The following is a 144,179-nucleotide window of genomic DNA, read 5'->3' as shown; positions in this document are numbered from 1 at the left end:
AACATTTCAACCCAAAGCTGCAGCATATACATTCTTCTCAAGTGCACATTGGACATTCTCAAAGATAGGCCACATGTTAGGACACAAAGCAAGTGTCTACAAATTCAAAAAATATATAATTATATCAAGCATCCTCTCAGATCACAGTGGCATGAAACTAAAACTCAATTACAATAAAAAACATTCAAACACTTGGAGGCTAAATAGCATGTTATTAAACAACAAATGGGTTACTAATGCGGTCAAGGAAAAAATTAAAAACTTCCTTCAAACCAATGAAAATGAACACACAATAACACGAAATCTATGAGATGCAGCAAAAGCAGTCCTGAGAGGAAAGTTCATAGCACTACAGGCCCACCTCAAGAAACAAGAAAAATTTCTAATTGACTTTATAACCCTACAACTTAAAGAACTAGAAAGTAAAGAAAAAAGAAATACCCCGGACTAGTAGGAGAAAGGAAATAGTAAAGGTAAGAGCAAAAATAAACAACATAGAGACCAAAAAACAATCCAAAAGATCAATGAAACAAAAAGCTATTTGTTTGGAAAGATAAACAAGATTGATGGATTGTTACCCAGACTCAACAAGAAACAAAAAGAGAGAAACCAAATAAACAAAATCAGGAAACAAAATAGGAGAAGTAACAACTGACACCACAGAAATACAAAGGATCATCAAAACATACTCTGAATAATTAGACGCCAACAAATTGGACAATCTAGGAGAAATGGACACATTTCTAGAAACACACAGCCTCCCAAAACTGGACCAAGAAGAGATAGAAAACTTAAACAGACTAATAACAACAACAAAGGAAATTGAAGATGTTAAGTAAGATACTCCCAGTAAACAAAATCCCAGGCCCTGATGTCTTCACAGGAGAGTTTTACTGAACATTCAGAGAAGGTCTAATACCTATTCTCCTCAAACTATTCCAAAAAAAATCCAAGAAGATGGAACATGTCCAAACTCATTTTATGAGGCCAGCATAATCCTCATTCCAAAACCAGATAAAGACACTTCAAAGAAAGAAAATGACAGGCCAATATCCCTGATGAACACAGATGCCAAAATCCTGAACAAAATATTAGCAAATCGGATCCGGCAATACATCAAAGAGATTATTCATTATGACCAAGTGGGATTTATCCCAGGGATGCAAGGATGGCACAATATTCTCAAATCAATAAATGTGATACACACATAAACAAAATGAAAGATAAAAATCATATGATCATATCAATAGATGCTAAAAAGCATTTGACAAAATCTAGCACCCATTTCTGATAAAAAATGCTCAGCAATGTGGGAATAGAGGGATCATATCTCAACATAATAAAAGTCATATATGAAAAACCTACAGCCAACATCATACTCAATGGGCAAAAACTAAAAGCATTCCCCTTAAGAATGGGAACAAGACAGGGATAGCCACTTTTGCCACTCTTATTCAACATAGTACTAGAAGTCTTCGCTACAGCAATTAGACATGAAGAAAAAATAAAAGGGATCCTAATTGGAAAGGAGGAAGTGAAACTGTCATTATTTGCAGATGACATGATATTGTACATAGAAAACCCTGAAGACTCCATCAAAAATCTACTGGACTTAATAAATGAATTTGCCAAAGTAGCAGGATATAAAATTAATATCAAGAAATCAACAGCATTCTCATACACCAATGATGAACTCACAGAAAGAGAAACTAAAAATAAAAAATAAAAATAAAAATCCCACTTACCATCGCAGCAAAAAATTAAGATACCTAGGAATAAATTTAACCAAAGAAGTAAAGGACCTCTTCACAGAAAACTAAAGGACATTGAAAAAAGAAATAGAGGAAGATATTAAAAAGTGGAAGCACATATCTTGTTCATGATTGGAAGAATTAACATCATTAAAATATCCATATTACCCAAAGCAATCTACAGATTCAATGCAATCCCCATCAAAATATCAATGACATATTTCACAGAACTAGAACAAACACTCCAAAAGTTTGTATGGAACCGAAAAAGACCCCAAATAGCTGTAGCAATCTTGAAAAAAAAAAAAAAAAGAACAAAGTAGGAAGGATCACATTACCACATATCAGGTTATATTACAAAGCCACTGTAATCAAAACAGCCTGGTACTGGCACAAGAACAGGCAGATAGATCAATGGAACAGAACAGAGAACTCAGAAATTGATCCAAGACAATAGGCTCAATTAATATTTGACAAAGGTGGCAACTGCACATAATGAAATCAATACAGTCTCTTCAATAAATGGTCTTGAGACATGGGTTTCACAGGGCTAAAAGTAATGTTGCAGCATGGATGCATTTCTTTCTAGAAGCTCAAAGGAAGACTGTTTTCTTGCTTTTTCCAGCTTCAGAGCCACCTGCATTCCTTGACTGTGGCCCCTTCCTCCATCTTCAAAGCACATCATTCCAACTTCTGCTTCTGTTCTCACATCTCCTTCTCTGACTCTGACCCTTCTGCCTCCTTCTTTCACTTATGAGGACCCTTGTGATTACTTTGGGCACCACCAGGACAATATCCTCATCCCAAAACCCTTAACTCAGCCACTTCTGCATCCTCCCTTTTGTTGTGTAAGATAACACATTCACAGGTACTGGAAATTAAGACCTGACATTTTGGGGTATGGGCATTGTTCTGCCTATCACAGCAATGATATAGAGTATGTATTCTTTTGTTTATTGAAATTTGTAGTTCTTTCATAAGTTATTGGTTTTTGTCCTTTGTTCATTTTGCTATTAGGATATTAATATTTTTCTAACTAATTTGTAAAAAATAATTATATTTTGGAATTAGTGATGTTGAGCATTTCTTCATATGTCTCTTGGCCATTTGTATGTCCTTTTTGGAGAGATGTCTATTTAGGTCCTCTTCTTACACCATACACAAGAATAAACTCAAAATGGAAAACAGACTTAAATGTAACTTTTGAATCCATAAAAATTCTAGAAGAAAATGTAAGCAACAAAATTTTAGACATCATACACAGCAGAATTTTCACTGATACAACACCTAAGACAAGAGAAACAAAGGAAAAAAATGAACACATAGGACTACATCAAACTAAAAACCTTCTGCACAGCAAAAGACACAATCATCAAAATGGAATGGGAACCCACTATATGGGAGAGCATAATTGCCAATGATTCACCAGATAAGGGGTTAATTTCCAAAATATATAGAGTGCTCATACAGCTCAACAAAAGGAAGACAAAGAACCCAATTAAAAAATGGGCAGAGGACCTAAATAGACACCTCTCAAAAAAGGACATACAAATGGCCAAGAGACATATAAAGAAATGCTCAACATCACTAACCATCAGAGAGATGCAAATTAAAACAACAATGAAGTATCACCTCACACCTGTCAGAATGGCCACCATCAACAAATCATCAAACAACAAGTGTTGGCGAAGGTGTGGAGAAAAGGGGACTCTAGTACCCTTTTGCTGGTGGGAATGCATTATGGAAAACACTATGGTGTTTCCTCAAAATGTTAAAAATTGAACTGCCATTTGACCCATTGATCCCACTCCTAGGAATATACCCTAAGAAGCCTAAAACATCAATCAGAAAGAATATATATATCCCTATAGTCATAGTAGCACTATTTATAATAGCTAAGATCTGGAAACAGCCCAAGTGTCCATCAGATGTGTAGATAAAAAAGCTGTGGTACTTGTGCACAATGGAATACTATGCAGCTGTAAGAAAGAAAGATCTCTTATCCTTTGAGATGACATGGAGGGACCTGGAGAGTATTATGCTAAGCGAAACAAACCAAGCAGTGAAAGACAAATATCACATGATCTCACTTATTTGTGGAATATATGAACTAAACAAACTGATGAACAAAACTGACTCAGAGACATAGAGGTAGGGTACAGACTGAAAAATCTCAGAAGAGGGTGTTGGGGGGAAAAGAAAAACCACAGAACTTATATGCATGTACACATAACCAACGGACATAAACAAAAAGCTGGGGATGGGGTGGGTGGGGGGGATGGGAAGGAGGGTGTCAATGGGGGAAAAAGGGAAAATATCTGTAACAAAAACAAAATTAATAAAAATAGTTTTAAAAAAAGAATTATGGCAAGAGATCTAGCTATTGAAGGTTTAGAATGTATCATGTGGTGGGAAGAATCATGACCTCCCAAGGAAGTCCACATGCTAATCCCCAGAATCTGTGAATATATGTTGAGAACCTTTCCTGAATGTGGTCAGAGAGAGAAATAACAGAAGAATAATCAAAGGGATGCAACTTTGGTTGTTTTTTTTTATCCTCACCCGAGGACATTTTTCCATTTTTTGTTCAGATAAAGTGGGAGGGAGAGAGAGAGAGAAACATTGATGTAAAGGGACACATCGAGTGGCTGCCATCCGCACAACCCAACCAGGGCCTGGGACAAACTGAAACTGAGGTACATGTCCTTAGCGGGAACCGAACTCAGGTCTCTCTGGATCGCAGGCCAACGCTCCAACCGCTGAGCCAAACCAGCCAGGGCAGGGATGCAACTTTGTATAGATCTAGGAGACTTGACCAACATAATGTTTTGATCCCCAATTATTACTGATTACTATCAAATTATTACTCAGTAAAATAAATTAAGCCAATAATAATTCCCATCCCTTATACCTCCTACTTAGTTGAAGAGGAAATAAGCCAGTTGAACTAAAATTGGGTGTGGGGAGCAATTTTTAAAAAATGTTGCCATGACATTAATCTCCTTAAGGAACTGGGGAGCTCAGAACAGTCAAGACATAGACCAGAAGGAGCCAGCCACACCCTCCCTGAGGTGAAAAATGCTCAGATTATGACAGTGTTGGGCTTTGGGACTAGGGGAGGGAGAACAGGGCTAGAAGGGGGCAGGGAAGAACGGGATGGTCATTGAATCTGTGTCAATTTTCTGTTCTCAGTTCCCAAAAAATTGGTCTCTTTCCTTTCATAAGGACTTGGTGCCAAGCCTGATACATTTGATACATGTAGCCAAATTGGGGAAAATTAAAGTAGACTATGTATAATTCTGGCTAATTTGATAGTTGTTCTGCAGTAAAAAATGTATTATTTTAGTAGTTGGAAATACCAATAGACATTCCAAATAAAAAACAGAGTAAATGGGGTTGAAGAAATAGAAAAGATAGATATCAACGAAAAGATTTATTATCCCCAGTTAGGATTTAAGAAATGTGAGCATGTTTATTTAAGAGGAGCCACTGAAAAGAGATTGTCCCTGGCTGGTTTGGCTCAGCGGTTAGAGCATCGGCCCATGGACTGAAGGGTTTCAGGTTTGAGTCCTGGTCAAGGGCACATACCTGGGTTGCAGGTTCAATCCCCAGCCCTAGTTGGGGTCCTGTGGGAGGCAACCAATCGATGTGTCTCTCACATCTCTCTCTCTCTCCCTCTTTCTCTTTCCCTTCCACTCTATCTAAAAAATTAATGGAAGAGTATCCTCAGGTGAGGATTAACCAAAAAGAAAGAAAGAGATCGAAGGTGTAGGAAAAAAAGAAGATATATTTTAAAAGCCGCGTATCTAAGGAGAGAGGGAATTGGAGCACAAGCACATGAGGTGGGATTAACCCTAGGTGGAGGAGGACCACCTCTTCTTTTATGGAGAGCAGGAGCAAAGAAGGTATGTGTGTGTGCAGATACAAAACATTCTGTAGTTCAGGGGTAGAGAACTAGTATTCATGCTTGAAAGACTCCATTTTATCTGTGAATGGAACATTCTACCTGAAAAGGCAGATGGCAAGAGTGGTAAGCAACTTGTAGAAAGTCCTGACAGTAGAGGTGGAAAGAGCTAAGTAAAAGCAGGAAGTAGGATTGCTGAGTTAGGCTCAGTATTCAAATGACATGGGACTGGAAACCATAGCTTTGAGATGTGTATACGAAATTGAGCTCATACATTATACTTCTGAGTGAAAACTGGGACACACAGGGCACCCTGACAAGTCCACTGAACCCCTCCACGTGGGCTTTTCAGCTCTCTGAAGATTTTGTGTCTAACTTGCGACCAGGACTTGGCCTGGACAGCCTTTGGTACTGCCTGCTATGATGTAATCTACAGCCATGGATCTCTTAAAGTTGGCTGCCTGTCTGACCTGCTGTCAGGAATTGAGGTCCAGATGCCCTCTGCTCTGGGATGCAGTCCCAATGCTCTCATTTCATCAGCCTGGAAAATATCAAAATTTCTTTCTCTCTTCAAGTCTCTAGCCATATGATCTGTCCATGATCTCCAAAATACAAAACCAGAAGGAAAGGCATTTGGGTAAGTTAGTTTTCTAGGCCTGGAATTTTCTTTGTGGAAAGTTTTTTAGTCATGCATTCAATTTCTTAATAGACATAGAGGGCTATTCAGGTTATCTATTTCCTGTTGAATAAGCTTTAGTAATTTGTGTCTTTCAAGGAAGCTATTTATTTTATTTAAGTTGTCACATTTATTGGCAAAAATTTGTTTATCTCTACCTTACTATTCTTGTAATTCTGTAAAATCTCCTTGAAAGAGGAGACAAAAAATTACTACTATCAAGAATGAAAGTTCTTGATAGTAGTAATTTTTTGTCTTCTCTTTCTTACATGATCATTCTGCCTAGATGTTTATCAACTTTATTGATTGTACAAAGTCAGCTTTTTATTATTTTTTCCATTCTCTTTCAATTTTATGTGTACGGATTTTAACTGTTATCTTTATTATTTCATTATTTTTGCTTACTTTGGGTTTAGTTTGCTCTAGTTTTTCATTTCTTATTGTGGGAGCTAAGATTACTGATTTTAGATCTTTCTTCTTTTCCAATATAAGCATTTAATGGTTTAAAGTTCCCCATAAGTACAACTTTATCCATATACCATTAATTTTGTTATGTTGTATTTTTATTTTAACTTAGTGCAATATATTTCTGATATCAGTTATAACTTTTTTATTTCATTCATAGGTTATTTAGAAGTTTATTGTTTAATTCCCAAATATTTGAGAGATTTCCAGATATCTTTATTGTTAATTTCTGATATAATTTCACTGTGATCAGAAAACATGCCTTTCTTTCTTTCTTTCTTTCTTTCTTTCTTTCTTTCTTTCTTTCTTTCTTTCTTTCTTTCTTCCAAATTTATTTAAACTTATAGTATGTCCCAGAGTATAGTCTTGATGTAGTTTAATGTGCACTTGAATATGTATTCTGCTGTTTTGTGGTGGAGCGCTAGGTAAATATTAGTTAGGGCATGGTGGTTAACATTATTGTTCAAGTCTTCAATATCCTTATTAATTTTTTATTTGTTTGTTTACAATTTCATAAAGAGAAATATTAAAACTCTAACAATTAAGAATAATTTGCCCATTCTTTAGTTCAATCAGTTTTTGCTTCATGTATTTTTAAACTATATTATTAGGTGTCTACAATTTAAGACTGTTGTGTTTTATTGATGAATTATGCTTTTTATCATTATGAAATGTGCCACTTTATTTATGGTAACAGTCCTTGTTCTCTCTTCTATGTTGTATGATATTAATGTAGCCACTCCAGCCTTTTTCCTATTGGTTTTTGCTTGATATATCTTTATCTGTCCTTTTATATTTAATTATCTGTGCCTTTATATTTAACATCAGTTTTTTATGGACACAATATTGTTGGGTCTTGGTTTTATTTTAATCCAATGTGATAATCTCTGCCTTTGTAACAAGCTCTAGGGTCCATCATAGGCACACCTGGGGGGTGAAGGGCCATTCAGTGGGCAGCATAGAGGAAGGACTAGAGATGCTGAACATACTTTAGAAAGAGAATGATAAAATTCTCCCTTTGTGATTCTGCCAGGGTCAGTCCTGGGTTGAGGGCATGTAATGGGGCCTTGGAATCAAATATTGACATGTGCTCATGGATGAAGAATATAAGGGACATGTGGCAGTTTCTCAAAAGATTAAACATAGAATTATCATTAAACACAGAATTACCAACATTTCTGCTTCTGGATATATAGATAAAAGAACTGAAAGTAGGACTCAAACAGATACCTGTACACCAGTGTTCACAGCAGCATTATTTGCAATAGCCAAAAGGTGAAAAAAAACTAATGTCCATCAATGGATGAATAAATAAGCAAAATGTGGTATATTCATACAACGGAATGTTATTCTGGCTTAAAAAGGAATAAATTCTGTGATATTGTGTAATATCACACAAACCGTGTGGTCAGTGATTAAGCATCAACCCATGCACCAAGAGGTAGCCGGTTTGATTCCCCATCAGGGCACTTACCCAGGTTGTGGGCCTGATCCCCAATGGGAAGCATGCAGGAGACAGCTAACTGATGTTCTCTCTCATTGATGTTTCTCTCTCTCTCTCTCTCTCCCTCTCCCTTCCCCTTTCTCTCTCCCTCTAAAATCAATAAAGAAAAAAATTTTTTTTAAAAAGGAATAAAATTCTGGTATAGAAAGTAACAGGAATGAACCTTGAGGACACATTATACTAAGCGAAATAAGCCAGATGCTAAAGAATAAATATAGGATTCCTCTTATATGATGTTGTGGACTGAATTGTGTCTTCCCCAAATTTATGTTTTGAAGCCCCAACCTGAAATGTGACTATATTTGGAGCTAGGACCTTTGTGAAGGTAATTAAGGTTAAATGAGGTCATAATAGTGAGGCTCTGATCAAATAGGTTTAGTGTCCTCATAAGAAGAACACCAGAGAGTGCTTTCTCCCCACTCCCTCCCTCCTCCCCTCTCCCCTTTCTCTCTCTTTGCCCTCCTGCCACGTGGAGACAAGGTAGCCATTTGCAAGCCAGGAAGACAGGAAGAGAGCTCTCATCAGAACCACGCTGGCACCCTGATCTCAGACTTTCAGCCTCAAGAACTGTGAGAAAGTCAATGTCTGTTGTGTAAGCCATCCAGCCTGTGTTATTTTGCAATGGCAACCTGAGATGACTAAGACATGTGAGGTACCGGCTAGACAAGGATCCCTTGGTTCTTGTCTTCTTGAGGGAAAGATTTCAATCAGGAGACAAAGTGTAGAAAAGCAAGCAAGAATTTATTGACTGCAGTAAAAATATACTTAGGACAGTGAAACAAGGAAGAGCATAGAAGCAGCAACAGGAAAGCCTAGGCAGGGCTGCTTTGGTTCACCAGGAAGCCAGAGAAAGGGGGCCTTGGAAACAGGTTCAGGGGATTGGCCTGGAATGAGCTGCTGCTCCTCTAGTTGCAAGTCTCACGGAGTCCCTTGGAGTTTAGAAGATGCATGTCTGTGGGGGGAGGGAAGAGGAGTGGAGGCACAGTTGTGCTCTCAGGAAGGAGAGCAAGCACTGGGACCTTCGTTTCCAGGGGTTTTTAAGGCTGGGTGTTTAGGGGAGGTCTTAGGAGCGGATCAATAGAATATTCATTAGCTTTATGCTGATGTACCAAAATGAGATTTATTCTCTTAATTTGTCTGTCCTTGGGTGTGGTTGGCAAATGGCACTAATTGGATTTCTGTTACCGGTCTCCTTGAGTAGTGTGATTAAGCTATTTATTCTCTGGTTAAGTAGAAGTGCAAACCATTTACTCTTAAGTGTCCTTGGTTTAGGGAAGATGGAATTTACTAGGTAGCTGAAAATTGCTGTTTAACTATCTTAGTTTCCCTATTCCACTTGTCCTGGAATATAACACCTAGTGTAGTCAAATTCAGGAGATAAAAAATAAAACTGGTTACCAGAGGCTGAGGAGAAGGGGGATGAAGAGTTGTTGTTTGATGTGTGCAGTGAGTCAGTTTAGGATGATGAAAAAGTTCTAGAGCTGGATAGTAGTGATGGTTGTACAACAAGCTGAATGTACTTAATGCTACTATACTATGCACTTAAAAATGGGTAAAATGGTAAATTTTATGTTTTATTTACCACAATTTAAAAAATGAAATGTTTTACCCTTGCTAGTGTGGTTCAGTTGGTTGGAGCATTGTCCCATGCATGAAAAGGTGGCGGATTCAACTAACAGTCAGGGCACATACCTGGGTTTTAGGTTTAATCCCTGGTTGGGTGTGTGCGGGAGGCAACTAATGAATGTTTCTCTCTCAAATGAATGTTTCTCTCTCAAATTGATTTCTCTTTCTCTCTCTCTCTTCCTCTCTAAAATCAATTTAAAAATAAAATATTTTTTAAAAAGGAGGAAAAACTCCAACAACAACAAAAATCTAAGGGACATCTTATGGCCTTTCTGAAATCCTGATTCTGCATGATCATCCTTGGCCAAATGGCCACTCCTCCCATCTAGGCACGCTGATGATGTCCTTCTACCAGAGCCTTTGGGGTACACTCAATTCAACAGATAACAAACTGGAGAACATTTTGAGTTCCCTCTGAATGAGTTCTGGAGCTCTCTGTCACTAAATTTAAGTCTTTTCCCCAGGAGAGAAAGAAAATTTGAGAATAAAAAAGTGTTTGCAGCTGGAGCCTGAATGAGCAGTTTTGTCTCTAAAGACCGGAAAACACCTGGCCCCAGCAGACTTCCTATTGCATTTTATATGGCTCTCAAAACTAGACTAATTCTTAGCTGACTGGCAAGATGTAGTTATGTTTGCTTGTGTAACACAATTTTATCTAAGCTCAAGCAGTCACAATATTTTATTTATTTCTTAGCAGAGAGAAGAATATATAAAATTACCGTCATATGTTTCCTAGACTGAGTTGTAGTTTTGATAACTCAGGAAGCTTAAAACAGAGCAAAGCACATATCATTAGATAATGCCAGAATCAGGGTGTACTAGAAAAAGACTACATGATAGAGGCCTGCTGCTCTGAGCTGGTTCTGTGATTATCAGCATTAGTATAGTCTTAGAGCTTGTTAGAAATGTGGGATATTCAACCCCCATGCCAAACCCACTGAGTCAGAACCTGCCTTTTAACAAAATCCCTAGGAATGCTAATAAAAGTTTGAGAAGCACTGCTATAGGGTCTGTTTTTCAGAAGGTGGTCTTTAGACCTCCCTCAACCAAATTGCCTGAGAATACTTATTACAAATGTATATTCCTGGATCTTTCCCAAGACCTATCAAAGTCACCCCATATGACTTTTAGGCAAAATAGCTTTGAAAAGTATTGCTCCAAAAATGTACATAGTTTAAAAATCAGCATTGATGATTCGGACACTCTCCCCCACCCTCAACAAGCCTCTTCTTTGGGTAACATTGTTCTAAGAATGTGAGATTTCCCAATAACCACGCAATGGGGGAGAAAGAAAGAAGTGAAACTTTGTGCTAGTGAGATTTGAGGTGGCTTTGACTATTTACACCTGGTTGGAATGGATTTTTTTAAATCCTTACCTGAGGATATTTTGTTCCATTGATTTTTAGAGAGAGTGGAATGGAAAGAAGGAGGGGGAGAGAGAGAAACATTTATGTCAGAGAGACACATTGGTTTTCTCCTGCACATGTACCCATCGAGGCGGGGATTGAATCTGCAACTCAGGTACAGGCTCTTGACCTGGAATCAAACCCTTTGCACTTCCACGCATGGACTGATGCTCCAACCACTGAGTCACACTGGCCAGGACTGGAATGAATTTTTTTGTTGTTGCAGTTTTATAACTTTACTCAACAATCAACGGTTAATTCTCATCCACGTTAATTGTTTGTAGATTTTTGAAAGTGGTAACAGATACATAGGTGACCAACATATAGAGCTTGTTTAATGAATCTTCATCCTCATTATGCTTTCTGGACAACTGCACCTGGATGCATTGTGGGACATTCCTTATTCCTTTGGCCCAGACAGCTTTGTTCAGCCTTGTGTTAATGCATACATCTGGAGTTCCCATCTCCTTCAGAGCAAATTTCCAGATCTCCTAGAGTGCCCAAGGGGCACACTTCTTGAAACCCACTCCATGGATGCCCTTATGAATGTTACTGGTGTATTCTCTGGTCACTACCTTGTCGATGGCAGAACAGCCCTTCTTCTTCTTGCTACCCTTCTTTGCAGGAGTCATTATGCCAGGAACAAGTAGGAAAGCAGGCCAGAATGGATTTTCAAGGATGATTCTGTCTTTCTCATTTTATTCTCTCAAATTAATTAATTTATCTCTCTGTCTCTCTCTCTGTCTCTGTCTCTCTCTCTCTCTCTCTCTCTCACACACACACACACACACACACACACACACACACACACACACGGGTTGAAACAATAAAGGGAGTCCAAGGAAGACAGCATTTGCTCATGAATCTTCTGAGTGATCAACTAAAATTGAAACTGGACAACAAATGGGTCTGGGCTTCCTGTCACTACTTGAGCCATTTAATCAGAGAAAAAGTTGAATTGCATATAATCATTTATTCCAATATTGCTGGCAGTATGGGAGAGTAGTGGGTCATCCTGCAAAAATCTGCTATGTCTCCACTCACTGGCTGGCCACTTTTTTTTTTTTTTTAAATAAGTGAAAGAATTTATTTTATGGATTGAAATATCAATATTGTTAAAATAGTTATTGTTTCCAAATTTATATACAATTTCAAAGTATTTTTTATTATTATTATTAATTTATTTTTGTTACAGATGTTTCTCCTTTTTTCCCCATTGACACCCTCCTCCCCATCCCCCCACCTCGTACCCAGCTTTGTTCTCCATGTCCATTGGTTAGGCGTACATGCACATAAGTTGTGTGGTTTATCTTTTCCTCCCCCCCTCTTCTGAAGTTTGTCAGTCTGTGCCCTACTTCCATGTCTCTGGGTCTACCCTGTTCCTCAGACTGTTATGTGTATTATATTCCACAAATAAATGAGATCATGTAATATTTGTCTTTCTCTGTTTGGCTGCTTTGCTTAGGATAATACTCTCCAGGTCCCTCTGTGTCATCTCAAAAGATAAGAGATCTTTCTTTCTTACAGCTGCATAGTAATCCATTGTGTATATGTACCACAGCTTTTTTATCCATTCGTCTACTGATGGACACTTGGGCTGTATCCAGATCTTAGCTATTGTAAATAGTGCTGCTATGAACATAGGGGTACATATATTCTTTCTGATTGGTGTTTCAGGCTTCTTAGGGTATATTCCTAGAAGTGGGATCACTGAGTCAAATGGCTGTTCAATTTTTACTTTTTCGAGGTAACACCATAGTGTTTTCCATAGTGGCTGCACCAATCTGCATTCCCACCAACAGTGTACTAGAGTCCCCTTTTCTCCACACCCTCGCCAACACTTGTTTGATGATTTGTTGATGGCGGCCATTCAGACAGGTGTGAGGTGACCTCATTGTTGTTTTAATTTGCATCTCTCTGATGATTAATGATGTTGAGCATTTCTTCATATGTCACGTAACCATTTATATGTCCTGTTTGGAGATGTGTCTCTTTAGGTCCTCTGCCCATTCTTTAATTGGGATCTTTGTCTTCCTTTTGTTAAGTTGTATTTTGGAAATTAACCCCTTATCTGATGTATCATTGGCAATTATGGTCTCCCATACGGTGGGTTCCCTTTCCATTTTGATGGGTTTTTTTTTTTTTTGGTTTTTTTTTTTGCTGTGCAGAAGCTTTGTGGTTTTATGTAGTCCCATGTGTTTATTTTCTCCTTTGTTTCTGTTTCCTTAGGTGATGTATCAGAGACAATTCTGCTGCACATGATGTCCAAAATCTTGTTGCCTACATTTTCTTCTAGAATTTTTATGGATTCATGAGTCACACTTAAGTCTTTTATCCATTTTGAGTTTATTCTTGTGTATGGTGTAAGTTGATGATCTAGTTTCATTTTTTTTTGCATGTAGTCGTCCAATTTTCCCAACACCATTTATGAAAGAGGCTGTCTTTCCTCCATTGTATGCTCTTGCCACCTTTGTTAAATATTAATTGAGAATAATGTCTTGGGTCCATTTCTGAGTTCTCTGTTCTGTTCCACTGGTCTATATGCCTGTTCTTGTGCCAGTACCAGGCTGTTTTGATTACAGTAGCTTTGTAGTAGAATCTGATATCCATTATTGTTATCTCACCTACTTTGCCTTCTTTTTCAAGACTGCAGTGGCTATTTTGGGTCTTTTTGGTTCCATATAAACTTTTGAAGTATTTGTTCTAATTCTGTGAAATATGTCATTGGTATTTTGATGGGGATTGCACTTAATCTATAGATTGCTTTGGGTAATATGGGCTTTTTAATGATATTAATTCTTCCAATCCATGAACAAGGTATGTGCTTATACTTTTTTATATCTTCCTCTATTTCTTTTTTCAATGTTCTCTAGTTTTCTGCAAATAGGCTCTTTACTTCTTTGGTTAAGTTTATTCCTAGGCATCTTAATTTTTTTTTGCCACGATGGTAAATGGAATTGTTTTTTTGATTTCTCTTTCTGTGAGTTCATCATTGGTGTACAGAAATGCCATCAATTTCTTGACATTAATTTTGTATCCTGCTACTTTGCCAAATTTATTTATTAAGTCTAGTACATTGTTGATGGAGTGTTTAGGGTTTTCTATGTACAATATTATGTAATTTGTAAATAATGACAGTTTTACTTTCTCCTTTCCAATTTCAATTCCTTTTATTTTTCTTCATGTCTAATTGCTATGGCTAAGACTTCCAGTACTATGTTAAGTAAGAGTGGTGAAAGTGGACATCCCTATCTTGTTTCTTTTCTTAAGTGAAGTGCTTTTAGTTTTTGCCCATTGAACATGATGTTGCTGTAGGTCTTTCATCTGTGGCCTCTATTATGTCACGATATGATTCCTCTCTTTCCACATTGCTGAGCATTTTAATCTGAAATGGGTGCTGGATTTTGTTAAATGCTATTTCAGTGTCTATTGATATGATCATGTGGTTTTCATCTTTTATTTTTTAGGTGGTTTATTACGTTTATTGATTTGCAGATATTATATCAGCCTTGCATCACTCAGATAAATTTCACTTGATCATGGTGAATAATTTTTTTGATGTATTGCTGGATCTGATTTGCTAGTATTTTGTTAAGAATTTGGTATCTAACAAGAACAGGCAGATAGATCAATGGAAAAGAATAGATAACCCAGAAATTGACCAAAGACAGTATGGTAAATTAATATTTGACAAAGGTGGCAAGAGCATACAGTGGAGTCAGGACAGTCTCTTCAATAAATGGTGTGGGGAAAATTGGACAGCTACTTGCAAAATAATGAAGTTAGAACACCAACTTACACCATACATGAGAATAAACTCAAAATGGATAAAAGACTTAAATGTAACTTGTGAATCCATAAAAATTCTAGAAGAAAATGTAGGCAACAAAATCTCAAACATTATATGCAGCAGAATTTTCACTGATACAACATCTAAGGCAAGAGAAACAAAGGAGAAAATAAACACATGGGACTACATCAAACCAAAAAGCTTCTGCACAGCAAGAGAAACAACCATCAAAATGGAAAGGGATCCCAATATATACGAGACCATAATCGCCAATGATGTATCAGATAAGCAATTAATTTCCCAAATATATAGAGTGCTCATACAACTCAACAAAAGAAAGGCGAAGAAACCAATTAAAAAATGGGCAGAGGACCTAAAGAGACACCTCTCCAAACAGGACATACAAATGGCCAAGAGACATATGAAGAAATGCTCAACATCACTAATCATCAGAGAGATGCAAATTAAAACAAATATGAGGTATCGTCTCAGAATGACCGCCATCAACAAATCATCAAACAACAAGTGTTGGGAAGGGTGAGCAGACAAGGGGACTCTAGTATACTGCTAATGGAAATGCAGACTGGTGCAGCCATTATGGAAAACACTATGGTGTTACCTCAAAAAGTTAAAAATTGAACTGCCATTTGACTCAGTGATCTCACTTCTAGGGATATACCCTAAGAAGCCTGAAACACCAATCAGAAAGAATATATGTACCCCTATGTTCATAGCAGCACTATTTACAATAGCCAAGATCTGGAAGAAACCCAAGTGTCCATCAATGGATGAGTGGATTAAAAAGCCGTGGTGCATGTACACAATGGAATACTATGCAGCTGTAAGAAAGAAAGATATCTTATCCTTTGAGATGGCATGGGAGGACCTGGAGAATATTATGCTAAGTGAAACAAGCTAAGCAGAGAAAGACAAATATCACATGATCTCACTTATTTGTAGAATATAATGAACTAAACAAACTGCTGGACAAAATTAACCCAGAGACATAGAGGTTGGGTACAGACTAACAAGCCTCAGAGGAGGGAGGTTAGGGGAAGAAGAGATAAACCACAGAACTTCCATGCATGTAAACATGACCAATAACATAGACAACAAAGCTAGGGATGGGGCAAGGGTGGGGAAGGGGAGGAGGGTGTCAATGGGGAAAAAATAAAAAACATCTGTAACAAAAACAAATTAATAAATAAAATAAAAATAAAGAATTTGGCATCTATGTTCATCAGGGATATTGGCCTGTAGTTTTTTTTTTTTTTTTCTTTTTCTTTGTAATGTCTTTTTCTGGTTTTGGAATTAGAATTATGCTGGCCTCATAAAATGAGTTTGGAAGTCTTTCTTCTTTTTGAATTTTTTGAAATAGTTTGAGGAGAATGGGTGGGTGTTAGTTCTTCTTTGAATATTAGATAAAACTCCCTTGTGAAGCCATCGGGGCCTTGGCTTTTGTTTGCTGGTAGAGTTTTGATTATCTCTTCAATTTCCTTAGTTGTTATTGGTCTGTTCAAATTTTCTGTCTTTTCTCAGTCCAGTTTTGGGAGACTACGTGTTTCTAGAAATTTTTCCATTTCGCATAGATTGTCGAATTTGTTGCCATATAATTGTTCATAGTATTTGTTAACAATCCTTTGTATTTCTGTGGTGTCAGTTGTTACTTCTCTTTCATTTCTGATTTTGTGTATTTGGGTTTTCTGTCTTTGTTTCTTGGTGAGTCTAGCTAAGGGTCCATCAATCTTGTTTATCTTTTTGAAAAACCAACTCTTTGTTTCATTGATTCTTTGAATGTTTTTTTGGTCTCTGTGTCATTTATTTCTGCCCTGATCTTTATTATTTCCTTCCTTCTACTTGCTCTGGGGTTTTCTTTTTGTTTCCTTTCTAGTTGTTTAAGTTGTGAGGTTAGATAGTCTATTAGAAATGTTTCTTTTTCTTGAGATAGGCCTGTAGTGCTATGAACTTCCCTCTCAGAACTGCTTTCTCTGCATTCCATAGATTTTGTTGTTGTGTGTTCATTTTCATTGGTTTCCAGGAAGTTTTTAATCTCTTTCTTGATCTCCTCGGTAAACCATTCATTGTTTAATAACATACTATTTAGCCTCCATGTGTTCAAATGTCTGCATATTCTTGGTGCAATAGATTCCTAGCTTCATGCCATTGTGATCTGAGAAGATGCTTGATATGATTTCAATTTTCTTGAACTTGTTGAGACTTAGTTTGTGTCCTATCATGTGGTCTATCTTTGATAATGTCCCATGTGCACTTGAGAAGAACATAAATTCTGTAGTTTTGGGTGTAATTCTCTATAGATATCTATTAAATACATTTGGTCTAGTGCTTCATTTAGAGTCTTTGTTTTCTTGTTAGTTTTTTATCTAGAGGATCTATCCAGTGATGTCAGCGGGGTGTTGAAGTTCTCTGCTATGATTGTGTTGCTGTCGATTTCTCCTTTGATGTCCTCCAGAAGATTTTTAATATATTTTGGTGCTGCTATATTGGGTGCATATATGTTTACCAAGGTAATTTCTTCCTGTTGGATAGATCCTTTCAATATTATGTAGTGACCTTCTTTGTCTCTAGTTATGGCGATCATTTTTTAATTTATTTTATCAGATAGGAGTATTGCTGCCCCGGCTTTTTTCTCCTTTCTATTTGCTTGGAAGATTTTTTACATCCCTTCACTTTCAACCTATGTGAGACTTTTGTTATGAGGTGGGTTTCTTGTAAACAACCTATGTGTGAGTCATGCTTTCTTATCCAGTCAGCTACTCTGTGTCTTTTTATCAGAGCTTCAATCCATTTACATTTAAGGTGATTATTGATATGTACTTATTTATTGCCATTTTTGTTTAGTGTGGTTATATGTTTCTTCTTATTTCTTCAACTAATTACAGCAGTCCTTTTAACTTTTCTTGCAGTGCTGGTTTGGTGCTAATGTATTTCGTTAGCCTTTTTTTTTTTTTTTTTTTTTTTTATGGGAAGGTCTTTATCTGACCTTCTATTTTGAATAATAGCCTTGCTGGATAAAATAATTTTGGATTCAGATCCTTGTTTTTCATGACCTTGATTACTTCATGCCATTTCCTTCTGGCTGTAGGTTTTCTGTTGAGAAGTCAGCTGAGAGCCTTATTGGGGTTCCTTTGTAGGTAACTTGTTGCTTTCTCTTGCTGCCCTTAGTATTCTCTCTTTGTCTTTAATTTCTGGCATTTTAATTACTACATGTCTTGGTGTGGGCCTGTTTGGGTTCTTCTTACTTTGGGCTTTCTGTGCTTCTTGAACTTGAATGCCTTCTTCCTTCACCAAATTAGGGAAATTATCTGTCACTATTTCTTTAAATATGTTCTCTAACCCTTGCTCATTTTCTTCTTCTTCAGGGACTCCTATGATGCAAATATCTTTATGTTTCCAGTTGTCCCACAGTTCTCTTAAGCTGTCTTCCTGTTTTTTAATTGTTTTTTCTTTTTGGTTTTGTTATTGGTTAATTTTTTCTACTCTGTCTTCTAATTCACTGATCCAGTACTCAGCTTCCTCCAGTCTGCTGTTTAGTCCTTCCAGTGTGTTTTTATTTCTGCTATGTCATTCTTCATTTCTTCTTGGTAGTTTTTCATTTCCAGTTGGTTGATTTTCAATGTTTCTATGTCTTTACTCATGGTGTTTACGTCCTTAATCGTTGCTCTGATTTCTACCTCTGGTAACTCGTTTAACTGCATTTCATTTTCCTCATCTTCAGTAGATGTCTCTTGTTCTTTCATTTGGGATTTGTTTCTTTGTTTCACCATTTTGGCTCTCAGTGCATTTTGGAGCCTGTCAAATTTTTTCTGTGGATGTTGGTGTTCTGCTGTTTGTGACTCCCTCTGTTGGGTTTGGGTGAGTGTGGGAGAACCCACGTTAAACACCACTTTCAAGTCTTACTTTCCTGGGTAAATTTTCAAACCCAACAACAGTTCAGTTATTCTCTAATTTTTTGCCTGGAGGCTATTAGTTGGGTTACTTGAAGAGCCTTGGATACCTAGTTGAATGAAAAACTTCCTCAGGTGTTCTGCATAAGGGGATTTCCCTATGGTGGGACAGATTCTGGTTGTTAATGAACCTCAATTTGCATTTCAATGGTCCACCTGGATGGGGTTGAATCTCTGAGGGAGGGTCCACCACCTCTCCCCAGAGCCCTGGGAAGGAGTAATACGGCCACTGCCCTGCATGGCAGCAACTCAGCAAAAGTTCTGAGCGCCCTCCAAATCCCGAGTTTCCCAACACAGTTCTAGTCCTGTCTGCCCTCCCTCTGCCAGAGCCCAAGGTGAGTGGCTGTGGCTATTTTAGCATCTGTCCCAGCTCTGTGCTGTGGAGTGGGCTTGGGAGTTTAACCCCAAGGATGCTGCTCACAGCTAAGACTGCTGCTCTCTGTGGGCTCTCAGCACCCCCTCGCACCTCTGCAATCCTACCAGCATTGATTCAGTGTTCCTGGTTATATGGTTCTCGCAAGCTGCTTTTCTGTTGCTTTTTGCCAACAATTTGTCTTTATTTTAGTTGTAATTCCAGTTTGGTTCTGGGAGATGGTCTGTGTAGCTTCCATTCACTCCACCGTCATTTTGGAATTTTGGCCAGCCACTTTTAAAGGGTAGAAGAAGAAAGACAAAGTGAGAAAAGGCAGTTAGACAAAAAGAAAAAGCACGGGTAAATTGATTACAGGCAATTACAATCATGGGTAAGGAATGCACTGGGGGATTCCAGTGCTGGAGGATTTCAAAAGGTAGTAGCCAGTGTGTGCCTCTGGGGTTTCAATGTTCTGATAACCAGGTTGTTAATTTTTCCACGATGTTAAGCATTTCCCCCCTTGTTCTTAGATCTGGAGAATAGACAGTATTACTGAGGTAAACTCCCAGGACATACAGCTCCCAGCCAGGTCAGAATAGGCTTTTTAAAATCAGAACAAAGCAATCACAATTAACAGAGCAAGATTATTAACATTTCTTATAACTATGGCTAGTGCCCCACTATGATTAGTTCTCTATATTCCCTCCTGCCCCTTTCAAGATCACAGGAGACTCAGACCTTCCACATGCTTATTTCTGAGTAGCTGCTACAGTGTCATCAGGATTAGGTGTGGCTGTAACAGTTCTCCTCCTGCTTTATGCAACAGTATAAATGAGCTGGCAGCTTCCTCCTCAAAAGGATTGGCTTTTAGTAAAGGGACATGTATGTGATGAGACCTAATGGCCTGGGAAGTTCCTCTGACCAGCTCGCAGTCCTTCCTGTCCATCACCATTTGAGTGCCCCTCCACACTGTATACATGAAGTCATTCTGGCAGCACCACTTGACAAGCTGTTTCAGCCAACACTGCTGAACAAAGTGGATTTGTTTATTCAGGTTTTTCTGAGCCAGGCACCCAGCTGAGATATAATTGTATTGGCTCGAGATAAAGACCAGGAACCTGGGAAGGGAGAAGTGTGCAGTATTCAGATATGTGGAGAGCCTACTGATAAGAGGACAAGGACACCCATGAGAGACATCACTTATCTCATGGGTTCTGAAGACCAGCCTGGTGGGCTTAGATGAAAACACATAGTGGAGGCCTACTTCTCATCCCAGCACACCAATAAGCTGTGGGGCCTGTATAAAGGTGACCAGAAGTTAACTGAACTGGATGCGGGAGCCAGAAGAGCCAGGTGTCTGTCCTGCCCATTCATTTGTTGACATAAGAAACATCTAAACCTGTAGAGAAATTTTATAAGTTTATTTGAGCCAAAATGATGACATATGCTGGGGAGCAAGATCTGAATTGCTCTGGAGAATAATAGTTTGCAGTTTCTTTTTTGCATTTGAAATTGAAGAGGGGATTATATGAAGGTGGAAGAAAGCAAGGCAGTGCCCAGATTACAGGATAGCTAAGATTATGTGCTCTTTTGCATGCTTTAGAGAGGGTCAGAATGGGTGGTATTGAAAGTAGGAGTTAGAAAGGGGGCATTTCAAAGCTGTGTTAAGCTAGATGCACAGAAACAATGGACAGGGCTTGCTTAAAGCAAGCATGAACCTTTTAGTGAAGAAGTTATATGCCTGGGGCATGCCTACCCACCATGACCTACCTGGTTAGGAATTTATAATCGAATAACTCTGTGAGGTTACTTTTCATAGAACTCCTTTTTTTTTTTTTTTTTTCATCCACACACTCTACAAATGAGGATCCTGTCTCCCCAAGATGCCCAGGCAACCTTAGAGTGCTGTGGGGCTGTGGGAGTGAGTTGTAGGTCACTGAGAAAATGTAATGGCCAATTGACATGTGAACTAGATCCAGGCAACCAGAGGCTCCTTACCCACTTCCTGTCCTTGGAATGTATATTCTGTCTACTTTCCCCTTACTAGCAGCCATTTCAAGGACACAGCCTTGAGAGAGTAAGAAGTTGTTGAGACCATCTGGATGGTATACATGACTGATTCTGGTTAAGGACTCTATATACACTTTAAGATTCTGGCAGGTGGATGTGGAGATCTACTTAATCTTGAGCTTGCCCTAACAAGCCTTGTATGTAAGTTCGCTTGCTTATTAAACCTGCCATCAGCCTGGCCGGTGTGTCTCAGTCGTTGAATGTTAACCCATGCACTAAGAGGTTGCTGGTTCAATTCCTGGTCAGGGCACATGCCCAGGTTGTGGGCACAAGCAGGAGGCGGCCAATTGGTATTCTCTCTCATCGATGTTTCCGTCTCTCTCTCTTTCTCCCTTCCTCTCTCTCTAAAATCAATAAAGAAAAAAAAAAAAAAAAAACCTGCCACCTACCCATCTGGGGTGGTCTACCTCTATCTTCGGTCTCTCCTTGCCCTCCCTGTACAAAGAGCTGGTTTCAAATTTCATCCAGGGAACTCCCAAGGTTGGGAACCAACAAAGTGGCAAGGTGTGACTATCACTGTGACTCTGGACTCACATTGGAGTGCGTGCTCAAGTGCATCTTTTTACATTTATGCTAGAAGCCAGAAAATACGATCTATAAGAGCTGAGTCTTAGTCTTGTATATAATTGTCAATTTTATATCTGCAACCAGATGGCAGGCAGCACTTTAATTAGTAGAATGGGTTTTAACATCAGATAGACATGAGTTCAAAGCTGGCCTTTCTACCTATTTACTCATGCATAGGCAAGGGACAATTCCATGAGTTTTAGTCCATACATCAGTAAAATGGGGATAATGTTCTCTGGATTGTAGTGTTGTTGGAAGATTTAATGAGGCAAGATGAGTAAAGTTTGCTGTTTCTCAGATTTGAATGGCATATTAATTACCTGGAATCTTGTTAAACTACAGATTCTGCTCAGTGTTTCTCAGGAGTTGCTGGGCTCTTCATTTCTAACAAGTTCCCAGGTGCAGCTGATGGAGCTAGTCCATGGACCGCACTTCAAGAGCAAGGATGTAAAAAATTTTCCAAGGGAGAGACTAAATTAAAAAAAAAATAATAATAGTAACTTAAAAATTTGAAATAATTTTGTACTTGCAAAAAGTTGCAACGACAACAACAAAAATAGTATAAAGAATTCCTAACCCTGGTTGAATAGCTCAGTTGTTTAGAGTGTCCTATCAATATGCCAAGATTTCAGGTTCAATCCCCGGTCAGGGCACATACAAGAAGCAACCAATGAATGCATAAATAAGTGAAACAACAAATTGATCTCTCTCTCCAATCAATCAATAAAAAAAATTTTAACAACAACAAAATTAATAATTCCCAGAGATTTTCCTTCCAGCTTCCACAAATGTTAACACCTTATCATCATAGTACAATGATCAAAAAGGGAAATTGACATGGAAACAGAACTACTAACTAATGTTCAGACATTTTTCAAATTTCATTAATTGCTTCACCGGTGTCCTTTTTCTGGAGCAGGATACATCCGAGATCACATACCATATTTAATCGTCAGTCTCCTTTGAGCTGGGAGAGCTACAGGAAAGACTTTCAGTGAGAGACAGCTATAACATCAGTGATAACCCACTTGAATTTCTTACTCGTCTTTGAATTCAAGTGATTCTCATAAGAACACCCAAGAAACCTGTTTTACACATTCACACTCAGAGAAATAAAATTTGTAGGATGTGGGTGATGTCTGGGAATGTACATTTCTATCAGCATGTCAAGTGTGTCTGATGCAGGTGGGGGGAGGACCAGATTTTGAGAAAAAATGCCCAAGAATGGCTGGCACAGCTTCAGTAAGCACTTGATGTGAGATCTCTCCTTGTATAAGGACAAGCTTAAAAACATATTTTAAACATTACTTTGACAACCGTGTATAGTTTGGCTCAGTTGGTTAAGTGTCATCCCATGCACTGAGAGGTCACTGTTCGATTCCTTGTCAGGGCACATACCCAGGTTGCGGGTTTAATTTCCCGTTGGGGTGCACATAAGAGGCAGCCAATCAATGTTTCTTTCTCTCTCTGCACCCTTCTCCCTTCCTCTAAAATCAGCAAAAACATATGTAAAGCATCATATTGACATAGTAGCATTACTAGAGATAGTGTAGACCTGCTTCCCCATTTCTACCCCCTTTCATAATACAGGTTGAAGCACCAGTTTGCCTTGTCACCTAACATGCCTTTTTTTTTTTCATCCCGAGAACATTTTTCCATTTTTTTGTTCAGATAGTGTGGGAGGGAGAGGGAGGAAGAGAGAGAGAGAGAAACATCAACGTGAAAGGGACACATCGAGCGGCTGCCACCCACATGACCCAACCAGGGCCAGGGACAAACTGCAACCCAGGTACAAGCCCTTAGCGGGAACTGAACCCAGGTCTCTCAGGACCGCAGGCCTAACATGCCTTTTATTTTCCATGTTTTCTGGGAAGTTCTGGGTTCTCACCTCCTCAAAATTTGCCACAAGGGGGCACCAGTGATTCCCTCCTAGTACTCATAGTGTTGTAAATTGTCAAGTTGCCAAATTAGAAAGCAATTAGCAAGTGTTTGAAAAGTCAAAGAACTTTTTATCAGCCAGACTTTACCACCTTTGACCTCAAAGATCTGGATCTTTTTGCCTCTGATTACATCATGATACATTCCAGAATTGTTGACCTGGGGCCATTGATAATAATCAGAGATTTATTTGCATAGAGATGTTGGGTGTGCTGGCGTGGGCTGGACCTGGAGACTTTGCCTGAGGAGTTTGGTCTGGGCTTTCCTGGGCAGAAAGGACAGCTGTGAATAATGCAGCAGGTTTGTAGAAGCTCAAACACAGAACTGCATTCTTGACATCCTTTCCCATTGGGTCCTGGTTTTCACATCCCTTTTCCCTAAAGCCAATGAAGAGAAATAACACTCTTCATGTGATCTCAACATCCACCTTCATTGTCCCCTAGCACTGTCAAAGGGGCTTAGAAAAGAAAGGCTGCCCTGTGCTGATGAATGGTTTACTGCTCGGGGGAAGAGAAGGCCCAAATCCACATCTATGGTATACCTAGAAGGGTGCTGGTATAATTTAACAACCAGCACTCCAAACAAACAAACAACTATTGCGGTTTACTCCCATCATGGCTGATTTCAAGCTATTAATGTGGGAAGAGATGTGTAGAAGCTCACCTGTCTGTCATATAAATACAATGATGTAATCTTAAAAGCATAGATTAGAGTGAATATAGTTATAACTATAAAGTCATGAGGTTTGAGTGTTTATTATCTTTGTTTAAAATTTTAAAAAAATTGTGGTAACACATATATGACATAAAACTTACCATCATAACCATTTTTAAGTGTATAGTCCAGTAATATTAGGTATTCACATTGCTGTGCAACGAGTCTCCATCCAGAACTGTACTCATCTTGTAAAATTCAATCTCTATACCTATTAACAACTTTCCATTTCTCTCTCCCCCAACCCCTGACAACCACCATTCTACTTTGTTTCTATGAATTTGATACTTTAGATACCTTATATAAGTGGAATCATATAGTATTTGTCTTTTTGTGACTGGTTTATTTCAGTCAGCATAATATATCAAGAGTTATCCATGTTGTAGCATGTGACAGAATTCCCTTCTTTTTCTCTTCCCCCTCCTTCTTCCTTCCTTCCTTCCTTCCTTCCTTCCTTCCTTCCTTCCTTCCTTCCTTCCTTCCTTCCTTCCTTCCTTCCTTCCTTCCTTCTCCCTCCCTTCCTTCCTTCCTCCCTTCTTTTTTGTTAATCCTTACACGAGGACATTTTTCCATTGATGTTTTTAGATAGAATGGAAGGGAGGGAGGGAGGGAAAGAGGAAGAGAGAGAGAGAGAGAGAGAGAGAGAATCATCCATGTGAGAGAGACATACCAATTGGCCACCTCCTGCACAACCCAGGTATGTGTCCCTGACTGGGAATCAAACCTGCAACTCCTTGGTCTGAGGGCTGATACTCCAACCACTGAGCCAAACTGGCCCAGGTAGGATTCCCTTCTTTATTAAGGCTGAATAATATTCCAATGTCCATATATAACAAACACACTTTTCTTCATCTAGTCATCTGTGGATGAACACTGAGGTTGCTTCTGCCTCTTGGCTAATATGAATGTTGCTGCTATGAACATGGGTGTAACAAATATCACTTCCAGATCCTACAAAAGTGGAATTGCTAGATCATATGGTAATTCTATTTTTAATTTTTTTGAGGAATCTCCATACCATATTCTATAGCACCTGCACCATTTTACATTTCACCAACAGTACACAAGGATTTTAATTTCTCAACATTCTCACCAACACTTGCTATTTTCTGTTTTTTTTTGTTTGTTTGTTTGTTTTGTTTTTTATATATAATCACTATCCTAATGGGTATGAGGTGATATCTCATTGTGGCTTTGATTTGCATTTCACTAATGATTAGTGATGTTGACCATCTTTTCATATGCTGTGTCTATTTGTGTGTCTTCTTTGGGGAAAATGTCTATTCAAGTCATTTGCCCAGTTTGTTTGTTTTTTTATCCTCACCCAAAGACATTTTTGCATTTATCGTCGATAGCGTGAGAGGGAGAGAGAGAGGGAGAGAGGGAGAGAAACGTCAATGTGAGAGGGACATATCGAGTGGTCACCACTCACACAACCCCAACCGGGACCAAGGACAAACTGCAACTGAGGTCCGTGCCCTTAGTGGTAACTGAACCTGGGACTCTCTGGACCGCGGGCTGATCATTGCCCAGTTTTGATTGGATTTTTTATTTTTTGTTGTTGCTGAGTCATAGTTCTTTATATGTTCTTAATATGTATCCCTTTTTAGATACATTATTTGCAATGTTTCCCCACCATTCTATAGGTTACCTTTCAGTCTGTTGTTTGTGTCTTTTGATGCATAGAAGTTTTTAGTGTTGATGTAATTCAATATATCTATTTTTTACTTTTGTTGCCTGCACTTTTGGTGTCATATCTAAGAAATGATTGCTAAATCCAATATCATGAAGCTTTTCTTTTATGTTTTCTTCTAAGAGTTTTAGGTCTTAGACTTAGGTCTTTGATCTATTTTGAGTTAGTTTTTATATAAGGTATAAGCTCCCAACAGAAGTTGTTGAAGAGATTTATTATTTCTCTCTCAAATCGTCTTAGCAATCTTGCCAAAGATCATTGGGCCTTATGAACAAGTGTTTATTTTTGGGCACTCTATTCTATTTCATTAGTCTTTCTGTCTGTTTTTATGTTGGTATCATACTTTTGATTACTATAGCTTTGTAGTAAGTTTTGAAATCAAGAAGTGTGTTTTCTTGTTTCATATTTTTATTAAAATGAAGTTAATATATAATATTACATTAGTTTCAGGTATACAACAGTTATTTAACATTGATATACCTAATGAAATGATCACCATGTTAAGTCTAGTAACCATCTGTCATTGTACAGGTTATTATCATATTGAGTATATTCCTTATGCTATACATGGGTGTCTTTATTTTCTTTCAGACATGTTTTCAATGTATAAGTCTTTCACCTTCTTAGTTAAGTTTATTCCTAGTATTTTATTATTTTTCAAGCTATTATAAATTGAATTATTTTTAAAATTTCCCTTTCAGATTGTTTATTGTTGAAACACAACTTAGAGAAACACTACTTATTTTCATGTGTTGATTTTGAATCCTGCAACTTTGCTAAATATATTAGTTCTAAGAGTTCTTTTGGAGAATCTTTAGGTTTTCTATATATAAAGTCATGTCATCTATAAACAGATAAATTTACTATTTCTTTTCCAATTTCATTTATTTATTTTCTTGCTGAATTGCTCTGATTATGACTTTCAATAGTAAATTGAATAGAATTGGTGAAAGTGGGCATCCTTATTTTGTTTCTGATCTTAGAGCAAAAGCTTTCAGTCTTCCACTATTGAATATGATGTCAGTTGTGAGGTTGTCATACAGGCCTTTGCTATATTGACATAATTTCCTTCTATTTCTAGTTTGTTGAGTGTCCTATTTAAATCATGAAAAAGTGTTACATTTTGTCAAATGCTCTTTATACATCAATTGAGATGAATGTATTTTTCCCCATCATTTTATTAATGTGGCATATTATATTGATTTTTTGTGTGTTGAACCATCGCTGCATTCTAGAAATAAATCCCATTTTTCATAGTGTATAATTCTTTTTCCTTTTAAGTTTGAAATGTCATATTATTTTATTATTTTTTTAAATTAATTAATTTTTTTTACAGATGTTTCTCCTTTTTCCCCCACTGATTCTCCCCTCCCCCCCAACCCTGTCCCCAGCTTTGTTGTCCATGTCCATTGTTCATGCATACATGCATATAAGTTCTGTGGTTTATCTTCCCCCTCCACCCCCTCTTCAGGGGATTGTCAGTTTGTACCTCACTTCCACGTCCACGTCTCTGGGACTACCCCGTTCCTCAGACTGTTAGGTTCATTATATTCCACAAATAAGGGAGATCATATGATACTTGTCTTCTTCTTGTTTCACTTAGGATAATAGTTTCCAGGTCCCTCCATGTCGCCTCAAAGGATAAAAGATCTTTCTTTCTTACAGCTGCATAGTACTCCATTGTGTATATGTACCACTGCTTTTTTATCCATTCGTCTACTGATGGACATTTGGGCTGTTTCCAAATCTTAACTATTCGTCTACTGATGGACATTTGGGCTGTTTCCAAATCTTAACTATTGTAAATAGTGCTGCTACAAACATGGGGGTACATATATTCTTTCTGATTGATGTTTCAGGCTTCATAGGGTATATTCCTAGAAGTGGGATCACTGGGTCAAATGGAAGTTCAATTTTTAATTTTTTGAGGTAACACCATATTGTTTTCCATAGTGGCTGCACCAGTCTGCATTCCCACCAGCAGTGTACTAGAGTCCCCTTTTCTCCACACCCTCACCAACACTTGTTGTTTGATGATTTGTTGATGGCCGCCATTCTGACAGGTGTGAGGTGATACCTCGGTGTATAATTCTTTTAATATGCTGTTGAACTGTTTGCTAGCATCTTGTTGAAGATTTGCATTAATATTCATCAGTGATATTGTTTCATAGTTTTCTTTTCTACATTATCTTTTTGTTATGTAATTTATTTACTTGTATGTTTATGTAATTTACTTTCTTTTTTCTATCCTCCCCGAGGACATTTTTTCCATTTTTTTGTTCAGGTAGAGTGGGAGGGAGAGAGAGAGAGAGAGAGAAACATCGATGTGAAAGGAACACATCTAGTGGCTGCCACCCACACGACCAACCAGGGCCGGGGACAAATTGCAACTGAGGTACGTGCCCTTAGCGGGAACCAAACCCGGGTCTCTGGGGACCGCAGGCTGATGCTCTAACCGCTGAGCCAAACCGGCCAGGGCTGTAATTTACTTCTTAATAGTGGCTGCTTAACAATCAGTTTATACAATTCCTGAAAATTTAACAATTGATTCTCATGACTCAATATGAGCTGGCTCCAGCATATTACTGGCTAGATTTTTCATATTCTTTTCCTTTTGCAATTTGGACCACAGTGAATTGATTTGCTTAATTTCTCATAATAATAGGAAAAGCAAGAAATGAACATGTCAACTTATTTGGCAAACAAACAAACAAAACAAACAGAAGAAGTGTTAAGCTGTGAATTATTTTCTTGGTCTCCACCTGATTACATTATCATCTTTAACAGTATGAAATTTAGTCCTTTTTCAGGAAGGCACTATAGTCTTTCCTTTTAAATTACTTTTTAACATTGGCCTGAGTGAATAATGTACTTGCATGATCTCATTTAACTCTCCCAAGTAGATACTATTATTTTCCTCATTTTAGAGACAAAGACACTGAAGTTTAGAGAGGTGAAGTAACTCATACAGTCACACAGCTAATTAGTGGTATAGCTAGAATTTGAACCAGAGCTTCTGGGGCTTCAGTTGTCATCTAATCACACATTGACACATGCTAAAATATACAATGCCCCAGCTGATCCTTGGTGTTGATACGTAACTGTTCCTCATCTAATGCAGTCCCTACAGCTCTGACTCAATCTGAGCTCTGTTCACATCCTCTTAGAAGCATGGGGCAAATTTCAGCTGCTGGACAATGTCACTCTTGGACTACACGATATCATGTAAATATCTCAGGGATTAGGTAGATATGCCACATGGTTATTTTGGGGGTGATTCATACTTGGTCATATGTAAGACTCTTTGTATATTTAGTTGCAATGGACTTGCTAACATTTTTTAAAGTTTTTTTTTTGTATTGATGTTCATTGATGACGCACATTAATCTGTAGTCTTTTGTTGTAATTAAAAAACTTTTTTTTAAATCCTCACACAAGGATATTTTTCCATTGATTGAGTGGGAGGGAGTGAGAGAGGGAGAGAGAGAGAGAAACATCGATGTGTGAGAGACGCATCAATTGGCTACCTCCCACACAACCCTGACCAGGGCCAGGGATCAAACCTGCAACTGAGGTATGTGCCCTTGACTGGGAATCAAACCTGTGACTCTTTGGTCCTCGGGCCAACACTCGAACAGCTAAGCCAAACCAGCCAGGGCTAAAAAAATTTTTTGAAGATATTTCTTCTGGAAGGAGCTTTGATAATTTGTCTTTTAAGGAATTTTTTCATTTCTTTTCTTTTTTTTTTATCCTTACTCGAGGACGTTTTTCCATTTTTTCAGATAGAGTGGGAAGGAGAGAGAGAGAAACATCGACGTGAAAGGGACACATCGAGTGGTTGCCACCCGCACGACCCATCCAGGGCCAGGGACAAACTGCAACCGAGGTATGCGCCCCTAGTGGAAACCGAACCTGGGTCTCTCTGGACTGCAGGCTGATGCTCTAACTGCTGAGCCAAACCGGCCACGGCAGGAATTTTTCCATTTTAACTGAGTTACCATATTTATTGACATATACCATTTAGTTATTTCCTTATCATTTTCATTTCAGTAGAATCTGTTGTGATGTTTTCTCTCATACTCCTGATATTGCTAAATTGTATTTTCTCTCTTTCTATTCTAATTAGCCTTGCTAAAAGTTTATCAATCTTTTTTGTTTACTGAGAGAACCAGCTTTTGGCTTCACTGATTTTCTGTTTTACTTTTTAAAGTTTTCTTGATTTCCATTCTGATCCTCATTATTTCCACTTTTTTTGTCTGTTAGATTTAACATAACCTCTTCATTCTAGTTTCTTAAGGAGGTAATTTAGGTCATTGATTTATTTCCTTTTTGCTATAAATGTCCCTCCAAGCTTTGTTTTAGCTATATCTCACAAGTTTGATGTGTACTTCCAATTTCATTTAGTTCACAGTATGTTCTAATTCCCCTTAGACTTCTGATTTGATCATTTGATAGAAGTTTGTTAGTTTCGAAATGATTGTTTTCCAGATCTTTCTGTAAATAATCCTAATTTAATGCCATTGTGGCCAGAATAGTTTGTATGATTTAAATCCTTTAATTGATTGAGACTTGTTTTATGGTCCACACTATGGTATGTCTTGTGCATTTAAAGAAAATGCGCACTCCACACTTGTTGGACAGTGTTCTATAAATGTCAGTTAGGTCAAATTGATTGCTGACATTGTCCTAGACAAGTCTCACTGACTTCTCTGTCTACTTTTTCTATAAAATATTGAAAAGGGGGTTGAAATCCCTAGTTGTAATGATATATCTGCCTATTTCTCTTTTTAATTCCATTATTTTTGTTTTATGTATTTTGAGTTTCTATAATTAGATGCATCCATGTTTATAATTATTTTGCCTTCTTGTTAAAGTGATCCTTTCACTATGAAATGACCTTCTCTAATCCCTCGTAATATTCTTTGCCCTGAAATTTATTTTGATGTTAATATAGAGACTCAAGCTTTCTTTTGATTAATGTAAACATAGTCTGTCTATCTTTCTCCATCCTTTTATCTGTTTGTTTAGATTTACAGTGGATTTCTTATAGACAACATATAGATCAGCGGTTCTCAACCTGTGGGTCGTGACCCCTTTGGGGGTCGAACGACCCTTTGGCAGGGATCGCCTAAGACATAACAGTAGCAAAATTACAGTTATGAAGTAGCAACAAAAATAATTTTATGGTTGGGGGTCACCACAACATGAGGAACTGCATTAAAGGGTTGTGGCACTAGGAAGGTTGAGAACCACTGGTATAGATGATTTTTTCTTTTTTTTATAGTCTGACAATCTTTGCTTTTCAATTGGGTTTAGACCATAAGCGTTTATTATTATATTGATATAGTTCGGTTGTAATTGACCATATTCATATTTGTTTTCTATTTATCTGTCCTCTTTCCTTTTTCTTTTGTGACATTAGGATATTGTTTATGATTTTACTTTATCTTCTTTCCTGGTTTATTAGCTATAACTATTTTGTTATTTTAGTGGTTGGTTTAGGATTTAAATGTACTTCTTTAACTTACTATACTCTAATTTCAAGTGTTATTATAATACAACTTCAGGTATAGGGTAAGGTCCTTAGGTCCTCTCCCTTCCCTGACCTTCATGCTGCTGTCAGCACACATTTTCTTTCTCCATATGATGCCTTACTTAATACATTGTTCTTCTTTTTTGTGTCAAAAAGTTAATTTTCTTTTAAAAAGACTAAAAACTAAGGGAAAAGTTTTTATATATGCATACATATTTACCACTTCTGATGTTGTTTGTATACAACCAAAATTCAGAATAATCAAACTGTTAGGATGCCATTTATTCCTGAACTACTGGAGTATCCTGGAATGGCTAGCAAGTCACACAAAGATATGTTGCTTCACTTTATAAAAGGGGACAGTTGTGAGAATTTTTTCCACATTTCAACCTTTTGAAGAGGGAATGTTTCTTTCTAGAAGTCTTTTTTTTTTTTTTATAACTCTTAGCTTTGAATACACAATCTTCTACATATAGTTTGTGTTATTTATCCACAAATGTACAATACTTTGCACTTCTCCTCAGCGAAGCTAACCTGCTGCTTAAACATGTGGCCTTTACTTACCTATGTGGACTCAGGAGTTAAAATAGTTTTAGAGTCATAACCCACCTGGGCATGTTGCTTTTCCCCCTCAATTTCTCATCTATAAAATTTTTTTGACATTTACATGGGACCATATAGTTAATAGTAGTATAACCTGTACAACCATACTCAGTGGCCATGGTTGTGCGTATTACACGAGATAGTGCAAACAGAGCTTACAGTAGTGCTGGCACTTAATAAGTGGTCAATAATCGCTAGCTGCTATTAGAGCTGGAGTAGAGAATGCGAAGAGGAAAGTGGCCAAAGATAGTTGTTATAAACCGTGTGAAGCATGGAATTCACCCAAGAGCATTAGTCAGATACAGGTTTCAGAAAGAATGCCCTGGCAGCAGACTGAGATCAGGGAAGGGTTAGAGTTAAGACGGGAAGCAGGAGAGCAGTTAGGGAACTGCAGCAGTAGTCCAGGCGCGAGATTATGGGGGCCTGAACAATGTGGCAGCAGTGGAGATGAAGAGAAGCATACCAACTGAACACATACAGGAAGTTTTAAGAAATCATTTTTGCCTGATGGATGTGAGAGGTTAGGTACAAGAAAAAGTAAGAATGACCCAAGTTTCTGGCTCAGTAAAATGGGTAAATTGTGGTGCCAGTTATTAAGAGAGAACACTAGAGAAGACCCAAACTGTATATGTGCGTTCTTGTTAGGGGTGAGGAGTTGACCTTAGTGTGGAACATGTTGAATTTGAAATGTCGAAGATATCCAAATGGAAATAATCAACAAACATATCATATATATCTGTGTATGTGTATATATATATACACACATACATATGTGTGTGTATATATGTGTGTATACACACACACACACACACACACACACACGCACACAAAGTATTTGGTTTGGCTTTGGAATACCAATTTAATAGAACTTTCTCCAGTGATGCAAATGTCCTATATTTGGTGTATCCAATGTGACAGCCACTATGCCAAATGACTTTTAAACATTTGAAATGTGGCTAGTGTCTCCAGGGAGCTGAATCTTTAATTGTATTTAAGTCAAATTAATTTACATTTAAGTATTCATGTAGTTAGTACCTAGCATATTGAACAACACAGGCTTGGAGCTAGAGTCAAGAGTGCAAATGATAAAATTTGATTTGAGCCAAACCAGATGAGTCCAACGATTTTCAACCTTTTTCATCTCGTGGCACACATAAACTAATAACTAAAATTCTGCACCACACCAGAAATATATATTTTGCTGATCCAACAACAACAGAAAAAAAAAAAAAAAGATGTAATTTTGATTCACTCACACTGATGGCTATTGTGTTGGCTGTTGTCATTTTTTTAATTTGATAATCTAAGGCAAAAGGTCAGTGCCTCTGACTAAAATAGTCAGGTATTGCATATGTATTTTAAAAATTCTTGTTGCACATGCGTTGAAAATCACTGGATTAGTCTAATGGAAATTAAAGTTGGTTTTATGACCATAAAGAATCCCTAATTTGACCATAATGGCATATCAATTTTCTTATATACATTAAACCTGTGGTGAACTTTTATTTATCTAACTTCTAAGCACAGTCCATGCCCTAAATCAATTTATTATAAACTTGTATAGTTCTTCCACCAATCATAAAAATTTTCCCAGAATCAAATGTGTGTGTAGATGGGTGGGGTAGGAAGGTTCTCATATCTGGAATTTCAGTATTTGGTGAACAAAATCAATGATCACTCTAAAGTATATTCGTTATGATTTTAGTCATAGCCTGTCTCATATTTCCAGATTAGAGACCAAATGTTTTCAGTCAATACACAATGCAATTCTCTATGGCAAAAACATGTGCAAATCCTAATTCCCCGTACCTGTGAATAATAACCTTGCATGGCAAACAATGATTAAATTAAGGATATCTAAGGATTTATTCTGTATTATCTGGGTGGGTCCTAGATGCAATCACATGTACTCTTATAAGAGAAAGGCAGAGATTTCAGACACTCAGAGAAAGCAATGTGAAGACAAGAGTATGGAGCGATGCCATCATACACCAAGGCATGTCCGGCAGCCACCACAAATTTGAAGAGGCAAGGAATAGATTCTCCCCTAGAGCCTCCAACTGGAGCATGACCCGCTGACATCTTGATTGCAATTCACTGAAAATTATTTTGGACTTCAGAATTGTGAGAAAATAAATTTGTTGTTTTAAGTCATCATTTGTGGTTAATTTATTAGTGCACCCATAGAGAACTAATACAAGTAGTCAGAAATAGTCTTCAGTAAAGACTGATGCTCTACAATACTGATAGTCTACAGACCAACCCCTTTTTGTTATAAACTACAAAAGTAGGGCAGAGCATTCTCTAAAATTGGATTTTCTTGCAAAATGCATGACTTTACATTTTGCCTATATGAAACATTTGTTGAGGCTTTTGTTCCTAATTTGTTTATAATATATCCTTGTGGGAAAATACTGAAATTGTTGTCTGGTTCTTGCAATAAATGTATTCCACAGATAATTTCTAAAACTGGATAAATGCTACCTTCATTTAAAAAAACCTCAAGATGATTCCGTTAGACATTTTATGTTAATTCCAATTTTGTTTGCTTAATTTTTCCTAGCTTATCATATCCTACAAGAATGTCAGATGCATGAAGGCAGGGACTTCAATCATTGCTGTGTCCCTAACACCTATAATAGTGCCTGGCATAGTTAATTAAATATTTGTTGAATCAATGTGTAATTTGCCTATTAATTCCTTTTGCTGTTACTTTCAAACATTAAAATATTCTTTTTTTGAAATAAATTCATGTAGAACATCATTACATAAAATAGACAAAAACAGATCCGTCCCATTAATGAGGGATGTGAAATCCTGCTTACCTGTCAGTAACATATTGCACATTAACATTGTAGAATATTATATATTGTTATAGTATTTATGAAAAAAAAAACACCCTAAATTTGGAGTTCAGAAAACACTGTCCTTTTGGGAAAACAAAATTTATACCCAGGGTAAAAATTCAGTTTGGGAGATTTTTGGGCTTCTGCTTATCAAATGGACAAAAGTATAATAATGGCTGAATAACAGAATCGACAGCACCAATTTCTTTAGGAACACAACAGGGACAAAAGTTACTAAGAAGTGATATTAGGAATCTGTTTCTGGGCTTACCCACTAAGTAGAGGGGGACAAACAGTGGCTCTGAAATCTGGTCCATGATTTCAAATCTTTGACTGTCAATCATTGTATAACCTTGAGTGAATCTCACCTACAATATGGTGATAATCCTAGTATCTACCTTAAAAGGGACATTGTGAAGTTTAAACAAGATAATTACTATGCATAGGATGTTACATTGTAAATAACACAGTAAGTGGTAGTTTTGATGTCAAAATTCCCTTGATGACATTTTTCCTTTTCCCTAATGTCATAGTGTTTAAATTGCACTTCTGCATTAAGGCCTTCACTTCAGGCTATGACAACACTGGTGGTAGAGTATACTGAAAAATTGCAAGGAATTTAGATGCCAAAGATGCAGTTTTGAGTAAATTTCCTTTTTTAAAATGCCAATACTGCCCAGCCAGTATGGCTCAGTGGTTGAGCGTTGACCCATGTACCAAGAGGTCACCGGTTTGATTCCCAGTAAGGGCACAGGCCCAGGTCGTGGGCCCAATGCCTGGTGGTGGGCATGCAGGAGGTGGCCAATCGATGTTCTTCTCATGGATGTTTTTCTCTCTCTCTCCCTCTCTAAAATTAATAAAGAAAAACCAATTAAAAAATAAAATAAAATAAAATGTCAATACTAATTTATATTTTCTTGGTATCTCACAGTTGGTACTGTCAAAATAGGAGAGTAAGTGCTACATGGATGTTGGTCATCATTTGCCTATCTTCCCTACCCACACAACTCACTACAAATTCCTAACACTGTATGCTTGATGAGGATGCATTTTCTTGTTCCCAAATTCAGTAGGCATTCTTGGCACCCTGTGGGCCCAGGCCTCATTCTACATGATAGGTTTAACTTGAAATTTTAATTCTCATTATTCGAATGCATTTAAAGTAGTAGTTTAAATTTTTAGTCACACTCATCAGTCACTATGTTCTCCCTAAAGAACATAGAACAGAATAAACAAAAGCAGTTACAGAAATTGTAAGTCTGTCCCTTTGAGACGGAATTCTCTTAAAGGTGAGAATAATCTAAAACACCCAATCAGTGACAGCTGTATTTATTACACCAGATTTAATCCCACTCTCTTGATCTAACCCAGATTCATGGCTTTTAATATCATCTATGAAGATGACTCAAGTTCTGACCTTCAGCCCAGAACTCTCCTCCATATATCAGACTTTTAAATGCAATTGCCTATTTGACATTTCTAGTTGGATGTCTAATGGAGACCTCAAATAGTCCAAAACTGAACTTGCCTAAACCCACTCCCCCAGCAGTGCTTTCCAACAGTGGCCAGTTGTTTAGGCCAAATACTTTGGAGTCATCCTTCAATCATCTTTTTCTCATGTTCCTCACACTTATTCAGTGAGCAAAGTTTACTGGGTCAACCTTTAAAATATAAACAAAATTCAACTACTTTTCACTACTATCCATGTTACTATTACCTCTCACTTCGATTATTACAATTTGCTTCCTAACTGGGCACCCCCTGCAGTGTATTCTGAACACTAAAGCCAGAATAAGCCTGTTGACATCACATCACTCCTCTGCTCCAAACTCCTTTCTCAAGAAGAGGAAAAGACAAAGTCCTTAATATCCTCAACCAGGCTCCCCGTTACTCCTTGACCTATCTACTCTTCTTTCCTGTTGCACCAAATTCCTATTCCTTTAGCAAACCAGGCACTCCCTCAGGATCTTAGTACTTATTCCCTCTGCCTATAATGCTTTCCTCCCAATTTCAAGTCTCTGATCAAATGAAACCATCTTCCTTATCCACCCTCTACCCGATCCCGGCACTGCTTCTCCCACTGTCCTTGCCTTACTCCCCCCCACCCCCCAATACTTACCATAATAACACTTAAATCTAGCTTATTAATTTTGTTTTTAATCATCTAATGAGATTATAAACTCCATGAGGGCAGGAATTTTTTCACTGTTGTTGGACTGAAATAGTCCCAGGTAGAGAATCATTCAGTAGACAATTGTTGTAAAAATGAACTTAAAGTCATCACTTCCATTCCCGTGCCCCCTTTTACTGAACAATTAAAGTCACACAAATGTTCTTGGGGTGAAAATAAAAGCAAAAGACCACTACACATTAGTTTGTCAACATGTAATGCCCTGGGTTTATTTTGTGAGAATTCTATCACAATTTTTTCCAGGTGGGATTAAAAACCTTAAGGATAATGTATGCCATTGGACTGGGCATTCAGACTTCGGTACTGACAAAGCACTGGTAGTAGTCTGTTAAGTACCATTCTCTTCACAGAAGAGAGGTCAAATATTTCCAAAGGAAGGCACCCGATATGTGTGGTTCTGGCCTTACAGCCTTCTGGAGAATCTTAAAAGGAAAAAAGCTGGCTGGCTGTTTTTAGAAACTGGAATGATGATACACGTACAGCAATTACTGCATTCTTCTCCCTTATATCCTTATTGTAAGAACAAGTAAAGAATGAAGTCTTTTAAACAATTCGACAATAAAAAAGTACAATTTCTTTTGTGCTAAAAAAAAAAAAAGGGCAAGACAACATAAACTCCAGTTGTAAGGACTCCATTTGCATACTTGATTTAACACTTTTTGGTGTGGAAGGAAATGGGACTACTGGGCTGTTTGTAGAGCAGCAACATAACATTAGTGCTTTAAGTACCAGAAACTACCCACAGCCTTTGTGGGCAAGTGGGGATGGGAAGATTCAAGAGACTTCATTTTTAGCTTGTTACTTATCCTAATGATAGTAGACCAGGAAGATCCCCATTTAACAGTACATTCCCCCTTTTTTTTTTAATAAACTGATGCCTTTTTTTTTTTTTTTTTGTAAAATTCTGTATGTATGTCACCATTTTTTTCACATGATACACAGAAAACTCAGGGACCCAGAGGGGAACCAAGTTATGTTATACCATTTACAAAATACCAAGGAGTCCACAGCTACCTAACACATTTACTACAGCACAGGAACCAATGAAGGTACAGTGTACAAAAAACTGTAAACACGGCACAATAAATAGATCAAACAGCAGGCTCCGCACCATGCACGTGATGACACTTCATCTCTATACAATCTCACATCTCACACTCTTTGCTGCAATTTATTTCCCTCCCACCCCCCACCCCCAAGTGCAAAGCATCACAAATGAACATTTCTGTAGTCAAGTAACATATATACAAGGGTATTACAAATATGCAGTACTGTACAGATAATTGCTGTATTCTTAATTTACAGATGTTGATTTTTTCCTATTAACAGTAAGAAAAGAAAAATTGAAGCATGAGAGATGAGCATTGCTGTAAAGTCCCCACAGCTGCCACAGAAATGCATGTGCTGCATTCCATCATCCCCTGCATTCAAAATGCTACTGATGCATAGCACCTAATCAAGTCCCCAGGTTGCAGTTCCACTCCTGAGAAAGCTACGTCACCTCCATCGCTACTGTATTGTCTGCTATGCTGTTTAGTGCTGGCTTTTCTGATTCATGATTTTCCCTGTTGAAATAAAGTTCAATAAATTACTTTTCTGCAACAAATTTAACAAATATAAATTGAACAAACCAAGACTATTTTCCCAATCAAAGTTTAAATATTTTTAATAATAGAAAGAAATTTGACTCTTGGGAAAGATAGCACATAGAGGAATAGGAACCTTTTAGTTTACTCTCAGAAACACACAACCAGAAGTCAGGCTTATAAACTCCATAATCAACATGTTTGATTAACATAATCAAAATGCACCAACATAATTGGTAGCACCCAACCTAAACACTGAATTCCTAAGTTTCAGTTTTTGGTTTCAATTTCCTCCTCTAATAAGCCTTTCATAACAGTTAAAAAAACAAAACCAAAAACACATGTGGCTAAGGTTCATTTATGTCAAGACTTTAAGTAAGGTTTTATATACGGAGCACAGTAGGACAGCTACTAAGCTGGGAGTCAGAAGACCAGGGTCTTAGTTGTTCTAGCACCCAGACTGCTGAGACATCAGTTAGCTTCTCTGGGTCTCAGTTTCTTCATTTTTAAAACAAAGGGACTAAAATAAGTCATATAAAAAGTTTTCCAGCCCTGGCTAGGTGGCTCAGTTGATTGGAGCATTGTTCTGTGCACCAAAAAGGTTGCAAGTTCAATCCTCAGTTGGAGCATGTATAAGAGGCAACCAATTGATGTTTCTCTCTCACATCAATGTTTCTCTTCCTCCCTTCCTTTCTTTCTAAAATCAATAAAAACATATTCTTGAGTGAGGATAAAAAAAATAGTTTTTCATATACTGTAAATGTTCTATGGTTATATAATTCTATAATGATAAAAACCATGTATTTAAGAACTACAACTGATTAACTTTGATTAGACCCAGAATACTAGTAAGAATAGATTAGTATCGAGCAGACAAGGATTATTAAGTTTAGAAGCAGACAGGGATGCATAAATTTGGAAACTAAAGGCTACAGTTTGTTGTTACAAACCCTGACAATAGAGGAAGTCTAAATATCAGTCTGGCCTTGTCTTTTCCTACCACTGCAACTTCAACTACTAACCTTCCTAAACCTCTAGACAAACTAGTTTACTTGTTAACTTCTGAACACATTTATATTTCCCCAGCTCTCTGTCTTCCTCTTCTCTGCCCAACCAAGATCAAATCTAATTTTTTTTTTTTTATCTTCACCCGAGGACACTTTTTTCCATTTTTTGTTCAGACAGAGTGGGAGGGAGAAAGAGGAAGAGAAAGAGAGAGAGAGAAACATCCACATGAAAGGGACACATCGAGTAGCTGCCACCCGCACGACCAACCAGGGCCGGGGACAAACTGCAACTGACGTAAGCGCCCTTAGCGGGAACCGAACTCAGGTCTCTCTGAACTGCAGGCTGACACTTTAACTGCTAAGCCAAACTGGCCTGGGCAAATCTAATGTTTTTTAAAAAAATTCCTCACCCGAGGATATATTTATCTTCAGATACAGTGGGAGGGAGGGGGGAAGAGAGAGAGAGAGAGAGAGAGAGAGAGAGAGAGAGAGAGAGAGAAACATCAATGTGAGAGAGACACATCAACTGGTTGCCTCCTGCACAACCCCGACCAGGGCCGGGGATGAACCGTAACCAAGGTTATGTGCCCTTGATCAGAATTGAAACCATGACTCTTTGGTCTGCAGGCTGAAGCTCTAACCATTGAGAAAACTGGCCTGGACTCAAATCTAATCTTATTTTAGAACATTCCCAGAACACTCCTGGTGTGAAAAGATGTCTCCTTAAACTGAAATTATAGCCGTAATCTATACAATTAATCTGACAAGCATATAATGCTTTGTGATACCTCTAGAATGATTTTCATCTATTATTTACAATATTACTTAAGTTTTCACACTTTTATGCTTGTCTTTTAACTAAACTGAAATACTTCTTGTCTTTCTTTTTCTTCCCCCATAGTACTTTGTAAACAGCAGGACTTTAATTATCATTAATATTAAAAAAATTAAGAGCCCGAGCAAACATTCTAAACTGTCTACTGAAACTTGAGAAGACAAATTAGCATACAAAATAATGGTTTGATTAAAAGTTGACCTGACATGAATACTGTAAGCCTTTATTTACATGATTAAGAACAGCTTAGCACTCTAGCCATGTGAGTTCTCTCAGTTCTGTCTACACAAAAAGCTGTGGGAGAAATCATAGACAAAGAAGCATTCCAAAGAGAATTCCATCCATCCAGAGGTAGAAGCATGGGAACGTAATAAGCTGTTATCATACTAAGAAAGTGATGGCCAAATTCGAAATCATATTTGCAATATTCACTATAGTACAAATTTAGTACAAATTTTCAACAATATTGAGTTCATATTTATCTGTCATCTATACATTTTTAATGTATATAAAGAAAAGAGCAAAAGCCACATATTAGAAATCAATGTCTGAGAATTTAAGTTACATCTCTTTTTCAAGCACTTCAGTTTTAAAATAACTACTCACCTTGGGGCTGAATCTACAGAGGATGAAGATGGGACCTTGGAAACTTGACAGTTTGCTGCAGCAGCCAGCTTTAAGGCAGACGATGGAACAGCACTTAAAGTCCTAGGTATATGTCGTGCATTTATGGGGGCAATAGAGTTTACAGTGGCAACTGATGAAGGTACAGTTAATCGAATGTTGTTCCCAATCAGAACCTGAGTTGTTGCAGAATTGGCAGCAGTTGCTGGATGATGACTCAGTGCACTGTGGGAACTTGAAGTCTGTGTCATGTTTGAAGGCTGTAACAAAGTTGAACCTGCTGCTGATGGACTCATATGTACCGGTGCTGTTGGTGTAGTACTACTGAGGTGTAAGCCCTTGTATACTCCTAGAGAAAAAGAAAGAAGCATCTAAACAATGTGCAACTTGGCTGTTTATTATAGTTATGTATTATAAATCTTATCAAAACTACTTAAATGTCATTATCCTTACCTGAGGCTGGAAGGACACCATTCACCCCAATCCCAAGCACCACATCATCCTTCATCTTGAATCCCATCAGTTGTTCTGATGTCACCAAAGCAGAAGCAGCAAATTGAGCACTAGCAGAATCCAAAGTCTTAGAAACAAAACCCTAAAAATAAAATAAAAAGCAAATCTAATCAGCATCACTTAGTTTCAAATTAATATTAAAGCTACAAAGGTATAGCAAATTCAGTATGAATATAAACAAAAGTGGCAAACCACTGGAATATATCTTACTCTCTTGATAGTCATATTTGAGGAATGTTCAAGTAATCTTAAAACTCAAAGGTTATGAATTTGGTCTTCATTTGTGACAATATATAATATGGACAAGTCAATTACCAAAATCAACCTCCTATAATGTGGAAACAATAAATCTCCAACACAAAGTGTTGGGCAAATAATAAGCTGGAAAGACATTTCAGTGATCTGCAAGTACATATAATAAATAAATGAGTAAACTTCTTTCACCTAACTTACCATATATACACACATAACCAAAGGCACTTTTGGGATAGTAAAATAACTATCCCTTTAAAATGGAAGTAACAAAATATCGTATTAGAACTTAGCCTAGAAATTAAGAGGTCCTTGAATTTTTCTTATAAGATGTTTAGAAATGCAAATCTCAGCCTGTAAGCCTTAAATGTGTTTACATGGCAAACATTTATCATGCTTTAGGTTTAAAAAATGATTTCTTCTAAAAGAGATTATTTTAGTATAACAACTTTTAATAAAATTGTAATAATAATTAAAATAATAAGATAATGAGCTAGGTGTCAGTGGGGTTATATATTAAAGATGTATATCAGTCTATAAGGCAGACTTGAAGACTGGGTCTCCATCTCAATTATGCTTTTTCGTTTTACTTTTTAAAATAGGGAGCAGAGGCAACAGCTTCTATACTCACCTGTAATGTTCTTTCTAAACCCTGTATAGAATGGCTATGATGTAGATTCAGGCGAAAGCCACTTTTCTGATGGTTAGATGCAAGGTTCTATGACAACAGTTGGTAATTAGAGATGAACTCTGGTGGGAAACAATGAGGGATAATCATAAGACAGACAAATCCCTCACCTGTGAAATGTTGGTGGAGGAATTACTATTTGCTTGCTGTTGCTGAATTTGTGCAAGCTGCTGTTTCTGCATTAGTGCCAGTTGCTGTTGATGTTGCTGGTATTGTTCGGCTGTAAATGCTGAACATAAAAATGAGGAAACACTTCATAAAAATGCACAATACTATACAGTTTACAGTATTAAAATTTCAGCATTAAAATATTTGTGCAAATTAAAGCATTTGACAAAAGCTCATGGTCCTGCTAAAGATCACTTTCAAATGAAAATTTAAGCAGTTTTACAACCACATTTAACAAGAGTGGCTTGAGTCTAAAGAGAAATAAAATTAAACTTCCTGAGTTAAATATAGGAAAGAGAACTGTTCACTTCCCAAGTTGCAGAACCGTTATTTTTGTAAGCTGTGACACTTGTATAATCAGGTAATACCAGCTTTTTAAAAAAATTCACATATTGGAAATTCAACTTTGCACTGAGCTTGAGAAGAAATCTGAAAATTACTATTTGGTTTCTAGTTTACTCTTATTACTGTTTCAATGCATTTAGACGATCCCTAATAGAATACTAACTGTTCTACATATTTTCTAATTTTTGTCATAAACATTTCCTCTAAATGAAACACAAGGTTGTTGGTTTATTACCGTTTTTTTTGTTTTTGTTTTTTTTTTTAAAAAGAACCCATCCTTTAAGTTTAATAGGAAGAAAAGAGGCTCCATATGTTAATTAACTTTCCCCACCCAATTAACCCACCTGGAAAAAATCCAGTCAATAAGAACGGAGTTGTTTATGTTGATTTACTGTACAGAATGATGTCTGAGGAAAGACACTGTGTTATGCTACTTATGTTTGTCTATGGAGAGCTCAGTTCTAAAAAAAACAAACAAAAAAATGTTCATTTATTACCCCCCAAAAAGTGTGTTCAGTTTTTAAAAAGGAAACCTTTTATCTTTTTTTAAAGTTTGCCAATTAAAAAAAAAAAAAGCACACACAATCACACATCTGACCCTAAAGGCTTCTTTAAGAAGCCTATGATGTTTAGGTAAGAATTATTTCAAAATAAAACAACAAAAAAAAAGGTTATCATGCATCCCTGTGTACCAGGGAATTTATAAATCATGCAAGTTTCCTCAATCTCAAGTTGAATGTTTTCAAAATACTACCACCTAATTTGTTGCTGTTTTTAACTGCATCTTGATGATTTAATTAGAATATCACTTCATCAAGTTTTGTGATTTTCACTTATAACTCATGAAGAATCTTCATCTACCAGTACATATACAGCTTTTACCTTGTACAACTATAGCATATTTGGGTAGAAATTCTACCGTATTTTGAATGGATCAGAAAATTGTGAAAGAAGTTATTCGTATCTACAGAGGCTCTTAAAAACTTGAGTTGAACCTAGTTTTGGAGTGACAAGAGCAAAAAAATAACTTCCTGTTGGGAAAATTCTATTGAGTTTTAAATTTTGTATGTTATATATTTAGTTGATATCTGTTCTTTGATTAGTTTTTCTACTATGTTTGAAGTCCTCAGATCTGATTTCTCTAGGAAAGATTTTTATTAACAGGATAATCCCTGAATTTTCACATAAAAAGTAATCTTCTGTTAACATGACCATTTCCATATAACAGAAATGTGTTGATCAGAACTTGAAAATCTACAAAAACTGATTGTCCTCAATGCTTATAATTAACATAATATTAGTTTTGCTAATATGTTTTTGAGATTTATACTTTAAATTCCTAATTTGAGTGAGTTGCCTGAGTCTTAAATTTCCTAGTAGGTGATGCTCAGTAAATTCTTATCAAAAGGGACCATTTCTGGAAGGTCAGGTCAGTACAGATCTAGAAAGTCAGTAATTTAGCATTCATTGAAGACCTATATACAAAACTCCATTTATATAAATGGAAATATTCTTTTGTAGATCGTTGTTGGTATTTGTGTGCATGTTTTTTCCCTTGTTCAATCTCTATTTTCTCATCTTTATTTTTTTAATAATTTAAAAAATATTTTCAATTTTATTTGACATATAGTATATATTAGTTTCAAGTATTCAGTATAGTAGATAGACATATATGTTTGTGTGTGGTTTAATAAAAAATTTAGCAATAATAAATTGAAAAATGATTTGAATAAAGGTTCCAAATATCTTTGCCCTATTTAAACAAACATTTTAATTAATCCTTGGTCTCTAAGGGTCTCATGAATTCCACTTTTTAAAAAACTGTTAACTTCCTCCTAATAACAGATTTAGAAATAACAATGCACCTGACATTTTATTTTTCTTTAAATATGTTTTTATTGAATTTTTTGAGAGAGAGAGGAAGGAAGAGACAGAAACATTGATGTGAGAGAGCAACATAGATTGGCGGCCTCCTGCATGTCCCCTGACCAGGAGGAACCAAACCAGGACCTCTCACTCCACGAAATGAAGCTCAATCCACTGAGCCACACTGGCCGGGTGCATCTGACATTTTAGATCACTATGTTAGCCCATTTCTTAGATATCTCTATATTCTAGAGACTAGTTATAAAATTTTCCCTGGATATTTTTTTCTTTCTTTTTTTTTTTTTTTATCCTCACCCGAGGACATTTTTCCACTTTTTGTACAGACAGAGTGGGAGGGAGAGAGAGGAAGAGAGAGAGAGGGAAACATCGATGCGAAAGGGACACATCGAGTGGCTGCCACCCGCACAACCAACCAGGGCCGGGGACAAACTGCAACCGAGGCACACGCCCTTAGCGGGAACCGAACCCGGGTCTCTCCGGACCACAGGCGGACGCTCTAACCGCTGAGCCAAACCGGCCAGGGCTTCCCTGGATATTTTTGATAAATGATCTTGAAGAACTGTACAGATATATGAGCTGAAAGCAATGGTAGTAAAAACCATGGGTCTGGGGGGCCAAGAGATCTTGATTGTTATTTTGGTTCTCAGGTCTATCATACTAGTAGAGTATACCTGGGCAAGTTATTTAATCTTTTGGGACTCATTATGTTCACCTAGAATAGAAAGATTAAATAGGTGATGACTAGAGCTCTTTTTTAGCCATGAGATGCTAAGATTTTAAATTTCTTCTGACATAAAAATCCCAATTCAAAAGGCTATGTAAATGAAAGGAAAGCTTGGTAAGGTAGTAAATTAAGCCAAGTACAATCTGAACTGGGTTTTATATTAATATTTATACAGAAAACCAAGAACACCTTGGATGCTATCATAATTCAAAGTGTAACAAAATGCTAAGTGTAAATAAATAAATATGACCACATTTCCCTAAATATCTATCAAGGTAAGAAGTTTTTAGGTTGCATGTCTACCTCCATATATTATGGTGTGGTGGTCAAGTTTGCAATTCACACAAAGATGGACAAGGTGGTACTTCTGTCGATAGAATCAGAATCATTTCAAAGAACCAAAAAATTTTAAATCAGCAGAAATCCTTAGTGATCTCGACTCCTACAACCTCATAATAGAGATGAAGAGACTTTCATCTGAGGTCACAAAGATATTTACTAGATGAAGGGGGGGGAAACCCACCCAAACCAATGCGATCTTAAATATAAAAAAATAGACAAAAGTTAGTTTTAGATTTAATATTATTTGTGAGATAATAAAAATTTGTATGTGCAACAGTGTTAATCAAGTGCTTAAAATATCTCGTATATAGCACCTAACAAACAGGAGTCTAGGCAGTGAAGAGTGATGTGAGGGGACATGATTAAAAGCTGAGAATCATAAAGAAGCACAACAGGACTTCAAATATGTATATTTTTTAATCCTCACCAGAGGATATTTTTCTATTTATCTTCAGATTGAGTGGGAGGGAGAAACGGAGAGGGAGAGAGAATGAGAGGTAAACATCGATGTGAGAGAGACATATCAACTGGTTGCCTCCCGCACAACCCCAACCAGGGCTGGGGATGAACCGCAACCGAGGTGGCATGCCTTTGATTGGAATCGAACCCGAGACTCTTTGGTCTGAGGGCCAATGCTCTAACCACTGAACAGAACCAGACAGGGCAGGACTTCAAATACTGAACGACAATATGATGTTAGAGATCAAGAAAACTTATTCAGTATGCTTCCAAAGACAAAACAGGAACCAAAAGATTTCAATTTAAGGAGACAGTTTTTGTTCATGATACGAACAAACTTCTAAACAAGGTACCCAAACATACTATAACCTGGTCAAGAAAATTGTTGAATTTGCCCTTACTAGAGGTGTCTAGGCAGAGGTCAGAAACTATTGTTATTTTGGTAGCTTTCTACAATTTCTGGGGTAGAAATATAGATGAAAGAGTCTAAGATTTTACGAGTCCACTTCTGATACAAGGGAACTATCATGCAGTACATCTGCAGCTGGAACAGCCTGTAGCTCAGGCTGCAGTCCTTTAGGTCACATTTTAGCAGTGGGAGCAGATAAACTGAAATGATCAAGGAAGTACAGGTGGGGAGGGTAACAGGTACTCAGGAAAAAATCAACAATTTAAAAATTCAGTTTGAGAAGATGGATTCTAGATTACTACAATGTGTATTTTGTTAAAAAAAACATGACAACAAAATACTTCAACAAACCCAAATACTTATTTTAAAAGATAGCCCTCAATTACAATTTCTTTGAGCAGGAGTACACAGGCAGAAAGTTATTTTAGTACAGGAAAAATGTTAACTTTAAAGAAGTAAATATAAAATGGAATGACTCTAGACAGTATTAAAGTATGACCCCCTAATCAATAAGCTTGAATTGACAGTTTAGATTGAGGCTTATGAACATTTACCAGCCACACAGAAATACAATATGAAAATAGGTTTGGTAATTCATCTGATGGCAAAACACGACTGAATATGAATTCATTTGGTCGCAAAATGACTTGAACACGAGATTATTTGCGGTCAAACATTCTGCTTAGTGTGACTATTCTTGCATGTCACTGTAAAACTGTAGAACTAGTACTGTATTCTATTACGGATGCTACTTGAGACTGCTGAGAATGCAATTCTGAATTTTGAAAAACATTTGGATAAGGATTAAGGTCTTGTGGACTTACAAAATCCAACAATGAAAATATTCAGTGCTCAAATCTAGAGTTCCTTTTCTGAGTTAAAATTAAAATTTTATGTTACAAACTGAAGTAAATTGCACTAAGTAAGTTACAGATATTGAGACTTAGAATATAACATTCGAACTACAAATTTCCTATTCACTTATGAAAATAAATCAAGTCTTTAATGGATATGTGAGCTTAGAAAACTGACTTAGTATGCTGATGAAATTTCATTGGGAACTGGGAACTCAAATCCTGAACATATAATGGTGGTTTAAAAATCACTTTTCTGTTTTTAGTCTTTCTGAATTATAGAGTCCTCTCTAATTATGATAAAAGGAATATTCTGACATGTGATATCTCCCAACTCAGATACATGCAAATAATACTTAGTTACTGAACAAAGACTAAATTTTCAAAGGTGCTTTTATTGATTAAAAAAGCTTATTCCCTTTATTAAAAAATAATGGGCTCCTGATATCCTCATTTAGAATTTCCTATTTGAAAATAAGGATAAACAAGCCCTTGTAGATGATTAATTAGAAAGGGAAAACTCAGTCCAGAGGGCATCACTTTTGTCACAGCACACATATTAACATTAAAAAAAAACAATAATAAAAAATGTCTAAATCAAAATCCACCAATCCAGTTTAAGTAGCAGGCAAATATATCAACTGACTCATATCTTATTCAATGGTTAAGTTCTAAAGTCAGTAAAAACTAAGCTTTAAAAAAATTCCTCTGCAGTGCACCATGTAATGCAGACATCTTTCAATAAACCCAACACAGCCAGTTTTACTTCTGACATCAGACTAGATCCAAGTTTCTGTGGCTGAGTACCAGATGAAGTAGTATTTGTGGCTCATGTTACATGAAAAAAACAAAACAGAAAACAAACTTTAAAACTATAATTACACTGCCCGAGGTAAGATGCTTAACCTATGAATGAAATATCAATGCAGGCACTGATGCTACTCAAACAATATGCACTTCTCCCATTCCCATAGTGGCTCACACCAGCAAATACATTTTACTTTTAGTAGAATTGTAGATTCAAAACCCTGTATAACATTTGAACTGCTAAATTTTTTTTTCCTCTTTAGGGCATCTAACAGTTGAATTCACTTAAATGTACATATGATGTAACTCCACTGTAATGCACTTTACAGAGCATAAAGAGGAAAGTTTTAGGCTTCTGGAATATTCACAAATATGAAAGAACAAAGCACTACTCTACAGCAATCTGTAGGCATCTATCTACTCTCCAAGCATAAAGAAACTAGTAAAATTGAAGGGAAAACAGAAAGTAATTCAGTGCAACAGAAAAAAAATGATAAACCCATTTAAAAAAAAGTTATATCACATATATAAGGGAAGGAAATAATTAAAAAGAAAATTAGAGTTACTAAAGATTTTTTTCCAGCTAAACTTTTGGTAATATTTCTATTCAATGTTCACCTTTTAATATTCTTTGGCTAATACCAATCAAGTTAAGTTTTACAATACCAATGCTTACTAGAGTTGTATAGCAAAATAATTTACTTAAAAAAGATCACTACAAGATCCTAAGGATTGTTATACAACTGAGCTTCTTTATTCTAAGAAGTGAAAAATATGGGGATTGATGATGGAACATGCCAAATTTCAATGAGAAGTTTCGAAGAATTTTACACAGCTTAAAAATCTTTATCAGGGAAACATATTACAAGTTTATACTTTTAAAATCTCTATACTAACTATAAATAAATCCTTCTTCATTTTGATTAAAACTATAAAATCAGAGAGAAACGAACTCTTCATGATACAGACTGAAATTAATGGAACTATAAACAATGTTAGTGTTCAGATAATTTACATTATCTTCTAGTTAATTTGTAAAAACAGACAAAAACAAAACAACTTGATTATTTTTCTTATGAGCTGAAAAGACTTCACAGAGCACTTTTTTTTTCTATTCTCAAAGTAAATTATTTATGAAATCTTTTCTGGAGGGCTTTAAGTACATTTTCAGATTTATTAGAAAGTTATACTATAGCTTTACCAGATGATTAGTGGAACAAAATAAGTATCTTTATAGTCCTTTCAAAATTTGTATTTAAATTATCTTTACAAAAATCTGTAGTAACTTTAACAGTGGATTTCTATAATCTACATGCCTCAAATAACACATTTATGCTTAAAATAGAAGCTAAAATTTTAGAAATATTTTAATTAGACAGCATTTATTTTAGATACATTTCACAAAGTAGCCATAATGCTGAAGTAGATATTATCTAAATATGTTTCCAAAATTAAAATAATCTTTTAACTTAAATATTGTTTTGTGAAAAATTACTTTTTCTCTTATAAATTATTCTGAATTACTGTTAACAGATGAGCTTTACGTATCTATCAACTTGCTGGTCTACTTTTAAGCAGTCTAAGTGAAAGACTAGAGAGGTATCCAAGCATTAAACAATAACAATTTATGGCCTTTTTCCCCCCATATTATTTTGAAAATATAATTGTTCAATCTTGTGGTTCTGAGTGCATCCAGGAAACAAATGTTATACATTAAATACAGGGTGGGACAAAACTAGGTTTACAGTGGTGGGTATTCAAAACACGGAAGTTTATTCTATTATTCTACTGTATTATTTTTCCATGTGAACAACTGTAAACCTACTGTCCCACCCTGTAGTAATAAACCACCTCTTTGCATGTGGGTATGTTTAAATGAAGACACATGTACAAACAGGATTCAAATAAATATGTAAACCTAGGTCTTTCTTTTTTTAACTATTTTGAGACAAAAGGGCTTTTAGTCATAAATATAATAAACCACATATTAAAAAAATTGATAAACCTGACATTTCCACAGAAATGTACATCATAACAAATAAACATACCAAAGTGTGCTGAACCACTGCTACTTTTACTTTGTGTAGAGGTACTGCATGTCTGGGTCCCAGGTTGTGCTGTTCCTGTCCGAGTTATACTCCTATATAATTTTCTACAGGAGAGTTCATCATTGTCACTGTCATGTAGGGATGGTGTCCGAGGCCTAAAATGCCGCCATCTACATGACTTGATATTGACTAGTATCTGACTGAGGTCTTTAGAGAAAGATTTGTCCGAGGTATTTGTTTCTGAGGTATTGGCAGACTGATTGACTGGAGAATGTAGTGAGGAAAGCATTTCCAAATCCAGATGGCGGAGCATACTGTCATAGTCTGAGTGAGCTCTGTCCAGTAAGACCCTATTAAAAATAAGACAGTAAACATGTATGTAACATAGCTATTCAAAAATTATATATAAAAATGTTTTTCTTTCTTTCACCCAAATCCAAAAAGCCATGTCATACTGAGTATTTAAATTTGATTATTGCAGTATTTGGCACTATAGGCTAAAATCTCAGTATCTAATAAAGATTCTTTCTTTTATGTTATAATGATCTGATTAAATAAGAGAGTAATCCACCTCAGAGAATAAGGTAAATATTCTACAATAGTAAGAGTTGCAACAGTTCTAAGTTACTGGTAACATATAAAAGTGTTTTTCTTTTCAAATTTCTTTTAAACTGAAGACTTTCACTTCCATTACAAGTACCAGAACACTTGACAAAATGTTGCTAAAATATTTGTTCTCTATTTAAGCAAAAACTTCATTTTTGGGGGGGTGGGGGAGGAAGTAGGAGAAAAGCAGTAAAAGGTATGTGATCTTTATGTTATGTTATACCATTAAAATTTCTAATAAGATAAAATATTTGAGATGTTACTAATATCAACTTTAAAAATGACTTTATCTTAAAATGTTAAAGTATAGAATAAAATTAATGATAGTACAGAATAATATAGCCAACATAGAGAATTTTCACTACTGTTGATGTCAGTTGTAATGATATTGGGAAAAAAAGCTAAATAAAATGTATTTTGGAGATGGAAGGAGACTTGACTTCGGTTGGTGAACATACAAAGCAATATACAGATGATGTATTATAGAACTATACACCTGAACCTATAATTTATTAACCATTGTAACTCCAATAGCTCAATTAAAAAATAAGTGTTTTGATGTCTGGATAATTCTAAACTGTTTAAGTAATATAAGAACTGCAACTAAGATTAAAAAATGAAACAAACATATGTGTAAACCATTTATTTATCATAAATCATACCCTTAGGTTTCTTCCTGAAAGCACTTTGATATTATCTGTTTTGCCTTTTAATTCTTTTCACAGTTTACATAAAGGCTTTCTTTTTTTTTGCTTTTATGCATTCTGCAATTACTTCCTCCCCCCATACAACTTCTTACACAAAAGTATCTAGAGTATGAAGGAGTTCTAACAGGTTTAAACAAAGGAAGAAGAGCAATTAGATCCTGACAATCTAGGATGTCAAGATCAGGTCATACATGGAACCTGGAGCCTTTTCACTGACAAGTTAAACAACTCAGTATACTATATATGATATTTCTTAGTCCATTTAATCCTTTTATTCAATATCTTCCAGAATTCCTGAAATGTCTGTAGTTTAAGTTAAAACAATTTATACAATCATGACTTGCCTTTATCTGGTGCCTTTTATCAGAATTCTATCTGTGAGGATAGATATCTGAGGTTTTCTAACTTGGGAAGAACAAGTACATTAGGGATCCATTAGTTATTCGTTAAATACTATGGCTATGGCGGTATAACAACCAGGTAGCAAGACAAAGTATTTCAAACAAAAAATCAGTCAAGAACAGCAAATGGGACAAATGAGCTACCCTAACCTACACTTTAAATTTTAAATTCGATTACCCTACTGTCTACAACATCCCTATGCTTCGAATACAGAAATACCTTACCTTCCACCTCGCCCAACCCGTCTTCGTGCAAATCCAATACACCTCTGGGGTACGGTGAGGGTAGTTAAGCAGTATCTGTATCGCACATCCCCTAATCCTCCGTCCTTAGGACTGGTCCAAGGCCAGTTGCCAGTTTGGTCTAAGTGAGGCTTAACAAAAAATCTAAATTACTTTATTTGGTCAGTTAAAGGTAAATCATTCATTATTTTAAAAAAGAGCCTGAAACTTACAGCATAGTACTGACAGCCTGCTTTCCTACGGAAAGCAAATGGACCATCGGGATCATTCTCCTCCTCAGCTTCCGAAGAACCAGACAAAACCTTTAAATAAAATGCAGTGAGTCAAAACATGTGACTTCCTATATTTCTCCTCTATATTCATAGAAAAATTCTTATGTTTACCTGGGAGAGAGGCTCTTCATCTGAGCTGGGAAAATCATACTGATTTAAATCTTTAGCATTAAAGACTGGCAGTACAGCAGGACTCGTCTGTTGCGGAGGAACAGCAGCAGATGATGGTAAGACTTTGGGCTTCTTTTCATATTTACGTTTAGGTCGGATAAGATCGGTTTTATCTTGCTGCAATAAAGTCATGAGTTAATCAAACATAGGAAACCAGTCAATAAAGCTGCAGTTTTGGGGTTTTTAAAAGAAGTTCACTGCTATAATAAAGGCATTCTCACAGGAGATACAAGACTCTTAAGTTCTGCCATTTTGTATGGTAAAGTCTTAGAGTTTGGTTGGTCTCTGAAAACGTGAATATGCTTCTTCGTAATCTGATCAAGTATTTTGTTCCAATTAAAGGAAAAGAGTCTTCTCCAGCTTCCGAAACCCTGTAACTGCAATTAGTATTTACTGTGGTTTCCTGTTTCTTTTTCTTAATTTTCTATAAAAATACTAGGAGAGAATTTATAAAAGGATATCTAGTCTTTATTCTAAAAAATTAACAAATCAACATGGGGAAAATGATAATGAAAAAATTGCACATATACACAGAGCGGACTTCAGTTTACTGTTAATATAGTGGAAAATAAATCCATAATGCCGAGGTGTTAGGAAAATATAAAGCAGTAAATATTTACTACTAGCTAAACAATGAAGGCATTCTGGAATGGTGAATTTTGAACAGTTTTAGAGGATAAATATTTAAAATCATTAAATGGGAAACACAAGGATAAAATACATAGGTGAGTGTGATTGAGCTGACGAACAAAAGGCATGTTAGAAATATGAATGGCAGGGGCGGCAGAGGCTAGGAGAGGTATGCATTTGATGTGTAGGAAAAAGGAAAGAAAGACTAGAGGCAAAAATGGTATTTGTTGGGAATAAAAAGATCACGGCAAGTATCATGTGCATGTAAACATGCTAAATATTTCTTTCTGTCAAGTTTTATGCACTTTATGGCATTATGGTTGTTTTGGAAAAGTTAATTACAAAGTTAATTATTATTTATAAGCTCTACTGTTGTATCAAAAGCCCAGTCTTGAAACAAAATCTGGCTCTGTAGCACATTTCATGGTAGGGTTTATATATTTTTTTCTTTTTCACTCTGATTCTAATGATAAAATACCACTCCATTATCAGCTACTATAATCACAAAACTTTGTATCACCTTATTAACTTTAAACTCCTTCACATCCACTGCTTCCTGATGTTTAAATTGATTGCTATTAGTAATAGGGATGATGGGGATGGCATATGTAGGTTTCACTGGCTGTCTCTGTGCCATAACCTCAGACATAATCTCTCCATTGTAGTCACCCAAATTATACCTGAAATTATAAAAAAGAAAGTGCAAAAAGTTAGTTCTGTAAGTACTCAGCCTTCTGATTAATAAGAACTGAGATATAATTATAAACACTGATTAGATCTGGTAAAATTACAGTTAAACTTTGACTAATTTGCTGAATGCTCATTAAAATAAAAGATTACAGAATTCCTTTTACTTTTTGGCTTATAGCATTATCTTAGCAACATAAATAGAAGATTGTGGGGAAAAAACAAAGGTTCAAAATTAAAAAAAAAATTATTTATTGATTTGAGAGAGAAAGGGGAGAGGGGAAGAGTGGAGAAGATGGGGAGAGGAAGAGAAAAAGAGAAAGAAAGAGAGAGAGAGAGAGAGAGAGAGAGAGAGAGAGAGAGAGAGAGGGAGAGAGGGAGAGAGAGAGAGAGAAAAGGAAACATTGATTTTGTTGATTTACTTACTTATACATTCCATTGGTTGATTTTTATATATGCCCTGACTGGGGATTGAATCTGAAACCTTGTTGTATCCGGATGACATGGCAACCAGCTGAGCCACTTGGCCAGGGCAACAGTTCAAATTTTAACTTAGCAGTTTGGTGAAAGATTTGGTGGAGATGTTGAAGTTAATGCCTAAAATGGCGCTAAGGAACTTTCTGGTAATTTGAATTGCCTGTGCTATAAAACTTATTTTCCTGAACTGAACCACAAGAAATTCAATAGTGGTTTTCTCTGGGGATCGGACTAGGAAATAGCAGAGTAAGGCTTGAAGTTTTCACCATGTACCTTGATGAATGGTTATTTGAGTGTTAAGGTTATGGGTCTTTTCCCCTCACCCTTATAGTTTTTTTTAAATAGTACCATCTACTGAATAAAATAAAAACATTAAATTGACAAATGTTCTCTCTTTTCTCTCTTGTTGTTACCATGCACACACTCACTTAAGGACCAAAAAAAAAAATTCGCAATGGAAATACCTGGCATATTTCAATTTTTCTGAACACGGTCACTTTTTAAAAAAATAGAGTAACACACGTAAAATTGTACAAAGTATATTATACCACACATTTAAATAGTTTCTAATTATTATTAAAAGATATTTCTGGAGTTACAGATAATTGCTTAAGAAATAAATTAACTCAGTATACAAAATGCTTATAGTATCATACTTCCTAATGCTATTAAAATATACTTTACCTCTTTTCCATAATTTCCAGTGTTAAGTGCAATAATTCCCTTTTACTCTTTTCTCTTCTTTTTATCATCTCTAGAATAGTAACAGCCCGACTTAGATCTCGACGCAGCTTAAGCATTTTTTCATAAGAGGCTTCATCATTTTTGCGATTCTGTAAATATAAACGTTCTTGTTTATTTATTTAAAAAAAATCTTTTCTTTATTGATTTTTAGAGAGAGAGGAAGGAAGAGGGAGAGAGAGATAGAAACATCAATGAGCAAGAACATCAATTGGCCACCTCCTACATGCCCCCCCCCCCCGGGGATCTGGCCCACAACATGGGCCTGTGCCCTGACCAGGAATCTAACCAGTGACCTCTTGGTGCATGGGTCGACACTCAACCACTGAGCCACACTGGCTGGGCTAAACATTCTTGTTTAATGTCAATAAGCATTTCTAGCTAGTGGCATTCTGAACATAGATACTGACATATATAGAAGAAAATTTAAAAACACTGAAAGAGGTCATGGAGCATCAGGAAATCAATTTTGTATATGATTTTAAACAGATAAGCATTAAAATATACCAATAGCTTCATAATGAATCTTAAGGCCAAATGACTTTAAATTAGTATTTTTCATTATATTATACAGAAAGTCTATTTGAACACAAATTAAAACATAGCCTCCAGATATTGAGATACTCATAACTATAAACAGTTTTTCTTACATTAAAAAAAAAATTACAAAATTTCTCAAATTCACTTACTTTTCGAGTCTGCATTTTTTCAGTACGTCTTCTAAAAGCCACATAAGGATCATTTGTGCTGGAACCATCTCGCTTCTCTTGTTTTACTGATGGGATAAGAGATGGCCCTCGACAATTTTTTCTCTTTTTAATCCAGTATTCATAAACTTCTCTGATGACCTCATCATCTTCTTTTAGCAACAATTTGGCTTCCTGCAGACTGACTGGCTAAATGTAAAATTATTATGTCATTTTCATATGATATACACATATAAGGTTCAAAAGTACTTCCAAATTTAAATGACAACAATCAAAATAACAAGTGTTTACAAGAGCAAATACAGAGTACCTTACATGTTAGTCATTGAGCTAGATGCTTTATATATGTTGTTTTTTATTTTATTTTCACAACAATCCCATGATATTTATCATCTCTATTTTATAGATGGAAAAACTAAGGCACAGAGTAATTTAAACATACTGCTCAAGACTACACAGGTTTAGAGGGCAGAGACAGGATATGACATCATGCTTACTAATTCCAGAGCCTGCTCTGCTCACTTACCTCTCCCCAACATTATATTATTTCCATATAAATGTAGATATTTGTATAAATACATATACACACACTTATTATATATACATTGAAGCTGTACCTGCTGACCACTGCCTTTTTCTAGACGGTCAATCATCTCCTCAAATTGCAATGGGCAGATGTCCATTTTCTTTTTCAGTTTATTCACGAATACTTCATCTTCAGAATCCAAATCATAGTCAGGCTGTTCAGCATCCAAACTAAAAGCTGACAGAAGAAACCATAAGCAATCATTTACTCTGTGACTCCACTTGACAAACCCTCTCACAGACTTCTGGATAAAAACAAGGCCTAGACGTTCTAAAGAAATAAGGAAGACTTTCTGAATTTTGTTTTCAGACACACAATTTAAGCTAATAGATATGTTTCCCACATTTAAAGTTTAAGAAATTAGATTATCTTTACCGTCAATACAGATAGATATAAGTGATAAAAGACAACGGATGTTACTCCACTCCCAAAAGCAAATAAACTAGGGGCCCATTGATAAAAACAGATTATTAAATGTATTGGGTTAAATTACATAAAAAGTTTTGTAGCTCAAAATGTGTCAAAATGTTAGCAACTTCATATGGTTTGACATAAAACGGTAAGATCTTTAAATAAGATTGTTTCTAGAATATTTAAGTCCTATTTTATAAATTATGCAACTTCTTTTCCAAAAGCTTAGGGAGTGGTACTTGAAGTTGAAGTGTTAGAAGCTACTGCCAACAACAGTAATAACTATCACTCAGTAAGTGCATTCCTGGATAAGGAGGTTTTGGTTTGTTCCCTCATGAGACTCACTGTCATGGTGATAGAAATGTGAGGTGTATCTCATATTTGTCAAGATTTGTAAAAAGAGGCAAACACCACCACTCTATATTATCAAATGTCATTTACTTACCAAAATGAGGCAAGGTTGACCATAATTAAAATATTAAGTAGCTTGATATAATTTGTCTCACATCTTTCCCTTGCCTAATTCCCCCTACTGACTTCCCATCACCTTAGAATCCAAATCCTTACAATTATGAGGCCCTTTTTGATCTACTATGTCTAGTCTCATCAGTACTTTATAACCTAGCAATATCAAACTTAATCTCATCTTCAGGTCTTTACATTAGCTATTTTCTGCCTGCTCACCTAGCAAATGACTATTTATTCTTTTCAAAACTCAACCTGCCCTGGCTGGTTGCTCAGTGGTTAGAGTGTTGGCCTACAGACCAAAAAAGGGTAATGGATTCTATTCCTGGTCAAGTACCTCAGTTGCAGAGATTGTGTGGGAGGCAACCAATCCATGTTTCCCTCTCTTTCTCTCTTCTTTCCCTCTCTTCCACTCTGTATAAAAATCAATGGAACAATATCCACAGGTGAGGATTAACAAATAAAGTAAAAAACAAACAAAAAATCTCTGACATCAACTCCTGTATAGTACAGGGAATATAGTCAACAATACAAAGTGGGGCAAAAAAAGTAGGTTTACAGTTATGAGTATGTAAGAGTTTATTTTTATATTATTTATTACCCATACAAACTGTAAACCTACTTTTGCCATCCCCGTATGGTCTCAGGTGTGTACAAGACTCAGGGATCGCTTTGTAACTTGTATAAGTGTCTAACCAATATGCTGTACACCTGAAACTAATATAAATACTGAATGTCAACTATAATTAAAAAAATAATTGACTATACCACTATGTTTCATTTTCTATTTTGACTTACATCAACTTCTATGACATTCCCAATTAAAGTAAATATTAAGACTTCTTCATAAAAATCTTGAGATATTAATATCTTTGCCCATGTTTCTTGCAACTACATACCCTCCAATGATTTTCCATGATCTAATTGTTTGTCATTGCTATGGAAACAGCTTTTGGAGATCTTGAAGTGGATTAAAAGTTTGACTGTTGGGTTAAAAACACTTGTTTTTCTTATACCTAATCGAGGTAATCTATATTTGTGTTGTTCACTAGCCATGTGTGACTAATTAGGGAACACGTCGCAATGTTCTGCCTTAGGTATATTTTATATTTTTTTAGGGTCTCATTTATACATTACTTCTCATCCTCCACTATAAAATTTATTTTTCTTTAAATCAAATCACATTTACAAATCTTAATTATTCATAAAAACTAAATAAGCTCACCTAATATCAACTTACTTTTGCATTATCAATATATTTCACATACTTTTGGCATACATTATATCATCAATGACAAGTCATGTCCAGCATATCAGGGAACAGAATCAAGATTGGGAAGGAAAATACCTATCCTAGAGTTTGTTTCCCACTGAAATTAACAAATAACTTGAGAGAATACTCTTGCCTCTGCAAAAAACTATTCTTTTAGTTGGTACAAATATATCTAAGATCTTAAAATATAAAGAGAACCAATTCTTGTTCAGAAATAAAACAGTAAAATCTTAGAGAAAAGCTAACATGAAAAAATTCACTTTAGGATTTCATTTGAACAAAATAAACTCACAGGCAACGATTAAGGTGTAATTTAGCTTAAACCAAGACTGCAATTCTAACAGCTCAACCACAGCTAATAAAAATGTATGGTACTAAAAATAGGAATGTCTTCAAGTAGAAAACAGGGTATAAAGAGAATCAGGCCAACAGGTTAACTCTTCTAAGCTCTGCCAATTAAAATGAGACCTAGCTAGCCAATACTTGTTTAATAATGGGAGCCAAACTGTAGAAGCTGACTCCTTTAAAAATATTTGACAGGGACAAACACAGACATGTGTATAGTTAAACAAAATACAATATAATATACAGACGAAGAAAATGCTATAGGAAACAAATCTAAGCAAAAAGAACATAATACATATAAATTGATTAGATTATATTCTTTTAGTTTTTTTCTTCATTGATTTTTAGAGAGAGGAAGGGACAGGGAGAGAAACATCGATGAGAGAAAACATCGACTGGCCACCTCCTGCATGCTGCCAACTGGGGATCGGGCCCACAATCTGGGCATGTGCCCTGACCAGGAATCGAACCAGCGACCTCTGGTGCACGGGTCAAAGCTCAACTACTGAGCCACACTGGCCAGGCTGATTAGATTATTTTAAATAGAGTGGTACAAGCCATGGTACTTACCCTCAGACTTAAGAGTCCAGTGATAGAGATGGAACACATGACATGTCTATGTAACAAATGCCGTATTGTGGCTCAGACTAAGTGTGTACAGGTAGGTATGTGCATAACTCCAAATAGTATTTTTAAAACATAAAAAGCAAATAGTAAAATAATATTTGGGTCTATGAAATGGCACAGAATGTGGATTAGGAGCAGAATATAATCCTCGATTGAAAGGAAGGCACACTATTCAAAGTTGAGGAGAAATTTCTCAGATCACGAATAATAAATAGGTTTCAACTCAAGTACTAGCTCTCAATGATTAGTCAGTATCTATTTGCAGAACTCCTGGAATAAGTTCTGAGCAGCAGAAAAGAATGTCATAATAGATGTATTTACTATGCGGTGGTAGGTAATTGACATCTTTGCTTTAGATTGAAGAAGACAAAGACTGGCTAGCTAGACAAATTTCTTTCAACTTCTTTTATATAATTTATAAGTGACAGAGCTTGGGAGTCACTTCTAGAATGTACTTGGGGTTAGGAAATGGAGAATCCCACATGTGAAAGTTTTAAAATCCCAGATATGAAATCTTTTGTAGATAAAGCTCTGTGGTTCATGTTATAGATTTTATTTGCCAGAAAGTAGTACCAGAAGAATAATGGGGGAAGAATGTATGTTGTAGTGGGATGGGGAGGCAGGCAAAGGGAAGGAAAAACTATGTAATCTTTCAGAATGAGGGCATAAAGGCAGAATATATCTCTTCAGAGAGGCAATAAAAAAGTAAGCTCTACACAAATCTACTTTTTAAAAATATTTTTATTCATAAATTTAAACTTATAAAAGTTGCAAAATAAAAATAGTACAAGAACACTTACAAATCTTTTACCCAAATTCACTCAATGTTGTAAGTTTATTCTGTGTTTTATTATTTGCACGTGCATTCACATTCACTCTCTCTCCACACACACACTTTAATTTTTAATACTTCAAAGTATATTTCCTAAGAATAGAGAGACTCTTATATAATCACAGTATAGTTGTCAACTTCATAAATTTACACTCATGCAATTTAATCTCCTGCCTATATTCCAATTTGTCAGCTAATCAAAAAATTTACAACATTTTCTCCCTCCAGCACAGGATTAGGTATTATCTTCATTGTTCTCTCTTTAGCTAACTTTAATCTGGAACATTTCACAGCCTCTTTTTTAAAAAATTTAATTTTAAATTACAGTTGAAATTCAATATTATTTTAGTTTCAGGTGTATAGCACAGTATTTAGACAATTATGTAAGTTGCAATGGGTTCCCCTCCCCCCCATAAGTCTAGTATCCACCTGGCACCATACATAATAACAATATTACTGACTATATTCTCTATGCTCTACTTTACATTCCCATGCTTTGTCTTCGAAGACATTAATATTTTTTTGGAGAAAGCATACCTCTCCCCAGGATATTATTATTTATTATCATCGCATTTCTCACTTTGTGTCTGATTTTTTCCTATTGTGATTAGATTATACACTGTTGGCTAACATACTGCATACTCAACTTTTTTAGTCTTCCTCAGGATAGTACATCTAGAGGCACATAATGTTCATCTGTTCCTCGTGAGAGATGATAATTTTGATCACCAGTCAAGTTGCCTGATTACTCCACTGTATTTTTCACATTTTTATAAGCATTTTGAGAGCTTATGATCATGCAAATATCCTGTGCCTCATCAAAATTTCCTCTTATATTGAGCACACATCGATGATTCTTGTGTGATCCAATTTGATCCTGTTAATTATGAAAATAATTTCCCAACTCTCTTCACATGTACATTCAGCTCTTGCCACCCCACTGTAAAAGCATGAAAAGTACTCTTTTCCACCACTCATCTATTTATCATCACTCTGGCCTCACGAATTCCTACTTTTTCAATGGTTTATAACTCATTAACTATTGTACTGAAAAATTCCTGTTTAAATTGTCCCAGGATTAGCTAGTGGAAACTCTTGTGTCCTTCTAAGTGCTTAATTTCTGGCATGACAAAATGTTCCAGGTTCATCTTGTACCTACCCTGCCCCAGTCCTGAAATCAGCCATTTCTCTATAAATTCTTGGTTCCATTTGGTAGGGAAAGGATTCAAGAATAGTGCTAGGTGTGCTCAATGCTACTCAATACTTTTGCTTCTTGGCCCTTCCAGTGGACAGAACTATAAATGCATGTATCTATATCTATACACACATATGTACATATACAAATATATATCAAAACCTTTTAAAAAATGTTTCCTTTGAGGATTAACAGCAGAGCTTTGAAACCAAAGTACATGGGTAAAGGGGAGAGAATCGTTCCTGTCTTCTGATCAAAACTGTTTTGTCCTTTCTTCCAGTATAATTAGGAAAGCAGAAGTCCTAGCAGTATAATCTAGAAGCTTTACAGATCACCAATCAAAAGAGAAATTGTTAACATGACTCTTTGGATCAGGAAATGTTGAATAGTGCTCAGTGAAATAGTTTAGAAGGTAACCACAGTCTGGAACTAAAGAAGGGGATAATGATTTTTATATGGGTTTCTTCCTTCAAAGCTCTGACTAGGATAAGAGAGTAAATTATGATCTCTTTCCTAAGCCAGTTGAAGACAAAAATAGAGTTGAGATTTTTCCAAACTAATGTTATGAAATATTAACAGGTAACAGGTAATGACCACATTAGAAAAATGCTGGTTAAAATACCCTCTCCCCCACCGCCCCGCCTTTTTTTAACTGCAAGACTACTAGAGCCTACAAACACAGTAATGTTCCTATATGTATTGACTCTGGGGGTGGGTAGGGGAATACAATATGCAATAATTCTAATATGTTAGGTCATTGCTTTTTTAGGGCATACTAATTGTCATCTTAAAAACTCCAAGGAACCTAGCAATCAAGATGCAATGTTAACTTTGGAGAAATTTACGTTATAATTAACTTTTTCTTATTTTATTATAGTATGTTAAAAGCTAATAGATATGAACAACAGTATGGTGATGGCCAGACAGAAAGAGGGTTGGAGGGAGGTGGAAGTGGCCAGAAGAGGAATGAGAGAGAGACAAGAGTTTGGGTGGTGAACACACGATGCAGTATGCAGATGATGTTTTGTTGAGATGTACACTTGAGACATGTATGGTTTTGTTAACTAATGTTAATAAAATTGAATAAATAAAAAGCCAATACTAATATTTAAAGAATTAACATCAATTTTACACAATCTCTTCCAGAAAATAGAATAAGAATTCGCTCAATAAAATGTTAGCAAATCCTACCCAATAATGTATGAAAAAAATTACACCACAGGCAAGCAGGATTTATTTTAGGTATAAAAGGCTGCTTTAATATTTGAAAATTAACCAGTGTAAACTATCACATCAACAGGCTAAAGAAGGAAAAAAAATCACATGATCATATCAACTGATGAAGAAAATGCATTTGACAAAAACCCTTTCATGATAAAAACTCTCAGTATGCTAGAAATAGAGGAGAACCTCCTCAATCTCATAAAAAGCAATTACAAAAAATCCTACAGGCAACATGAAAGACTAAATTATTATTTTCCTCTAATATCAGGAATAAGCAAGGATGTCTGCTCTCACCACTTCATTTTAGCATAGTACTAAAGTTCTAGCCACTATAAGAAAAAATATTAAAGACATACAAATTGAAAAAGAAAAAATAAAACACTATTTGCAGACTACAACATTATCTTCTACACAGAAAATCCACAAGAGTCTGAAAACATTTCCTAGAACTAGTAAGTAGTTTTAATTAAGAACACAGGACATAAGATCAATACATAATTGAACAGCCATTTCTATATAGTGAAATGATTAAATGGAAACCAAAATTAAAAATGCAACCCACTTTTAATTGCTTCAAAGAAAATAAAAAGCTCAGGTATAAATTTAAAAAAATGTACAGGATTTGTATTATGAAATTTATAAAGTGTCAATGAAAGAAATCAAATAAGATCTAAATAGTCAGAAACTCACACTATGATCATGGACTAGAAGATTCAACAAAGATCATTTCTTTCTAAAATGATCTATATGTTTAATATAACTCCTATCAAAACCTAATCAAGCTTCTTTGCAGATAAAGAAAAATAAAGAAGAAATCTCTCTCCCTGATGTTAGGGATTATTATATAGCTGCAGTAATCAAGACAGAAGTACTGTCCTGAGATAGACTATAGAATAGAGATCAATAGAAGAGAATACAGAACCCAGAAATAGATCCAAATCAATATGCCTGATTAATTTTTGTTAAGGAAGCAAAAGCAAATCAATGGAGAAGAGATAATTTTCCAATAAATGGTGCTAGAGCAATTGGACAGAGGCAAAAAACAAACAACCCCCTTCCACCACACACACACACACACACTTACTCACTCACTCACTACCTTGACCTAAACCTTACCTTCAAAATTGATCCTACACTTAAATGTAAAATGTGAAACTTCTAGAACTTTGGAACCCAGGACAAGGGAAAGAGGAGTTAAAAGCAAAATAATGATTCATCCATAAGAGCAAAACTGATAAAGTGGACTCATCAAAATGAAAAACTTTTGCTCTGTGACCTTGTTAAGATGATGAAAAGACAAATTACATAATAGACAAAGACTTTGTCTAAAATATATGAATGAACAAAACAAAATCCTCACAACTCAACATCAAAACAAACCAATTAGAAAATGGGCAAAAGATATGCACAATCATTTCACCAAAGAGGATACATAGATGGCAAATTAATACATAAAAAAATGTTTAACATATTTTCTATTCGGATAAATGAGATATCACTGCATACTTACTAGATAAAATAAAAATAGTGATAATCCCAAATGCTGGCAAGGACACAGGAGAAACTGAAATCACACATATGTTGTTGGTGATAATGTAAAATGATATAGCAGTTTGGAAAATAGCATTGAAGCTCTTGTGAGACTAAAAACGAGTGACCCAGGCAACTATACTCATAAGTATTTACTCCAGAGAAATGAAAATTTATATTCACACAAACACTTGTACATGGATATTCACAATACCTTTATTTGTCATAGTCAAACACTAGAAACCACCCAAATATCTTTGAATGGGAGAGTGGTTATGAACAGTGGTACATATATATTATGGAATACTTCTCAGCAACAAGAAAGAATGAATTATTGATACATAAAACAACTCTGATGAACTTTAAGTACATCATGCTAAGTGAAAAAAGCCAATCTCAAAAAAATACAAAGTGCATGATTCCATTTACATTACATTCATGAACTAACATAATCATAGAGATGGAGAACAGATTAGTGGTTGCCAGGGCTAGGGATGGGTTTGGTTATAAAGAAGTAATAAGGTGGAGTCTTATAGCGATTGTACAATTTTGTATCTTGATCATGATGGTGATTATACAAGGCTACACATATCCTGTGAATCTATAATTATTCAAAACAAAACATTGAAAGAAACTCAGTGGTAGCTAACACTAATTTAGTTGACTTTCTTTCCAAAGACGACTTATGTGTAATTATGTGTCTTATATGTAATTAAACATGTGAGTGGGCAAGAAAATACATGACACTGTTTTGGTTCACTTCAAAGTAACCTTTAGTAAAATAAAATTATTATTTTTTTCTGAAGGAAATCAGTAAGGTTAAGTGCAAGTTAAGAGTTAAAGATTAAAAAAAAATAATCACAAATGCCCCCTTCCACCATGTGAAGACACAATAGGAGAGCCCTCACCTGACCATTCTGGCACCCTGATCTTGGACTTGCAGCCTCTAGAATTATCTCTGAAGGAATAACTAAGGCCTGAAATATTGTGGGTCAAGAATTTGTGAAACAAAAGGCACCCTGGACTCAAGAATGGAATCAGGAATATACAGACACTCTGGCTATGACAATTTCAGGTGTACAATATAATGAAACAGACATGAGACAGTTCTTTTCCTCTCTGGCTGCTTGAAGACGGTCTGCCATCATGAACAACATGACTATCCAGACCAGGAAGCTCATGACCAAGGAACTAATTCAGCAGAAACAAATGGTCATCAGTATTCTTCACCCTGGGAAGGCAACAGTACTTAAAACAAAAATATGGGAAAAACTAACCAAAATATATAAGGCCACACACAGCAGATATCACCTTTATATTTGGATTCAGAACCTATTTTGTGGTGGTAAGACAACTGGCTTTGGCATGATATATGATTCCTTGGATTATGCAAAAAAAAGAAAAAGAAAAAAGAACTCAAACACCAAGTTGCAAAAAGAACTCAAACACAGACTTATAAAACATGGTGTGTTTGAAAAGAAGACGACTTCAAGAAAACAGCAAAAGGAACACAAGAACAGAATGAAGAAATCAGGGGGACTGCAAAGGCCAATGTTGGTGCTGCAAAAAAGAAGTGGAAATTCTTCGGTGACTTTATCTGTAGTGATTATGCAGATTTTTTATGAGAGGATTAATAAACTAAAAACTTAAAAACAAATCAAATGTCAATATAGTACTGATAAGAACCAATATGGTCTCTATGTTTACTTTGTTTTTCACATTTAAGAAATATTAAATGTTTAAAATCCAGGACAAAAACTAGATTATTTAAAGAAATGGTTAAATGAGTTAGGAAAGTAGTTAATGAGTTAAAAACTAGTTAAAACTACTTATGTCCTTAGAAAGAACAATAAAAACAAAATAGATACATCCTGAAAAAACCTCTTGATCACAAAGGTCAACAAGACAACAATGAAAGCTTAGTAACTAATCAACTATGTTTTAAATTGTCAACTACTTGGGGACTGAGAGAATGAAATATACAGTACACATATTCCCCTAAATCTACAAACTCTCAGCTATTCAGCATCATCTGTGATAGTTATCAAAAGATTATTTCTAATAAAGAACCTATCACTATCAAGTGAAACAAGTTAACAATTAGAACACTAAATTTAAAAATATTAGTAGAAATACAGATCAAGGATTGGCAAACATGGCCCAGAGGCCAATACTAGGTTGCCATCTCTTTTTGGTCAATAAAGCTTTATGGGAACACAGCCATGTCCATTTGCCTATGTTTGCTGATTTGGCCTTATGAAAGAAGAGATGAATACTTGTGACAAATGACAAAAATGACTCACTAAGCCTAAAATATTTACAGTCTGAACCTTTACAGAAAGTTTGCTGACTCCAGACTAACATTAAGAAGTCTCTAAGACTATTAACATTACAATTTCTGAACAGTAAGAAAACCATTTCTATATCTGAGGTATATTATTTATCCTGTTTGTCTAAAGTAGCATAAGATACCATGTTGAGATGAAACTAAAAATCTAGGATAAAAATGCTATCTTTTTTGTCAGGCAGAAATCTCAAGCACAATTTTAAAAGCTGATAATGAGCTTTGATAACACTCATTTCATTAATGCTGGTCAATAAAATGGGTACTGAAAATGGCCTTGAACAGATAAAAATCTGCCAAGAGTTACATAGGAAGATGATAAATACAGAAAATATAATTATTAAAGAGAGTCGTTACTTACGCTGTATGTGAATGAGCTGCTTTGGCATCTTAAATTCCCCAGGATATATAGACTCATAATAAGCAATATTACTTTCTGCCTCTGGGACAGGTATAACCATATTATCCCTCTTCTCGCCATACACTTGCTGTGCTGAAATAGCCCGTTGAAGATGATGTTCCTAAAAAGAGGGAAAAAAGGTAAGTTTCTGTATTTTTTAAAAAGCAAACAGAATGTATAGCCTTATGAAGAGGTTTTTGTTCATTTGATTCTAAAATAGAGAAATTTTTGTAGTCTTGAAAGGATGCTGCTAACAATACAGTTAGTAAAAATATTTTAAGTAGAAACAAGATTTTGTTAGACACACATTGAATATTTCTTCAAATTAAGAAAAAGTACTATACTAAAATTAAGAGTTAAATTATACAATAGATTCCAAAAGTTGACTAAAACTGTTACTTAAAGTTTGCATTTTACAGAGATTCAAAAGAAAACTTGTATGAACAAACAGGCCATGGATAAAAAAATATTTTATTGATTCTAATCTCCTAATTCAGTACTTTATGCAAATATGGTCTTTTCAAAGAAGAATAGAAATTATCTCTATTTTTAGTTGATGAAACTGGACACAAATTCAAACCTGGTCTTTTGTCTGGAGTAATAATAACCTTTTAAAATGAATTTCCAGATCCCCTTTGAATAATATTTGAGAAAGTACAGGGGTTGAAAGCACAGGCTCTGGAATTTGCGTCTGTTGGCAAGATACTTCAGTCTTCTAAATCTATTTCTTCCAGTAGGAGAAAAATAGAATCTACCTGATAGGGTTGGTTAGAGATTTAAGTAAGGTAAATGTATGTATAATGTTTAGTATGATGTCTGGCATATGACAGTTGCTCAAAATAAGCTTTGATTTAGTCACCCATAGAAGATTATTTTGCCTGTTTGTGACACTACCATCTGCTATAAAAAGATAAAGTTCTCATCCAGCCCTATAATCACTGAATTTTGGTAAACATTATATTAAATTTAAACTGTTTTTCGTAAAGATATAAAATACAAGTTCTAAGATGAAAAACTTTCCAACAGCATGAAAACAAAAAAAATTCCAGTCCTCATAAGTAGCCTCTGTTAAATATGTATTTATATATATATATATATATATATATATATTTAAATTTATAGATAGGATTCTACTATGCAACATACAGAGCTTTATCCCTTGGTTCACTTGATCTAGTCTGAAGATCTTTCCAAACTGATACTTCTACAATTTTTGCAACAGCTGCAATGTATTCCATTATATGGATATACCATAATTTAACTAGACACTAATAAGAAAAAAAAAACCTGGAAACAACCTAAATGCCAATTCTCCCTGAAACCAATCCAGTACCATTACATACAAGACATTTTTGTGGAATTGTGAAAGCATTTGTAGGACAACTTACACATATAAGTGCTCAAAGGGTATATGAGGTTACAACATGTATTCCTGTCATTCCCTGTAGTAACTTAACATACCTTTTGAATTTTAAATTCACCCAGATTGTTATTTTAGTTAATTTTTTTACAACAATGCTTGTTTTTCCCCCCTTAGATGTTGCTGCTTTTGCTCATTCTAGAAATTCTGCTTTTCTTTTTCTCATTTATGTTTAAATACATGGATTATTTCCTTTTTAATATTAAGGAAATTAGCCCCATGTAACAAATTTTACAAATATTTTCCTGAAGTTTGACTTCTTATTTTGTCCAGAGTATTTTTTTTCCATGCAGGAAAGGTCTATCAGTCAAATTTACTAATCTTTTTATGTTTTTTTAAAATATGTTTTCTTGATAAACCACAGAACTTATATGCATGTATGCATGAACAGTGGACATGGACAACAAACTGGGGACAGGGCAGGGAGGGAGAGGGAGGGGGGAATCAGTGGGGGAAAAAGGAGAAACATCTGTAACAAAAATTAATAAAAAAATAAATTAAAAAAATATTTTTTTCTTTATTGATTTTTAGAGAGAGGAAAGGAAAGAGAGATAGAAACATCGATAAGAGAGAACATCGACTGGCCACCTCCTGCATGCCCCCTACTGGGGATTCGGCCCACAACCCGGATATGAACCCAATCGGGAATCGAACCCCTGATGCTCAACCACTGATCCACACCAGCCGGGGTTTTTCTTGTTTCTGTCATGACTAATAATTAGTGTAGATTGTATAGTCACAAACTAGGGTGTATAAACAAATATTTTCTTTTTTATACCTCAATTTGATCTTTGATTCAGGCTGTCTAGGGGCTCCTGGAAGCTGGTAGAGAAACTAAGTGTGTAGGTAGGCAGGAGGGTTGACCAACAGCTAATTGTACCCTGATATACTTGGGTAGTTTGTTGTTAATGTCTACTGGCCCCTACTACCCACGGACACAGGGTGCTTTTCTGAGCCCTAGCTGGGAAGTGAGTTACATGTATTCTCTTCTAAGTCTGATACCCTCAAAAGCCAAGAGAAAAAAATTTTTTGACTCATGCGCCCCCCCGCCCTCCCCTACATATATACCCTAAACTCAAGGAGGGTGTGGGGAAGCAAGGAACATTATTCTTAGTTTGCATTTTGTTCCTTATTTAGAATAATGCTCAATCTATTATCATTTCTTTTGCAGGTGAGCATGAGAGAGGTGATTTATCTTTTGATTTCTGTATATAGAGAGCAAGCATAAATGTCATGAATAAAATCATCCATTTTCTTCAGTGATTAAAAATATCCCTTTATCATAGAATAAATTCCCCTTGCACTTAGGAGTATTTCCAAACTATTTTTTTTCCCTTACTCTACTTAACTGTCTCCTATGCCAGTATTTAAAATGTTTAAGTGTAGTATGAAACAGTGTCGTTTCCTACTATATTTTATTATCTGGTAAGACAATTCCTGCCTACCCCACCTCATAATTCTTTTTCAGAATTTTCCTGGATATCTCATTTAGTTTCCTAGATGAATCATAATGAAAATTATTTTCCAGGTGTGAAATGGGACCCCCCAAAAGCCGATGTTTATAGGCAATACAGGATGGTGTTTAAGAACATGGACTTTTTCAAGCGTGCTGTGGACTTGAATGTTGGTGCCATAGTTTACTAGCTCTATGATTTTGGGACCTGGAACAAGATATTTATCCCAGCCAAGTTTTACTATCTGTAAATATACAGTTGTGTACCTATGATATGGGACTGTGGTAAAAATAAAAAGCCCAAGGTATGTTAAATACCCAAAACATGGTAGCAAAGGTATACCTTTCAATATTAAGAAGCTGAAGAGTTTTCTATACGCCTAATCTTTCTAGTGTAAACAGTGTTCTGTAGAATGATGTTTCCTTATGTTTGTGTCCATTTACATAACTATGAAATCAAATTTTTGTTTATCAGTATTATAGTAAATACTTACTGCTTTTTAAAAAACTTTTGAATTTGTATTTTGTTTTTTAAAATATTTCACACAATTTCTTTGTATCTTTAACAGTGAAAAAAATGATATGTGCCTGGCACTGGGAACAATGGTAAATAACAGACATAGTTCTTGACATTGCAGAGCTTACACTCTAGTAGGGGAGAGAGATACTAATAAAATATCCTAAAAATAAACTGTACAGTGTAATAAGTGCTATAAAGGAAAAGTACAATGTGTTAAAGGAAATATAAATAGAAAAGGAATTTCAATGACAATATCACTTTCACTAGTGCAAAGTGACATAAATTAACCTAAGATATGCAGGAATGGATGCTAGTTAAAAGACTGGCTGAAGAACAGAGTATAAGCTATGTTGAAGACCACTTACTAGTTTGACACCTTGGGTATGCAGTTTCTTTATATTATAGAATATTTATAATAATTAGGTTCAGTTGTAATTTAAGAGTTAATCACCAAAATACCAAGAACAATTCCAATTTTTCATAAAATAACAGAGGCATAAACTCTCGAATAAGTCTGATAATACAGGAACAAAGTAAATTAAACAATCTAAAGAATTCTTTAATATTCAATCTTATATAAAATGGAATCAGATGAACCATAACTTATGATAAAACAAATAACTTTAAAAGTTTCTTGTACTGTAAGTAATTACAGATGTTTCTATATATTACAATATAAACAATAAAAGAGAGGATATAAAAAAGACTGAACAATGATCTTTAGATAGTTCAGAGGCACACTTTCATGTCTCCATAAACCTTGCTATTGTGAAACTGGGCTCCAAAATCATTCATTCCCTTTTTGTACTTCAGCCAGACTAGTGCATTGGAAAAGCATGAGCTTTAGAGACAGAGACCCAAGTAAGACCCTTAGTTTCCTCATGAGACCCCAAGTCCAGCAACTCACACTGCTACCTATTTTTTTAAAATAATTTCCCTTTATTGATTTTAGAGAGAAAGGAAGGGAGAGGGAGGGAGAGTGATGAGAGAGAACATTGATTGGCTGCCTCCTGCATGCCACCCTGCTGAAGATTTGGACTACAACCAGGGCATGTGCCCTGACCAGGGATCGAACCAGCGACCTCTTAGTGCATGGGTCAACACTTAACCACTGAGCCACACAAGCTGGGCATGTTGCTACCTATTTTAAAAATTGTATTATATATGTATTTTTTCTTACCCATCTTTCCCAGTCATCTCTCCAGCAGCTAATGTTTATTCTTTTACTGTTCTCTTTGTTTCTTTTGCTTTCCCTAAAAAAAATTTTCATTTTCAGGTGGCCTTTTTAGGTCTTTGTTAAACACAGGGGTAATTAATGTGAAAAGATTAACTAGCTCTAAACAGGGCATTACCACTTAAATTTGAGAAGCCAGAAAATATTATTGATTAAATAACAGTGGCATTAGCTATCTGTCGAAAAAATCTGAAGGAACAGTATTGAAAACGTATCTTACACATCTGCGCTATGCCTTTGCTCACATGGATAGATTTCTCTGCTGATATTACCATTCAAGGCCCCCAACCCATCATGGAAAATTCCACCTGTTCTTCAAATTCTGGTTTAAAATTATATTTCCTCTGCTTCACCTAATTTGTGCTTTTACAGTACTATACTGTATACTTAGAAACTGTGCTGTAATTATTTATTTGTGTACATACTCATCTCCAAAATTTGAGCTCCTTAAGGTTAGATACTATGTCTAATTAACCTGTATGTAGTATTTGGGAACTCTAAATTCTTTTAAGGATGAAAACTAAATAAGATTACCTTTTTAACCTACTCAGTATCTAGTACTGTATTTTGCTTTATTGCAGATACTCAGTATTTTATAAAATATCAGTATAGAAAAATGAGAAGGATCAGTCTAAATGAAATGTATGAAAAAATACAAAAGATATTCTATGTGCTCTGTAATAAGTTTTAATAAATATCAGATAAAAAGATATTTAAGGCTGTATTGTGATAGTTCATAAACAAAGATTAAATTATGGTCATGTATTCATTAAATTTTTGTTTAAGCAAATAATGACCTTAACAACACTTAGCCATAACAATTAAGATCATATTTAGACCTTTTTGGTTACTGAATTAAAAACATCTTATTAAAAGCAACAATAATGTATAAAAATTCCTTATGGGGAAATAAGTAATGACTAAATAAAAAGTGACTTATGTTTAAACAACTGGTTATTTATGCATGTAGAGCTAGACTCTATTGCTACTTGAACAAAGTGGCTGGGCTGAATTACTTTTCTCTCCTATTGTCTAATGACATTTCTAAGAACCAAAATATCAATGCCTAATCAGGAACACTGCTCCATCAAGTACTCCCTAGTTTTCCTACATCCAAACACTCAACTCTGCCTGGCTCATTATAATAGCCTTCTAACTGGTTTCCCTGCTTCCATTTTTCTTTTCTTCTAGTACTCTGTTAATATACAAATCAATCTTACATTCAAAATATTCCAGTTATTCCCCTCCTCAATCAGAATAAAAGTCAAAGTTCTTAAAATTACAAGGTCCAACTTGTTTCTTATTACCCCTTTCACTGTTACCTCTCTGACATCATTTACTACTCTCTTTTCACTCACTCTGCTCATGATACTAAATTCCTTGCTCTTTGTCAGCTTATAAGAAATAGCTTGCAAGAAAAGAAAGAAAATGAAAGGAATAGCTTGTTCTCTCACCTTCAAGTCTTTGTTCAAAAGTCAGCTTTGCAGATAGACCATTCCTTACCAGCTCTCCCACTATACTCTCACTACAGTAGTTAAGACTGAAAGGGTTGACAACATTAAATGATGGTGAGGATGTGGAATAACTAGAACTCTCATATGCTGTTAGTGAGAAAAAGTGTGGCAGATCTTCTAAAACCAAACACACATTCCATATGGCCTGCACCTGGGTATTTACCCAAGAGAAATGAAAACACAAGCCCACAAAAAAAAAAAAAAAAAAAAAAAAAAAAATCCTGAGTAAGAATGCTCACACCGCTTTAGTCAAAATACTTCCAAAGTGGAAACAACCCAAATGTCTATCAATAGGAGGACAGATGAACAAACTGCAGTATAATAATACAATGGAGCAACAAAAGGGAACAATTATTTACAATAGGAGTACATCCCCAAAACAGTGGAATAAAAATAGCTTTACACAAGAGAGTCGATAATCTTTGGGTCCATTTATTTGAATTTTTATAATGAGCAAAATTAATCTATGGTGAAAAAAAATCAAAACAGTAGCTGCTTCTGGGAAGTGGTGGCAAGAATTGCTTGGGAAGGGGAATGAAGGAATTTTGGGGGATGATAGTAATGTTCCATATCTTGACGGAGGTTGGGTTATGCAAGTGTATAATTTTGTCAAAATTCAGTAAATATACTAAATTAATTGTTTTATTTCTTGTCTGTCTCTTCTCCCCAGAATATAAAATCCATGAAGGTAGGAATCTGTTTTTTGCTTTGCTTCACTCCAGGTCTAGAATTGTACATAACATATACAAGTATCCAAAAAATACTTGCTGAATAAATGAGCCAGAAGAGACTTCATAGAAAACCAAGATTATATTTCACAAAAAGCAAAGAAAAATTAAGACTTGAAGACATTTTGTTTTCACAATTAAAATACGCAGGGTAAACAGTTATAATAGTTAAAGAAGGATAGAATATTTGACAAGAAAATGAGTAATTCAATACTTATTTACTACAAAAAATAAATGGTAAAGGATCCTAAGACTATTGCCCTCTAGCTTCTTCCTACTTAGAGTTCGGTAGTTAGAAATTACTTTTATTTCTGGGTTAAAAAAATAGTAAAAGAAAAAACCAGTAAAGGAAGACCATTGCTAAGGTACACGTAAAACTGTCCAGTCTTATGATTTCTCTTCAGTGTGAAATATTCGTTGATTCAGTACTTTACTTACAAAATAGTCAGGGCTTATAGTTACTAAGTAGCATGGTCAAAGGCATCCCTAGGAAAAATTAAGTTTAATTTTGATCCTTGCCTTCTTATGTCCCTTATTTGTACCCCTTGCGTCCCTTTAAACTTGGGTTGTATGTGCTGTACTTAGTAAGAGCCCTGCATGCCCAGTGTGATGTTTGTCAATGTGAGGGAAAAGGTACCAAAATTAATTTCTTTCTATTCTCATAAAAGTCAATCTCATCGGAATGTTTCCCTAAAATTAAATTTTAAAAGACTTAAACGACCCCCTCCCTTTCCCTATTGGGGGACATCTGTAATACTTTCAAAAAATAAAGACAAACAAACAACAAACAAACAGACTAAAAAAAGCTCTTAGTTTTGTTATAATCTTTCTGCTGCTGATTTCTGTACCTCTCTCCAATGCACTCCTGAGAGCTAGTCATCTGTCATTATTTAATATCTTTTAATTCATGCAAATAAAATTCAAAAGAGGTTTCTCAGTTTTTTTGTTAACATCCTAAAGCAACAGCACTGAATAAACCAAATACCTAATTTAAACTTGTTTAAAACAAAACATGTTTAGATAATCTAATACAAACAAAAGCTGTACCAAGACTTAGTCCTTAGCCCTTGTACATACTCACTCTTGCAATTTCATTCACTATCACTGCTTTAATTACCATTTAAATTTTGATTTCTAACAGATTTTTGCTTAAGTCTAAGCACATGTATAAAGAGATCCCTTATTATATGTTCCACAGACCTATCTATCATAACATCAACATTCCTATTCGGGCTGACTCTCCAAATCTGTTCTTCCTCCCGGTTTACCTATTTCAATGAATTGACCCATCATATACCCAGTAATCCAACTCAGAAGCCTTGATTTTTCCAGCTCCCTCTGGCTTTCTACTTCCCCATTTCCAAATTAGGCACCAGATCCTCTAGATTTCTCATCCCATTGTCACAGTTCAAGCAGCCACTAGCATTCTTACCTGCATTATCACACTAGTCTCAAATTCCCTTCTACAGTTACTGCCAATGCTCTTTCTAAAAGAATTTGATCACACCACTGTCACGCTTAATCCTTGGCTCTCTAATGCCTTTGTGACAAAATTCAAACTTCTTGGCATGGCAAACAAAATCTTTCATGATCTAGCTCTACCTAATTCTTCCAGTCCAACACCTTACCACTTTCTATCCTGAATTTAACACTCCAGCCATAGCATTTTCTGTAACACCTACTGGTGATGCTTCTTGTCTTTAAGTCTTTAATTATACAAACCTTTGTATTCTTTATAATTCTAAGATGTCTACCCCTCTTTTAGAAAGTCTTTCAGAACTATTATATAACATTATCACAATGGTAACATAGAAAACAGGTAAGGGTGATTTTTTAAATGTCTATTTTATAAAGATTCAATTAAAATCCTTATAAAATTTAAAACTGAGCAAGTCAAAATTAAGAAAGAAAAAATTCCCAGCAGGGTTTTTACTCCTCAACTACCTGCCTCATACATACCAGAAGGGGCAGGGAGAGCAACAACTGGGAAGAACACCAAAAGTAAGAACCACCTCAATAATTAGATACTTTACAAAAGGCATTCATCTTGGATAAAATATTAATCTAATGGAAGATATGACTTTGTGGAGTCCTTTTTAGCTTTGGGTTATAAAGCTTTAACAACTTCATTGAGGCTTTATTATTATGCCTATTAATTCATCTTTCCAGTATTGACAGAGTAACAGCTAACATGTACTGAGCATTTATCACATGCTAGGCTTGAGTTTCACAAATCTTATTTCATTTAAAGCTTACAACAATACCATTACACACATATGTATAAAAAGAGGTGGCAAATACCATCCCTATTTCACAGATCAGTCAACTTGCCTAGGTTCATTCATAGCTGAATTCAAACTCAGTTGTATTAGCTCTAAACACTTCACTATATTGACTCTCAAAAAGATGTAGATTCCCTCCAGATTGCTCATTAGTTGCAAGGGAAAACTAGTAACTACACAGTGGAGAAACTGGACCACACCTTGACTGGGTGATCAAAATTAACATTACTAATGAGCGACAGATAGATATATATGCCTCCAGATGTGATGCCGTAATATCCCTTCTGTAATATTCTAGCTGGAAATTCAAAACCTGAATCTAACTGAGAAAACATCAGACAAACCCCCAATGGTATCCCTCTAGTAAAAAAATCAAAATGACTGTGATATTAAGAAATGTCAACATCACAAAAGATTACCCCCCCCCCCCCGCCCAACTGAAATATTTAGTGTCATGATATGGCAACTCATTCTCAAACGGGTTGGAAAAAATACATGAGTGCAGGAATGACAGAAAATGTGTGAAAACACATAGAGCCAATGGGACAAAATGTTAATAATACATATATATAGGTGTAGCATTCCTTTTCTTGTACCTTTTCTGCAAGTTTCTAATTATTTTCAAATTTTAGCTTTCTTAAAAGCTAAGAGCAAAAGGAAACTTTAAAAGTAGACTCTCTGGAAGCAAGAGGAAGAGATGCAAGTACTTCTTCCAGAATTGCTGCCAAGAAACTGCATGATCTTAAGTCAGTTAAAGTTTCCGGCTCTTAATTTCCTGATCTAATTAATCTAGATAGTCTCAGACTACTTTCTTTGGAATAGTAGTTCTAGGAATACCATTAGGTGTTATATGAGGAATTCTGTTATTAAATAATTTTGGGAAATGCATAGACAGGGATAACCAACAGTTTCTGTACAGAAGAATCCTCATAGATTTTTATATAGCTAAAACACACCATGATTTTCCAAATGAGTAATACGGATAAGTAAACCTTTTATTATTCACTGACCACTGTTATTGTTGATTTATCTAAATTTTTGGTGGGACCAAGTCTTTACTTTTCAGTATTAAAAAGTATGGTAAGCATTAAAATAAAGTTGTAATGTTAAACTGTGGTATACAAAATTCACTGTCTACAATAATAGAGTATTAATTTTGGGGAAAAAACCTTGTGACTACTGTTCACTCATACTGAGGTATCTTTACTAAATTCATTTTTAAAACGGGAACTATAGTTAAATTTATGAAGTAAATCTCTGATAAAAGATAATACAGATTAGGGTTGGCAAACCATAGCCTGGGGGAAAAATTCCACCCACTACCAGTTTTTTGCAAAGAGCTTTATTAGCATATAGCCACACATTCATTTACATATTGTCCAAGGCTGCTTTTGCCCTACAACAGCAGAGTTAAGGAGCTGTGACAAAGACTATAAAGCCTGCAATGCCCAAAATATTTAATGTCTTCTTTACAAAAAGTTTATAGGCTCTTGATATATAGTTATTTATGCTGTTTAATCTTTGAAATTTAAGCAGTTTGGTTGTGGTATGGTGGGCCACTTGCAGACTCTTAACGCATGCTCTACTGTTCACATGGTGGAAATAACAGAGAGAAGAGGAGAGTAAGTTATTAAGCATAAATTTTAATCACTATGCTCAGATCCTATCAGATACAATCTGCATTCTGAAGATGTATTATTATGCCTATTTTTTAGGGAAAATGAAGCTCAGTAAGATTAAGTAATTTGCCCTAAACAGTGTAAGTAGGATTTGGATTGAGGTATGACTTCTGGTCTTTCTCCTGTAGCTTAATTCTTCCTCCTTATCTTCTTTTGCTTTCCCCAGGTATGGTGGAGTTCTGGCAGATACTCAGGGGAGGATTCAGAAAACTAAGAGAAGCAGAAGGAACTTTAAACAGCTAAAGAGATGAGCAATAGTATCTTGGTTACAAGGATCACTGGGAAGATACAACTAGATAAATCAAGGAAATAACTGCAGATTTCCTAATTTTTGAAAAAAACAGAATTCTTATTGGAGTGCTCTACTAGATTAGAGCTCATAAACCTTAACTGCTGGTAATACTCAGGCACCCTGGATATAAAGGAAGCTGAGGAAGATTTAAGTCATACGAGGGCCAATACCAGGTACATATGCTTCCCTGTGTAACTAAATACTCTTAATCATCTATCACCCCTAAATGTATAGAGGTTCAAAGTAAAGGGTAAAGTATGTTTTTCTTCAATAAGTATTGTTTTATCTTGCTGAATGGACAAATAGAAAAATATTAAAATTTGTTACGTCTTTCCCTGGACTTCCGACACTTTATTTTAACACCACATTTATCAAACGTGGAAACAAAATAATCTTTTTACAGAAATAATTAGTAACATCAGTTTCCCTGTAAGAAGGCAATCATTTAATTAAAAAGGAATTATGGCCCTGCTGGTGTGGCTCAGTGGAATGAACGTCGTCCTAGGACTGAAAGGTCCCAGTTGGATTCCTTGCCAGGGCACATGCCTGGGTTTCAGGCTCCATCCCTAGTAGGGGACATGCAGGAAGGCAGCCAATCCATGTTTCTCTCTCACACTGATGTTTCTCTCTCTAAAAAAAATCAATAAAAACATATTAAACAAACAAACAAAAATTATGAAGGAACTCGCTTGATTTTCAAGTACTTTACTTAGGTACTATTAGATATATAACCTACCATAAAAGAAGTCAGAGGATAGGAACTGATTTACCCCCTCAGAGAATAAAGTCTTATTTATTTATTTGCAACAAAGTCTCAAGCCAGACTAAATTTGACCATCCCTTGTTCTTCTATCAAAAATAACAGATTTATATATTATATTTTCCTGCCAGTCATTGTAGTAATCAAGACTTAGCTGTTGTCACATTGCTTTTATTAATACTTTGTTTTAACCATCAAAAATATAAACCTTTAGGGTTTGTATGAATGCTAAGATTTATGAATTTAAGGTAACTGTGGAAATACTGTAACATGTCTAGTGAAGGAAGAAATGAATGTTGATACGTTGTACTTTCATTTCAGACTAAACTAAAAATAATCTTACAAAATTGTCTTCCTTTAATACCAAGTCCCTTGGTTTCATCAAACCTATAAAACTTCCAGTACAATTTCCGAAGTTGTTTTTCCTATTTTGGCTAAAAAAAATAAAAGGGGTTCTCATAGTCTCAATACTTTCTTGTTTAATTATATATTTGTTTCCCTCACTCAAATTCACTCTCCCTGTATTTAAAGTAACTAACACAGTGGTAAATGAGAATAAATCATATTTCATAATTTCAAATTATTCTAATTAATGTTATTTGGTACTACAGGTTTTCTTGTATATAACATACGATACAGAAGTAAAATATGACTTTATCAGAATACTCTGTATTTAATAGGAAGACATATACAAGGTATACTATTTAACAGCACACATTCTGATATCAAAAAACCCAGATTGGAATCCCAATTTTACCATTTACTAATTGTGATTTAACTTCTCTAAACATTAATTTCCTTATTAGTAAAATGAGGTAATTGCCATTATAAGGATAAAATGTGATAAGAAATGCAGGTAAACCTCTTAGCACAGTACCTAGTACTGTACTCACTTACTAGCTCTTCATATATAAATAATGAAACCAATTGAACCTTTTTTCCTTATTTGTAATGGGCAGAAAATGCTACCTAACTTATAAGGTTGCATTGAGGAGAACTGAAGTTATACCAAAAAGCCTAATAGAAATTGCTTTACTGTAGATATATATGAATCAATAAATCAATAATAAAACTAACTCCAAATTTACTGTTTTCTTAAAAGATATCCTTCCTCCTAGTAATCCTACCAAAGAAGACATTTTAAACCTCCAATTAATTTTTATTGGTAGACCTACACTGTTAACAAAATAATCCCAACCTCTGAAGATAATCAAATCTCACTATAGAACTTTAAAACTCTATACGACAAATTCAGGCACCATACTATAGTCAGTCACTTTTCACCTTTTACAAGAATTTGAGATCTCTCTACACAATTTAAAAGTACAAAACAAAAAAATGCATCACAGTCTTAAAGAAGACTTGTTCTCCCAGCTTTCCTAATCAAGTTAAATTAATGGCAGTAATTCATTTCAAAGATTATTTATATAACATACTTCATCCCACTGGGTATGAGATAATGCACTAGAAAAATTTAAAACTTTTAAAGCTACCTGAAGTAGGTCTGGTAAATGAAACAAAAATGACTAACTTTTATTTGGGAAGAAAGGGTAAATGGTTGCAAAACTTGAACAATTATCTTGAACATTTAAATTACTATCTCTTTAGTTGGTATTTATAGACATAAAAGACAGGAAATTATACAACTTCTTGCAAAGGTCTTTAGGCTCTTATGAGCTCTTATATGATAGCATAAAGAAATTAAATAACTCAGCAAAACAAAGTTTCCAGATAATATTCAAGTTTCTTACAAAAATGTTAAGTAAAGTTTGTATCATCCCAGGAGTTGCATTAAATTTGGTCAGAATGAAAGGATGATTCTGCTATACCTAAACAAGAATAAGTAATGTACTTAATAAACATTTCATTTCAATGCAGCAAACTGTGGCAGACACTGACAATTATTTTTTCTTAACCCTACAAAGGCAAATTAACTTTCCAGTAATAAACGGTAGCAGAGGATTGGTATTGTACCTGTACCTAATTAGGAATTTAATTACTTCAATCTGATCATAACGAAAACATGCCTTCTACTGATATATATACTTTTTATTATAATATAACCAAATCATGGTCAGAATGAAAAACTTGTTTAATAGTGAAGGGAAGATTAAAGCTCGAAAGAGATAAAAACATGGGCTACTGAAGTTATACCTCTTATCTGTCTTAACAAATGTCCTCTAAAAATACAAAAAGTTGTAGGATTTAGTCTACAATAATATCCTCTCTTCCTCATCTTCTTTCCCCAATAGTCTTTAATTCTGTTCATTAAATTATTTCTGATTGTGTTCAGGCATACAGTACAACTGTGCTTTTCTGGCCCACTGATGGCTGGCTGGTGGCACTAGGTGGCTATTTCTGGCCAATGAGATGTGGGTCAAGAGTCTTATGTTATTCCTGGACCAGAGTATTTAACTGCTGGTAAACGATGTGAAATCCTTCAAAGTACTCCTTTCACCTGTCACCATGTTGAAGATGTTTGCTGCATCAGCCTAGTTCCACAGCTGACCCGTGATAAAAATGACGTTAACAAGAAATAAACTTTTGAATTTATGATGTGTTATCACATCATAATCTAGTTTATCCTGAGTGACATAAATTGGTCCCAGAAGTGGGGTACTGTTATAAGACCAAGACTAAAATACATATCATTAGTTTGGTGCCAAGAAACAAGGAAACCTCCCAGAGGCTGGAAGAATGGCAATTTATATTAGGCACAAAATATTGGCAAAAGTCAGTTATGATGACTTAAAATCAGATAATGTATTTAACAAACCTGAAGCTCTAGAAGAAAAGGTTAAAAATAACTGAATATTAAAATGGTATGTTTGCTGCTCTGTATTTATTATTAGAAGAAAGAAACAAATTTTTAAAACTGACCAGTTTGTACGCAGGAGTGAAAGGGAAGAATCCAAAAATTTGTGGACTTGCAGTATTTGAAGAGTGCTGCTCAATCCAAGCCATAAATTAAAAAATCAAGAAGGCCAGTGACTGACAAAGAGCAATCAATCTTGAGGGTAAGTTTCAAATCAATGGTATGGCTGTGATACATCTGAATGGATTCAAATCTCAGAGCAGAGACCCAGTTACAATTTGTGACACCCAGTTAATACTTCCAGTTGAACCAAATACTAAGAGGAAAAGGCTGAGAGAGACACTCAAGGGTGTAGCTTTTCCAACAAGCAAGTCAACAGGTATGGCATTAGCATTTAGAAGACAGACATCTAATAAAGAACTTAGTATAGGCTACTGGCATACAGAGATAAATGGAAACACATTAGAAGCCTACAAAGTTGTGCTAGCAACAAACATAAATCAAGGGCACAGATTAAAATCTGACTGATTTAGAAGTACATTTAGGTCTCCAACCTTTCACAGGCAGAAAGTAGGTTATAAAGCCCCAAAGGCTGCATTTTCTGATACCTAAACCAGATGAGGCTAAGGAAGACAATGGGAAAGGGACAATCTCCTAGCTATCAATGCCCAGAGCCACAACAAACAATGGACTGGGGAATTCCTCCAAGAGAGTGGACTCAGTATTTATCCCAACATCCAGGAGAAGGGCACCCTTATAAAGTCAACCTAGTGGGATTTTTGAGTTGCTATGGATTAGGGGCTGCTGTGTTTCCCTCAATCTCCTGTTATCTGAAGGGGAGTGTTTATTGTGGTTTTCATGTCCCATGTTATAACAACATATATGGGCTGGGGGCGGGGGGTGGGGTGGGGGCGTGCACAGATAGTATTTTCATCCACAGATCTCCAGATTATGAGGAAACACATCCAACTTCTGGTCAAGATGGCAGTGTAGGTAAACGGTACTCACCTCCTCCCACAACCACATCAAAATTACAACCAAACTACAATACAACCATCATTTAGAACCACCTGAAATCGAGCTGAATGGAAGTCCTACAATTACAAAATTAAAGAAGCCAAATCGAGACTGACAGGAGGGGCGGACGGGCTTGTCCCACACCCACATGTGGCGGATAAAAATCAGGAGGGACACCTTGGCTGTCAAGGTCCTCCCTGAGGAGTGAGGGGTCCCCATCCCATACCAGGATCCCAGTTCAGGGTTCCAGTGCCAGGAAGAGAAGTCCCCATAACTTCTGGCTGGAAAAACCAGTGGGAATTGAGGCTGAGGGAGACTGAGGCTGCTGGAGCCCCAGGCAGTTCCTCTCAAAGGGCCCACACACAGACTTCCTGGGACTTGCACCCTCCAGGCTCCAGCATGGGGGAGGCAAGCTTGAAAGGAACCAGAGACATACAGTGAAGAACTGTGTTGTTTGGCATCGGGGCGAGCACTGGAGGGGCAGTTTTCTCACAGACAGATGTGCTGGCAGAGGTCGTGGTTCCTCTGGTGAGCCCTTCCCCAGAGTGGCAGACAGCCGCCATATCTGGGACTCTAGCAACCTGGCTCACACTGTTTGCCCTGCGTTAGTGACTGCCTGAGGCCCTTCCCCAACCTACTTTTGGACCCACCCAAGCTGTTTCCAATGGCTTCACCATAGTATTGCCCTGTCTTGGATCCTGCTTCAGTTTCCTAAAATCTCTCAAAGCAGCAGCACCTGGTCTCAGCAAGTCCCATACCTCTTGTTAAATGGCCCCAGGTCTGGCACTAGAAGCAGCCAGCCTTGGTTTACAACTTAGCTTTTCCTGGGCACCTCCAAGCCCAGCACAAGAAGAAGCCATCTGCAGATCACTGTAGCTTATGCCTGGTGGCCCCAGGTAAAACACAGGCAGTGGCTGACCTTGCCCCAGAGCCAGCACAACCAGTAAACAGCTTCAGACCACGTTAAAGCACCACCACCCAACCACCTCCACAAGTGACACACTCAATGAGTGGACTCAGTGGGTACCAGAGCCCTGCTGAAGTAAGCCTTGCTCTGTGTGGTGGGCCCCTACACAGCTGATCCTCCAAGGGAGTCAGAAGTCAGTAGTCAGTGGGCATAGCCAGTCCTTGCAGCTGATCTTCCTGAGTAAATCTCTCCCATTGACTTGCCGACAGCAAGCAAGACTCAATTAAAACAGAAGGGTATACAGTCCACAGTAGGGGTGCACCTTGAGGGCCCAGCTGGGGTAATCAGGGAGGCTGTGCCACTGGATCCTACAGGACACCTACAATAATAGGCCACCCTACGAAGCCTAGGAGACATAGCAACTTTACCTAATATAAACAAACAATCACAGGGAAGCAGCCAAAATGAGGAGACAAAGAAACATGTCCCAAATGAAAGAAAAGAATAAAACTTGAGGAAAATAATTAAACAAAATGGAGATAAGCAATCAATCAGATGTAGAGTTCAAAACACTGGTTATAAGGATGCTCAAGGGCCCTGGCCGGTTTGGCTCAGCGGTTAGAGCGCCGGCCTGCGGTCCTGAGAGACCCGGGTTCGGTTCCCGTTAAGGGCGTGTACCTCGGTTGCAGTTTGTCCCTGGCCCTGGTCGGTCGTGCGGGTGGCAGCCACTTGATGTGATCCTTTCACATCGATGTTTCTCTCTCTCTCTGTTCCTCTCTCTCCCTCCCACTCTATCTGAACAAAAAATGGAAAAATGTCCTCGGGTGAGGATAAAAAAAAAAAAAAAAAATAAGGATGCTCAAGGAATTTAATGAGAACATCAACAACATGAAAAAGGACCAGTCAGAAATGAAGGATTCATTAACAGAAATAAAGAATAATTTATGGAGAATCAATAGTAGAGTAGGGTAAAGCCAAGAAGCAAACCACTGATTTAGAATATAAGAAAGCAAAAAACATTCAATCAGAACAGTAAAAAGAAAAAAGAATCCAAAAAAATTAGGATTATGTAAGGAGCCTCTGGGATTATTTTAAGTGTGCCAACTTTCACATCATGGGAGTGCTAGAAGGAGAAGAGAAAGAACAAGAAATTGAAAACCTACTGGAAACAATAATGACAGAAAACTTCCCTAACTTGGTAAAGGAAGCAGACACACAAGTCCAGGAAGCAGAGAGAGAGTCCCAAACAAGATGAACCCCAAGAGGCCCCACACCAAGACACATCATCATCAAAATGCAAAAGGTTCAAGACAAAAAGAGAATCTTAAAAGCAGCAAGAGAAAAACAGTTTGTTACCTACAAAGGAGCTCCCGTAAGACTGGCAGCTGATTTCTCAAAAGAAACTCTGCAGGCCAGAAAGGAGTGGCAAGAGATACTCAAGGTGATGAAAAGCAACGACCTGCAACCAAGATTACTCTATCCTGCAAAGCTATCATTTAGACACGATGGATATATAAAGTGTTTTCCAGACAAGAAAAAGCTAAAGGAGTTCATCACCACCAAAGGAGTATTATATAAAATGTTGAAGGGTCTTCTTGAAGGAGAACAACAAAAATATGAACAATAAAATGGCAATAAATACATATTGATTAACAATTGAATCTACAAACAAAATGAGCAAGCATAACAGAAACAGACTCACAGACACAGAGAACTTTTTGTTGCTTGCCAGATGAGAGGGGGCTTGTGGGATGGGTGAAAAAGATTTAGAAATTAAGTTCAAATTTTTTGTTAGACTGATGAACCTCAAAGGGAGGGAGGACGGGATGAGAAAAACCAAAGAACTTCTATGCATTTATGCATAACCAATGGACACAGACAATAGTGTGGGGAAGGCAGGAGTGGGGCGGGATTGGGGAGGTAGGGTCAATGGGGGAAAAAAGAGGGGGGACATCTGTAATACATTCAACAATAAAGATAAGTTAAAAAATAAAAAATAAAATAATAAAGCTTAAACAAATAAAAGATTGAAACCAGGAAAAAAAAAAAAGAGGAAACACATCCAATCCTGATGTACAAAATTATGTATATCACCTGATACTATTTAACTGGGATTTTCAGGCTGGATTCACTGGGGAGAAGAGACTATTTTGCCTGTGGGAAGGAGAGTGATCCTAATCTTTGGTTGACCAGAGGGCAGAGCTGTCATCAGTACTTTTGCCAAATACTTTGTTCTTTGCCTTCTGGTCATATGGTAGAATTGTATTTCCTGGTTCCTTTGTGGTTAGGTGGAACTCTAAGATCTGTTTTGGCCATAGAGCTTTGAGCTGAGGTGACGTGTAATTTCTGAACAGATAATTTAAATAACCGATACAAGAAATGAAATTCCAGACTCTTTACTCTATTACAATGTCCATCAATATTCAGGATGGAAGTTAGTTGCTCTGTCAGCTGGATCCTGGAGTGAGGTCATGTAGAACAGAACCCCCAAATTAAACCCAATGGGCAATAATACAATGTAAGGAATTAATCTGTTATAAAACAACTGAGATTTTAGGATTGTATACTTTATAGCACAACCTTGACGATCTGTCTGATAATTGGAGAGAAATCCTTAATGTCACAGAACATTTGCGTCAAGAGACAAGCTTACAGATCAACTAGTTCGAGTTCCTTCTACAAATGATAAAAGTAAAGTCTAATAGCTGTTTCTATGTGAATTCTCTAATCATATAGAAACAACATGGTAAAAGAATTTAATGGAATAATCATTGTCCCATTAAATTACAGTGTGAATTATGCTCCTAATCTTTAAACACAGCTCTAGGATAGATTAAACTAACATATTAATAAATTAACAACAGGCAAATCTAGTCATTCATTCAACAAATAATGGAAGCACTAAACTTTGAAGCTAAAGGTACTTGGTGCTTAGAGTCATGTTGTAAAGACTAATCAAATAACCACATAAATAGAATGGAAGTTTAAATAGTAATTGCTAATAAGATATATGATTATTAAGGGAGCATGTAACAGACCTATCCTAATGGATCTGTTGAGCTGAGATCTATGGGATCAGTGAGAGATTACTAAACCAATTAGTAGAAGAATATTTCAGCACATGGGAATAAACAACAAATAATCCAGTGGTTGGAGAAAATTTAGAAGCGCTGAAGGAACCAAAATGAGGTAGGGGCTAGACTACATAATAAGGCCAGATATATAAACCACTTTGACAGCTTCATACCAATATGCTACATATTTATATCGGACTCTTAACAGGCCCAAGCAATATTTTTAGGAAATACACATATATTAGGAATACTGGTCTTCTTGTTTCATGCTACTTCACATAGTAAACATTAGATTATATTCCATTATTTCCTAACTGATAAGGCAAGTTACCTAGTGAAAATTTTCTAGATCTGAATCTTAGAAATAACAATGTTTTTAATTCCAATTTTAAGATTTATTCCTCAAAGTACTTAATTTAGCTGAGCCCAGAAATAAAGAAACATTAGTTACTTAACTGATTTCTTGTTAATGATATAAAGTATTAGGCATCCATGACAGATTAGAGTTTTAGATATAAATAAGAATTAAGAACTTTATATGAAAAACTTAATTCTAAAACTATAAAGACCAGGAAAAATGTTCATTCTATTATAAGCATTTCTTATTCTGCCCCATCTTCAGCAAAAAACAAAAACAAAAAGTTTTCATCACTACAAAAGTTAGCAGAAATTTCTGAAGTGTATTCTATAAAACCACAACATAAAAGTTGAGACAAAAGATAAAATAGAATTCAACAGATGTTTTTAAATAGTGTATCGAAAAACCCAATACAAAGGAATCTAGGAATACATTTTTATAGAGTTGATTCTAAGATATTCCCTAGTATACAGAGAAAAAAAAAAAAAAAGACTGCTTTTCTTTTATTGGAATGACATTATAAAGGAAAAACTTACCAAGGGGGAAAATTCATATAGAATTCTTATATATATTGTCAAGATGTCACTTACAGCAAATGAAAAGGAAACTTTAAAGAAGGCCATAAAGCCCTGGCAGGTTTGGCTCAGCAGTTGAGTGTCGACTGGCCAGCGGCCCAGAGTCTCGTGTTTGATTCCAGTCAAAGGCATGTGCCTTGGTTGTGGTTTGGTCCCTGGCCCTGGTCAGGGTCATGAGGGAGACAACCAATTGGTGTGTGTGACTCTCTCACATCCATGTTTCTCTGTTTCTTTCCCCCCACCTCTATCTGAAGATAGGTGGAAGAATACCCTCAGGTGAAGATTTAAAAAAAAAAAAAAAAAAAGTGCTAAAGAAGGCCATAAAAAAGGTAATTGCAACCAAAATCTTGATTTTTCATAACACTTTCAGATCGGAGAGAAGGAATTTTAATGTAAGAACTTTAGAGTAACATAACTGATTTTGATTTTACTTATATTGATAACATAAACTACCCAAAGTAAAAATAGATACTTCTAATCTTTATAACAGGGACTTAAAGAGTGCCCCAGACTATGCTTTACTTATCATATGAACTATAAGCCTCTTGAAGGAAAAGACATGTCTGTGGGCCCCATAATACAATATTTGTCATTATACTTTGTAAATTTATAAATCAACAAAATATAAGTACTTTTAGCATAGTGTTTCACAAAACATAATTTTGGAAATGCCATGACATTTTCTTTGGCTTAAAATTTTGGCTTAATTATTAGAATGTCGCATGTCTTTTCCATCCAACCTTACAAAAACCACTGCTTAAATCCTACTTCATTAGCCTCAATCTGAAAGCTCAAGGGCAGTTAAAACAGGTATCTGATCACCATTTTCAAACCCAAATAATCATAAAGTACCTATAATTTTCCAGAACTATTTAAACATTTACTAAAGAAACATTTGTACCAGAAGAATATTGCCTTTAAGTTGTAACACTGTTTCTGCTTTTAAAGGGCTTGTAGTGTAGTAAAGGAAATCATCACATAAATGAATTTGTTTTCTTAAAGTGTGAGTGCTGTCATATGGCTTAGAAAAGGCAAGTCAAGAAAAGTTTCATAAAAGTTCACTGCAAACAGAAGTGTGTTGTAGGCATAGGCAGAGGTCAGGAACTAAGACAGCATGAAGTATAATAGTTCAGTTTATTAAGCAGAGGACTTGTGGTAGCTAGACTCCAAGATGGCTCTCAATGATCCTTCCCTCTTGGTATTCATACTCTTGGGCAGTTCCCTCCCATACTACCAGTGTGTTGGTCTATGTGAACAATAGCATATGGCAGAAGTGATGGTATGTCACTTGCAAGAAAGAGTAGGTTTAATAGACTGCAACTTGCCTGGCCAGTGTGGCTCAGTGGCTGAGAGTTGACCCATGTACCAAGAGATCGCCAGTTTGATTCCAGTCAGGATGCATGCCCAGGTTGTGGGCCAAATCCCCATTGGGGGGGCATGCAGGAGGCAGACAGTCAATATTCTCTCTCATTGATATTTCTAGCTCTCTCTCCCTCTCAAAAATCAATAAAGAAAAAAAAATTTTTTTAAAAGACTGCAGCTTTTGTCTCAGGTGCTTTCTTATTCATTTGTATACCTTTTCTTTTGGATCATTTGCTCTGGGAAAGTTAGATATCAGGTTGTAAAGACACACGGGTCCATGTGTCAAGGAACAAAAGCCTCTGGCCAAGAATGTGAGTGAGCCTGAAAGCAGACTCTCCAGTTGAGATGACTGTAACCATGCACAGTATTCTGCAGACACTGAACCAGAACCACCCAGTAAAGCCACTCATAGATTCCTGATCCTTAGAAACTCTGAGATTGTTGTTTTAAGCACCTAAGTTTGGGGTAAGTAGTTATGCAGCAATAGATAACTAACACATATGTTGGTACTGAGAGTCCTCACTGTGTAATAAAAACCTAAATTGTTGGGATGACTCTGGAACTAGACCATGGCCTTTGAGGACAGTATTAGTAAAGAAGCTTTTAATAAAAGCCTCATAATATTTTACAAGGCTACAGGTGAGGACAGAACATTCAGTAACACTGTTACTTTTAGTTATGAGAAAAGTAGAAAATTTACCTAATGAACTGGGTTATTTAAACTAAGGTGATTTTCAACCAGAAAGTTGAAAGCACTGTCTTGTTTTTCTGCTACACACGGTAAATATGAGGAGCCAGGATTTTATTTTGAAAATCTGTAGTCTCTCCAGATTTTGATGATGCTAAATTTAGCAATGGATTTTTAGCCAAAATCAAACCTAGGGTACTCACAAAAAACATGGTCTAAAATACTAAGCTGAGAGGAGTGACTAAGAGTCTTCTGTTAAAACCTCAGAAAGATCAGAGATGGTACCTCAGACAAATGGTCCACCAAAGAGAACTGTGTGCTTCAAAGACTTTCTCAAACAATGAGGCTAAATTTTAGGAAGCTTAATAAGGATATTGTCTCCAGCAGAAGGTCAAGGTAGTAAAAGGCTTATCTCAAAGATGTTTATGGGTATGGCTTTCCACTAGTGGAATAGACTTTAATAAAATTCATAGAAGACTCACAAAGTTTTTAAAAAGAATTATATATTCAGAAACATCGCCAGCTGGAACTGAAAGGGAGAAAAGATGATACAAAATAGAAAGAGGCCCCAGAGTCCAAAAATTTTGGCAGGAAGCTAAGAACTCAGTTAACAAACATGTTCTACCTTTCATGGAAAACGAAAGGTGAATACTAGATAGAACCAAATACACAAACCTTTAGTGAATTAGTACCATGAAATGATGCTCAACCAAGAAACTACCATCATTTGCCTGATTAAATTTCAGAAATGCTATGTAGCAGTGCCTACCCCTCCATCCCATCTTCCTTTGAATAGGAATAATTTATAGCAGTTATCTTAAGCCTGCCCCAATATTGTATAATGGGTATGTGAGGGAAGATGGGCAGATACCTTTCTTTAGGTTCTTAGCTTGAGAGAAATTTGTACTTAAGAAGCCCTACTTATAGAACTACATTTGAGAAACTTTACTGTACTTGAATCCAATTTGGATGAGACTCTGGACTGTGTGCTGATACTGTAATGGGGGCTTTGGGAGTGAACGTATGTAGCTTCCAAAATTAGGTAATAAAAGACCGTGGTTTCTGTCCTAAGTGCTTTCTCATTAATGCTTTCTTTTGTGTAACTCCCTTGGGGTGAACTCTGCTGCTATGTGTGATAACACTGATACAGTATGGAGAAGCTCATGAAGAGAGGCCTCCAGTCAGCAAGGAATTCATGTCATGAACAACTTTGTGAGCTCACAGTGAAAGTCTAGACTCAGTCAAGCCTTTAGAAAACTTCAGCCCTTAGCACCTTGTAAAAGACCCTGGGCCACTATCGCCCAGATAAGCTGCTCCTAGACTCCTAGCCCTCAGAAATTGTGCCACAATAAAGTGTTTTTTTGTTTTAAGCTACTAAATTTGGGAGTCATTTTTTATGCAGCAATAAGTAGCTAATACAGGGCTTAAGAAAGGTTAAGGGAAAGATGGGATATGTAGGCCAATGTTACTCAACCCCATTAAGGGGTTTTTGCATTTTATTCTATCACAAAAAGAGACAATTTAAGGATTTTTAGATATCAAAGTAACAACCAGACTCACCTATGTTGTTTTTGGTTAATCCTCACCTGAGGATAATTTTCCATCGATTTTTTTTTTTTTTTAAGATATAGTGGAAGGGAGGGAGGGAAAGGGAGAGAAACATCCATTGGTTGCCTACTGCACGACCCTGACCAGGGCCGGGGATCAAACCTGCAACCCAGGTAACGTGCCCTTGACCAGGAATCGAACCTGTGGGCTGATGCTCTAACCACTGAGCCAAATCAGCCAGGGCCAGACTCACATATTTAAAAGAATATCTGATAACTTTGAGAGGGTTGAAAATTAGAAAACTAGGGTGGGGAGACCAGTTAGAAACTACAAACCTTTCAGGACAAAGTAGGCTTCCTAATCTGTTAACAGAAATTCTTAGATCCAAATGTATTGATTTATGTGAAATTTCATGTACTGGGATGTTCTATGGGATGGTCAAGTCATGTGGGAGATTCTTTGTTTTGCAGGACTATCCTTTACATGGTGGAATTTATACTGTTCCTGGCCCCAACACTCTCCCCCAAATGTGACAATCAAAAGTTTTCCAGAATGTCCTGAGAGTGAAAAAATGGTACAGTCCCTGTTGAGAATCACAGCAGAGGAGGGAGAGTTCGCAGACACTTAACAGCAACCCTAAAGGTCCTGAAATATGTATGCTGTATGAAGATCCTTCATTGTAAAGATATTTACACATTGTGCAGCAGGAGTGATACTCCTTGGTTTCTATCTAGTGGGGCGGTCCTTCCTACAGGCACCCTCTTCTAGTTGCAGGAGTGGTCCTGTACAGTTCAGCATATCTAGTAGAAAGGTATCTTGAACTGACTGCACAGATGAGGTTGGCTGGATAAACCCCATCATTCTTAATATCCATTACCAACAAAGTTCAAGACTTAACAGCATTACACTGGCTTTCATCACCATACTCATCTCAATATTCTCTAATCTGACCCAATTTTCTCTTTCCCCACCTTTCCAAACTCTTCCACTCTGTTCTCTAGAGTAAGTAAACTTTTCTTTAGTGTCAACTTCTTTCAATGTTCCCTCATCTTCTTGCCCTAACTGAAGCCTGGCAATATCTTCTAAAAATAGTATTCCCTATACTATAGCCCTTTTGAGCAGAAGCTGTTTATTTTCCCATGTCTTACATACTAATAGATGGGTTAAGTGTTTATCTTCCTTGTTTCCCATTGCTAGTCCTTTCACTGTTGTCCTTTTAAAAATCATAACCTTTCAAAAGTTCAAACATCAGTCTCTCTCCCCAAAGCTGTCATATACACTTTCTTAGTCACAGAGCTCAGTCTTTTCAACTACGACTGCATTTCTGGCATCATTCTTGGTGAGAGTATCTACATGGATGACACATCTAATACCATAACCTTCTCACCTGCACTAACCTTTTCTCTACCCCAGCCACCACTCCTGTGGTTATACTCTAGATCTTGCCTTCACTAATAATTGTGCCACCTCTGAAATCTGAATTCAAGCATCTCACTCTTTAACCACCACCCTCCCAACAGTTTCACCTATTCCAGTACTCACACTCTAACAAAGCTATTTCACAGAGCTTTCTGTTTCAATGAGTATGACCACTTCCCACTATTCATCAGCTACCTGATATCTTTTTCCCTGCTTAGCCAATTTAGATCCTAAGGTCTATTATCATGATCTACCTCAAATACTCTGAATCTCCTCAACCCTCTGTTCCTTCTTAATACTTACCGGACAAACCCTAGGAAAACACTATCATATACCTCCTTTGTGCTTAAACACAATCAAGTTCAATGCTTACATTTAACTGCCCAAGTGAGCTATCTGGTCTCACTTTTTTATTTTTATTTCAGTTATTCCTCGCCCACGGACATTTTTTCCATTGATTTTTAGAGAGAGCGGAAGGGAGGGAAGGGGGGTGGTGAGAAAGAGAGAGAGAGAGAGAGATGAGAGAGACAAATCAATTAGTTACCTCCCGCACACATCCCAACTGGGTATGGGGATTGAACCTGAAACCCAGGTAACATGCCCTCTACTGGGAATCGAACCTGCCATCCGATTTCGGTGCACAGGCCAATGCTCTAACCACTGAATACCGACCAGGGCAGGTCTGTTTTATTTTTTTTACAATGTGTTTATTGTTTTAGAGAGAGAGGAAGGGAGAGAGAGAGAAACACTGATTGCTTGCCTCCTGTACAGGACTGAACCCACAAACCTGGACATATGCCCTGACCAGGAATCAAATTAGTAACCTTTTGTTGCATGGACGATGCTCCAACCAACTGAACTACACAGGCCAGGGCTAACTGTTCTCACTTTAAATGACCACAAATACCCCTCCTCAGCTAGTTCATCAATACTACCACATTTCTCTAGAAAGTTAGCTTTCCCATAATTACTTTTGTCTTTCTTAAGGTCCCCCTCACTCTGAGGTGATAACTTCACCTCATACTTTGCAGAGAAAACAATCACAGGATAAACTACATCTTCCCTCTGCCAACTCTACCAACTGATCTACACCTTCCCTCATTTATATGCTTTCCTTAAATTTAAAAAGGAAAAGGTATTTCTGCTCTAATTAGTGACCAACTCCTCCAAATAACTGATCCAGGAGAGAGATAGAAAATAGGTTTTAGGAGCAAAGCCCTTGAGTAGGAGAAGAAAGGATAGGATATTTTACTCTTTTTAATGACTTCATTCCAACTATTATACTAGTTTTAACAACCCTTATTTTTATCTATAATTCTTTATTTTAACATTTTTATCTTCTAATTCTATCACCTGAGTTATTTCCATGTCTCTTTTTGTTTAATTTTTCACTTAGAAATCCATTATACTTTCCAGTTTCTTTGCATGCCTGCTAATTTTTATTGGGTCCCAACACTAAGCTTTATGTTGTTAAGATCTTTTAGTACTCCTTCAAACATTTTTGGGGCTTTCTTCTGGGACACAGTTAAATTACTTGAAATTAATTTTATCCTTTTGAGGCTAGAGTTTAATCTTTATTAGGGGAGTGTAGAAAAATCTTTAGAGCTAATTTGGCTCCACTACTAAGGAACTCTAGTCTGATGCTCTCTATATTAGAAGAGCTTTCCACTCTAGCTGTGAGGACACAACATATTCCCAGTCCTTTGTGAGCTCCCAGGACTGTCACTCCTCCTTCCTTCTAGTAGTCTTTCCCCCACACTTGGGAGTTTCCTCAGAGATCACTTTTCAGCCAGAGATTAAGGGGACCTCTCTGTGCACCTCCTGTGCCCTGCTCTGAAACTACTTCAACCTCCCCAGAGCATGCATTCTGTCTCAACTCAAGGAGGTTGTCAGGCCCTAGTTGGGATCTCCCCTACTTGTAGCCTGGAAACTCTAGATAGCGACTAGGACAGCTTTGCTTCCCTCCCCTTGTTTGTGTCTACTAAAACTTTGTGATTTTTTAAAAGAAATCATTTGTTGATGTTCCAGCTCCCACCTTATTTTTTCTGCTCCTTTTCACAGTAGACCTATTCCAAAGAGTCGTCTATACTTGCAATGACCCCTTTATGTACTGTTCATTATTTCTACTATTCTAACTGGGCTTTTCTTCCTGCCACTTAAACAAAACAGCACACATCTAACAAGATTAAACTTACTCTCCCCATACTCATCTTTTCAGTAGACACAGCCAATGTCCTTCCCCTTCTTTGAAACATACTTATCCTCATTTTCTTCCTACTTCTCTAATAGCTCCTCCTCTACCTGAGCCCCAGGGCACAATTTTTAAAACCATTTATACACCAAAGACTTTCAAATTTATAGTACCAGCACATGACTTCTAGATCATACATCTCTAGTGCAAACTGCTTTAATGTACTACATTCTTGCATATTCCAATTAAATATGGATAACTAACAGGCATTTCACTGAACAAGTTCATCTTCTCTTGACCTTCCCTCCACCAATTTTCATCTCAGAAAGTGGTCCAATCATTTATCCATCCAACTGTTCAAGGTAATAGTCAGGGGTTAATCCTTGATTCTTTCTCATCTAGCATACTCCAATTGCTCAGCAAGTTCTGTTGGTTGTACCTTCAAACTATACCTCAAATTCGTCGATTTCTCTTCATCTCCACCCTAATTAAAGCCACCATCAACTCTCACTCTTGCCCAATATGACTCCTTCTCCATGTGGTAGGGAGAATAATCTTAAAAAACAAACAAAACAAAACAAAAAAACCATCATTCAGATCATGTGATCCCCTTGCCTGAAACTTTCTTAATACGTAGTTTACTTCTTTTCAAAACAATCAAAATTCCCTGTAGTACCCTATAGATATGGAACCTCTGACTAACTCTGGGTCCTCATCTCACATTACTCAACCCTTTTGTCACTTTGCTCTAGTTACACTGGCTTTCTGTTCCTACTGCAGGCTCTCTGCATGTGGATGGAAGAGGTCTCTCTGCCTAGAATGTTCTTTATCCAGGTTATCAAAGGGCCGACTCATTCCCACCATTCAAATTTCAAGTGCAATGTTCCTTGACCATCTACACAAAGAAAACCATATTCTCCTTTCACCCGAAATTCTGTATTATCTTGTTCCACTGCCACATAAGAGTTGCATTTTTTACTTTTATTCATTTGTTTTTTGTCTCTGTTTTCCCACTGGAATTTGGTCACTCAATTAAACAAACACTGAACACTTACTATGTGCCAGGAACTATTTCAGGTGCTGAAAACACACTGTGAATGAAACAGGCAAAATTCCTGCCCTCATAGAGCCTATGTTCTAGAATGTACGATCTATGAAAAAAGGAACTCTGTTCACTCACTGCTATATCCACAGCACCTTTATTTAACAATCCTTGGCTTAAAGCAAGTACACATTAAATATTTGCTACAAAAGTGAATGAAAATGGATTTGTCTGTATTTTCTGTCTTTGTAACAACACACCTCACCTCAGCTATCCCCACTTAGCTCTGAGAATAATGACCAAATTCTTGCTTTAGACTTCAAAACAGCCATATTTATATTTTGTTTCTCTTCAGACTACATTACCTTATTTATGGGTAAAGCATGAATTTGCAACTATCACTATAAAATTCTGGCTCTAATTTCAAATTCTAATAACACTAAAAGCATTCTATGACTACTGTACCCATTTATATTTGCTAAATCCTTTAGAATTAGAGAGTCTCCCTGAACAGAAACCACTCATCCATGTACCCAGACTACTTTACTGCTGTGTAAATGTTTATATAATATGCAAGTGAAGTCATTAACTAATTCAAGATTTAATGATTAAATAATTATGACTATAAACACATAACATTTGGAAACAGACTTAAATATATTGATAATATAATACTCTGAGCACAACAGGAAACTATCATAGTTCTACTTCATTTTGCAGTTAAGAAACACTGGGACAGTGGGAGCATGTATGCAAACACAGTTTTGGAAGCTGGCTGAGGACTTAGGTCTAATACCTCCTAGTTTGATGCTTTTCCCAATTAATAATTATCTAAATTTAAAAACAGTTTTTTACAACTATATCATATAACTCTTTAAGGACAGAGAACACATCTGACATGTTTATATCAGACTATCACAAATACAAGAGATTGTATACATATAAGTAGTTTTTGAGCACCAACAAAAAGGCCATTCTGAACATTTTATTAGTATTTGATAATAATGAAATTCATCAGCACAGCATATTTACATATACTAACTTATACTACAGTTCATTTAGAAAGGGTAACTGACTTATCTAAGGCCACCAAAAGCCAAAGTACCTTTTCTCAGAGGATATATTAACTGGTACTTGTGATTCCCAAATTATTCAAAACTGAATTCCAAAATAATTCATGTTTATGTATAAAAACATTTGAACCTATAGTAAATCATTCACAAGACATTTAAACTTCAGATTGTCTTTACTCTTGGATTCACTATAAGTCCACATACTATTTCTTCCGCCAGAACGTGCTCTATTGAAAGAAATTAAACTAAAATGACTTGCTTTAATAATCTATTGCAAGACTCAGCAAGCTACGTTACCATGCATATCCAAAGCTGAACCAAACTTATTAAAGATAACCTTCATAACAACAAATAATTGAGGAAGAACTTTTATCTTTAAAGAACTGATTGTATCCCCATTCAAAGGTCCAACTCCAGACAATGGGTCACATTAGATTTATTAACTACAACAAGTTTTTCTTTTTCATCTACATACTACAGTGGGGCTGGTAGCTGAAATTTACTTTAAATCTGCCAAAGACAACATCTTCAAAAAGTAGTTCTGGCAAGTTGTTTAAAACATTTGAATAACTTGTTTTCTCACTGATTTTCCCATAAATTTATTCTTACAGAAAACTTACTATATTAATATGTCATATTTTAAGGGTTCAAAGTTTACTTTAAAAGTTAAGGCATATTCTATCTAGTTCTTGTCTCTGTATTTCATACTTTTATACCACTTCTGCACTTCAGAGACTCACAATTCATTTTATTCTCCAATTAAAATACAAAATTTTTATTTCCTCATGAGTTGACTTCTTTTTAAAAAAAATGTTTTTACAGATTTTTTATTGCATTTGAGAGAGAGAGAGAGATCAATGTGAGAGTGCAACATGCATCAGCTACCTCCTCCAGGCCCCCAACCAGGGATCAAGCCCCCAATCTGGGCATGTGCTCTGGCTGTGAATGAAACTGGCAACCTTCCAATGCATGGGACCACACCCAACCAAGCCACACCAGCCAGGGCTGTGAGCTGACCTCTTTTAAGAAGTAAAATCACAAACTATACCATTATTCCATGGCATTATTGCCTCTTTTAAAATGTTACCCTCTGCTTTACAATCACTGTTTTAACCAATTAGCAATTGCTGATAACAAGTCCCCTTAACTTGTCAAGGAAATGGAATCATAGAATCCACACCTTCAAATATACAAACAACTCCTGCCAGTATGTACAAACATACACATAGGTATCTTCCATCTATTTCTTTACCATGACTACTACTACATACCACGATGTGGGAGAATTAAAAAAGATAAAACTGAAACCGAGTCCATTTTAAAGTACGAGTGGTTGGTTTAATATTTAAACCTAGCCACAAAGTCATGAATTTGTAAGCCCAGGATTATTCCTTGTTTACAAAATTTAAGCTACCCTATATTTAGATGACACTTTTAAGTACGCCCTATTGATTGAGAGAAAAGGTATTTCACCGATTCTATTACATATCACAAAGCACCCACACATTAGATATATAACTTTCATTACTGTTTTGTAAGAAAATGAAGTATAAGTACAAATGGTACTAATCCAAAATTTTAAGTATCAAATAGTACACTGAAACAGGAACTAATATTAACACTTTAGGTACCCAGGTACTATAGTTTTCAAGAGGTTCCTTTTGTAGTAGAGTCCTTAAGTCTCTTCCTAAGCCTTTAATTTTTCAATTATCTTCTCCTATTAAGTTCATGTAATAATTACCATTATGATAAAACCAAAATAACTCCATTTGAAACTTCTGGGACAGATCTTTGGCTTCCCCACCCCCCGTCAATCCTAATACCTTGAGAAACTGATAACAAATATGAACTTTCTTCCTAGAAAAATACACCATCACAAAATTTTATATGCATTATCATGGTATCCACTGTCTTTCAGAATCATTTTCATGTAACCCTCAAACCCCCAACTTAAACTTCTATTCAAAAATATCTTGGGCAGGGTAAAAAGTTGAAACTAGATTTTATCATGCTTTTCAATTGTGATTTTATCGGGATGAAAAAAAATCTTGGTTTACAAGATGTTAAAGAAAAAAACTCATTTCTTTCAAAAATGAGAAATCAAACTTTTAAACGTAAGTATTTTAAACTTTTTATAAAAAACAAAAAAGTAGATTTTTTGTTTTGAAAATGTAGTGCTTAACCATTTTTTCTCATATCAGAGATATGTACGTCTTTCCAACTTTCTCCTAAGTACAAAAAACACTTGGCTGCTTTGTAAGTGGTCCTTAACCTGGGTTTAATGATTGGGCCTTCAATCTTTCCTTTTTGAGTTAACAAGTTACAACACATTACATATCATTTCAGACTATAAACCCTAACATCTGTGATCTCGATCAAGTCCTTCAATTTATTATAATCTGAAATTACTTTTCAATCCTACTACAATAAAATAATGACTAACAACTAAATTCCAAAGTTGAGAAAAATTCATTTAGGGGGGAGGAGGGGACTTCTACTTAGTTTCTTAAAGTCAATGTGTTAAACTTAGGTTATAAAAATTGGTTAAATGGGAGTACATTAATAAGTGTTATTTTCCCAATGTTAAGACTTAGAATTTCTGTCAAGTTTACCATAGAAACAAAATATGGTAACAATTACCAGGTATAGCTCACTTGACAATTTCAGATACATTTTGATCATGACATGCTTTCTTAATGAGGTGATGTGTACAAAAATGTCCTCATCTAAAACTCCCCCATCTTTGATGATCAATTTAGGATTATACTTTTTCTAAACAACCTAAAAGACACCATAACCAATGGTTCAATCAAAGGCAAAAGTTTGTTTTAATCCTTTGCCTGTATATCATGCTACAGCAAATTATCAAAAAGTTTGTTTTTCTAAGGTTAACTCAGAATTCAATTACCTTTATTCTTAGTATACATTTTCCTAATTGTGTAAAATGCTACGTTCAATACTGTGATTTATACAGCCACTAACTACCAGCATGAACCACAGAACGGTAAAGCAGCTGTTTACCTGGTATTTTTCACATTCTTTTATTAAGTTCAGTATCTACTCCTGAAGTCTACACGTCAGAGATCGTAGTTTTAGTTGGATGTAAAGTGAAACAAATTCTAAAAAGATGACAGAAAAAGGTAGTGTGAAAGAAAAAAATTCCTTATGTCCCTCAAAAACAGGAACTCCATGTTACAAACTAATAATATCCACTGCACTATAATGTCAAAATTATTTCAATTAACAAAATTATCTGATTTCAGGCTGCAGCCCTTGGGATTGTCCAAGACTTTTCACGAAAGCATGACTTAACTAAATTTCTAAAGTGTACTGTAGTGCTATCTCGCTTTTCATCAAGGCTCTCCCCTTTCGTGGCTGCAAAACAAGAACTACAAATTAATTTCCAGGGTAGTGTAACTCCAACACCCTAAATTTAAAGTATAACCTGTAAAACTTATAAACAGAAACAAAAATAAAACCAAAAGACAAGATTCTGCAGTCACAAGTACTTTAATTTTAGAGACAAATCACTTATTTAAACAAATGGCACCATTCTACACTAAAGTTGATACAAGTAAAATAAATTAAGAGATTCTGTCTCATAATGTGCTGACAATCTCCACTACTACATACACTTATTTTTTAGCTTATCTGTAAAGTTAGATTTAAGACACTACTCTCAAAAGTAACATTGGACTGTCACAACTGTTTTACTTTAAAAGGTTAAACAACCCAAACAGTTTAAACAGCTTTATTTCCAAAATCAACATTACAGAGCATAATTTCTACATTTAAAATTCTTACAGTACCAAATAGAGGTATTACAGTACAATTTTCCACAACAAAATTGTAGGACACAAATCCAGCGACTCCTCGACTTCCTTGACTGTCAATATACTGCACCCTGTTTAAATGGCTGTACCTGAAAACCAAGGTATGCAATTTCTTAGAATTAGAAGTCATCAAGTTATACTGTCAAGGATCTGGGGGAAATGAGAGGAAGATTCTATTATCCTTATGTCTGAACCCAACTTCCACGACAAAGTAAAGCCACAGCTATGATAAAATATCTATTAGTTTTAAGTAAATATTTAAATACTGAAATCCACCCAAATTATATATCTTAATGTTAAGATTTTTTTTGTTCAGTTATGGATAAGAAAATTTAGACCTGTAACATCTACTTTAAGTGGGTTTCTCCCCCCGTGAAACTAGAAAGCAGGCGAACTTAAAAAAACTTTATTTAAAAACAAAACAGAACAAAACCTGATAAAATTACAGGTTTTACACGAACCACGTACTCAAAAACAAAAAACAAAAAACCTGCAACATATTTTCAAGGATGAAAGAAAAACTCAGGGACAGTAGTTTATTACCCCCCGACTAACTAGAACTGCGGTGGAATGGATGCAGAAATACCAAGGATACAGAAAATAAGTCTCATCTGTTATGAAATTCATCCGGGAAAACACGCAGTCCCCTCAACACTTCTTTGCAGAGATGGGGGAGTAAAGCCTCAAGACCTGCCATCGACGTTGGAGCTTCCGGACGCTCTACGTGGGGCCCCGCGGAGCCCCCACATTTCCAGGCCACGGAGAAGTGAAACGCCCCCACGGTGCACAGAACCTGAGCTCCCCGGCGCCGGAGGCGCGCTAAGGCCGAAGTGGCCCTAGAGCGCCACCCAGCGGCCTGCGGAGCGGCGCACAGGCGGGTCCTCCCCGGCACCCAGCGCGCCGCAGCCCCACCGCCACCCAGCCCGTTCCACTCTCCAGATGCACAAGGCCCAACCCGACAACTGAGACCACAAAATGGCTGCCGGCAGCTTCGTCACGTGACCCCTTTGTGCCTTTCGGGCTCCCGAACTCTGTGGGACCCGGGTATAAGTGGCCGGGGTCGGCGGTTGGCCTCAGAGGAGGCCCCGCCAGGCCGCGGCGGCCGGGGGTCGAGGCCGGGGAGGCGGGGTAGAGGGCTGGCCGGCGACTGAGAGTCGGCGGCGGAGAGAAGATGACGGCCATTTTGTGTGGGTTTGGTGCTCCGCCGCGGCCGCCGGCAGCAGAGCGAGAGGGGCCTGGCGGTGGGTCGGACAGGGGAGTTAACACGTACCGACTCCTCTTCTTTCTCCATTCCGGTGGGCATCTGCGGCACGGCCCGGTTTATCGAGGCGTATTCGTGCAGGTCGGGCAGATCCTCACAGCGGAAAACCGGCAGCGGCTTCGAGGCGTCTAGCGCCCGCGCCCGAAACGATAGTTTACTCATCTCAGGCGCAGCAGATACCTCTCTGCTCTGGGGAAACGGCCCCGGCCAGCGGGATCATGGAGAACCGGGGGTTCGGTCCCCACTCGCCTACCGCTGCCGGGGACTTGAGGGGCGGAGCGCAGAGCTCGCCGTCCGGGCCCTAACAGCAGCCGGGAGGGTGGGAGGCTGTGCCGCTCCGCTCCTCTCTCGCTCGCTCTCTTCAATACGCCATGGCCAACATGGCGGACATTAAAACTCCACTGTGCGCTCTTCAGCCAACCCCAGCCATTCCCCACACTGCATCGCGCAGCGGCGCGGGCACGCGGGGGGGGAGGGCGCGGGCTCGAACGGGCGCCAGCCCGGAGCGCGCGTCCCGTCAACCCCCGGCGCCCGCCGGCCGTGTGGGCCGCGCCTGGCTGCTGGAGGCCCCCGCCCTCCGCGGCCTGGAGGCGGCGGGGCTGGCCGGAGGGCCTGGGCTCTCGGATGCCGGGGGCCCACAGCTCGGGCCGCCGCTCGCTCCCCGCACACGTTCACTTTCCGAGGGAGCGCCGTTGGTTGACAGGCGAAGGTGCCGAGCAACTATCCGTACCCGCGCGGCTTTCCGAAAGGCCCCGGCGGGAGAAGTACGGGGGGCGGCGCTACGGCCCCAGGTCGCCGCGCTCCGGCACCTGTCCCCCCGCCCTGGCCGGCGCGAGGGGCGGGGGCGACCGGGGACCAAGGCCGCGGGCGGCGGGTCAGGAGCGGCGCTCCAGGGGCACAGCCGGTGGGTGAGGCATCGTTATCGCTGCGCATTAGGTCTTTAAAACAAAACAAAACAAAACAATGCAGTCGAAATTAGGGGCAAAGGATGTCTAAGGAAACTCCGGATTATAACATTTCAAAGACTTTGCCTCACAACATTGGTCAGTTTCCACCCACTGGGCCCAATATTAACGGCTGTCATCCTACTCTGATCCAAAGTAGAGTTGTTGTTTTTTAATTCTGCATTTTATCAAACCATACTCACACATTTATTATAATTGAAGCAAAGGGTATAATTATTATCGAACTGTAACACTGTAACCTTAAGGAAAAAAATTTAAAGCAAAGCCAATTTCAAGCTTTCAGAGCCAATTCTGTATAGATGGCCCAAGGTTTTCTGTGTACTGAAAGAAAATGCCATTTCAACATAGTTACGGGTTCACACCTATCATTTGTTCTGTGAAAAATTCCAGAATTGAATCATATGAAGACCTGTTGTACTGCCAAACCTACAAATAATAAAATAATAAAAATGAATAAATAAATAATAAAAGGAATAGCTAAATTATTAGCTATTAGAAGAGATCTCGATGGATGTGATAGATTGTTAACACTTGGTTTATAGTACAAGTGAAAATGGTTTCCCCAGAGAGCTCTTGCCAGTGGAACATTTAAAAAATCAGAACTACTGTTGGGTTGGGTTTAATAAATTTGGCAGCAAAATTTCTGATGTTCACTGAGATAAAAAAAAAAAAAAAAGGTTTAAGACTGTTCTTCTCCCCGGGAGCTACATAGTAAAAATAATCACTATTCTTAGATACTGTATTTAGGCAGACTGCTACCTTTCAGGGGGTTTACACGTTACCAGGTGGGAGAAGATAATGAGAACATAAAGGGCAGTTCTCCAAAAGTATCCTAAACCTCCTATATTGACAACTCACATCTGCTAGGCAGAGGGATTTCCATTACATTTCCTGTAAGACTATGCACTTATTCATTCAATGAACAGTTATGGAGCCTTCACAGCCTTTGAAGTACACTGCTGATTACCTAGCACCTACAAGGTTCCTGGAGGAGCTTACACAGTGGGAGAAGGACCTGTGGATGGCAATTGCCACACCAGAGGTGAGTGTTTCGATAAAAGCCCAAGCTATTGTGGAAACAGGCAGGAGTGGCACCCAATCCATGGGGAGTGGCTCTAATGAAAGCATTCAGGGAAGGCTTTTTGGAGGGAATGATATCTGAGTAAAAATTATGTAGGATAAGCATGGGTTAACCATGCAAAAATCCATTTTGGGGGGATTTGAAGAGAAGAAAGGTATCTTAGGCAAAGGAAGCAGCATGTGCAAAAACTCAGGCCCACAAAAGTGCATGTTACAGTCTGGGATCTTCAAGAATTGCCAGTTATACTGTGAAATATGGCACCTAGTGAGACAGGTTTCACAGTTCTGAAAATACTGGCTGAATATTAGTATAGTAGTCCTCTCCAGCCTAGAGAATTAGATTTCTGAAAATCCTAGTAGAATTTGTTGATTAAGGAACCCAAGACTTTATAGAACAAAATAGTCTTAAGTCATGAATGAAACACCAAGGAAATGAATATATATATATTTAACCTTCACTAAAAATAACACCATATGGATAACATTCTCCCCATCCCACATTAGTAATTATGGGCACCATACAATTAAATTCCTTGTTCTCTAGAAATTCCAGAATCACCTCCCACAGCAGGTTGAAAGAGAGGCTTACAAATTAAGCTTAAATTTTTGCAGATAATATGCCTGGTAAGAGACATTTTCCTTCTGCGTCAGTTCCCCATCCAACTCAATGCCCTGGGTTTCCAAGGACCAAAGGCTGGTGTCCTTCTTATAGTCAGCTCACTTCTCTCCCTCCTAAGGGGCAGAAGTGCAGCAATAAAGGTTCAGGTTCAGGTTTTTTTTTTTTTTTTAAAATGAATTAATTTTTGTTGCATATCCCTTTCCCACTGCAGACACCTTCCTCCTTATCCTGCCCACTGCCAAGCATTCTTGTCTATGTCCATTGGTTACGCATACATGAATATAAGTTCTTTGGTTTATCTCACCCCTCCCCTCCGCCCCTCCTCTGAGGTTTGTCAGTTGAACCATACTCTTTTCTATGTCTCTGGGTGTGTTCTGCTCATCAGCTTTTTTGTTGTTGTTGTTCATTATGTTCCACAAATAAGTGAGATCGTGTGGTATTTGTCTTTCTCTGTTTGGCTTATTTTGCTTAGCATGATACCCTCCAGGTTCCTCCATGTCCTCTCAAAGGATAGATCTTTCTGTCTTACAGATGCATAATGTTCCATTGTGTATGTACCACTGCTTTTTTAATCCAGTCATCTACTGATGGACACTTGAGCTGTTTCCAGATTTTAGCTATTGTAAATAATGCTGCTATGAACATAGGGGTACATATATTCTTTCTAATTGGTGTTTCAGTCTTCTTAGGATATATTCCTAGAAGTGGGATCACTGGGTCAAATGGCAGTTCAATTTTGAACTTTTTGAGGAAACACCATAGTGTTTTCCATAGTGGCTGCACCAGTCTGCATTCCCACCAGCAGTGCACTAGAGTCCCCTTTTCTCCACACCCTCGTCAACACTTGTTGTTTGATGATTTGTTGATGGCAGCCATTCTGGCATAGTTGTTTTAGTTTGCATCTCTCTGATGATTAGTGACATTGAGCATTTTTTCATATGTCTCTTGGCCATTTGTATGTCCTGTTTGGAGAGGTGTCTATTTAGGTCCTCTGCCCATTTTTTAATTAGGCTCTCTGTCTTCCTTTTGTTGAGTTGTATGAATACTCTATATATTTTGGAAATTAGCCCTTATCTAATGTATCATTGGCAATTATGCTCTCCCATTTAGTAGGTTCCTTTTCAATTTTGATGGTTCGTTTCTTTTGCTGTGCACAAGCTTTTTAGTTTGATGTAGTCCCATATATTAATTTTTTCCTTTGTTTCTCTTGCCTTAAGTGTTGTATCACTGAAAATTCTACTGCCTGTGATGTCTGAAATTTTGTTGCCTACATATTCTTCTATGATTTTTATGGTTTCACGAGTCACATATAAGTCTTTTATTCATCTTGGGTTTATTCTTCTGTATGGTGTAAGTTGGTGGTCTGGCTTCATTTTTTTTTTTTTTTTGCATGTAGCTGTCCAATTTTCTCAACACCATTTGTTAAAGAGGCTGTCTTTACTCCATTGTATCCTCCTGCCACCTTTGTCAAATATTGAGTATAATGTCTTGGTTCTATTTCCTGATTCTCTGTTCTGTTCCATTGATCTATTTGCCTGTTCTTGTGCCAGTACCAGGCTGTTTTGATTACAATAGCTTTGTAGTATAATCTAATATCCAGTATTGTGATCCCTCCTACTTTATTCTTTTTTCAAGATTGCTGTGGCTATTCAGGGTCTTTTTTGGTTGTATATAAACTTTTAGAGTATTTGTTCTAGTTCTGTGAAATATGTCATTTGGTATTTTGATGGGGATTGCATTGAATCTATAGATTGCTTTGGGTAGTATGGACATTTTAATTATGTTAATTCTTCCAATCAATGAACAAGGTATGTGCTTCCACTTTTTTATATCTTCCTCCGTTTCTTTTTTCAATGTCCTGTAATTTTCTGCAAATAGGTCCTTTACTTCTTTGGTTAAGTTTATTCCTAGGTATCTTAATTTTTTTTGCCTCAATGGTAAATGGGATTGTTTTTTTAGTTTCTCTTCAGGATTATTTCTTCAGCTTACTTTATCTAACCAAAAGGTTCCTTCAAAAATGGCTAATCCTGCACAGTCTTTCACTTTAACTTTCCTTGTTCCCAGCTTAAAGTTTCCTCTTTGTCTAAGTATCCCCAACAATGGTGATGTGACATTTTCAATGTTAAGAAAGATACATACTAGTGTAAAGCTGTCTATATTAACCTTTCCTCAAAGGAAAAATCTTGGTGGAGAAGGGATTTGCATTATTTTGAATACCATTTTTATATATTTATTTATTTTTATTTTTATTTAAAATTTTTTTTTTTATCCTTACCTGAGGACATTTTTGCATTTTATCTTCAGATAGAGTGGGAGGGAGAGAGAGAGAGAGAGAGAGAAATCGAAGTGAGAGAGACATATTGACTGGCTGCCACCCACACGACCCCAACCAGGACTGGGGACAAACTACAACCGAGGTATGTGCTCTTAGCGGGAACAGAACCCAGGTCTCTCTGGACTGCAGGCCAACGCTCCAACCACTGAGCCAAACCTGCCAGAGCTATTTTGAATACTTTTAATTCATGTCACAAACGTTTATTGAATAGGTAACAGTATCATAGGGGATACAAATAAAGTACTGATAAAGGGATACCCAGTTAACCAAATGACCAGTACAGTGAGATGCAGTGTTGTGCGAGTTCAGAAAGTTGTCAGTTCTAGCTGGGATGATCAGGCATGATAGAGAAGACAGCAGGTGATTTGGTTCTGAAGAATGACAAGGATTCCAGCTGGTAATGGGAATGAAATGGTAGAAGAAAGGGTATTCATGGAATATGGCAACTGTATAAACCAAAGTGTTGAGATGTGCTTGAAGATGAGAAGGTTTACTTGGCCAGAGTTCATTGGAAACTCAAACAACAATCCAGGGGGAACTGGTAAGAATTGGGAGGAGGGAGTAGGAGTAGAAAGTAAAGACACATGAGTTTAATGGTAAAAATAATAACTACGCTGACACTGCAGTTCACTATATATAGTAAACCTGAAATATGGATCTAAGTATTAGTTTATGTCTAATATGTGCCCACGTCCTATTATTTCTTCTTTGAAATTGTTTCTGGGATTTGCCTCATTATTTCCATTCCTATTGTCTTCACCATAGTCCCACCTAGAAACAACCCCCAATCCAGTTCATTTTTGATTAATTCATTACTTTAATGAACCTTTATGAAGATCTTACTTTATAAGAAAACTGTGCTGGTATTTCCCTAATAGTGGCTAATGGGAACCCATGGTGGGTCCTTGGGGATATGAAAAACACAATTCAAACTGCCCTTCAGGGCTTCACAGTGCCTGTCACCAAATCAGTGTGCCCTGAGCCCCCTTATCCATCTGTATCCTCCCATCCCCAAATCATTTCTTTATAACTGTTCTTTATTTTTCCATTCTATAAAGCATTTTTGTTTTCTTTTGGCATGGCTGTCAAGGCCTCATAATTTTCCCTCCCTCTGTCCAATATCATTTCTCATTACTGCCTAAGACAAGCTCTTCACTCTGGCTGGTAAATCTTGTCTCCTCAGCGTCAGAATGTCTTTCCTCCCTCCAGGTTTTCATTCATTCTTTTCTCTCTGTTCTTTGACTTCAGATCATCTGCTTCTACTGAAATGCTACCTCACATTTTTGGGGAATGTTTTAATGATTAAGTAAAGTAATCCATGTAAAGCATTTACAATGGTCTCTAGCTTACAGTAAATATTCAATAGATGTAAACTATTGTTGTCCTTCAAAATCCAACTCAAATGTCACCTTCACGAAACTTTCTTTGACTGCTTAACCTCTCTGAGTCCTAATTTCCTAATCTGAAGAATGAGTAAGTGGTTAAGTAAATTCATAATAATTCTTAAGCCTATACCAAAGTTTTCATCTCTGAACTCCTATTACCCTTTTAATCAGTAAGAATAACTATCATTTAACTTCCAAAGACATTAAATTATCTTTGATGTGACAATTTATTGAACACTTACTATGTGCTAGGCAATGTAGAAGTCTGTTTGAAATGCATTACCTCATTTAATTTTTATGACAGTCCTATGAGGTGTGTCCTGTTAGAGAGGTTGCAAGACCTGCTGCCTATGGTATCAAAACTGGCAAGAGGCAATGCTGAAATTGGAATGCCTGGGTCTGTTGCCAGAGTGGAGCCCCAGAAACTGGAAAATAAAATGAAATGAGTCAACTAAAAGTGAGAAAAGAAGATACCTCTTTCAAGGGGCTTGGCTATGAGGGGAGGGGAAAGAGACAGACAGAAAGGGGTAGCTATTCAGGCCACTGTTGTTTTTTGAAGGAAGGAGATACGTGGGGATATAAATGGATTAACTTTAGGACCATCTTCCTCTGAGGCAGGCAAAAAGGAAGGCAAAAATGGATAGTGATCCAAAGAAGTTAAATTCTCTTTACTATAACAATAAGGTAAAAAAAAAAAATCATGGTACTGGTTGCCTCACAAAGCTAACAATAAAGAGAGACACTGCATTTGTATTTAATTGGGAAAATGTGAAATTAATTTCTTTAAAATGCATGAATGCACAATGAACTCAACATTAGAATATAATATAGTGCTGTAATTGAAAGCATTGTATTAAAGCACTAAGTACTGGATTAGTATATTTTCACTTGAAGTGACCATTTTTCTTAACTTCCTGCTTTATATTTTCATACTAAGCTATATAATGAAATGGCATCAAATAATCCTTCCAACATAACTTTTAGGAAGCTTTTTATATGTTGCTTTTTTTCATTTAGGAAATGTTGGGAATAAAATACTGCAAAATTCATTGCAATATAATTCATAAGATTTCATAGTAAAAATATTGAACTGATTTATCTACAGAGTTGACTTATGCATGGAATTCTGTACATAATATTTAAGAACTATGTTTGATATAAAATAAAATAGTTCAGAATATTTTCAGACAGAGTCTATCTCTACCTTAAAGAACAAAGGACAAATTATGAATCTTATCAAACTATAGCAGGATAGACTTAAAGTCATTTCAGTTAAACTGTGGGTCCAGTGTATATGGCTAAAACAAATTGGGCCTGTCTGAGAAGGAATTAGAATTTTTAAAAATCCATGAAACAGTTCTAGCACTATTGCAACTTAAAATATATATCATGAAATGCTATACATCTTATTGTGTAACGTAAAATCCTAAATTTATATAAAACCTACTCTGAGCACAGCAAGAATTTTGCCAAACTTTAGACTCCCCCCGACCCTTGAAATAAAAAAAAAAAAAAGGTGATTGGGTAAGTTTAACCATTTTTAGGACTTGCCTTCCTTAATTCCAAGTTCTATAAATCATCTGATCTTTCCCTCACTATCTTGCAGGCTGTTGATGTGACCTCTGTGGCAACATTTTAGTGGGGATACTACTAGAGGCAGCTGGAGAAGTGGTGGGAGGCATAAACAGGAAATCATTTGGAACTTGAATAATAATGTACTATTTAAGGAATGTCATCCATTCCAATTAATTTGCCAGAAGAATTAAGGTCTGTCTTAGAAAATAAGACATATTGAAGTATTCAACCATATATATTAAAAATATTTGCTATTTTTATCTAAACTGGATTTTACATAATTACTCTTACCTTATTTAACCCAATGACTGGTACTCACTGACAGACTATTGTGTATAGTCCAGTGTTATTTCAAGGTTGAATGGACAGAAGGATAAAAGTGAGAGGGTGGAGAGACTAGGCTGAGCAGGAGGAAAGGGCAGGGAGAGGGAAGAAAGATAGCAACCTTTAGGTACCTTACAATCTTGAGCACATGAAACTACTTGAGCATTAGTTTTACTAAGCAAACATAGGCAAATCAGTATGGTAGAAATATATGGGGGGGGAGGTGAAGGAAACAAACTTAGAGCAGTAAGAGAAAACACTGTTAATGAAATAGAAATTTATGTTGAAAGGTTTAAGCTAAGTACCATATTAGTGGGTGGTAGACAAAGAAAGATTGATAAGGAAGAGCATATTCAAGAGTGGGACTATGACCCAAGGAAGGAAATGATTTCTATTTTCCTTCTGAAATTTGGGGCACAGAATTATCTTTTTAATCATCTAATAAGTTAATATAATGGAATAAAAGTTTTACTTTTACTATATTTATTTATTTTTATGATACTTGGAATAACGTGCCAATTGCTTTCTGAATCTGGTTCCTCCTTTCTTTCAGAGGAGGGAAGAGAAAGTGATTTCTAACCTGAGGAGTGTGATTATAGGTGTGAAGGATGATTCACGGAGAGGAGAAGGACATGGAGGATGGAGCCCCAGAGAACACCGACATCCAGGAGACAGCAGCAGCAGAATAGCCAGGAAGAGAGCAGAGGAGAAAGGGCTTAGAGAATCATGGAGAGAAGCCAGGTGAGGTCAGTATTTCAAGAAGGTGATCAGTGAGAAGGACCAAAAAGAAAGAAGAGGTTGCTGGAGATCACAGGAAGCACACTTTCTATAGGATGCTGAGGGTGAAAAATATATTCTGCTGAGTTGAAATGTGAATTGGAGGAGTCTCAGGCTGAGTGGTGCCTGAGGCATGTTCATCATTTATCAGGTAAGCCAAAGCCATGTAACATTTTGAAGTGATTCCCCAGGGTCCTCCTATGTACTTTTCTAGATACTTGCTCACAGGAGTGACAGCACCATGAGGTTCAAAATGAGCTTAGCCTCGGGACACAAACAGGAACACAGAGTGGCTAACGTCATCAGCACCTCATGCATTAAACATCAGAAGTGAATACATTTTATTATTTCACAAGTCTTCACAAAATCCTGTCGATAGGAAGAAGTACCTTCCATCTTTAAAGTTCAGAAACTGGTAAACAGAAGACCAACCTGACCTGTTTAAGAGAATTACTGGCAAGGGTATAAGCCACATTTAGATCTTAAGATTTCTTTTGAATTAGGTTTCCCAAAAACTAGACTTTAAGCCAAAAAACAACACAAGTACTCTGTGGTGGCACATATATTTGGATATATATTTTGGTTTTAACTGATTTACTATTAATCAGGTTAACATTTTGGTGCTTTTATTTCTTCCAGTCTTGTTTTGTTTTTGTTTCTCATTTGCTTGTTTTATAATATTGGAATAATACTGTATTTTGTTTTGTGGTCTTCATGTCTGACTTAATATATTTTGATAATGTTCCCTTCTCATTAAATATTCTTATAAGATTATATTTTGACAGATATTTATCCTATGTATATAGAATAATTTACTTAAGAATCACCCTCTAAATGGGCATTTAGAATGTTCTGACTTTTCTTTATAGAACATTTGAAATAAAAATGGGTTTAACTTTTCACGATTCAAGGCACAGAACAAATTTCTGCTATCTTTTGAATAACAATAAAGCCAAGTCTACATAAAAGAAGGCTGGCAATTTTACTATAAATTTGGGCTGATGGCAAAAATCTAAGTCTTAAATATCAATATTTCTTTCCAAATATGAGCTTCACATTTTAAAAGTGTATTCCATAAAACATGAATCCAGATGTTACATTATGAAATGAGTTTAATTAAAAAAAAAAAAAAAAAGGAACAAGTTAGGGAAATATTGCCTTTTACGGCTTTTTCTTTAAAATATGTATAGGTGTACAATGTATAGGCTCAGACAAATCCTGGAGCAAAGAAATGTATTTACTAAAGTTAGCATGCTTTTTTCCAAACTTATTTGACCATGCAGTCCCTTACCATATACCATCAGTTATTACCATTAATTCTATAAAAAGCATACTTTGGGGTTTCTAATCTAGGCAATTCAAGGAAATAAGTTTTTCTGAACAAGTTATCCTTTATTTTATTTATTTATTTAAAAAAATATTTTTATTGCCCGGCTGGTGTGGCTCAGTGGTTGAGTGTTGACCCATGCATCAGGAAGTCGTCAGCTTGATTCCTGGTCAGGGCACATGCCCAGGTTGTGGGCCAAATCCCCAATAGGGGGCATGCAGGAGGCAGCCAATAGATGTTTCTATCTCTCTTTCCCTCTCCCTTCCCCTCTCTCTAAACTCAATAAAGAAAAAAAATTTAAAAAATATATTTGTATTGATTTTTTTTTTCTTCTTGAAGAGAGGAAGGGAAGAAAGAGAAAAACATTGATGAGAGAGAAATGTGAATGTGCTGCCTCCTGCAGGCCCCTTACTGGTGATCCTGAAAACCTGGACATGTGCCCTGGCCACCAGAATTGAACCTTTGACCTCTTGGTGCATGGGATGATGTTCAACCAACTGAGCCACACTAGCCAGGGCTATCCATTTAATTAAAATGTCTGACATGTAAACTTTGAAAAAGCATAAATATCTTATAAGATATTTATCTTATATCTTTATTAATTCTTAAGATTTTTAGCTTGCTAAACGCAGTGCAAAATGACATTTGAGTATAAAACTGGACAGAATTTTAACAGGCACTAGAACTGAGCAGATTGCTATACTTTGGTAATACACTTGGTGTTTAATATCAAATAAACTAGACTGTTTAGCTACATTTCTTTCCCAAAGTGTCTCTACTTAAAAGAACAAGTTGAATTTTGATTCAAAGATATCTTTTTTTCTTTTTTTTTTTAATTGACTTTTTAGAGACAGGAAGGTAGAGGGAGAGAGAGATAGAAACATCTATGAGAGAAGCATTAACATGGGTTGACTGCCTCCTGCATACCTTCTACTGAGGACTGAGCCCATAATCCAGGCATGTGCCCTGACTAGGAATCAAACTAGTGACCTCTTGGTGCATAGGTTCACACACAACCATTCAGCCACACCAGTGGGGCTCCTCTGGAATCTGTTTTGTTTCCATTTTTTTAGTTTTGTATCCTTCTTATGTTTAAATCTACAAGGAACTCTTCTGCACCTTTCCCCTCCATTGTCAAATGATTCATCGGGTAGTTGCATGACTGCTCAATCTCCAAACCTGGTCAAGCAGGCTCCCAAGAAGTAAGGGCCTTCTTGGCACTGGTTGCTACTGTTTCCCTCAGGGTGAATGCTTTGTGTAAAAACAGTCAAGTGATAAGCAACATTTTGCATTCAAAGTAGCAACATAGGAGAGACATAGGATATGCACTGGAAGGAGTTCTGGTTTCTATCTTTGAAGATTCTAATCTAATATCTACTATTTACCAGTAGCATGACCCTATAGAAGTTATTTAATCTCTGAGCCGTAAGTATATCATATGCTTGGTCTAAAGAATACTTGTTCTCCTCACTCTTCGGCCATTGTGAAGAACAAATGAGATAATATAGTTAAAAGTCTTTGACAATTGCAAAGTACTATATAAATGTAAGGAAGAATACATTATTTTATTTCAATTTCACCAGAGTAGTTAGGAAAGCATACATATACATGCCCCCAAATAACACATTGGAACAGAAAATCTATGACCTGTTCAAATCATACAGTGGGTCACAGAAGCTTTGATTGCTTAGACTAGGACCCTTTGGAGATTTCCTTAAATAGGAAATCTTGAAAACAACACAATAATTCACCCATTTTATTTCTTTTTTACCCCTTTTAATTTATCTTGCTTTTTAAAAATTGTTCTAGTGAGTGTCTAGCACAATATAAAAGTTTAAGAAAACAAATTTCTAAAAGAGTGTCAGGTAAGGGCTAAAAGTGGTAGCTCCAGAACCAGACACAATTTGGGTTTGAATCTTAACTTTGCTCTATCTTAGCTCTGTAAACTTGAATAAATCCTTAACTTGTATGAGCATCATCTTCCTCCTCTCCCCATGGAATAGATAAATAATTTACATAACCAAGTTTACTGAGCTCTTACTTTGGGCTGGGCATTTTAATGCATTATCTCATTTAATCTCAGAAAATGCTTACAAAATAGCTTCAGTGCCTGTCAAATCTGACAAGATAGTTTACAGTGCCGATAAGATTTCAACAAATATTAGATATTATTTCACACACACAAAAAAAGCTGAGCCTTTTTCTTAAAGGAAGTTATCAGTGTAGGGTGGAAAGATGGTCACTTCAGAGTAAGGCACACCAGCTCCTCATTACCTTCATTTTAACATAAATGCTAACTGGGTTTGCTAAATTGGGTTTACACAAGCTGATCAGTCCTTTCCCTGGAACAAAAATACTCAAAACCTAAAACCTTAAAGATAAAAAAATGCTATCTGAATAAAAAATGTTCCTTCCTGGCCTGACCAGTGTGGCTCAGTGGATTAAACGTTGTCCCATGGACTGAGAGGGTTGGTTTCCCAGTCAGGGCACATGCAGGGGTTGTGGGCTTGATCCCTGGGTGTGCAGGAGGTGGTTGATTGATGTTTCTCTCTCACATCAATGTTTCACTCTCTCCCTTTCTCTCAAAAAAAAAAAAAAAAAAATCAATAAAAATGTATTAAAAAAAAGTGTTCCTTTCTGAATAATTTTTCAAATCCTATCCTTTCCCCTTCTTTGCACAAAGATGATAGTGCATACACACACACACTTCTTTACATCAGACATGCAGGGAACAAACACTGTAGTGTGTGTCTCTAGTACGTAGCTGTCCTTCTGTTTGAACAGAACACTTTGCCTTCATTTTTTTGGGTTGTTCCATAAGCTGTGTTGTTTTTGTTTGTTTGTTTTTTAATTAATCCTCACCTGAGGATATTTTTTTCATTGATTTTTAGAGAGAGTGGAAAGGAGAGAAGGGGAAAAAAAGAAGAGAGAGAAACACTGATGTATGAGAGACACATAGAATAGTTACTTCCCACACGCACCCCAACTGGGTCTGGGGATTGAGCCTGCAACCCAAGAATGTAGGAATCGTACCCATGACCCTTCTGTGCACAGCTGATGCTCTAACCACTTAGCACACTGGCTAGGGCCTGTGCTTTTTTAAGTAACTGAAAATTCATGTTCTACTTGAGAAATAATGATTCTTCAGGATTAATTTTGAACTATATTCTGTAAAATGGTCTTTCTTAAAATTCTCTTAATTCTCAGTGGGATAAAAAACAAAACAATTTTAAATATACAGAAAGAGTCTAACTTTGTATTTAATTGTATTGCCTCCATCATAGAGTTTTAAAGACTATTTTTAAAAAGCAAAAAGTTTCTAAAATCATGTTACATTTTTAGAGCTGAATTATTAAAAAATAATTCATGCTTGGCTATCTCTCCTGTGTTAAATAGTTATTTATGAACATTTTATTTTTAAAAATGTAGTTTCCAATTCTGGTTCTGCCACCAACTAGCTGTATGATCTTGATCTTAATTAGTCTGTGTCTCAGTCTCCTCATCTTTGAAAGGGACTAAGATTTGATGATCCTTCTCAACTCTTAACTTTTATGATTATCTCCCTTTTTCTATAATTGGCAGAAAAGAAAATGGGGATACATGAAATTTTTTAGACCTAAAAAGTTAAAATAATTAAAATGAGATCTATGACTTCTTTTCTTTTTTTTTTTTATCCTCACCCGAGGGCATTTTTCCATTTTAGTTCAGATAGAGTGGGAGGGAGAGAGAGGAAGAAAGAGATGGGGGCGGGGGGGGGGGGACATCGATGTGAAAGGGACCCATTGAGTGGCTGCCTCCTGCATGACCAACCAGGGCTGGAGACAAACTGCAACTGAGGTACATACCTTTGACCATAATCGAACCCATGACTCATTGGTCTGTGGGCCAATGCTCCAATCACTGAGCCAAACTGGCCAGGGCGAGATATATGATTTCTACAGAAACTATGCCTTTAGGTATTTTCTGACAATATATGTCATGAGTGTGGTCAAATGTGATCCGAGAATGCTACATATTTACAAATATCTCTTTATAACTGGAAAATGGAGATTCAGAATTAATATGAAAGAAAGATACAAACTTCAAAATAAAAGCTGAAGGAAAAAAAAGCTGAAACAGAAATGGTCAAAATAATGAAGTCTAGTAATAAAAGATCTGCAATTAGTCTGATATTCTCACTGGAAAAGCACAGGATATTTCTATGTAATCAGTTAAGAAAACAATTAACACAATAGTATTGTCCCCACACTGAGAAAAATACCAAACAGCAGCAGCAACAACAATAATAGTAATAAATTAACCAGTATAACAATTTGAAAAGCATGATGAAAATGTGAAGAGTACATTTAACTCTTACCTCAAAAAGCTAGATTATGTTTCATATACTTTAATAAGTTATCCTAATATTGTTTCATTTATTGAGCTGCACCTCTGTACAAACATTGTATTATGAACAGTGGGAGATACAAGAGAAAAAGATGTTATTGCCTTTAATAACTTAATTCCTGTAAAAACAGACAGGGTGTGTCCTGTGTGTATAGTGTCCTGGTTTGAAAGATAACATTTTAAATAATTTGATATCTTTATATTTTCATATTTACAAATGATTGAAATAAAACATAGAGGAACATTTTCATAATTTTTTTTTTTTTTTTTTTATCCTCACCCGAGGACATTTTTGCATTTTTTGTTCAGACAGAGCGGGAGGGAGAGGGGAAGAGAGAGAGAGAGAGAGAAACATCGATGTGAAAGGGACACATCGAGTGGTTGCCACCCGCATGATCAACCAGGGCCGGGGACAAACTGCAACCGAGGTACATGCCCTTAGCGGGAACCGAACCCGGGTCTCTCTGTACCGCAGGCCGACGCTCCAACCGCTGAGCCAAACCGGCCAGGGCTCATAATTTATTTTTACCTCTTCTAATGATATTTAAGAACCAATTTTCAGGGAAACTATCTTAACCAAAAGTTTATTTATCACTTCAGATTTTCCTTAAATTGGAAATCAATATTCCACAATTATGGAAAAGTCAGTCATCAATTTCTGTTGCCATTTATTTATTTAAAAAAATTTTTTTCCCCTTTATTGATTTTAGAGAGAGAGGGAGAGATAGAAACATCGATGAGAAAGAACATTGATTGGCTGCCACCTGCATGCCCCTCACTGGGGATCAGGCCCACAACCTGGGCATGTGCCCTGACCGGGAATTGAACCTGTGACCTCTTGGTACATGGGTCGATGCTTAACCACTGAGCCACACTGGCCAGGCTATGTTGCCATTTAAAGTGACAGATAAGACATTATGTCAATATATAGAAAGATAGAAGCATACACAATATGGTAAAGTGAGGGAATAAAAAGCAGCACATGAAGGTTGACCTATACAGGGATCACAACCTCCTAAACATGTATGATGGACACTGAGAGAATCATGAAGAAAAATGAGAGGGAAAATTTCTCCCTAAGTGTGCAGTGGATGAAGCAGTAAGATAGCATTCACAATGGCAAATTCCAGAGCTAAAAAAGTCTACATGGAAACTTGCAATTTTCTACTCTTAACATCAATAGCCATCTCAACTTTTAAAATGGTTGGTAAAAGGTGAATTTGGCAGAAAAGGTTGATGAATTTAGTGTAGATAGTCGTGAATTTTAGATACAAAGAAAAAAATTTCATTTAAAAGTCCAAAAATTTCACTCGGCTAGTATGGCTCAATGGTTGAGCATTGACCCATGCACCAAGAGGTTGCCAGTTCAGTTCCAGGTCAGGGTACATGCCTGGGGTTGTGGGCCAAATCCCCAGTGGGGGGCATGTAGGAGACAGCCTTCTCTTTCATTGATGTTTCTCTCTCTCTCCCTCTCCCTCTCCCTTCCTCTCTCTAAAATCAATAAAGAAAAACAATTTTTTAAAATAAAAGTCCCAAAATTTTATAATCATAAAAACAATGTCAAATTCCATGTTTGGTATGTAAAATAGGATGCATGTTAAAATTTGTATTCATTATTTAACAAATTTTAACACTTCAAAAAATAATTTTTTTTTAATTGATGTTAGAGACAGGAAGGGAGAGAGAGAGAGAAACATCAATGAGAGAGAGCATCGATTGGCCACTTCCTGCATGGCCCCCACTGGGTATCAGGCCCACAGCCTGAGCATGTGTCCCGACTGGGAATTGAGCCAGTGACTTCTTGGTGCATGAGTCAGTGCTCAACCACTAAGCCACACTGGCTGGGTTTCATACTTTTTTTTTTTTACTAGTTCACTTAACATAGTGGAGTGGGAACAAGCATACTTTAGTTATTTATAATACGATTTAATTTTTTTTTTTTAGAGAGAGAGAGGACAGGAAAGAGAGAGAGAAACATTGATGTGAGAGAGAAACATCGATTGGCTGCCTCCTGCACGATCCCCACTGGGGATCAAGCCTACAACCGCCCTGATTGGGAATTGAACTGGGACCTCTCGTTCATGGGACAATGTTCAATCTACTGAGCCACACCGGGCCACACCGGCCAGGCTGAACAAGTATACTTTAAAAAATACAACACCTTAAAGAGTCATGTAAACGTGTGTTTTCCAATCAGAATTTATACATTTTTCAAATTTATATAAACTCTGAGTTTCTACTCATTTAAAAATAAGTAATACCTAGACAACTGTTTCTGTACTCTCAAATAGCAACGTCATTCTGTCATTAGTCAGCTGGTTATTTTTCTTTTCTCTTTTTAAAATACATGTTCTTTCTTTTTTTAATTGTTATTCATTTTGGGGAAAAAAGAATACTAAGTTCTTATTAATATAGGTAGCCTTATAGATATAAACTCATAATTGACAAGAAATATTACAGAAGCAAATCAAAATGTGCATTCTTTTAACTTTTAGGTGCCTTCCTGCTGCCCAGTGTCTTCACTGAAAATTGTCCCCAATTTTCAACCTTTTTTGTTTTCCCTTTACTATGCCCATCAAAACTTATTAGGCCAGAGATCCAGACCATTGTTTTCCCCTACCAGGCAAAAGGATAAGCAGGTTAATATAAGAAAAACATAATTCCTTCCTGTTTCTCCCATCAGCATTTTCTTGCCAGTTACTAGTATTTGAACTGGTGTTCCATGGGTAATGACTGACATCTAGATTCAGTCACTGTGCTGGTTCCAAGACACCATAATGGGTCTATCTTTCTCATGCTCTAAACCCACAAGTTTCATCTTTCTCTTACCCACACTGAACTTTTAGCTCATATTCCCAGATGCCATGCATTTTCTCTCTTTCTTGCCTATGCTTACACTGTTTTCTTTACTTGGAATATCCTCTCAGTTTTTACATGTTGAAAGCCTTCCTGTCTTTCAAGGCTCTGGTCAAAATTACCTTCTCCATGAACTTTACCCCAATTCCCAAATGCTTCTCTCCTGTTCTCTCTTTAATCCTCAAAGGCTCAGCACAATGTTGTTTTTTCAATGTAGTAGAAGCTCACTAAATATTTAACAAATAATGAGCAGATAACAAAGGAACTTTAAGTCTTGGAAAAGCTATTTAACTTGTTGACTTTAGAGTACCTGGAGAGGATAATGGAAGACTCTCTAATACTCTAATACTACAGTATTGATACACCTGCATAGGGTGATCTTTTTAATTCCATTACACTGTGTAAGGCCTATTTTGATCCCTGAAATCAGAGATGTCTGTGCAAAAATGAACTTAAGCTTCCTTATATTGAGTGCTGACAACACGCCAGGCATATTCTAGGTGCTTTTAATGCATTAACTTAGTGTGATCTCACAACAGTTAGGTGAGGTAGGTAATATTACCTTGCTTCATAGAAGAGGAAACTGAGGGTCTGGACAGATAAGCAATTGGCCCCAGGTTATACATGTAGTGAAGGACAGAGCTAGGAATACAAACAGATCAGTCAAAGTTGTGCCCTTTAAGTATTCTCATATCTTTAATAGAAATGTGCATGGAGAGGCTTCTAGTTAGTTATTCTGAAATTTTAACAAAAAACCTTGTCTGTAGAGTAAGCTTGGAAATTGTGACCACATAGACAAAGCCATGAGAGAGCTTCAGTGTTGAATATCTGTTAACATTTGCAAGAGTTGATTGTCTTGCACCAGCTGGGTGGCTCAGTTGGATGGAGCATCATCCCATACACCAAAAAGGCTGCAGATTTGATTCCCAGTCAAGGCACATACCTAGGTTGCAGGTTTGATCCCGATCCCTGTTTGGGGCACGTACAAGAGGCAACTGATGGTGTTTCTCATATCAATGCCTCTCTTTCTCTCCCTCCCTCCCTCTCTCTCTCTCTCTCTCTCCCCCTCTCAAAAAATCAATAAATATATCCTTGGTGAGGATTAAAAAAAAAAGTTGATTGTCTTACAAGACAGAATGTGAAGGAATGTAGGATTCTGCCAAGTTCAAAGGTCTCTAAATCTTATATTCTAGAAGATTAAGAAATAAAAAATACAAATATTTGTCAACTGCAGTAGCCACTTGTGTGGGGCCCAAAGATTCTAACTTGGTTTGAAAAAGGAAATATATGACAATACTTTAGCCATGTAGGCTTTGGCTCAGCATGTCACATCAGTGTCTCAGATAAGGATCTAGTTGTATTCCAACCAAAACCTTTGCTCATCAAGAAACCTCAATAAGCTGAAAAGGCAGATGAAAAATTTACTTGGGAAGGTAGTACTCAAAATTGTTTGGTAGGACATAACCGTTTTCCTTGTAGGTAAGAATCTTTTAACTTCAGAAAGATTTAGAATAAGCACAGAAATATTTTTTTAGTGTAGATAATTGTTCTGTTTAAGAACACTTGACCTAATGGAGTAAGAGGTAAGACCATGAGACTTTTAAGTAGAACTCCTACTAAGTTATATGTAGTGTTGAAACATTAAAGGAACCTTAAGAATCATCATATTTAGAAGTTAAATTTATCAGATATGTATGACTTTCTTAACTTCTTGACAATGCTTACTAGGTACCAAAGGAGGCAACTGTATGCAGTAAATTTATAAATGTAGTATAAAACACTGGGAGGTATTTAATTAAGCAGTGCTATAAAATGAGACCACATTTTAAAGAATTAAAATTTCTGAAATTTATAAATATGGTTAGGACGTGTAAACTAAATTTAAAAACATAAGACCTACCTTTGGATATGTAACTTTAATAAATTTTGTATTATTATTTTTTAAGCAATTTAACTTTTTCAATATACAAGACTAACTCGTGAGGACATAAAGTAACTTATAACTTAAGAGCGGTTATCGCCATCTTCTTCCTGCTAACATTGGTATTCATTAAGCATGAAGTCTGGAAACAGCCCAAATGTCCATCAGTAGACGAATGAATAAAAAAGCTGTGGTACATATACACAATGGAGTACTGTGCAGCTGTAAGAAAGATCTCTTATCATTTGAGATGACATGGAGGGACCTGGAAAGTATTATCCTAAGTGAAACAAGCCAAACAGAGAAAGACAAGTATCATATGATCTCACTTATTTGTGGAATATAATGAACATAACAGTCTGAGGAATGGGACAGTCCCAGAGACGTGTAAGTGAGGTACAGACTGACAATTCCCAGGAGAAGGGTGGGGTGGGGGGAGATAAACCACTGAACTCATATACATGTATGCATGACCAACGGACAACAAAGCTGGGGACAGGGCAGGGAGGTAGGGAGGTGGAGTCAGTGGGGGGAAAAAGGAGAAACGTCTGTAACAAAAATAAATTAATTAAAAAAAAAAAACAGTCAACTTAATGTTTCACCACACAGAATTTGGTCTAACAGTTCTGATATTCTTTATTTTGGTTTGAACCTTCCTCACATCCTAGGAGATGAATTGTAACTTTTGAAAGGTTGAGATGAGAAGTAGCAATACTAATCTACTGACACCTCAGATTTTAGGTTTAGTGAGTTACTTCAACAGTGAAACTTAGCAATTGTAAACTCCAGTTGCCTATTAGAGTACTGTGGATATCTTTATGAAAATGCTTATGCCCAGATCCCATCCTAGACCAGCTACAATCTCTGGGGATGGAATGCAGGCAAGGCATTTGTTTTTAAGTTTCTGGGTGATCCAACATACAGGCAGAGTTGAGAACCACTGGTATAAGAGTATGAACCTACCATAGTCTGAAGCACCAGTGCTGTCCAGCAGAACTTCCTACAGTAATGGAAATTGCTATAGACCAAATGTTTATGTCCCACCTAAATTCATACTTTGAAATCCTAACTCCCAATGTGATGGTATTTGGAGGTGGCACCTTTGGGAGGTGATTAGGTCAGGACAGTAAACCCTCATGAATGAGATTAGTGCCTTTACAAAAGAGAGCCCAGAGAGCTCTCTCCACTTTCACCATGTGAAGAGACAGTGAGAAGATGGCAGTCTATGAATCAGGAAGTGGATCCTCACCAGACACCCAAAATGCCAGCTCCTTGATTTTGGACTTCCCAGCCTCCATAACTGTGAGAAATAAATTTCTGTTGTTTATAAGCCACCCAGTCTGTGGTATTCTGTTTAAGCAGCCTGAACAAACTAAGACAAAAATGTTCCATAAATTTGTTCTCCACTACGATAGCCAACTAGCAAGAGCCAGGTGTAGCTACTGAATTTTTAATTTTAATTAGTTCAAATTTAAATTCACATAACCATATATGTCCAGTGGCTTCTATATTGGACAGCACAGTTCTGGTAGTTTTAAGCCATTTAAAATTATTTGAGTCTGCTATTAAATGGGTGTGGAATGACTGTTTTTGATACTGGACTACACCAGCCCAAACTTACAACTTATACTAGCTTCTTTGATAGTAGTAGTATGAAAGGACAGGCTTCTGGGAATGTTAAGAACATTGAATTTGCTGATTGTTTTTTACTCATTTGTGTTGGCAGTTTGTTTCTTGGACTTTATACTTTAATGAAAACTGAGCAAAGGCCTTTAGAATAACAAATTTCTTAAGTCTCAGAGCAGTGAAGCAATGAAATTCTTGGAAAAGGTCCTTTTTACTCTTTGGCACATTATGATGTTTTTAAACTGGGGCTTCTGACCTCTGAGTTGGAGGATGGAGACTTTCCAGTGGATTGAAGCAGTTGCCTGAGTTTCAGAGCTCAATATAGGTCATTGGCATGGCAGCCTCTTTCTCAGTCTCATTGAAACCATGTCCTATTAATAAATGTGGAACATTAGTGGTTAGTAGGATAAAATACTGAGAAAATCCAGCAAAATGCCACAGATGCAGACATCTTTTTCAGATATAACTTGCTATTGAGCACAACTAAATTCTATTTTTAACTCCTTTTGAAAGTAATTTTAAAACTATGGATTGCTATTTTTTAAAGAAATGTTAAAATATATACATATATGAATTGTGGGCAAATAAGTCTCAAATATGATATCTATTCTGAGGTATAAGAAGAATCCTTCAAGCCACTGCTGAATTTTTCTCTTTTCTTTTCTTTTATTGTTTGTTTCTTTCTCTTTCTCTCCTTTTTATTGAATGTATTGGGGTGACATTGGTTAATAAAATTATGTAGGTTTCAGATGTACAATTCTATAATACATGATCTGTATATTGTACTATGGGTTCAGTACCCCAAGTCAAGTCTCTTTTTTACCACCATTTATCCCCTCTTTAGCCTCTTCTACCTTCCCCCAACCCCCTTTCCCTATGGTAATCACCATATTGTTATCTCTATGTGTTTTTGTTGTTTAATCCTATCACCTTTTTCACCCAGTCCCCCAACCCTCCTTCCCTATGACAGTTGTCAGTCTGCAGTCTGTTCTCTGTATCTGTGAGTCTGTTTCTATTCTGTTTGTTTATTTTGTTCATTAGATTCCACATATCAGTGAAATCATGTGTGGTACTTGTCTTTCTCTGACTGACTTATTTCACTTAGCATAATACTCTCCAGTTGCAAAGAGTAGGATTTCCATTTTTTTTTTTTTACCACTGACTAGTATTCATTGTGTAAATGTACCAGAGGTTTTCAATAAGGGTATCATGACCACCCTATTTAATATTGCAATATATATTTGTTCATATACTTGCCAAATGTTAAATGACACCCCTTAAAGTTTGGCATATTGCAAAGCCAACATTTATCATGATACCATCTGGTTCTCCAGAGCAGTGTCTCAAAGAGTGTTCCCTGGACCAGCATCATCACCATTATCTGGGAATTTGCTGAAAATGCAACTTCTTAGGCTCTACTACAGACCAGCTGAACCAGAAACCCTAGTTGTAAGGCCCAGCAATATGTTTTAGGTGATTTTAGTGCATGCCAAAGTTTGAGATCCACTGATGTAGAGTGTGATGAATGCCCCCAAAATATCCCAGAGGCAATAACATTCCTAAGTTGGTAAGGATCAAAACATTTTTTTACATTGTGAGGCAAAAGCCAATATTTGGACCTAGTGTTATGAATCATGAATTTACCCACTTCAACAAAGCTTCCCAGAATTTCTTGTCTTTGATCTTTATTTTGTCTATAAAAATTCAACTTCTGAAAGAATTTCATAAGATATTTCTGAAAAGATGAGATGCAGTACAAGTGTTCCATTAGCAAATTCAACATACACACAATCAAATATATACAACAAAGTAAGCTCTAATTAAATGTTTGTTTTTAGTGTGTTTTTTTCTCACTTAATAGCCACCCAAGGATATTTTTCCATTGATTTTTGGATAACGTTGAAGGGAGAGAGAAACATTGATGTGAGAGAGAGACACTGACTGGTTGCTTCCCACAGGATCCCAACTGGGGCCAGGGATTGAACGTGCAACCCAGGTACATGCCCTTGACTGGAAATAGAACCTGAGACCCTTGGGTCCATGGGCCGATGTTCTAACCACTGAGCAAATCCAGCCAGGGCTAGTTTTGTTTTGTTTTTTTGTTAAATTAGCTCATCTGTGACCAGTCCAGTCTCTATGAACAGATATTCATGTTTTATCACTCAAGAATGTTTATACAAAGCAGTTAAAGTTTATACAAAGAAAATAAGAACTAATCATATTCAGCACTGGATACTCAGCAGGTGTTTACCCTTTCAAAAGCTCTTCCCTAGCCAAACCAATCACTGTAATTTCAACTTCCCTGTCAGTGAATGGTTTAGGTATTGCCATGTCCTACAAACTGGTTGTAAAAAGCAGTGTGCTTTGGCCCTTGGATAGAATTCCTTCACTTATAAAATGATGCATAACAGAAACTCTCCTCCTTTTAGAAATTGTAATATCAGGATATGGTGCTTGGAGCTGCAGCAGCCATGTCACTGTGAGGAGACATCACTGACATCATGTCAGTGTAAAAGAATGAAACCTTGGAAAACAATATGGTGCTACCTCAAAAAATTAAAAATTGAACTTCCATTTGACCCAGTGATCCCACTGCTGGGAATATACCCTAAGAAGCCTGAAACACCAATCAGGAAGAATATATGTACCCCCATGTTCATAGCAGCACTATTTACAATAGCTAAGATCTGGAAACAGCCCAAGTGTCCACCAGTAGACAAATGGATAAAAAAGCTGTGGTACATATACACAATGGAGTACTATGCAGCGGTAAGAAAGAAAGATCTCTTATCCTTTGAGACTACATGGAGGGACCTGGAAAGTATTATCCTAAGTGAAAGAAGCCAAGCAGAAAAAGACAAATACCACATGATCTCACTTATATACGGAATATAATGAACATAACAGTCTGAGGAATACAGTAGACCCAGACACATGGAAGTAGGGCACAGACTGACATCCCTCAGAAGAGGGGATGGGGGGTGAGGGGGTGGGAAGAGATAAACCACAGAACTTATATGCATGTATGCATGACCAATGGACATGGACAACTAAGCCGGGGACAGGGTGGAGGGTGCCAATGGGGTAAAAAGGTAAAATATCTGTAACAAAAAAATAAATAAAAATTCATAAATAAAAAAAAGAAAGAAAGAAAGAATGAAACCTACCAAGGAACTTGATAACTCTGTTGAGCTACTAAACTAAAACTAGAATTGCCTTGTTTCTTGATTACTAATTTAGTTGAAATAATCAATGTCCTTATTTTTTTACACCACTATCAGTTTTACTCTATGTTAGCATGAAAGCAAACTAAACGACATAATACATCTAGCTAGTACGGATTAACTGGCTTTATGATAAAATGATTTGGTGACTTTATTGTTGAGATATCTACATATATTTTATAAAGTTTTTGTTGTTGTTAATCCTCACCCAAAGATATTTTTCCATTGACTTTTAATTAGAATAGAAGGGAGGGAAGGAGATAGAGAGAAACATTGATGTGAGTGAGACACATCAATTGGTTGCCTCCCACATGACCCCAGCTGGGGCTGGGGATCGAATCTGCAACCCAGATACATGCCCTTGACCAGGACTCGAACCCTCAACCCTTTGGTCCAAGGGCTGGTACTCTAACTGCTGAGCCATATCGGCCAGGACCTCTTCAGGTATCTTAAATCACATAAAGAGAATTCTAATTTCTAGTGTCTTCTCCTCCAATTGATCTGTATGTACTTTCCTGCTCCATATCTGATGTGCTTAATCAAGTTAAACATGTAATTATATTATCTTCATAAATTAAGTATTTGTTTTTATTTATAAAATTTCTGTTATATATCATTGAAAGTATTGCAGATTTCAAAATGAAAATCAGTATTTTAATTCTGATATAATCCTTTAATACTGTAATTGTATTTTCCTGCTTCATTTTACAACTATATTTACATTGACATTTATTTCATGACATGTAAGCAAAATGTTCCAAATGAGGCTCTACCACATTTACAAAAACGTTTTCATTACATGGACCTCACAAGGATATACCCCAAATTCTTACTACCAGAGCGATCCTCTTTGTCTCTCTTCTCAAGCAAATAAGTTGATGTTTTATTTCTCACTTTGCAGTAGGAATTTGCATTGGGTAACCATCTATTTATGTAGCATTTATTTGGACCATATCTAGAATCTGAGGGCTATTTTCCCCTCAATGTGTGAATATCTGAAACCCAAATAATGATTCTTCAATAGGAGGAGATTTGTTAAATCCTATTTAAACAGATTTAAGTTTTAAAAATTTACTTTAGAGATTTTGTTTGGCCTTTATTCCCAAATGGAAACATCTCACATCTAAGAACTTAGATTTAAAGTGTCCTTAGAACTCTGAACCACAATGGACTGTAAACTCCATAAGGGATCCTCTTCTCTTTTGCTTAATATTGTAGCATAACATCTTTGCATACTAGCACATAACAGGAGGAAAGTCTAGAACAAACCAACCCCCAAATAAAAATAAACCAACCCCCAATAAAAATAAAGGTACAAAATATACCCTTTTCATCTTTTTCATAAAGAAACCATCATTTTGCTTTACTTTCCCTTTAGATTCTCCATTTGAGAATATTTTTGGAAAGAAAAAAATAAAGTCATAACACAAACACCCATTTTTTTCTATAATTTCCCCCTTCTCTTCCTTGGCAAAATCATGGTGAGGAGAGTAATGAATGAATCTGTATAGTAAAATATATACAAGAAGTGGGTAGAGTTAGGAACATAGAATTTCAGATCTGTATTAAACTTGGTTTCAAAGGGCAAAATTTTTTGTTATTTTTCATTCTTCTAAAAGAGTTTCTTCCAAAGTATATTAGCTTGGTCTTGGCTAATATTTTCAGAATTTTATGTTAGGTCATCTTAATATTTCTATAAATGTTTCTTCTCTTTGTTACCTCATTTTTTCTAATAGGTTTGGTTAACCTGAATTTTTCCTTAACCTTTAACAATATTAATGAATACAAATTAGAAATTAGAAAATTATATGGGTTCACTGCATTAGGTCTAAGTAAAATTCTCAGTTTATTTGCTATTGACCAACCTCCATAATTTCAGGTTCATTTTTCTGAGGTTTATTGTTTAGAATTTGATTTACAGATTCTTTGTGTCTCTGGCATTATTTATTTCTTCTTCCTGCAACCTGTTTTTTTGGCCATTTCACTACTCATTGACCCCTCCCCTCCATCAGAGGGATGGGCAAAGTGAAAAACGGTATGATATTTTAATATAGTCAATCTTACTACTTGCTAAAATCTCTGATAAAATGGTATGCAAGAAAGAAACAAGCATGTAATTGTTGACTAAAATGACATTTTTGAATTTAAAAAAATAATTCCTTGTTCATAATCTAGTAACTACTACTATGAAATACTGAGTTCTCTATATGCTACATTTAATAATTAAAGATTATTCATGATGAAAGCATAGTTTATTATGATAATTCGAATCATTTCACACCACACTCATGAATTAAATGCCTACAGAAATGTTGTCAATTAAAAAATGACAACATCCAAAGAATAGCTAAAGTGAAGCATAAGGTGGATTTAAAAATGGAGAATAATATAAAATAATGAATTGTTTTTGCCTCATAGATTTAAACCTCCTCACTTACATAGTGATTTAAGAATCACACATAGAAGAGTATCTTTAATATAAATATGTATGGATGATTTTTTTAAAGTGAAGATTTAACTATAATGGTTACTTCATAATCAATGATGTAATAGTCAATGGTGTGGGAGAACAAAGAGCATTGCATAGCTACATATGGACTTCATAGCATCAGTTTGTTTCTTAAAAGAGGGGCTACCTTACATAAACATTTTCACAAAATTTAAAATATCACCAGCTGAATAAAAGAATATTTTAGCAATGAAAATACTGGTAAGTATATTGTTTTCAGTAGATCAACTTTAGAGAACTAAACTCTCCATCATAACCATAGGGTTAGATAATAAATTTATACCTGCAGTATTTCATTCCATAAATAATCTGTAATGTTATAACTAGTCTTGATGGGAACATTTCAATTTTACAAAGAGATAAAATGTTACAGTGAACATTTTCAAATTTTTATAGCATAGCATAAACAAAATATAGGCATAATACATGATTATTTTTGAAGTTCAAGGAAAGGACCTTAAACAGATAAATTATGGGGACACAAATATCAGAAATTACATTTTTAATCATTTTCACACATTCTTTTACTTTAGAATTTTAAATGACTAGTGAAATGAGCACTGAGATATGTCAAAGTGAATAAAAACGCAATAATAACTCAGAAATTTTTACTTTCTCAATAAATAATCTATTCAATTGTATGAAAAAAGTGGTCTAGGATAGTATTTCAGTTATTTTAATTTTATTTGGCAAAATAATATATTTTTAGGTATAACTACTTATTCCTCCCACTTTCTTTTTGAACGAAGAACATACTCTCTTCATAAACAACTAAAATGTTCACAGAGGCTAGTAAAACCTATATCATATCGTAATACACTTTTCTGTTGTGAGGCTTTGGGCCTAAATATTCTCTAACCAGATAACTCTCAATAAGGACAAAAATGGAAAAGATTTACCCTGCATTTAGATATGTGATATCAATATTTTAAAAGTTAAAGGCAGTTGTATATATATTCTTTAAAAATTAGCCTTTTAAAAAATAAGATATACATAAATTCAAGTGAAGTATCATTTCAAAATAAAACAGACAATAATGTAGGCATTATTATATGTCAAATTGCTAGAAAATTCCCTGGAAAACCTTAGGATGGATATCTTAGAAACCTCTAGGTTCAAAATAAAATTCAACTTTTACAATGTTCAGTGAACTCAAACTCAAACATTTTTTTAAATTGAAAAGACATTAACATGTATGATATTGTAATATAAAGAAAATGCAAACTGTTACTGAGGCAAGGGAGGGTAAATTAGCAGCTTTATTATGGAAGAATTCTGAGATAATCATATCAGGTGAAACACAACTGAAAACTGTATGTTTGTCCCTGATGCTCCCTGGACTGGTTGTGAGGACATGTCTGCTCTCACTCACAGTTCACAGTTCATAGTTCACAGAAAACATTTATGTCATACAACTGAATAATTTCTTCTGACCAAATTGAACTTTCTATAAGGAAATAAAGGGATAAGATAATAGATCAAATTTTGCCCCACCTCTTCTTTTCCTTTTTTCTTTTAGTGAAACTGACAAATTGGTGAGGAGCACTACAGCGCCACCAACACAGATCAATGCAAAACAAAAAAGATCTCCCACCGTGTTCAAAAAGAAAAAAAAATTAGAAAAATGCCCAAAATTACAAAATGTCTCTCAAAGGTATCTTTTTTAAGAAAAACAAAATAGATCTGCAAAGATTATCTAATGAAGAGCTTCAAATAGTTAATATCTTGGAATACAAGTTTAGATCTGATCAGCAAATAAAAGATCCACTATTTAGTAACAGCCATAACTTAATATAAACCCGATTATGTCAATCTCCACCTTCATTATACCAAGGCAGCTTTTCTGTAGTTTATATCCAAGTAATCCATCAAGAAAACCACAATAGGCCTTTAAAAATACAAAAAAACAAACTACATCCATAGTTTGCCTGCTGATAATTTAGTCCTGGACAAATGAGGTAATAGCATAATTTTTATAAAGAGGATATGCACATATTTGGCATTACCAACATAGCTGGCACAAAATAAGTCCATCTTGAAATAGCTGAGTTCCTCCATAGTTCACAGTAATTAAAGTATAATTTACCGTGTTAATAATGAAAAAAACTATTTTTTCTTTTGATAAAAAATAACCAGACAAGATTAGGTGGACTGTAGATCAAAGCTAAAGAAAAATACAAAGATTGGTTTTGTTGGAAGAAACACAATGAAAATCCTTTTTACCTGGTGGCTCATACAAAGATTTAATGATATAAATATTTAAAATTACAAACTTACCATTAGTGTAGGCAAAGAAGAAGCCTGGTCTTGAAAAACAATTGTAACAATATAGGCTGGATACTTGTGTCCCTAGAAACAGCCTCCAGGCAGCATATGGAGCTTGAAACATCTTTAAGATTTTTGGTAAATGAAAAGTAGTACTTTCTTCCATGATCGGTGGCTGAATGGGGTGGCTTCTTCCAAGATCTGTAGGCATTTAGGAAAAATCGGAAAAATATCCACTGAAGATTAAAAGCAGAGGAGGCAGCGGCAGCCAGAAGACTCGGGGGTTAACAACTTTGCGATGGCAAGCAGGCGCGCTCTGATTGGTTGGGAGGGCAGTGTCCCTACAGTCTGCACTATCCCCCGTGCCCCCGCCTCCTGCAGCTCGGAAAGAAATGCAGTGTGTGTGCCATTTTACACAGGGCTTTTAAAAGCACAGCCAGCCGAATCACAAAAGTCTAAGCTTCCTATTAACTGACACTGCAAAACAATAGTACCCACAACTGCTTGTTAGCTCAGAAAAAATGCCTTTTTAACATCTCAAGGAACACTGTTGTTTCTTGTATGTGGGTGTTTTGCGGAATATAATGCTTTTTTAAAGCAAATTGTTTATCACTTCACAAACATCATTATATAATTTGGATACAACTATGACCATTTGAAAACTATTTCCATCAAAACGTTTTTGATTTGACATTATAACGTACTTAAAGAAGCCAGTCATCCTTGCAGAAATTCACTCCTTTAGCTCGCCGAGTTTTAATTCCTTGAAAAAATATGTAAGCTATTATAACTACTATTTCTGCAATAAAATAAAATAAAATAATAATTTCAATGGTTAAAATCAGTGGTCCTACTTTTTCTTTCTCCTTAAAAATTTTGTCTCAAAGCCCTTTACTGGCTGACAGAATTCTACCACTCTTCCTTACAAACAAAATGGCTGTGGTTCTGAGTTTTTTTGGATCCTCCCACTGTGCCTCTTCTTGGCCTCCAGGAAGTGGTAAAAATCCAAAATAAATACAGTAGTCAAAGTACATTGTCCAGTCTGAACTCTGGTGAAACGTTTGATAAGGAGTTCTTAGAATTTGCTGCTTTTTACTAGTTTTTTTTTTTTTAATTGTTTTGAAAAGAACATCAATCACTAGATATTTGCTTGACTGTAATTTGAACTTTCTGCTTTACATATTTATAAGGTCTTTCACCTATCTTGGCAGGCTTTCAAATTAAGTGGGCTGGGAAATTTGATGCTCTGTTTCTAGTTGTGAGCTGAGTCAGGTACTTGGTGGTTGCAACCTGGCTTTTAAATAAAAATGAAGTCGAAAACTTAAAAATATAATGTTAAATGAATGCTACATTATGAAAATGGTAAAGTCACAAAAGTCAGCAAATACTGAACTGTTTCAAATACTGCATAGTATATGTAGGTATATATATATATTTTTTGTTTGCTTGTCCTCACCCAAGGATACTCTTCCATTAATTTTTAGACAGAGTGGAAAGGAGGGAGTGGGGGGGCATCCATGAGAGAGAGGCACATTGACTGGCTGCTTCCCACACAATCCCCGACCAAGGCCAGGAATCAAACCTTCAACCCAGGTATGTGCCTGTGACTGGAATCCAACCTGCCACCCCTTGGTCTGTGGGCTGATGCTCTAAATTATGAGCCAAACCAGCCAGTACCATAGTATATGTTTTAATTGAACATATTCAGTATAAAATTCTTTACTAACTAAATTTCTAATGAGCTAAGGATAGAACAGGGTTTAAAGGAAATGAATGAAGGGGTGGGAAATTGTTACATTCTTTAGAACCCCTTCTCCCCATACACACACACACACACACACACACACACACACAAAGTTTATTTCTATCTTTGCCTGGCATTTAATAGGTAACATTCTTAGAGAACTATAGCTAGGATGAGTATATAATTTATTGTCTAAACCAAGACATTTTGAGAGTGAAAGGGGCATATTACTAACTATAGGACAACTGGAATAAATAGGGACCATCCATGGTAAATCAGGAGGTAGAGCTCACTATGTATTCAGAGAAACCTTGAACATTTGTCAGGCAGGTCACCTACAGACATGGGTCCTAGGCCAATGTAACTAGAACCTGAGCGAGATTCCTTCTCTGAGCTCTGCCTCTACTGTCAACTGAAATAGACAACAAAAGACTCAGATTCAGATGTACTTAATGAACAACCATGGTAAGGAAAATATCTATATTTTTATTTTATTTGTTGTCTCACTAATAGTGACCTTAAGAAAATAAATTTCAATCACATTTATTTGATTAAAATCAGGAAAACATTTTTAAGAAGTTATCTAATGAAGAGAGTAGACTGAAAATCTTCAAACATTTTTAAATTGTTTTTCTTCCACTAGAAAAAAATTTCTAGGGGCGGTTTTCACTATATACTTTTATTGGAATTTGAGATTTTGGAGGTTTTAGTGATGATAAGATCCAGAGAAGTTAATTTTGAATTGACATAGCTCTATCACAGTGTTTTGATATTATATATTTTTAAATCCACATTTCATCTGCATGTTACAGCCATTGATTATGACTCCATTCATAAATAAATAAGAACAAGAAACAAATATCTAATATCATACATATGACTAGAAAAATAAAAGGGAAGGACTCAGGCATCTATTGCCTCAGTTTTCTGCTTCTCTGTAACAGTGTTGATTTTTGGTATCCGCCCCCCAGAACATGCTTTTATTGATTTAAGAGAGAGAGAACGGGAAATAGAGAGAGAAACATCAAAATGAGAGAGAAACATTGATCAGTTGCCTCCTGCATGTGCTTCTATCAGGGATTGAACCTGCAACCTCTTGGTGTACAGGATGATACTCCAACCAACTGAGATACACAGGCCAGGGCGATTTGGTTTTAAATTTAAAAAACCTTGCATTTTGTATCAGTAGATAAAACCCAATTAACACTTTTATTAAACAAATGAAATAAAGCATTATTACAGCTAAAATTTAACCAATTAGAATAAAAATAGTTATTCTTTTTGAATATACCAGCTGGTTGTTAGTAAACCGAAATCCTGTGTACACATGGGCAGAAGTAATGTATTCAATCTCTTAGATTTCAAGACTTAGAAATATTTTAAAAATAGGCCAAGTCAGTGGTGTGTAATCCCTTGAGTGAGCTTTGGTAGTAATAGGAATCTCTAAAAAAATCAAATTGTGAACCAGTTAGGTAGTACAGTTTTTAAAAATCTTTATCTCTCAGAACTGTGAGGTAAAGAAGATATGTTTTTGGAATTTAGAAGCTAGTTTCTGTGGAGACTCCATTCCATCTAAATTTTATTTATTTTTTACATGAGACAAAAGCAGCATTGATGAAGTCCCTTCCTCATAGTGAAATGCAATTCTCAGTACAGTCATTGTGAGTAATCTTCAGTGTTTTCCCTGTTAAAGTCAGTGACTACTTAATTGCTGTGTTGTGGTAGGCTGAAAAGGAGAACAAGGGGGAATTTATGGAATGCAAGAAATCTGATCATCTTAAATCTAATAATTTTATAGTAGTAATATTATGCAGCACCCCATAATCAAATACAATAATATTTTTATAGTAAAATATAATCACACTTAATGAGGTAAAAATAGACTATAAGTAGCCTTGGCTTTTGTCACCAAACAGATACTACAACTTGTGAAAAAGCTTTCAGTTTTCAAAGATTTTAGGAGTATATAATTGTGGATAAGAGATTGTGGACCTGTAGCTGTTAGTTCCATTCAGGTAGTTAAAATAATTATTCTTAGCTCAAATCAAAGCTCATAATCCTAATGATTATGAACAGTTACAATTTGAAAATGGCCAAATTTCTATTTGTAGGTCCTATTGAATTCATGTACACTCTATTCCTAAATTTCTTTGGTTATTTGTGTGTCTTAGAGAAATCCTTTTAATTTTACCCTTCACGGTTTCCCCCATATTTTTTCTCTTAAGAACAGTAAAGTTATGATTTTTTTGGTAAACATATTTTAAAGCAGTGTCTCACTAGACTTATTTATTTATTTATTTTTGCAAAATGTTTTAATATTATGTCTTCAGCAGAGATTATAAGAGTGTTTATTTCAGAACCCATCACCCATTAGGGGATGCTGTAGATTGCATTTATCCATTGCAAACACAGTGACGTTTTCAAAAAAGTCATTCGTAGAAGTTTCTGACCAGTCGTGTGGACAGGAGTGTTCGCTGACTAACAAATATCCATCCTCCATTTCTTTCTTATTGATAACATCTAATTTTACTTTGAGTTTGCCACCCCAAACTATGTTAACTATGTACAAGGTTTTAACCAGTGAGACTTAAGCCGAAGCCATTTGGTAGAGCTTCCTGGAAGGTGACTGACAAGGGCAGTGTCTTCAGCCCCACACCTTCCTACTTCTTCCTGCTTGGAGAGTAGTCACCACACCTGGGTGGAGTCTGGATCTCTATTGCATCAACCACGGCATGTCCGGGAGAAGGGTAGCTGAATAGAAGGAGGAAAGCTAGGTTCTGTGGAAGCCTCCATTCCATCCAGACCCCTTTGTCAAATGAGAAAAGAAAAAGTAAAAAGAAAACCACCAATTTGTTTAAAGCACGGTATTATGGGCTCTCTTTTTCATATGCAAACTCAATTTCTGATATAATTAGTGTGAGTAATCTTCAAAGTATCTACTCTGTTAAAATCAGCTACTTTTAACTTGCTGTGTAGTACTAGGGGAGGAAGGGGATGTTATGGAATGCAAGAAATCTGTCTTAATCTGGGTTGTGGTTATGTGTGATTACATATATATGAGATATGTATATGTATACATAGCATATATGTAAAAAGTATTGAGCAGAACATTGATTAGTGCACTGATTGTGTTTTATTGTATGTAATCCCCAAATGAAAGAAAGCAATTTAACTATATTACAGAGTGATGTGTTCTGATAATTTGAATATAAACATTGTAAAAGAGCTGGACAGATTTAATTCATTAATAAAAACATTTAATAATCTTTTTGTTCTAAGTGCCTAAGACAATTACCCATTGCTCTAACTAAAAGTGGGGGTGAGGCATGGCCCGGCTGGTGTGGCTCAGTGGATTGATTGTACATTGTCCCATGGACTGAGAGGTCCTGGTTCGATTCCTGATCAGGACACATGCCCAGGTTTTAGGCTCAATCCCCAGTAGGGGGTGTGCAGAAGGCAGCTGATTGATGTTTCTCTCTCTCTCTCTCCCTTCCTCTCTCTCTAAAAAAAATCAATAAAAACATATTTTTAAAAAATGGGGGTGGGGCATATAGAAGAGGGTAAAGGGTGCATAACTGGTGACGGAAGGAGATTTGACTTTAGATGGTAAACACACAATACAACATACAGGTGATGTAGAATTGTACACCTGAAACCAATATAATTTTATTAACCAATGTCACCCCAATAAGTTCAATAAAAACATTAGAAACTCCCAAAATGGTGCTCCTATATTTATACGTTTCCCTGTAATTATGTTGCTGGCACATAACACTGGTTTTAGCATATTCCATCACTATTCACTCTCTTGATATTCTTTTTCTCATATTTATTTGACAGCTATATGCATGACTTCATCAGCAGCAGCCATCTTCACTTTATGAACCCTGAGTTTTGGGTAAACTCAAGTTTTTTATTCTTATCAGATTCTAGGATCTGTGGTAAATGACCTACTGTGGACCCAGTGAAATGGTTAAATAGCAAACCCTAAACTGGCATTTCCTTTTAGTATGATAGAGAATCTATCATACTAAAATCATCTAGTTGTCAATAGGAAAGTTATTCTTTTTGCTATTAAATAAAAAAGGACTATAAAAAACTCCTTTCTCAATGACAACTGCTGCCCTAACACACACACACACACACACACACACTGCAGGGTAGTGATGAAAAAAAAAATCACATATTGACAGAAACCACACTGCTTAACATTTCAGCATTGTATGGGTGTATGAGGCAAAAGAGGAACTTGAAAAGCTACAGCATTAGAGACATAGCTGGTAAAGACTCTTAAAGTATGGACCTTGAACAATTATAGAAAGAGAGATGGAACTTTCTGTAAAAGATCATTAAAGCTTCCATACAACAAAGACCACTTACTGTTATGGCACATGAATCATTATTGGAACAAAAACAGAGTCGACAAATAATCCAGGTCTAGGATAACAAAGGAAGAGGAGTTTAATAGGATCAAATCATAAATAATTTCCTTAGCTCTAATTAGCTAAAGATTTTTATAATTCCTTAGTGTAGGGGGAGTGAGGGATTGATGTTAATGACAGTATCTACACAGGTGATTTATTTTTATATTAAGTCAGTTATTCTTAATGAATCTTCCTGTCTTTATATTATATTGCATTAAAATAACATATTAGGCATTGTTATAAGTTAGATTTGGGGACTGAATAGCTCATGACTGACAATTGCCATGAAAATTCTGATACTCACAGCAGGTGGTACAGAGAAGCAGCACCCCATACAGAAATGTGCTTTTACAAGACCTATTTCTATCTGGCTGGGTTAACACCTTACAGGACTACCCACTGGGAAACAGGGGGCCATTATTGTGCTAGTAAGGGTGCCTGGTAAAGAAAGGCAATTCTCGCAAAGCATATTGCCAGTGTGATCATTCACTTCGATATTTGACCACTGAAAGAAACGTTACATGATATATGTGATGTAAATATATATATTTGTAATCAGTAGGCTATCATCCAATGTCAAATGTAGCTTTCAGATGGTCTTATTGATAAAAATAATAGTTTAAGTGACCTTTACTCTTTTCTTGCATGTTATTCTCTTTTATTTCATTCACAACCCCCCACTCCCCCCAGTGGTAAAAGTAATATAAACTCATTACCAGCCATTTGGAAAATGCAAAAATGTATAATAAACAATACACTAACCACTTGTAGTTCCACTCCTGTGGATCTCTTTCCAATGTCTTTCTTTGTACTTCTTTTTGTGTTGGCAAACTCTCAGGATAAAGGGTGCCAAGTCAAATCCCTATTATATAACTAAATAAGTATGTATAATAGCAGTCACAAAAATAACCCAGACAGAAGTGATTACATAATTAACACAATTGCATCCCACTTTGATAAAAGGGCAGAGATTTTGCTAGAGGCATTAGAAAACTGTTCTCTCTAGTTCTAAATAATTTGTAAAATCACAGATAGCACAAGTACAACTGACTTGAAGTGAAATAATCAGATTGCTTGTTTCTTAATCATTTACCAAGGTCATCTTCTGTGAATGAAGGGGGTTAGATGGGAGTGAATATTAAAAAAAGGGGTAACTTTGGAACATGAAACACTTGGCAAACAGAGACAGCTAACAGGCAAAAATGAAGATGTGGGAATCCTGGGGGCTGAAGGAGAAGAATATAAGAAGGGCTGGTGGAACATATAGTAATATGGAATGGTACCATAGATAGGGTGACCCGATAATTTACAATTAAATCCACAATATTTTCAAGAGTAAAATGGCACTGTTTTTTTTTTTTATCCTCACCCGAGGACATTGTTCCATTTTTTTTTTTTGTTCAGACAGAGCGGGAGGGAGAGAGAGGAAGAGAGAGAGAGAGAAACATCGATGTGAAGGGACACATTGAGTGGCTGCCACCTGCATGACCAACCAGGGCCGGGGACAAACTGCAACCGAGGTATGTGCCCTTAGCGGGAACCGAACCCAGGCCTCTCTGTACCGCAGGCCGCCGCTCCAACCGCTGAGCCAAACCGGCCAGGGCAATGGCACTGTTAATAACTGCATGGGTCACCCTGGCCAGTTTGGCTCAGCAGTTAGAGCATTGGCCTGTGGTCCAGAGAGACCCGGGTTTAGTTCCCGCTAAGGGCACATACCTCAGTTGCAGTTTGTCCCTGGCCCTTGGTTGGGTCGTGCGGGTGGCAGCCACTTGATGTGTCCCTTTCACGTCGATGTTTCTCTCTCTCTCTCTCTCTCTCTTCCTCTCTCTCCCTTTAGCTCTGTCTGAACAAAAAATGGAGAAATGTCCTCGGTTGAGGATAAAAAATAATAATAATTGCATGGGTCAACAAGCTGATTACACAGTTGAAATCAGGAAATATGGTCATTTTAGATAAACTTTTACAAAACATAATACACCCAGTGGCAGCCAAGTGTTTGCTTGTTAAATGATAAGTTATTGATATTACCATCCTTAATTTTTGACTCACCATCATTTACTTCTAATGAATCTTCACTAACAAAAGGAAATGCCTGGTGTGTACTATTTATCCTCACTGAGGGTTCTTTAAAGAGATTGTTTATGCAGGAGTTAATATAAAATATTCAGTCCAAGATCAGGTTTCAGTCATGGTGTGTTGGAGTCACTCTATTTTAGGGTACAGACTTTACTCTCATGACTGCTAGTAAAGATCTGTGTTATTGGCTTTTTATTTTATGGAAGTTTTAAGCCAAAAGCTGGCATGCTGGACTCCCTCTTGGCCTCTCTGTAGTGACTGTTATATATTGTGTCATCATAGAAGTTTTAAAATAATTTTTCACTAACAGATATCACAAACTGTTTGCATTTTCAAATCAGGTTGCTGTGTCCATTGTACATATTTGGAAAATTAATAGATCAAACCTCAGATTGCAAACCACAGTTTGAGGCAAGGCTAAAAAAAGCTGCTTCTAGACCAGCTTTCACCCTGAAAATTTGAGGAATAGGGGCTGAACTAACTGTTCATTGAGAACTGCAACCCTTTAGGCTTGGGATTCTGAGCCAAGCATGATATTGGGAATTACTTTTGTCAAAAGAACCCCAAAGAACCCTCTGTTGCTCTGAGGCCCCTTACACCAGCATGTGGCATTTGGTTCCATTAGAATGCCAAATCTCTACCTACTGTTCTTTTCTTTCTCCAGTGGTTTATATAAAAACAGGATTCAGATTAGTTGGACTTCCCCCTTCAAGATACTGCCAAGTGCCCCAGGTACATGGTAGGAAGGGGTGGACACTTGAAAGAGTATAGACAGTTTTTGGAGACTTTCTGCTCCAGTGCTTTCTCTCTGGCAACAGACTAGGGTAGAGTTACACATCAAATTACAGAGAGGTCATTTGGTCACCTGCTTTTATAAGAATACTCTGTGGTGGGATATCTCAAACTCGAGACTCTAATGTCTGTGAACTCTCTGTGAGAATTTTTAAATTTTATATTTTTATTTAAATAATATATTTTTTAAAATATAAGCTTCTTATGGGTCTTTTAAATGACCTCCTATAGCCAAGTGCTACTCTGCAATTTTAATGTCATGTTTGTGTTTACAATTGGGTCAGCACTAAACAATTGTGGTTTACTCAGGGAGCTAACAAGAAGCAGACTTAATATGTAAATAATGCATTATCCAGTGAAGAGCACATACTATCACAACAAAGTTTATGAACAAATAGTTTACAATAATTTTAATAAAAAAAATCGATAGGAAATTGTCATCTCACACTACCTAGTAGTAACCAGACAGTAATTCATGCTACAGCTGGTAATGAGGAAAACAATATCATCTGTCACATAAAATTAAGACTTTTAATTTAAAACTTATTGGTTTTATGGCTTAGTTTATATTTACTTAATAGATTGGTATTTTTATAGTTACATTAGTTCTATAAACATAAATAATTTATATCTGGTAGTGTGTGTGCATAAAGAGAGTTGAGAGCATGGACTCAGAGGCCAATTTTCTGGATATCAAAATTAGCACTGCCACTTGTTGGTGCATATTAATGCTGTGTAGGCCTTACTGGTCTAGACATTTATGTTATATTTTATTTTCTGGTCTTGGTTTTCTATTCTATTTTGTATAATATCTGACATTTTATGTATACTGTTTTATTATTTGAAATTCTTATAATCTGCTTAATATACATTTTGGAAAATGTTGAGCCATTAATAAATAAACTGACCCATGGTTATACAACTAGTAAGATTCAAATCTTGACCTGAGATCTTTGACTTCATGGAGAAGTCAAATTTATTGACCACCCAATAGAACCTAGTGCTTTATTTGCATTATCTTATGAAATCCACACATTAGCTGGTGTCAGGTAAGTCTGTTGTTGCTGTCTTTATTTTCAGACAAAAAAGTCAAAGCTTACATAAGTTTTTTTTTTTTGCAGGTAGGAAAAAAATTTTTTAATGATCTCGTTCAGCGCAGAAAGAAGGAGAGAGGAGAGACACAGAAGAAAATTAATTCAGTCTGACTTATTTCCCACAATATTTCAACAGTCCACCCTCTGGTTCCTTGCGAAGATGACAAACTGATAATGTAAGAAACACTTTGAATGACGTGGTGACCTCAGAATATCTTTGCTAGTCAAAAATATTTCTTGAATAGTCCCAAAGCCATTGATAACTAATATCCAAAGCCAAAAGATCAGTCCAACCTCCATTTTAAATAAAAATGTGTGAAAGAACTCAGTCCAAATGCTATGGTTTAGCCACACTTGCTGATTCATCACCTAAATACAAGATTGATAGTTATAAATCGGGTGCTGTCCAGTCTTGAGGCAAAGGCATGGACCAGGTGGCTTCTTCAACCCATTATTCTATTTTTTTTTAAATTTTATTTTTGTTACAGATGTTTCTCCTTTTTTTTTTACCACATTGACCCTCTTCACCCCGTCCCCGGCTTTGTTGTCCATGTCCATGGTTATGCGTACATGCATATAAGTTCTGTGGTTTATCTCTTCCCTCCGCCCACCACCCTCTCTTCTGAGGGTTGTCAGTCTGTACCCTATGTCCACGTCTCTGGGTCTACCCTATTCCTCAGACTGTTATGTTCATTATATTCCACAAATAAGTGAGATCATGTGGTATTTGTCTTTTTCTGCTTGGCTTGTTTCACTTAGGATCATATTTTCCATGTCGTCTCAAAGGATAAGAGATCTTTCTTTCTTACAGCTGCATAGTACTCTATTGTGTGTATGTACCACTGGTTTTTTATCCATTCGTCTACTGATGGACACTTGGGCTGTTTCCAGATCTTAGCTATTGTAAATAGTGCTGCTAAGAACATGGGGGTACATATATTCTTTCTCATTGGTGTTTCAATCTTCTTACGGCATATTCCTAGAAGCGGGATCACTGGGTCAAATGGCAGTTCCATTTTTAATATTTTGAGGAAACACCATAGTGTTTTCCATAGTGGCTGCACCAGGCTGCATTCCCACCAGCAGTGTCCTCAAGTCCCCTTTTCTCCACACCCTCGCCAACACTTGTTTGATGATTTGTTGATGGCAGCCATTCTGACAGGTGTGAGGACCTCATTGTTGTTTTAATTTGCATCTCTCTGATGCTTAGTGATGTTGAGCATTTCTTCATGTCTCTTAGCCATTTCTATGTCCTGTTTGGAGAGGTGTCTATTTAGGTCCTCTGCCCATTTTTTAATTGTGTTCTATGTCTTCCTTTTGTAGAGTTGTATGAATACTCTATATATTTTGAGAGTTAAACCCTTATTTGATGTATCATTGACAATGGTGCTCTCCCATACAGTTAGTTGCCTTTCCATTTTGATGGTTGTTTTTTTGTTGTTGTTGTGCAGAACCTTTTTAGTTTGATGTAGTCCCATGTGCTCATTTTTTGTTGTTTCTGTTACCTCAGGTGATGTATCAGTGAAAATTCTGCTGCGTATGATGTCTCAAATTTTGTTGCCTACATTTTCTTCTAGGATTTTTATGGATTCACGGGTCACATTTAAGTCTTTTATCCATTTTGAGTTTATTCTTGTGTATGGTGTAAGTTGATGGTCTAGATCCATTTTTTTTGCATGTAGTTGTCTAATATTCCCAACACAATTTATTAAAGTGGCTGTCTTTACTCCATTGTATGCTCTTGCCACCTTTGTCAAATATTAATTGAGCATATTGCTTTGGGTCCATTTCTGGGTCCTCTGTTCTGTTCCACT

General features: G+C 36.3%; 1 protein-coding gene, 1 long non-coding RNA gene and 1 pseudogene across 21 annotated transcripts; 1 reads left to right on the top strand and 2 right to left on the bottom strand.

The window, feature by feature from the left end:
* Window positions 1-11,586: 11,586 nt before the first annotated feature.
* On the bottom strand, window positions 11,587-11,970 carry LOC118616842 (annotated as a pseudogene).
* Window positions 11,971-37,773: 25,803 nt separating this feature from the next.
* On the bottom strand, window positions 37,774-132,528 carry EPC1 (enhancer of polycomb homolog 1). Of its 20 annotated transcripts, XM_036243517.1 has the most exons (18): window positions 103,071-103,179; window positions 101,777-101,889; window positions 100,989-101,086; window positions 96,305-96,407; window positions 67,978-68,137; window positions 57,402-57,547; window positions 56,767-56,973; window positions 56,021-56,169; window positions 54,693-54,852; window positions 53,483-53,659; window positions 53,312-53,401; window positions 53,082-53,230; window positions 51,143-51,492; window positions 43,210-43,328; window positions 43,043-43,129; window positions 42,100-42,241; window positions 41,629-41,995; window positions 38,795-39,159 (listed from the first exon to the last, which is right to left on the bottom strand). In XM_036243517.1, the coding sequence occupies exons 5-18, from the start codon at window positions 68,075-68,077 to the stop codon at window positions 39,087-39,089; spliced, it is 2,316 nt and encodes a 771-aa protein (XP_036099410.1). In that variant the 5' UTR covers window positions 68,078-68,137; window positions 96,305-96,407; window positions 100,989-101,086; window positions 101,777-101,889; window positions 103,071-103,179; the 3' UTR covers window positions 38,795-39,086. The 20 variants fall into 20 exon arrangements, 19 of the variants coding, with proteins under 19 accessions (XP_036099440.1, XP_036099321.1, XP_036099337.1 ...); XM_036243501.1 differs by lacking the exons at window positions 96,305-96,407; window positions 100,989-101,086; window positions 101,777-101,889; window positions 103,071-103,179 and adding exons at window positions 121,253-121,332; window positions 124,494-124,608; window positions 132,248-132,528; XM_036243453.1 differs by lacking the exons at window positions 100,989-101,086; window positions 101,777-101,889; window positions 103,071-103,179 and adding exons at window positions 124,494-124,608; window positions 132,248-132,528.
* LOC118617566 lies at window positions 104,962-112,356 on the top strand. The gene is made up of 3 exons (XR_004956835.1): window positions 104,962-105,068; window positions 111,944-112,090; window positions 112,177-112,356. It is a non-coding gene; the product is annotated as an uncharacterized LOC118617566 (long non-coding RNA).
* Window positions 132,529-144,179: the final 11,651 nt, after the last annotated feature.

This window comes from Molossus molossus, unplaced genomic scaffold, assembly GCF_014108415.1.
Source record: "Molossus molossus isolate mMolMol1 unplaced genomic scaffold, mMolMol1.p scaffold_m16_p_1, whole genome shotgun sequence".
Lineage (NCBI taxonomy): Eukaryota > Metazoa > Chordata > Mammalia > Chiroptera > Molossidae > Molossus > Molossus molossus.
This window is presented reverse-complemented; position numbering and strand designations above follow the sequence as displayed.

Excerpts from the sequence above, each read along its gene's own strand:
- EPC1 (XM_036243412.1), bottom strand. The coding sequence starts at position 132,446 with ATGCCTACAGATCTTGGAAGAAGCCACCCCATTCAGCCACCGATCATG. Across the intron at positions 56,974-57,401 it reads AAAAAGGCAGTGGTCAGCAG|CCAGTCAGTCTGCAGGAAGC; the intron begins GTACAGCTTCAA and ends TTTTACATTTAG. Across the intron at positions 51,493-53,081 it reads CGGGTTGGGCGAGGTGGAAG|GGTCTTACTGGACAGAGCTC; the intron begins GTAAGGTATTTC and ends TATTTTTAATAG.